Genomic DNA, 144,179 nt, shown 5'->3' with positions numbered 1-144,179 from the left:
ATATTACAATATGTATTCAGATTGTTGTTGTTTTTAATACTCTATGCTAAGATAGAAATTGACGGTTGGCATAGTTAGTCTATGATAACAAACAACACCAGGGATATTTAGTCTATGCTGTTAGTAATAGTGTTTAGTGTTCTTCTTCTCTTGAATTTTTGGTTTCTATTTTCTTATTTCTTCTAGTGAAGTTATTCAGTTGAGATAAGTTGATCAGTTTAATGGATGATAAGATTTTCATAGCCGTGTGAGTTGGCTTTAGTTAAGTACGTTTTTTCCAAGATACGTAAGATTTCAAGTTTTCTTTATCGTGCATTTTAATCCGTGGACCTAGAATAGTAAAGTATGTAGTGAAAATTGTGTAGACTGTGGCCAAGGTATAGGCTACAAAAAATGTAGCAATATTTTTTCTTCTCGGACTAGCCCATTATTTTTATTGTGTTCATGTCATAACTGTTAGTAGTGCTTGGCCAATCTTTTCCCCTTGGACCATTATTTTATAGTGCATATAACTTAAGAAACGTAGATCTCTTTTTTGCATATGCTATTTTTTCTTCTTGGGACTATTATTTTTAGAGTGTAGATGACACTTTTGAGAGCTAGCTTTGCCTGCTTTAAGTTCATAACAAATCATTTGTTTTGTAAATATGATTAGGGGCCTATAGCTAGGTAACGACCTAGTCCTATTTATGCTTTGTAATACCTACTACTAGCCTATCTGCTCTGCTTTCATAATTGTTTTCCCTAAGCTTAACTAAACATCACCTAACTATAGTTAGTGTTGGCCTAACTAATTTACATTTTCCATTTACAATCCATCTAACTTTGAACTAGCTTTATTGACATGAATCTCTAATTGGACTAACTTAAGTTACTAAGATGGATAAGTTTATTATTAAAGGTAGGCCTAAGCCTAAGAAAGATGAAGATGAGAAAAAAGACAAAGATGATGAAAGTAGACAGAGCAAGTCGTTTGTAGAAAGCTCACATGGTGAAATCGAGCAAAAAATCTATTTGGCCTAGTTCAATGTCTCTTGCAATCCCAATGGAGTACGAAGACTTAGGAATAGATCCAGATGAATCCCAGAACCATTAGGTCAAAGCTCTAGTGAGGAGGACCAGGTTAATATTGCTGCTAGTAGCAAGGAAACTGAGCTTGATACAGACCTAGCCGTACACTCAACTTCAAATACCACCCAAACCAAAAACTGCTGCTAGGCCTAAAAATTGTGTCTAGGTTTACCCATACTGCCACCATTAGGCCTAGTAAAAAAGAAAGAAAATTCAATTCAAACTGGTTGAATGACCCCCAGTTCAAAAAACTGGCTACAAAAAAAAGTCAAAGAAAGAACCGGACAAGACATGGCATATTGTAGTGTCTGTGATGCAGTCATGGGGGCGCATATAAAACAGAGAGATTGTGCGTCATGGAAAGGTCCCTCAAGCACCTAAAATTAATCAAGGAGATAGCCACTAACAAAGACTTAAAAAAAATTGTTCAAAGAAACTACAACAGATAAAAGTGTCAAACGAGCAGAATTAAAATTAGCCGGCCTAATTGCAACCAACAACCTGCCCTTTTCGCTGATGGATACATTGATTCCGCTGTGCAAATCGGTCTTTCCGGACTCAGAAATTGCTGCTAAACTGTGTATGAAAACGCACTAAAACAAACAACTGTGATTAAAAAAGCCTTAGGTCCCGCATTCATGGAATTGATTTACCAAAAAAACTAAGGGCACCAGGATCGTTTTTTCTCCTTGATCATGGATGAGACAACGGATCAGGCATCGGTTAATCAATGTGCCCTCACAGTTATCTATATTGATGATGTAACTGGAACGCCATAAAACTAATTTATTTGACATGTTTGAAGTCAAATTCTAGCACTGCTGATGATGAATTATTCACTGGTATGATGAACTCGCTGAAAATCAAAAAATATACCCATTGAAAACTTAGTGGGATTTAGTTCTGACACATTGTAATGTGATGGTGGGGCAGCATCATTCGGTTTTTCACTTTTGAAAATAGAAATCCCTCACATTGCATGTGTCAAGTGTTCTTGCCACATGATCCACCTGGCGGCAAGTAAAGCATGTATGAAGTTACCAAAGACAGTGGAGGATTTGCTCCGAAAATCTTGGGGCTCACTTCAGCAGAAGTTTTGGGAGACAGTCTGCCTTTGTACAGTTCCAAGAGTTTTTTCAAGAGGAAATCCACAAAATACTATCACCAGCAGTAACAAGATGGCTGTCATTAAAAATCTTGCGTTGACAGAGTGATTGAACAATTTCAACCGTTGAAGGCCTACCTGCTGACCGCTTCTGTCGAAGACCACCGTCAAACACAGTGGATAGCATGTTAGCTGCTATGAACAAACCAAATTTATCTACTTATACTTGGAGTTTATGTCCTTATGTTCTTGGTATGCTAACAGATTTTAATGTAATGTTCCAATCCGAAACACCACTTCTCCATAGATTGCGACCAGAGGTTCACAAGATGCTTCAAGATCTGTGTACAAACTACATGGACTTAAACTACATTAAAAATACACCCATCATGTCCATTGAGCATTCAAACCCCCGTCATTTCCTGCAATTAGAACAAATATATTTAGGCATTCAGGCAACAGAAACATTTAATGAATTAAAGAAAAATGCAGAAAAGAAAGATATTGAAGTTTTCTTAAAAAGTATTTTAAGCTTCTATGTGGAATTGGTCACACAAAATCAAATCTAGATTTGATTTTTTCTGATGAAGTTTTTGATGTCCTCAGTGTCTTGGAGCCAAAAAGTGCCCAAACCTTCAAAGTAAGGTCTTTGGCTCATGTCATTAACAGATTTCCCGTTCTGAAGAAAGTTTGTTTGATGTCCAAAAAACTCGACAATCAGTGGAAAAAGTCATGCTTTGCTAGACTTCAAAGAGCATAAACTTGATGCAAAATGAGTCTGCTATGCAATATTGGAAGGCTGTATTCAGTCTAAAGACAGTCGCTGGAGATTGCTATGTTTACAGAAATACAAAAAGTGTTTTAACTTACTTTTTATACTGCCATTTTTCAAATTCATCTGTCGAACGAATATTCAGTGAACTGAAGCATTGCAAAACCAATGACAGAAAACAAATTGAAAACAGAAACAGTCGTGTTCATTGGATGGGTACAAAGGGGAAGGAATCCGAAATAGCGGTGGATGTGTTAAATTTGAACCTACCAAGGAAATGCTCACAAGAAATATATGGCAATAAGAAATTAGGCCTTATTATTATTATTTGGCTTTTAAAAAAACTAAAACTGTGTTAATATAGCCAAATATATTGTGATTCATATTTTGGTCATCAAGTGATATATTTGTGAAATAAATTTTGTGTGTATATATTATATATATATATATTTATATATAAATAAATATTTTGAACCTGAGTTATAGAGTAGGCTAAACACATCAATGGTAATGCTAGCCTTCTAAGGTTTAATTTCAAGACTATGTGTGCCTATGCACTTTGCCTGTACATTAAAAAATTGTGGTTTTAACACATTTAAAAACAGTGATCTAGTGTAATTTTTTTTCCATAAAGCTACAAGTTGAGTTAAAGGAAAAAAGTGGATTTTTTAGAACAACACATAACAGTTCATGTGATTTTATCATACAAATTTTATTAAACTGTACATCAGTTAAACAACCTATTTTGGAGGTAGGATAATCATGAAAGAGTGTTGTAAGTATTTTTGCTTAACCTTGCATGTTTGGTTTTGGTAGGCCTTTCCTAAAATAATACTTTGTAGGCCTATAGTATGTTCAAACCTAAAGCCTTGTGCTTAGCTGGTTGACAGTGAGATTTTAGAAGTCATTTACATATTATATTCCTTTACTCCTTCTTTGAATCACAGCAGGATTGCATGATTAATGTCTGCTTTATCAGTTTACAAGTTTCTATTTAAAAAACTTTGGCATGGATCCAAGCTCATTGAAAGTTAAATTTGTTTTTCTGAAACTAACTTTTTCATGCAAATTGTCTCTGTTAAAAAAGTAAAAAGTTAATTTTTTTTAACAATATAAGTTATGATATTATGCTCTAAAATCAAACCATATTTCAATGCAATAAAAAATCCTGCTCGTTAAGCCATTTTAAGAGTGTCTAACCTAGAAAACCTGGAAAAGTCAGGGAATTTTATATGTTCAGTTTGGTAGACACCCTGCATTTACAAATATAGACTGTCATACGATGTCGATAACACACTTTAGTAGCCTAAATATACTTTTAAAAGCAAGGGTAATTTTAAAGCATAGGTGGTATTTTTTTCAGGTACTGGTGGGAATTTTCCAAAAGTGGATTGGCAACACTGCTTAAAACAGTACCGGTACTGTATTTGTTAAAGTAACGTGTTGAATTACAACAATAACAGATAAAATGGTTAAATTTAAACAATAATTAAACATATATTAACGTCTGTAAGGTCATTTTAATATTGCTTTTTACCAGTTGTAAAGTTATGCAAATGCATTAAGATATATAGTGTTCTTAAAGATGCCAAGAGGAGGAGCAAATATTGAGAATAGAAGAAAGGTGAGAGTTGATTTGTGCGTTAATGAGAATCTGGAGAGTATCAACCAAGACAGAAGACAAGACCAGGACTCTCAGTAATTAATCTCTGAAAATCACTATTCACAGATTTTATTTCACTTTGGAATTTAACAGCAAATCATATAATATAAACAGTGTGTAGCCTACTGCGTCTTGTCACATTGGAGAAGAATGTGAGTATTCAGAATGTCCGCACATAAAAATAATTTCTTGAAGCAATAGATTGCAAATAGTAATATATAACAGTGTTGTACGGCGTCTTGTCACATTGGGAAAGTGAGTATTCAGAATGTCCGCATAAATAAATTCTTGAAGCAATAGATTGCAAATAGTAATATATAACAGTGTGTACTGCGTCTTGTCACATTGGGAAAGTGAGTATTCAGAATGTCCGCATAAATAAATTCTTGAAGGCAATAGATTGCAAATAGTATATATAAACAGTGTGTACTGCGTCTTGTCACATTGGGAAGTAAAATTCCGCATAAATAAATTCTTGAAGCAATAGATTGCAAATAGTAATATATAACAGTGTGTTACTGGTCTGCGTCTTGTCACATTGGGAAAGGTGAGTATTCAGAATGTCCGCATAAATAAATTCTTGAAGCAATAGATTGCAAATAGTAATATATAACATGTGTGTACTGCGCTTGTCACATTGGGAAAGTGAGTATTCAGAATGTCCCGCATAAATAAATTCTTGAAGCAATAGATTGCAAATAGTAATATATAACAGTGTGTACTGCGTCTTGTCACATTGGGAAAGTGAGTATTCAGAATGTCCGCATAAAATAAATTCTTGAAGCAATAGATTGCAAATAGTAATATATAACATGTGATTAACTGCGTCTTGTCACATTGGGAAAGTGAGTATTCAGAATGTCCGCATAAATAATAATTCTTAGGAAAGCAATAGATTGCAAATAGTAATATATAACAGTGTGTACTGCGTCTTGTGTCACATTGGGAAAGTGAGTGTGTATTCAGAATGTCCGCATAAATAAATAAATTCTTTGAAGCAATAGATATGCAAATAGTAATATATAAACAGTGTGTACTGCGTTTGTACATGGGAAAGTGAGTATTCAGAATGCTCCGCATAAATAAATTCTTGGAAGCAATAGATTGCATAGTAATATATAACAGTGGTGTACTGCGTTTGTCAAATAGATTGCAAATAGTAATAGATAACAGTGTGTACTGCGTCTTGTCACATTGGGAAAGTGAGTATATCAGAATGTCCGCATAAATAAATTCTTGAAGCAATAGATTGCAAATAGTAATATATAACAGTGTGTACTGCGTCCTTTGGTCCACATTGGGGAAAGTGAGTATTCAGATGTCCGCATAAATAAATTCTTGAAGCAATAGAATTGCAAATAGTAATATATAACTGTGTACTGCGTCTTGTCACATTGGGAAAGTGAGTATTCAGAATGTCCGCATAAATAAATTCTTGAAGCAATAGATTGCAAATAGTAATATTTGAAGCAATAGATTGCAAAATAGTAATATATAACAGTGTGTTACTGCGTCTTGTCACATTGGGAAAGTGAAGTATTCAGAATGTCCGCATAAATAAATTCTTGAAGCAATAGATTGCAATAGTAATATATAAACAGTGTGTACTGCGAACTTGTCCATTGGGAAAGTGAGTAATGCAAATGTCCGCATAAATTAAATTCTTGAAGCAATAATTTTGCAAATAGGAATATATAACAGTGGTGTACTGCGTCTTGTCACATTGGGAAAGTGAGTATTCAGAAGTCCGCATAATAAATTCTTGAAGCAATAGATTGCAAATAGTACAATATAACATGTGTACTGCGTCTTGTCACATTGGGAGAGTGAGTATTCAGAATGTCCGCATAAATAAAATTCTTGAAGCAATAGATGCAAATAAAAATATATAACATGTGTGTGTGTACTGCGTCTTGTCACCTAGGGAAAGTGAGGTATTCAGAATGTCCGGCATAAATAAATTCTTGAAGCAAGTAGATTGCAAATATGTAATTATAGTAACAGTGGTGTACTGAGTCTTGTCAACTTGGAAAGTGAGTATTTCAGAATGTCCGCAGTAAATAAATTCTTGAATTAGATTGCAATAGTAATATATAAACAGTGTGTACTGCGTCTTGTCACATTGGGGAAAGTGAGTATTCAGAATGTCCGCATAAATAAAATTCTTGAAGCAATAGATTGCAAATAGTAATATATAAAACAGTGTGTACTCGCGTCTTGTCACATTGGGAAAGTGAGTATTCCAGAATGTCCGCATAAATATAAATTCTTGAAGCAATAGATTGCAAATAATAATATATAACGAGTGTGTACTGCGTCTTGTCACATTGGGAAAGTGAGTATTCAGAATGTCCGCATAAATAAATTCTTGAAGCAATAGATTGCAAATAGTAATATAAAACAGTGTGTACTGCGTCTTGTCACTTGGGAAAGTGAGTATTCAGAATGTCCCGCATAAATAAAATTCTTGAATGCAATAGATTGCAAATAATAATGCAGTACCCAAATAAGTTTAAAACTTAGGCATAAATTATAATAATGCTTTAGCAATGGGTTAGTACAAGGGCCAAAATTCGAACAAATAATGGAGGTGTACTTTGTGTACATTGCAAATTGTAATTGAAAAATTTCACCATTGAAAAGACATAAAGTTCATAACTTGGACAATGGTAAATAATTTATTTACGCAAATTTTACTCAATAAAATTTATATATTAGAAGGGGCTCAAACATTTTGACATTATCTAAAAAATGGCAATCCTTGAGAACTTTTGTGTTTGGATCCAATGGGTATATCCTTTTACTTTTTCCTTATGACGTTAAAGGGTTGCTTTAGATGAAGCCTTAAATTGAAAAAACAAGCTACGGTGTAGTGTAGAACATTTTCACAACTGCAGATTGCGTCTAACGAACTTCAGGCAAGGGCGAGTTTCCCTTCATACTAGAAAAGTGTGTTTAAAATTAAGTATATAACATGTTTACTCAAAATCCAAGGCATTTCAAATCCGAAAGAAGCAAACAAAGCATAACTGAATTCTAAATGAAATGTGCACAATTCAATATGATCTCGGGTGGAAAAATTATTGAGAAACCTTGCAGTAAGCTTCAATCTCATAGTGATCAACAATTTTTTGTTATTGCTTCTTGGATGGAAATGTTTTTAAGTTTGAGATCTCTGCAACGAGTTACAAGATATCACCTAAACTTTTTAAAAAGAAGTTTTAAATATGCACCTATTGAATTGGAAGATATTCTTATTATACATAGTAACCAAGTCTAAAAGAGTGTTGACAGGCTTGTCTAGAAGATCATTAAGAACGAATCATATCGATCGTGACTTGAAAAGATTTGTTGACTGATTTATTGAGTTTGAAAAACTTTCAAGCTCAAGCAAATTTTTATCAAATAGCAATTATTGATCTAAATCATTTATGCATATTGAAACGAGATATAGCCAAACCAATATATACTATCTTGATGCACATACTTTCACATTCGTGGCTAAAGTAGTGATTTATGAGTATGGGATGACGGTTGTGGTTTCTTTAGCTTACACTTGAAAGAAGCTACACATGCTTAAATCGAAAGATGTCGCACACTATGTTTAAATGAGCTATACTCTGTTTTTGAAAACGTATGTCTGATCTACACGTCACTTTCCAAGATCCAAACATTTTCCATCATCTGTATCAGTTACAAAAATTGTTAATTTTACTTATTTAAAAATTCAGTTTTGTAATTAATTATTTCAATTATTTTGCTGCTTTAATATTATGTAATGTAATTAATTATTCGTATTATTGTATCAAACTTATACAATGAACTATATTCAGCTATAATTACTAAATTATAGCCCCTTACTAAATTAGCAATAACCATTATCTTCAAGTATTTAATAATCAATTGCTGTATTATACTTTTCATCCTTTGATTTTGTATGTGGTGCTTAGAGCTGCAGCGAGACACTGAATATATAAAATGAAAACATTTCTGAACTTACATTCAGAAATAAACAAACCAATCCTGCTTTTGATTATTGTTGCCCCTATCTCGGTTTGTTTTTGATATTTATCCGTTTAGAGTCTCTTATACGCTGTTTGATATTAAGAGGAAGGTGAACTGGAACTAAACTCTAAATTCTATTACGTGAACTTTTCAAAATACATGGGAAGTCATAAAAAAGAGTAAATCTTGTCTGATTCTGAATATAAAAACGGGTTTTTCTTATGTAATTCCTAGATTCTTTCTCCACAAACCGAAATTAGATCCATCAGTTACACATGTTTTAACTGTTATTCCTATTTCTTTCAGCTTGTTTTACAACATCATGAAATTATTATTTTTAATTGTTCAAATCAATTGAGTTCATGACAGATAAAAGTACTATACAGTGGCTGACTTAAAAATATTATTAATCATCACCACCAGAGCACTGTTAGTGCTATTTTTGTTCTACTGTGCTGAAATCTTCAAAATCCTACAATATAATTTTGCTAATTGAGCTAAAACTTAAAATTCAATACAAGGTTAGACAAAATTTTCTTTGTAGAAGAGGCCTGGGTTGAAGTACGCCTGTAATAATATTAGCTGCAGGGTCTTGGTTTTAATATTTACTTCTCTTAAGATATATGTAACACCTGTAGTTTCTCATGGATTATTGTACATGTTGCACAGGGATTATTGCTGCGGGTTCTCATAAGGTGGTCGTAACAATAGTTACCTGCTTCACGAATGTGCAGTCTATACAGACACTTGCACAAAAGTAAAAGCAAACAACCAAGTTCCATCACAACCTGTAAAGTGAAGCAATTTGATAAAGTTTCAAAACAAAATACATTTGGTGTCCTCAATAATGGAAATTTGTTGTTTCTTTCTTAGCATTAATAATTTTTCACTCAAATTTCTAGGTTTTCTTTGAGATTGTTGGCTTTGCAATCCAACATTAACCTGCATCGACGTCAGTCTGAATGAGTTTATAACCTTGAGTGACTTGAGGACGGTGGTACACAACAGCAGGATTCTTGAGTTCAAAATGTCACACAGATACAAAACACCAAAGATTTCTGACCAGGGAAATGGCTCATTTAATAAAAACAATGAAACAGCATATAACTTTTACTTCATATGGATATGTGCGGATTGGGAAATTACACATATTTAATGTGAGTTGACTAGTGGTGTATTTATAACAAATAAAAACTCTTCTGTTTTTCTTACATAAATAACATACAGTGAGATGTAGGAAGAAAATAGGAATAGTTATATTTTGTAGTACTTTTATTGTGCGTTGGAATATGGCAAGGGCGTAGCCCCAAGGGGGGGGTGGTTTCACAGAGTTTCAATTCCCCCCAAAGTTTCAATTTTTTTTAAATTTACTTTTTTAGCAAATGATCATTATTATTATTTAAATAATTCCAGTATTCACTGACATACTGAGATACTGCTGAATAGATCATTTGCAACATTGAAATGGATAAAGGATTTTAAGAGAACTCAAACTCAAACATTTTTAAGGGGGAAAAATGGGGAATAAGCGGTTCACTGCACTTCCTAACCCTTTCTATCCACTACAGGAAAATATCATTTTCTCTCAAGAGCAACTAGATATGATGACTCAGAAATCAAGAAGTTATTTTACTGTTTTGTAAAAGCTATTTTACTTATTATATAATTTCTTAATGTAGATTTGTAGTATACGCATAGTAATATTCACTGTGTTTTGCAGACAAAAAAGCATCCATTTTGTAATTAAAATTACTAAATAAGTCTAATGAATATCAATTATTAATCCTAGCACGGCCTACTAAAGCAGAGCCTCTATAATTATGATATCAATCATCAATAACAATGTATTCAAGACATAAAAACTTTAAAAAAAATTTCAAACTACTTATACTTCTTTCATTTGAAAGTTTTCAAAAATTTGAATGTTTCTAGGGAGGTCCCCAATTTTTCTCTTAAACCTCCCTCCCCAAATTGTTTTTTCAAGCTACGTTCTTGGAATACGGAATCAATCCAAGTGAATATATTTTCTTAGGGTGTGAGAAAACAATATTATGTTTCATATATACGGAGTTTAGTACAAACTTAAATTTAAAACCTAAATAAGTTTTCATTCAATTTTGACTCAAATGTATGTATTCAAGTACTGTAGATCTGTTCACATCTTTCAATAAGGAAAATTAGCAATCCTTTCATTTCCAACCAGCCCACTTTTCAAAGCTGTTGTCCTAACTTCTGTACATAATTTTTCTCCTTAGTTTTGTCCCAAAACTATGGAGAACATATCACCATCGCTTTTCTACTCCCTGAAATGGACAAATCTACATTTTCCAAATTTGCATTTTCATACCACTTTGGCTAAAAAAATAAAATGTATCATATAGTATGGTTTATTACTCATAAATTATTTTATTAATTTTAAAAATAGGTCCATTAAAAATGTATATGAATAACTACATGCCATTATTTTTATGGGCCTAATGTGTTTTTGATGATTATGTGCTGCCTGAACTGATATATATGTGGATATTTCTCATAAAAAAAAACATTAAACCATGACAAAAATATACAAATATCCTAGCTACCAACCTTTTTCCCACAGAGATTCATTAAAATGTATCATTATAAAAGGTAGTAATTTATATGCAGGCCAAATGCCTTTAAATTTTTTCAATATTTATTAGATATGCATTAAAATAATCTTTAAATGAGCCTTCATTTAAATGTTATGAAAAAAAACAGCAGCCGTTAACCGTTTTATGATAAATATAACAACAAAATAAACAGAAATTGCCATGAACAATTTTTACTTAAAGTTTTGGTTGTTCTTATGACAAAAATAAGTTTGTTTACTGCCTTAATCAATGAGGCATGAAATATATCTTTAAAACAGACACAAACAATCTGACATGAACAATGCTTATAAATTATAATACTCTTATTTCAATAGATTCTTGACTTTGCTCAAAATTAATGCAATGTTTTCCATTAGGAAATGTTTTAATTTTCTTTCAAAGTATAAAAACTGTCGATGGACAAATCACAGCTACTTCTTCTTTAATGTAGCACAAAAGTACGTTTTTCAAAGTCAAGAAACCATATTCAAGTTTGATACAGTTTGGGCAATTCTTTGATTACATATTGAAAGCAATCTCCTAACCAACCTCACATATTACATTACTTGCTAAAAAGTAAATATTAGGTTTAACATCAATTGAAATTTATAATCAATTATTGGATTATGTATTGTAATTGACCAGTGGTATTAAATTTTAACATCAATGTTTCACTGTTACACACCACGTTCAAACACTTCTTACACAGATTACATGATTTAATTAGTTATGACATCTGGAGCTACACCTGAGTCCTAAGATAAATTCTACTTTGTTGAAAGTCTTTTAAAATAATATTCAATGATTACAGGAAATTTTTGGCTGCTCCAAACTTGACTGACCTTAAAATGAACAATGCAATAAACTTGAGATTAGAATTACTACACAAAATGTCCAAAGTCCTTGAGAAAAATACAACAACATTTAAAGATTGAAGGCCCATCAACAATCACAAAAGGAGATCTACAAAGAGGACTCTTTGTCGATCAACGTTTTGCCGTGCCAACTTAATACTTTTTGGAAGCTAGAGTATTATAGTTCTTTTAATAATGAAGAATGTTGCAAAAGTTACACTCGAGGTCTGTACAAATTGAAGAAACTTAGCTTGAAGGGGTGTAGCACCGTGACTATTGAAGGTATAATGTAATTGGCCTTGGTAAAACTAACTGGACATTACATTTCCTAAATTTAGCATTTGCTTCATGTCTCAACTTTTAATGCTCCTAATATATTTATTTAATCTTCCATGTTTGACACATTTTATTTACTGATAGACACTCATATCAGATGAAATTAAATAATTTAATATGTCTGCTTTGCCAACAGACTACTCACCTTACAAATCATTCAACTTACAAGGAAGAGCAAAAAGTTTTATTGACCAGTATTATATTATCTGTGTTCAACGAATTTCATGTAAAATTTAATATACTTCTATGAAAAATACAAAAGAAATAAACACTAAATTTGTTCTTACTTTAAATGCAATTTAAATTGGTTAGTTTTAATGTATTTAATGATTATATACTGCAAAGTAATGGGCTCTGTGATTATGGAACACTTTGAAATTGACAAGAGAATATTTTATGCCGATAGAAGGATTATCTATGTTGGAAAGAAATATGCCATACCACTTCTGTTTCCTGAAATTCATATCCTTAGGCCTTCTCATTAATTCACCACATCCAGCGTTGTATGATAAGATATATTAATATAAGAACTGAAATTAATTAAAAAAAACTTTACAAAACTAAAAATCAGAAAACTTCATATGTGGCCAGGCCAGAAAAATAAAAAAAACAACCAGATATAGAAAGCCAGGTTAGTGGAGTCCCATAATATGACTCAAGCCTGAGTCAAATACTCCTGCAAAAAAGTTTTTTAAAAAAGAAAAAATTTTAAAAAAAAAAATTTTTTTTTTTTTTTTTTTAAAAAAAAAAAAAAAAAAAAAAAAAAAAAAAAAAAAAAAATCTTTTTTTTTCCTTTTTTTTTTTAAAAAAAATTTTTTTTTTTTAAATAAAAAAAAATTTTAAACCTTTTTTTTTTTTTTTTTTTTTTAAAATTTTTTTTTTTTTAAAATTTAAAAAAAAATTTTAAAAGAAAAAGATTTTTATAAAAAGATTTATTTTTTTTTGTTTTGGGGGTTTTTTAAAAAATTTTTAAAATTTTTCCCCCTTTTTTTAATTCTTTTTTAGGGTTTTCAAAAATAAATCGTTTTTAAAAAAAATTTTTAATAGATTGAAAATAAAACTTTAAATTTAATTTTTTTTAGAATTTTTAAATTTTTTAAAAAAAAAATTTTACGGGTTTTTTTCAACCGGGGAAATATTTTTTAAAAATTAGAATCCCAAAGTGGGGTTTGGGGTTCCCTTTCCCGGGGGGGACAATTTATTTTTTATGGCCCTTTATTTAAAAAAAACTTTTCCTTTTCTTTTTTTAAAAACCTTTTTTTTTAAAAAAATTTTTTAAAATAAAAAAAAAAAAAAAAAAAAAAAATTTTTTTTTTTTTTTTTTTTTTTTTTTTTTTTAAAAAAAAAAAATTTTTTTTTTTTTTTTTTTTTTTTTTAAAACACAATTTAAATTTTATTGTGGGGAAAAAAAGGTAAATGGTTTTTTTTGAGAAAAAAAAAAAGCAAAAAAGGTTTTTTTAAAACCTAAAAAAAAACCCCCCCCCCCCCCAAAAATTTTTCACAGAATTAATTTTCCCCCTTTTTTTGGGTTTTAAAAGATTTTTCCCCAAAATACCTAATTTTTAATTTAAAATGAATTGAAATTATAAAAACACAGTTTACAGTCATTCAAAAAAACACAAGGGAATAAAATTAAAAAAAAAACAAAAAAAAAAAGGGCTTTTTTTAAATTTTTTAAAAATTTGTAAATTCTATAAAAATAAAAATTAGGAAAATTAAAAAACTTTATGAATGAATAAAAATTCTTTTTAAAAATTTAATGAAAATTTTAAAGTTTTCAGTGTTTATTTTAATTTTTTTTAAAATTTTGAATTTTTCGTTTTTAAAATCCCCCCAAATTTTTAAATTGGTTTTGGGATAAAAAAATTTTTTTTTTTTTAAAAATTTTTTTGATTTTTTTAAAATTTTTTTTAAAAAAGGGGAGGGGTTTTATTTAAAAAAATTTTTTTTTTTTTTAATTAAGTTTTTAAATTATTATGCTTTTCCATTTAAAAAAATTCTAGATTTTAAATGAGAAAAAGAAAAAACGAGGAAAAATTTGAAAAAAAAAAAAACCCAAAAATCCCGGTAAAAAAAAAAAAAAAAAAAAAAAAAAAAAAAAAAAAAAAAAAAAAAAAAAAAAAAAAAAAAAAAAAAAAAAAAAAAAAAAAAAAAAAAAAAAAAAAAAAAAAAAAAAAAAAAAAAAAAAAAAAAAAAAAAAAACCCCCCCCCCAAATTTATTTTTTTAAAAAAAAAAAAATTAAAAAAATCGGGCAGGGGGTCCTTTTTTTTTTTTAATTTTTTAAAAAAAAAATAAAAAATTAAAAAACCCGAAAATAATCAATTAAAAATTTAAAATTAAAACCTTATAAATTTTTAAAAAAGGGGTTTTGTTTAAAAATTTTAAAAAAGGGGTTTCCCAAAAAAAAAAAAAAATTTTTTTTTAAAAAAGGGGCAATAATTGTTTGGGGGGTTTTTTCTTTTTAAACCCTGGGGGGGGTTTTTAAATAAATTTTAATTTTAAAAAAAGGGGGCCCAATTAAAAATTTTTAAAAAATTTTAAATTGGAAACAAAAAGTTTTATTCTTTTTTGTATATTTTTAAATTTTTTAAAGGGGTTTTTTGGGGGCTCCCCCTAAATTTTGGGGGAGCCCCCATAAGAATTTTAAGTTCTTTCCAAAAATTTTTTTTTTAATTTTGATTTAAAAAAAAAAAAAAAAAAATTTTCCCCCCCTGTTTCAAAAAAGAATTTTTTTTTAAAAGGGGATTTGAAATTTTTGAAAAAAATTTTGAAGTTTTAAGAAAAATTAAAAAAAAGGGCTGCTTTCGAAAAACTTTTCAAAACAAGGGGAAAGTTTTTAAAAACAATTTTAAGAAAAAAAGGGGGCCCCCAGCCCTTCAGGGGAAAAAATTTTTAAAAAAAAATTTTTTAAACCTACAAAAAAAATTTTAGTAAAACCCAAGAAAAGGGGGAAAAACAAGTTTTTTTTTTTTTTTTTTTTTTTTTTTTTTTTTTTTTTTTCTTTTAAAGAGGCCCAAAACCGTTGGGCACGTAATAAACTTTACAAAAACTAAATTTTTATTAGTGCAAAAGGAAAAATTTAGTAACAAAAAAAAGTTTAAAACAAGGAAAAAACCCACCGTTTTTGCCTAAACTTATTTTTTTTAAAAGAAAAAATTTTTCGTTTTCCCCGGCGCCCCTTTTTTTAAAAGGGGGAAAGTTTTAAAAAATTTTTTTTAAAGAAAAAAAAATTGGGGGGTTTTTTTAAAAAATTTAAAAAAAAAATTTTTTTTATTATCTTATAAAAAAATTTCTAAAATATTAAAAAAAATTTTTTAAAAACCTTTTTTAAAAAAAGGGAAACCCCGGCAGAAAATTTTTACGGAAATAAATTTTTAACTTTAAAAAGTGTTTTTAAAAAAAAAAAAAAAAAGAAAAAAAATTTTTAAAAAAAAAGAAAACCCTTTTTTTTCATAAAAAAATTTTAAAAAACTACAATTTTTGTTTAGTGGTACGAAAATAAAAAAAAAAGGTTTTTTTAAAAAAAAATTTTAAAACAATGTTTTAAAACCACCAGTCTGGTATTAATTTATTTTTTTAAAAATACAATTTTTGATTTTGTGTAATTAAAAAAGAACTTTCTAGTTTGGGGAAAAAGAAAATTTTTAAAAAATTTTTAAAAAAGAAAAACTTTTTATTAAAAATTAATTTAAAAAAAAATTTTTCATTGCTGTGACTGAAAAAACTTTTAAAATATTAAAAAAAAATTTAAAACTTTTTTAAAAAAACAAAACCCAAAAAAAACCAAAAACACCCCAAAATTTAAATTTTCTTTTTTAAAACCCCCCAAAAAAAAAAACTTTTACTAAAAATTTTTTAAAAATTTTAAAAAAAAAATTCCCCCCCCCAAAAAAAAAAGAAAAAACTTTTTTAAAAAAAAAAAAAAAAAAACCCCCAAAAAATCAAAACCCCCCCAAAAATTTTTTAAAACAAAAAAAAAAACCCCAAAAATCAAAAAAAAAAAAACCCAAAAAAAAAAAACAAAAAAAAATTTAAAAACCCCAAAAAAATTTAAAAAACCCCAAAAAAAGGGGGCCCCCCCCCCCAAAAAAATTAAAAATTTAAAACCCCCCCCAAAAAACTTTTTTTCCCAAAAAAAAAAATTTTTTAAAAAAAAAACCCCCAACCCCCCCAAATTTTCCCCCCCCAAAAAATTTTTCCCAAAAAAAAAAAAAAAAAAAAACCCAACAAAAATTTTAAAAAAAAAAAAAAACAACCCCCCCCCAAAAAGGGGCCCCAAAAAAAAAACAACAAAAAAAAAACAAGTTTTAAAACAAAAAAAAACCAAAAAAACCCCCCCCCCCCAAACCCCCAAAAACAAAAAAAAAAACCCAACCCCCCAAAAAAACAAAAAACCAAAAAAAAAAAGACCCCCAAACAAAAAAACCCCCAAAAAAAAAAAACCCCAACCCCAATGTTTAAAAACCCCAATTTAAAACACCCAACCCCCCCCCAAAAAACAAACCAAAGTTTTTTTAAAAAACCTTTTCCCGAAAAAAACTTTTTCCCAAAAAAACAAAAACCCAAAAAAAAAATTTTTTTTAAAAAAAAACCCCCGTTTGCCGAAAATTTTTAAAACTTTAAAAGAAAATTAAAGAAAAAAAATTTTTTAAAAAGAAAAACTTTTTTTTTTTTCAAAAAATTTTAAAAAATTTTAAAAAACCAAATTTGGGAAATTTTAAAAAATTTTAAAAAAAACTCTTTTTGCATTACTTTTTTAAAAAAACTTTTGTTTTAAAAGGGGCAAATTTTTTTTTTTTTTTAAAAAAGGGGAAAACCCATTTGGGGGGCCCAACAATTTTTAAAAAAAAAAACTACTTTTTTGTCATTATTTACAAAAAAAACTTTTGTATTAAAGGGCAAAAATTTTTTTTTTTTTTTTTTTTTTTAAAAAAAAAAAAATTTTTGAGGAAACCCCCAACCCTTTAAAAAAAAATTTTTTTTAATTTTTTTTTTTTAAAAAAAATTTTTTTTTTATGTGTAGGGAAGAAAATATGTTCCAAATTTTAAAAGGGGAAAAATTTTTAAAAACTTTTTTTAAAAAAGGGAAAAAAATTTAAAAGTAAAAATTTTTAAGAAAACAAAAACCCCTTTTTGGGGGTTTCCCCCCCCAATTTTTAAAAATTTGAAAAAACCCAAACTTAAAAATTAAAAATTTTAAGGGGAAGGGAAGTTTTTACAAATTTTTTTGAAAATTTTTTTTTAAAAAAAAAATTTTTTTAAAGGCAAAAAAATGGAAAAAAAGGGGTTTTTTTGCTGCATTTTTTTTTTTAAAAATAAATGTTTTTTTAAAAAAGGGGGCCAAATTTTTTCGGGCTTTAAAATTTTTAAAAAGAAGGTTTTTTTAATTTTAAAAAAGGGAAAAAATTCCTTAAAAAAAAAAAAAAACCTTTTTTTTTATTTTCTGTACAATTTTAAATAATAAAAAAAAAATTTTAAAACTATTTTTATGTTTTTGTACCCCCCTTAAAAAGTTTTTTCAAACGGCAAACTGTTTTTTTACCAAAAAAGAGTTTGAATTTTTTTTTAAAAAGGGGTTTTAATTTTTTATTTTTTTATTGGGTCAAAAAATGTTATTTTTTTTTTATAAAAAAAAAAATTTAATTTTCATTATTTTATTTTGGAATTTTAAATTTTTAAAAATTTTTTTTTTTAAATAAAAAATTTTTTTAAAAAAATTTTTTAAATCTTAACAAAAGAAAACTAAGTTTTAATTTTGGCAAATGCTTTTTACCATCGATTGTTTTTTTTTATTTAAAAAAGGGGGTTTTTTTTAATTTTTTTTTTTTTTTTTAAAAATTAAATTTTTTTTTTTTTTTTTTCTTTTTATAATTAATTTGTAAAAAAAAAATAAATTAATTTTTTTTTTCTTTTTTTCGGATTACATTTTTTTTAAATTTTTTTTTTTCCCTGGTTTTTTTTTTAAATAACCCTGAAAAAAATTTTTACTTTTTTTTTTTTTTTATTAAAAAATTTTAAAAAAATTTTTTTGTCAAAAAACAAAAAAAAAACCCCCCCCCAAAAAGGGGTTTTTTTGGGTTTCCCAGAATTTAAATTTAAAAAAAAAATATTTTTTTAAAAAAAAATAAAAATACTATAAAAATGTTTTCCTTAATTTAAAATTTTAAAATAAAAATAAAATATCAAATTAAAAAAAACACCACATGGGAAAAAATTTTAAAAATTTTAAGAAAAATTTTAAATTAAAATTTTAAAAAAAAAATTTTTTTTTTTTTTTTTAAAAAAAAAAAAAAACCAACCCTTTTTAAAAAAAAAAAAAACAATTTTAAAAATTTATTTTTTAAAAAAAATTTTGAAATTTTTTTAAAACCAAAAAAATTTTTAAAAAAAAAAAAATTTTGGCAAAAATTTTTTTTTAACAAATTGTTTTTACAAAAAAATTTAAAAATTTTAGGTTTTTTTTTAAAAAATTTTTTTTTAAATTTTAAAAAAATTAAACATTTTTTATTTAAATTTTAAAAATTTTCCCTTAAAAAATTTTTAACTGTAAATCTTTTATTAAAAAAAACCACGGTTTTTCAAAAAAAAAGGGGGAAAATTTTTACGGAAATTTATTTATTCCCCCTTTGCAAAAAAAAAAAAAATTTAAAAAAACCTATGTAATATTTGTGATTAAACACGGGCACAAAGGAAGAAAATTTACCTAGACCAGTTGCTACTGTACTTTTTTTGGGGCCTTCCAAAAAAAAATTTTTGTTGTTTGTGTTTTCTTTTTTAAGCATTTAAAGTTTGAAAAATTTTTACTACTATTAATAATTTTAGAGTGGTTAAATATACAAGAGAAAACTGTACTGAAAAACAGACTTAAAAAACACTTTAAATGATTCAGTTTTTAACTCTTTTTTTTCTCCTTTGGACCTCTTTAGATCTGTTGATTCCGGAGTAATTTGTACCCGTGTCAGATTTTTGATCTGCATAATTGGGAAAGGGGATGGGCTTAACTCGAATTCGGATTTAATCAATCCCTTTCCCCATACCCACATTATGGTTTGAAATTTTAAATTGAAACGTAGGGTTTAAAAACTTTCAACCTTTGGGGTCTATATTTGTTTACCATGAAAAAGCTATCGAGTTTTTACCAATATTGATTGGTTTTTTGAAAACATTGTTTCTTTTAAATTATAGCAATATTAAAAGGATTTTTCTTTGCATTAACTGAAGAACAATAAAAAAAACATAATCTACTTTTTATTAAACAATACATTTTTTTACCACAACACAAAAACATTATTATTTACAAAACATTAAAATTTTAAATTCATGTAATACAGGAACATCTATTTTAATTACAGGTTAGTTTTTTAAACAAATTGGCAAGTAATTTCAAAATACAAAAAAAAAATAAAACTACAATTTTCAACTGAATAATATATTAATAATAGTAAAGAAAAAGAATTGAAATCGAAAATTAAAAAATGTTTAGGTAGGCAATTTATTATAAAATTTTTCTCTGGGGTTTCTTCTTCCAACTAATTTTTTGTAACACACCAACACACTTGTACATATGTCACCCCGGGTGGTGCACATTTAATTTCCCATAAATTGGAAGATATTCGTTTCAATATAGGTTTGGTAACAATGTTAAGGTCGTCAGCAACACATAGTAAGCGCTTCACTGATAACTCTTCCAGTGACGCTCTTTTGCATCTTTATTTGTTTTTGGTGTGTTTTTTTAAATGTTTTACATACTAAACAATTTACATCCTTCGTTGTGTGGACGCATAAATAAAAAAAATCTGACTATAAATAATCAAGAATATAGATGGTAAATATCCAGGTGTCACGATACCCTTCTCGACAATATAATGCAGAAGTTTAAATCAGGAAATATGACAAACACAGGAAGCGTTTGTCAAAGCCGCGATGCACCAAAAATTCTTGCAATCAATTTTTGTGGTGTGATGTTTCCAAACTAAATGGACGCGTTGACCGCAAAACACTGTGTGTCCTGGTTAAATGTAAACTCCTCATAATGAAATCCCAATCAGAACAACAAAGTTGCGTTGTGTTATGGTATGGGGAGGTATTTCGAGTACTGCAACTGAATTGGTCTATTTTCTTCAAGAAATTGTTAACTTCAGAAAGTTACTATTTAATCTTACGGTTGCTGCAAGAAGTAAGTAGTTCCCGAGCTCGGAAACAATCCTGTTATTCAATATCCATTTCGCTCATCTCGCAACAAAATGGTGCACCCAGCTAATTCTTCGGTATCCAAGTTCAATATTTTTTAAATAACAAAATTTAAAATGAATTGAATTTGGGTCTCTGTGTACAATCGATTGGCCTGCCTCTCGCCATGGCCTGAACCTCATGTGATTTTTCAACATGTGGGTTAATTATTAAATTGGAGACTGTGTATGCTTCAAAACCGCAAAATCTTGAAAACTCAGAAACCTAGATAGAAATTGCATTTTGAACTTGTTAATAACAGATAAACCTTATAATGCTAAAAATGTGTGATTCTGTATTCTCCAGTCCCGTATAGAATTGTTTTTACAATAGCAAAGGTGGACATTTCAAAACAACTGCTATTATAACATTGTCTGGAAATAATTATGAAAGTAATTTCCTATAAAGAATATTGTTTTTTTTTTTGCCTAAAAAGGCCTATTTAATAATTAACCTTAACGTCTTTAAAAATTTCTCGTTCTGGGGAAAATTGACATATGCCGCCACTCTGTATATTTGTATGTATGATAAATTTCACTATTTCATCTCATTTTCAAAATACAATTCACAAGAGTTTTCTAACCAAAAATGAATCCGAACATTAATGTCAAGCAGATGGGTATCAAACAAACCGACAGATGTCATCAACTAAAACCAGGAATGCCAACTGTACAATTTTTTTCTTTCCCTCACTCTATTTGTGGATTAAAATCACTAATCAATTTCATAGACAATGTTAACAAATTTAAAAACGATTAACAGTCTTGATGGTAAAACTGTAAATGAAAATTAATCTTATCAACTCACTTTTTTACTTACAAACCCAAACTATTCATAACACCTTTAGTTACTTTTCAGTATCAAATAAAAATTAAAAGGAAAGAACTAAACTTTCCTGTGCCAGTAATTATGGTAACTGTTAGAACTATGGCACTTAATGCAATTGATTTTGAAGTTAGAGGGTAATATTTACCGTCAAGATGGAAACCAATAATAAAAAAGGCCCACTCCTGTTCCCTCCTTTTTTAAACCCGCCATCGTTGTTTCTACTGTAACGATCCACCATTTACTATTGGACCTGTGGTCAGTCGTAGGTGGTTGGTTTGGTGAAATGCAGAACCTAACTGGAACCTGTATTACCTGTAGGTAGTTTTAATAAATTTTAGTGTGGTGTTTTTTGTTTATTATTAAGAGCATGTTTTAGAAGTTAGTGGATTTGCATTACAACATGGTGGTTGTAATATTCCTGACTCGGGAAGCGTGGTCACAACCACTCTGAGTATGATTTGTTTTATTTTAACCTAGTTTTGTTATTATGTGATTAACGTTATTTTATTTACCTGAAGAAAGAGATCAGATTGCAAGATCTCGAAACGTAGTGTTTTTATCTGAGTTTTTTAATCCACTGAACGATGGCAAATGTATGGAAAAAACTACCTGCTTTACCTTAACAATCCATACATCGTCAAAAAACAAATTTTCCAAACAAAACAATAATTTCATGGTTTAATTTTAGTACTCAATATTTGTTAATAAAAAATGTTTATTTTGTAATATAATTAAAGTGGCCACCAAATTTTAAGTGGGTAACTAGTTTTGTTTATAACATGCCTGTTGTGCCTATAAAAATTGGTTGAACCGATAATGCAAATAAACATAATTTTTTCTATTTTGAATTTTTTAATTTCCCATTGAGGTACTTTTTAGTACCCTAAATTATTTGTGAAGAGTCTCCACTTTTTATAAAGTTAAACCGACCGCACTAAAAATTATCTAAATTCTTAATCCTTTTTGGCACTATACATTTTAATAATCCTAGCGGTAAAATGTAATGTTGCAAGTAAATTTAATAAGAAACTGAAAAAATAACGTTTAAAAAAACTTCAAAACTGTACGATTTTTTTAATTCCCTTCTAACTTAGCTTGTTATTTTACTGATTTTAACCACTAAAGAAAACATTGCAAAGGACCCTTTCGATGTAACTCTCACATACTATTATTACTCAATAGTAACTAATGTTTTCAGTCTTGGATGTCAACATGTAAAATGTTGACTTAGTAAATATACAAAGAAATTGGAAGACATCAGGAAGACCCCACATGGCATCAACTTTAATGATATTGTCTGTTTCCCATCTGAAAAATTAACACATTCCAGATTGAGTTTTTTTAATTAAGTATAGTCATTGACTTGATTTATAATTACAAGCAAATGTAAAAGCCATTTCCAAGACCTTTTTATCTACTTTATCACTAATTAAGATAATGTTATTTTCAAAAAATGACAAAATGATTGTAATAAAATAAAAATACAACAGGCCCTCCTGGGTGCTACAGCAAGTTATTTTAAATAAATCAGCATCAAAATTTTGAAATAAATAATTTATATATATATATATTGTATAATATATAGTAATATATACTATATATATATATATATATATATATATAATGTAGTTTTACATGAACATTTTAGGAGAAACTGAATTATTTCAGCAAATTAAAATTATGTGATTTCCATATTTATAATTGAAAAATTTGAATGAATCCTTAGAACTCAGTTAGCAACATATGTGATTATGTTCATATATGTAATTGTCTCCCCAGCATGTGTGTGTTACCTCAAGCAATAGGTAAGTAGTGAAAATGGCCGCTCTGAACAGTGAAATCACTGAACGGTCAATGTTTCTTTGTTGTCCTGACCGTAATAAATTAATTTAAGCTAAACATAAAATTTTTTTATAGCTAATTATTATTATTAGATTTATTATGAGTTTTATTATTGAGTTAATTATCATGAAGATCTGACAAACATTAGTTAAAATATTGAGACTTTACTAAGCCTTTGTGTATGTTAATACTAACTTTTGTTAAAGAAAGTACTACTGTAGCAGTTGCCACACCAGCAATTAGAATAATCTGCCGTTTAATTATTAGATTAGAATATATTTTTCTGTATTAAATTAACAGGTGTACTGAAAATTACTGTAATCTCTCAGTAAAATAAGGAACTAAATCGATATTTCACTATTTGCAGCACTTACAGTAACAAACATTTTCTGGAAGTGATTTATTGTTCAAAGTGTCTGTGCCACTGTCACTGCTATGTACATAATCATTTTATTGAAGTACTAGGAGCAATCTAGGTGGGGCCAAACATTAATTATGAAAAATTTAAATACCAATCATCTAAAGGGGTTTAGAGCTCAAATACAGCCGTTTAAATCTGAGCCAGAATGATGTACACAGGATACGTGATCGCTGAACACAGCCAACCAAGCTGACAATCTGCGAAACATCACTTAGGGCCATACTTAGTACAAACTGCCGAGGCCTGAGTTAAATCCATAAAAAGGTCCAAAAATATATTTTTAAAGGTATCTTTTTTTTGTTCATAAATATTTTGAGGTCCTATTAATAAATTTGGAAGAAAAACTGAGTTGGATCTCCAATATTCTGTACCAAGTCAAATAAAAATAACTCAAACATAAGGTAAAAAAAACAATCTTTAAGTTCTAAAATAGAACATATTAATACTGTTTCTATACTAATATATTTGAGGGGAAAGCAAGTGAATTCTACCTGCTCATGTTCATAAATATCAATGACATTAATTTGTATGTAAAACTCTGGAAAATATCTAAAATTGAGCAGGCCATTTGAAAACATTTTGGGCAGTATATGAAATATGTACTGAATTAAACTAATTCTCTGCATTGACAACTTAACTTATAACTTACATTGCTCAACAAACTGCACTAACATTGTTCTGCTAATCACTGATAAAACGGTCCTTTAAAACACAACATCACTTGTACAAAGGAAATAACCCGTTAAAAGATTCTTGCCAGATGAAAACATACTTACTTGAACTAATATTATTTGGACTAGAATTAGGACTAGCTTCAAGATCCCAGCCAATACTCCTGTGTATTGTCCATCTTCCACTTAGCATACCTCAGGTCTCGTTCTGGGACAAACAGAGATGAAAATAATAATATAGCTCTCAACATACAGAGTAGTAGAAGAAACAGCTCTAGATACCACAACTAACTACAGTTAAAGAAAAATACAAAAAAATAAAGAAATTTACATTTATAATATATGGATAATTTTTTAAGGAAGACTAGGCAATAACATTGAGATAGTCCACGTGGGTTGCACAGAATTTATAAATGTTCAGGCAAACATTGTGCTAATTTTTTTAAAATTTTACTTTTGTGAAACTCCTTAACTAAGAACTCCTAGAAAAGCCAACTTAAAACTTTTTGGGTAATTAAATAAAGTATAGTACATACTTATGTTTTATAACATAATAACATTATTGCTTTTTAATAGACCACATTTAACTCAATAAATTTTAAACAAAAATATATTAACTATTATTTTATTTATAGATAAAAAAATCAATAATCGGAATAGAGTTTGTATTTTCTCGTAGAATTTTCCAATGTATTAAATTTTTAAACAAATAACACACTTCAATATGTTTTCTATTATGTCAAGAAAACTTTTGCAATTGAACTATTCATTTTAATGCCAATTATATTACAAGTTAAGAAATGCACAACAATAGCAAGTGAGTTATTTATACCTGTCGAGTTAACGTTTTGTAAGATACAACAATGGCAAGTGAGTTATTTATACCTGTCGAGTTAGAGCTGGCTGTCGATAGATTCCAATCCTCAAAATGTAGTGTAATACGTTTTGTAAGATACAACAATAGCAAGTGAGTTATTTATACCTGTCGAGTTAGAGCTGGCTGTCGATAGATTCCAATCCTCAAAATGTAGTGTTAATACGTTTTGTAAGATACAACAATGGCAAGTGAGTTATTTATACCTGTCGAGTTAGAGCTGGCTGTCGATAGATTCCAATCCTCAAAATGTAGTGTAATACGTTTTGTAAGATACAACAATGGCAAGTGAGTTATTTATACCTGTCGAGTTAGAGCTGGCTGTCGATAGATTCCAATCCTCAAAATGTAGTGTAATACGTTTTGTAAGATACAACAATGGCAAATGAGTTATTTATACCTGTCGAGTTAGAGCTGGCTGTCGATAGATTCCAATCCTCAAAATGTAGTGTAATACGTTTTGTAAGATACAACAATGGCAAATGAGTTATTTATACCTGTCGAGTTAGAGCTGGCTGTCGATAGATTCCAATCCTCAAAATGTAGTGTAATACGTTTTGTAAGATACAACAATGGCAAGTGAGTTATTTATACCTGTCGAGTTAGAGCTGGCTGTCGATAGATTCCAATCCTCAAAATGTAGTGTAATACGTTTTGTAAGATACAAACAATGGCAAGTGAGTTATTTATACCTGTCGAGTTAGAGCTGGCTGTCGATAGATTCCAATCCTCAAAATGTAGTGTTACACGTTTTGTAAGATACAACAATAGCAAGTGAGTTATTTATACCTAAGAGCTGGCTGTCGATAGATTCCAATCCTCAAAATGTAGTGTTTACACGTTTTGTAAGATACAACAATGGCAAATGAGTTATTTATACCTGTCGAGTTAGAGCTGGCTGTCGATAGATTCCAATCCTCAAAATGTAGTGTTACACGTTTTGTAAGATACACACAATAGCAAGTGAGTTATTTATACCTAAGAGCTGGCTGTCGATAGATTCCAATCCTCAAAATGTAGTGTTACACGTTTTGTAAGATACAACAATGGCAAATGTCAGAAATTCCATTATCCTTTCAAACCATTCATCATCAATGACAAACTTAAAAAAGAGAAATGATTGATTTGTTTGGTGAGTAACCAAACTTTCGTCAGTAACCACAGGCGATCACCCACTTCGCTTTTATTCGGAAATATTGGTTTGTTCTTCAAGAAACATTTGGCATAATTTTTTAACTGCAATAAAGCTCCATATATAGAACATAACTAACAGTGAATTTTGTTTACTAAAAGAAATCTAATGACAATATGTACTTTAAAGTCGACAGGAAATTTGATTGCAGTGCCCACTTTGGACACCAGTTTAGAACGCATAAAATGGCGTAGCCACATTCCAGATGTGTACTGAACGTAGTTAGACAGCACCGTTCAGGTCACGCCGCTATCCCCACCCATTCGGCAACAGATGCCCCTCAGCAACTTACTTTGTGAATGATTTTGTATTGTAATTGCACAATTAATAGTCGAAGAGTAGTAGCAGATGACCCTTACCAACAGGAATACCACACAAGTCTGCTTGCAACTGCATCGCGTAACTGTTGACGGTCATGCCGCCATCTACCAACAGCTTGGTGAGTGGTATCCCACAATCTTGATTCATTGCTTCCAAAATGTCTCGTGTCTGGAAACACACAGCCTCCAGCGCAGCTTTCACTAAATGTTCCTTCTTCGTCTCCTCTGAGATACCAAATATCAACCTGGAATGAAAATAAGTTTTGACTCTATTTTCTACTAATATCTTCCATGTTTATCAGAATTACGTATAAAACAAATACTTAATGTCTGATCAGAATAAATATAGTAATAAAATATTGTATTCCATAGGTATGTAAATGACACAATTGTATTATTATACAGTTTTGATTCAAAATTTATTGCATGTGAGGGAAAACCTGAATAACTTCAACTGCTTTGAAGAAATCCATAATTATAAAACTAGACAAGCTCACGATATTATTGCACTTTAGACTAAGAAAAACATTAGTAAGCAAATATTTATTTACAAATCAAGTGTTTCAATAAATTACCTCAAACATTTAGGAGCTTAGAGCTAAAGCCATTCATTTGCAGCCAAGTTGTCTAGCTGGCTTATAAGTGAGGTATTTTATTCCCTTGATGAACATTTTTTGACAAATTTTAACCTTGTTGATACCGTACTCTAAGCAATTATTAATAGTTTTATAGTTTATAGTGTTTTTATGTATTCTATTGTGTTCTTAACTTAAACTGTTATATTTTTTTCATATTGTTAATTTCTAAATTTAATGGTTTATGAAAATAAAATTATTGTGTAGCAATAATAAAATTAAACCCATCCTAAGTTTTTAAACAAATGACAAGTGTACTATTTAGCAACTGTAATAACTTGCTAATTAATGGTGCATGATTTTATGTAATATTCTATTTTATTTTATCTGCGTTGATTTGAAACGCACATGTTTTGACAGTTCATATAGTACATAAGTCAACACCACCACCACTATTTATATACCATTTCAAACTGAAAGAATTGTTGATTTCAATGGTATAATTTGTTTTGCTGTTTTGGCAACAGTGATGTCATATAAACTTGCCAGAAAGATTGTCTTCATCTAGCCATTTCACTAGTAATTATATCATAGGCATGGTTTATTATGTAGGTCTCTAGCTTGCTGTAGCTTTATTTTAGGCTATGGTAAATTTTTTTATATATTATAAATATTTAGTGTACAGTTTTTGTTTGTTAATTTTTTTAAATAATCGTAAATAATTTATTTATGGTTTTGTAGTAAATACAATTCCATAGAATTTGTTATATTTTGGAAATATTTAGTATAACAATTATATTTTTGTTAATTTTTGAAAATAATCAAAACCAGAGCAACAAATTTAGCCTTTCAAGTACTATTTTTGTGGTTTTACAATATATATAATTTTTCTTCAAAAGAACCTGGATACCATTATATATTTTCTGAAACTAGATAAAATTGTCTATTTCAGGTTCTAATATTTATATTATCACACTTTACCTGGGATAGCCCCAAATTTACAAAAAAATAAATACAAAAATATAGTGTAGTAATTTTTGTATGGTTTATGTACAATGTTTTTATAGTATAATATTATCTCAACATTTTCCTAAAAAATGTATTACACATGCAGGTTTATAATAAAAATGTATATTTTACAAAATGCTTAAAATACGGGTACAAAACACTGAAAAATGGCCTGCCACCTGAAGAAAAAAGACTGCTAGTTCGAGGGTTAATGGTAATGTCCGCCAGTTATATCTTTTCCATAAATACGAGTACTTAAACAACATTGCCCAATCTAAGTTTCACTATTGAAAAAGAAATATCAAACCAACTGAAGTTTTTAGACCTCATTCTAGACAAAAGCATAAATAGTTTTGAATATAGTGTTTACTGTAAGTATACACCATCCATTTAACTTCATATCATCCATACATAAAAAATGGCTGCTTATAATTCTATGATTTACAGATGTTTTATAGTACCAGTGAATGTAACCAATTATTATAAAAAATTAAAGATCATAAAATACATTGCAAAGGTATTACGATAACACTTTGGTGGAAGAATTATAGTAAAATACTACTAGGTAATAAAAAGGAAAATGAAAAACAGCATAAGAAGTAAGTATATTTGTTAAGCATAGCCTGATATTGTAACAATGTAATTAAAGACCTTAAACCTCATAGCTTAGACCTAGTCTTTAAGACAACAACTACAACAGGAACATTGTGAGATGTAAATCTCTGAACCTGAGTTCTCTGTCCAAACAAAAACATACAAATCAGTGTATAACTTTGTTCACACAAAAACAGACTAACTTGTTACGATTGTCCCAGCTTTACATCAGACAGACAGGCAGGGCGTTTAGCCACAAATTTAAAGAGCATTTCCCAAAACCTAAATTACAAAAACAGATTTCATTGTTAGCTCAACATTTTATGGATGAGTACTACAGTTGGAAATTTTACACCAATTTCACAAAAGTAGCAAACTAAGTACGCTTGAAAAATACTAAATTTACAAGTATTTAAAAAAATAATCCATTCGGCCCGATTCATGTTAAATGAGATGCTAAAATTCAGCTCCCATTATTTGTTCAACACATAACTCCATCGTAACAGCCAGAATACAATACTATGCTACAGCCACAATAAAGTGGGAAGTTAAGTGACTACATGGGGAAGGGTGTACAGAAGTTTAGGCTCAGTGACACTGATCATTGTACCACTAGAGCCACATTTAAGACAAGAGGTTTCATTAGAGACTAGTCCTTACCGAAAAAAGTATCTGGTATTCAATAATCTCTATTTTTTATTTGAAATAAAGTCAAGTTCAGAACTACATAATTCAAGTCACCTTCATAATGTAAGAACCATCATCATTACAGTCAGAAATGTAAACTTAATGTGATTTGTACAAAAATATGAATTACTATAGATGCTGAATCTACATATGTAATATGTAAAGATGCAATATTATTATGTGTGGTAGTATTTAAATCATTTTAGATATTAGACCATTTTCTTTATTTAGTGTAAGAATAAACACTCTACAACATAGATTACAAGTACAGTATGCCCAAATACCTAGAGAAGTACTGAGTCTGTAGACACTTGTACCAAACTAATTACCACATAATTAACATGTCCATGAGACACTAGAAAAACCCATATTACATCATGCCTCAAAACTTTTAAAAGAATGGATCTGTAAACGTTACCTACCTATTAAAATATTAGACTAATAAGATATTATTCAAGTACAACAAGCACCATCAATTTAAAGTCCCACAGGGAAAATATTTTAAAACTAAAACATTCAGGTGGTGCAACCAATATTTGGTTGAGTACATTTTTTACTAAAAAAATTGTTTGGTCACAGTTCTTTTCTGAATGCAAGAAAAATATTTATAAATGTTTGGCCATTACGTAAAACATTGTAGACATTTAAAGTTGTATTTGGAGATATTGTTGTAATTAGGCTTACAGAAAAATGGCTGAAGACAGGAATATGAAATTTGTACAGTTTCTGTAAGAAAGATGACTTCATAGACAAGGTTTTACTTATAAAGAAATTAATTCCTTTAAGTAATTGGCTGAGCATTAGTGAAGCTATCACTCACGGAGCTGGAAAAATTTAATTTTTGTCTGTCTGTATAATATATCGAGAACGAACTGATTTGAAATTTTCCATTTAAGTTTCATTTCTACATAGGCAACGCCAAGTTCAATGATGGTGCAAGTCACTCCATGGGATTTTCCTGCAATCTGGCTATTTTCCCTCTTCAATCATAAAATTAGTAATCTATCTTAAGATGTACATTTGTAGTTGTATATTTTAGTATTATTCCCAACACCACCCTTTAATCGTATTTATTGTTAAGTAAGAAAACCTAATATATGGAAGAGATGTTTAACTAGTCTTGTTGTAAAATAACAAACTGTGACTACAATTATCGTACCCACGTGCATCATTGCGCCAATATGGAGCATAGAGACCAGAGAAGGCCGGTACAAACATGACCTGGCCTGTCGACGAAGCAGCCTGTGCCAGCTCGGCTGTAATGTTGACATCTGACAAAATGTGCAGATTGTCTCGCAGCCAGCTAATTGCCGCCCCTGCCACTGCCACTGACCCCTCTAGGGCGTAGATAGCGGGTGAGTTTTTCCCCAACTTGTAAGCAACTGTCGTCAACAGGCCGTGAGTGGATTGCACAATCTAAAAATGATAAATGTACTAAAGACACACATTGGAAAAAGCTAAATAAAGGAAACAATAAGACATTTTCTTTTTAAGCCTTATTTATTATTTTGTGTAATTTGTATATTAATTTTTGAGAATATAACAGTTATTAAATCAAGCTTAATACAAATTGATATTTGCCAAAAGTTTTCAACTCATTATTTTGAGCCAGAAAACAATTACAGTAAACTCAGGATTACTCTGAGAGATACGGTAGGTAAGTGAATTTCACATATATGATTCACATTTAGTGGAAGTACTATAGGTAATTACAAATAGTACTTCCACGACAGCAAAACATGGGAGAGAATGGTGCCTAATTTGATTTAAATCAAGTAATATTACCAATCAATAAATAAAACTAATGTATGTATCATTATAATGTAATTTACACATGTGGTAATCAACAGTTGTGATTGAATAACTAAATCTACATTATGTGCATTACAGTATATTTTCTAGTTTTTACAAAAAATCAGTCAACCACGTTCATGTTAAAGAACTTCTTTACCTGTGATCAAAGTTTATACAACAAAAGTTTGCAAGTAATGCATCGACTTGTTCCTAGAGATTTTGGATAAGTCCATTCATGTTTTTTTAGTGCTTTATATAGCTTACTTGCTTTTTCATCTACTCTCCTTCTTCCTCCAACTTCACTTCTTTTCGAAACATTAATGACAACGCACTGCTGGTCACACCTCACACAACAATATAGAGGATATTCAATACTAGACTGTAAAATATTTTCTTTTACTTCTGATAATTTTCAATATATTACAATAATTGAAAGTGTTATGAAATTGCTATAATATTTCCAAAAGTTTCAAAATTTATTTTAAAAAATAATTTTTTTAAGAGGACAACATGGTTAAACAACAAAGAGGGTAAATGTGTCATGCAATGGTGTTGTGATTGTGTAGGTACATTGTGGTTGTATTTAGATTTTAAGTCTAAAAAGTAAATAGGGTAAAACTGTTTCAATTGTTGATTTTAAAATACAAAAATGTTTACTATATGGAAGAGAAAACCATTCTTAACAATGTTGTACAGTTATGAAATGCTAGTTTTGTATTAATAAATCACATCTTACTTTAGAGTTTACACTTGTCTTTATTATATTGTAATTTTTAGAACACTATAAATTGGTGTTCGGGAGGGTGTTGGTGGCAGTGTTATGTAATTTTCAAGGGGGGTTATTGTTACCATTACAAGTCTGTTATATAGGGGTGGGGGTTCTGAAAAGTCTGATTTGTGGGTGTTTAAGTAATTATGTGAGACACTAGGGCTATTTCTACGGGCTATTGGATAAATACACAGGTTTACATACAGACTGAGAATAATTAATATGACGTTTACCATAGACCACAGATATAATTCCTTCAGTCACAGTTCATCTTATTCTAAAGGGCAGTCTATTGCCATGCACTTAAACCTCAAGGGCCTTTTGTGCACCCCAAAAGTATACCATGAGTTCTCAAACTGCCAAAAAACAACTGATCAGATCCTCCGAGGGAAATTCACCATCTTTGTCCATTACTAAAGATGGCGTATTACTCCCTTGCTTTTGCAGAAGAGTCAAATAGCAGGTGTTCAGAAGTTTCCTCTTGCTTTTGTCACACATTCTATAGAGCGGATCCTCCCGGAGAATGCCGACTCTGAGAAGATACTTCATCAGTTGTCCATGTTACAGTTAATATACTTTGAAATAACCTCAAATGTGCGTATCAATGTGTAATGTGTTATACTTGTTTTTCTTAAATTTTAAACTTTTTTCAAAAAGATGCTGTACATTTGCTTAAAATTATTAAATGTTTTTGCTACAAACCAAATGACGCACATCTGCGGCACTACAAGGTTTTATGGTCATTTTAAGGCAAATGTTAACAAATTTCAGTTTTAATTTATAAATATAAATTATATGTCAGCTTTTCATCAACAAATAAACCAGTATAACCACTATTACAGGAGTATGGAATTAAACTGATAAATAACTGTGGTGTGAACTAGTCTAAACTAGGTTTTTATTATTATGTGAAATAATTACCGCAGTGCCTGTGTTATATAGCAAGAAGCAACCTGTGCCATAAGTGTTTTTGGCCTGCCCTTGTTTCCAACACATCTGTCCGACTAACGCTGCTTGTTGGTCTCCCAAACACTGGAAAAAAGTAACATTTAAAAACAATTATTAATCTCCCAATATATCAAACATATAAAAATACATAAAGATATAACTTACAATGACAAATTTTTCTTCATTATTATAATAAAACTATTCTAACGACAATATTATTCTCCATCTATTCCTGATAAAAATAATGTATAACCATAACACATCATTATTCCCTTAGAACCACATTTTAAAGATTTATAAAGACCCAAAAAACAGGCTACGATTTAAAATCTTATTAGTGCCAGTCACTTAACTTTTAACCCATTGGTTACCAGTAACGAATTGTGCCTGTCATCAGTTAGCATCAGCATCATTATTACCGATGACAAGAACTGCCTGAAATATAACACGTTCAATTTGGAAGCTGGTCAACTCCCTTGAAATCGATTGTGTCATCTGTTGATTGTTTGTTTTTATTACTTGCCGTCTGAAATGACGTTCTTTTCTGAGTTTTAGTAAATTTGTGGAGAACATACTCAATGAAAGTAAATATAATGTGGGTGATGGTAACTTTGATGACAAAATGTTGAGTAAAATGATGATGAAGAAATTTAAGAAAATTATGTGACAAGGCCTAACCTTCATACTTGGGAATTACCAAGGCAAGGTAATGATCTACATAATTTTATTTTTAGTGGTAGATCTGGTATAAATCCAATTGTTGCGGTGACTAAATACTAAAAATGTAAGATAATAAAATTCAAATATCTTTATTCATTACTGTATATGCATGGAAAATACACATTAAATAGTATAAGTGTACAGTATTATGCTAGTACAATAAAACAAACTTATTCTAATTCAAACAGTTTAAGAATATTATTTAGTCAACAAATAAAATAAAATAAGCCTAGACAATGACTGAATTTTGCTCTAACTCTAAAAACACTCTTCAAGTGAATAAAAAAGATGTTCCGTACAGTATTTTTATTTAAATTTTGTTTGAAAAGATGTTTTTTGTATGTTTCTAATTTTAGAAGGTATGAAAAACTAAAATTTTGATCCTAATTACTTTTTAGGATCATGTCAAGTTTTTTTCTAAGTTGCATATTAATGAACTAATATGGGAATGTATAAATGCAGAGTACATTTGTTTCAAAGTGTCTTGGTTGCATATTTCTGACATTTGCTTGGAGGTATTTAGTCCAGATAATTTGATTGATTTTTGTTCATGACAGATTATACGGTACATGTTGATTCCAAATAACATTAAATACAATTTTAACATATTATATGGTGATTAATATTTTTAATTTACCTTAAGCACCCACACAATGATTTCCATAGCAAAGTAACAAAAATAATTTGTTACCAGAGGGTAAAATTATTGGAATTTTGATTGGTAGGTAATGGGTTAAATACAATTTTAACATATTATATGGTGATTAATATTTTTAATTTACCTTAAGCACCCACACAATGATTTCCATAGCAAAATAACAAAAATAATTTGTTACCAGAGGGTAAAATTATTGGAATTTTGATTGGTAGGTAATGGGTTAAATACAATTTTAACATATTATATGGTGATTAATATTTTTAATTTACCTTAAGCACCCACACAATGATTTCCATAGCAAAGTAACAAAAATAATTTGTTACCAGAGGGTAAAATTATTGGAATTTTGATTGGTAGGTAATGGGTTAAATACAATTTTAACATATTATATGGTGATTAATATTTTTAATTTACCTTAAGCACCCACACAATGATTTCCATAGCAAAATAACAAAAATAATTTGTTACCAGAGGGTAAAATTATTGGAATTTTGATTGGTAGGTAATGGGTTAAATACAATTTTAACATATTATATGGTGATTAATATTTTTAATTTACCTTAAGCACCCACACAATGATTTCCATAGCAAAGTAACAAAAATAATTTGTTACCAGAGGGTAAAATTATTGGAATTTTGATTGGTAGGTAATGGGTTAAATACAATTTTAACATATTATATGGTGATTAATATTTTTAATTTACCTTAAGCACCCACACAATGATTTCCATAGCAAAGTAACAAAAATAATTTGTTACCAGAGGGTAAAATTATTGGAATTTTGATTGGTAGGTAATGGGTTAAATACAATTTTAACATATTATATGGTGATTAATATTTTTAATTTACCTTAAGCACCCACACAATGATTTCCATAGCAAAGTAACAAAAATAATTTGTTACCAGAGGGTACAATTATTGGAATTTTGATTGGTAGGTAATGGGTTAAATACAATTTTAACATATTATATGGTGATTAATATTTTTAATTTACCTTAAGCACCCACACAATGATTTCCATAGCAAAGTAACAAAAATAATTTGTTACCAGAGGGTAAAATTATTGGAATTTTGATTGGTAGGTAATGGGTTAAATACAATTTTAACATATTATATGGTGATTAATATTTTTAATTTACCTTAAGCACCCACACAATGATTTCCATAGCAAAGTAACAAAAATAATTTGTTACCAGAGGGTAAAATTATTGGAATTTTGATTGGTAGGTAATGGGTTAAATACAATTTTAACATATTATATGGTGATTAATATTTTTAATTTACCTTAAGCACCCACACAATGATTTCCATAGCAAAGTAACAAAAATAATTTGTTACCAGAGGGTAAAATTATTGGAATTTTGATTGGTAGGTAATGGGTTAAATAGAGTCATTTACATTTGACTAAAAAAACTTGTAGATAACAGTATAAAAACAAACTTAAGTTAACAAACTTACCCCTGAAATTGGAACACCACGTAGTGAGGTCTCTGCTAAATACCCGTAGATTTCTGAGGAACTTCTAATTTGTGGTAAAACACTCATAGGAATATCAAAAAACCTGTTAAAACAGAGTTAATGTTGAAGACGTGAACAAAATATTCATCATAGGAATAATATGTGTAGTAAGCATTCCAAAATGCTTTTTTTGTGTTAAAAAGAATAAAAATGTTATTGAATCGCTTTAACTCTTAGGGAATACCATAATAAAGTACTCAGCTCCTAATACAGTAACTATTCAGACTTAAGAATAGTTTGACTTAAAAATTATTCACGTAATGAATTATAATAAAATAAAATTCCAACTAAAGGGAGAAAATGGTGTTGCGATTATCAAACAAATTTTAATTTAAAAGAATTTGGTAATAAAAAGCTTTGATTTCTAGAAAAAAAATCAACCTTCAATTTTGGCTTAGAAATTGCTTTTGAGTTTTAGAAGTAAATTTCTGTTTCCTCATTTATGGATGTAAATATTGACTGTACAGTTATTACAAGTTATTCTCAATTTTGTAATCAGTTTTTACAGTTATTTGAAGATTATAAACAATTGTGCTAAAATGTTTTTAACTACTAACACAAATGTACGTGTTTTAATATTTTTCTTTTTGAAATTTAAACAAATTGATTTTTAACTATGCAAATATTTATTGATATGCAGCAGCTCATTTTCAAACAAGTTTTTTTTTTTTTAATTTCAGAAAAATTACCTTATTAGAAACTGAACTTATGATGTTTTACACATGGTATATAAATTCATTGATATGCACCAATATTACTCATCACAGGTTTCTCATGACTCAGTTAAGTTAACAACTTACTTGAAATAGTTATAGAACTTCATTCATTTTTTTAGGCCTATTTTTGGAGAGTTAATTAGTAGGGAAGGAGGAATATTAGTAGGGCAGGGATTAATTTGTTAGGAGGAGGGGGTAATAGGGGAGAATTTACTATAATGGGTATGTGTAAAGCTCAATGTACGAAATTTGTCTAGATTTGATGTAATATACACAAAACACTGACCAGTGAAATATTCAGAAGAAATTGGCTTAAATTAGACAAGTTGATATGCTTTAATTGTTACTCAAACTGCTTAACAGATGAATCGCCACACTAGGTCATTTTAATCCACACTTATTATAATCACCTGCAAAGCATTGGATCCCATTGCAAGGTTTGAAGACTCATAAGCATTGTCCTTGAGGCATTGGTAACATCAGTGATATGTAGACCTCCATGAACGCCGCCAGTCAAGTTCTAGATAAGAAGAGGGGGAAATCATTAATGTCATTATTGAAAAAATCTCATCAATAATAAATATTACTATAACAATATCATAACAATCTGAGCGTTTTCATATTTTATTTACAGCTTTATTAATATATCCAAGGATTTAGTAAATTTTACCAAAATTAACATTTTAGACATTAACGTGCTTTTCACCATCAAACGTACAGGTAGTTACCTTATGAACATTCCTCACCTGAAAATAAAATGTATTTAAATTTATTTTTATAACTAAAATGACTGGGAATAAATTATGGAACAAACTATTAAACTAGTTGATGTTCAGGTAGCCTATTCATAGTAAACTCTTAACATTTATTGATTGCATTTATTTTTGGGCTGTCTGAACTTGAGAGCTAGAACTTGAGTGGGCATTGACAATATCCACTCAAAAACAAGTTATAGAAAAACAAAATGAACAAAATGGAAGGTTGAGTTCAGCTCCATTTCACCTTTTGTTTAGTGCAGCGTCTGATATCTGACACTGGTACAGAATGACTCCTGGAATCTGGAGTAGCCTTTTGTCTGAAGTATCCGTAAAGTCTGTGACGAAGACGTTCAAAACGAACTCCTTGCATTGTTTCAACATCAGAGTCATCTAGGCTACTAAAGACTTTTTATGGATCTCTTCATACAGACGTGTACTCCACATCCTAGGAGTCTATCTGTACCAGTGTCAGATTCCAGATACTGGACTAAGGGGAAGGTGAAATGAAGTTTAACTCAGTATTCCCACTGAATCAATCTTTCCCACCATGTTATATGAAGATGGAAGGATCGAAACCCAAACAAGCATGAAGAACAATGTAATAAACAGTTGAATACATAGAAACCAATAGTGAGGCCAAGGGAGGAATGAATTTATATTTTATTAATTTATTTTTTTGGAATTTATTGAAATTGCACAGAACCAACTCAAGTATTAATAAAATCAAGTGAAATCAAATGGTTATGGTTTCAATATAATGTGAAGTAAGCTACAAGAGATTGTTTTAAATAATGTCAGATAAAAAATTAAACCTGCAACAATAATTTTAAAAATTTCTATTTTAATTTAGATGTTATCACACCACTCAATAAAAAAAAAGGTTTCCTAAATAATAACTGCTTATCTGTGAAAGATCCTATACATGGCAGCAATTTTTGTTCCTTAATTGTCATTAAAAGAGTACATCAATGTCTTCTGAACAAGAAATTAATGTTTCTGTGAATTTTATAATAAGAAACATAATGATCAGTTTCTTATGTGTATCATGTGTCTGAGGAAACAAACGTGTTATACTTTTTATCTGTGTAATGTTATTCAATGAAAATGCTTGTTCCTTCAAAAACACAAGGTAAAATTATGTCTTGAAAGATAACGGGATCTTCCATATTACAATTCTGTTGGTGATCTATGATTCAACAATGACAAAGAAGTGAAAAATACAGTCATGGTATGGTCTTCTTTACAGACAACAGATTTCTTCAGAAGTTCATAGAGTAGGTATGATGTGAACAAAATATATTCTAATAATATTTACAGATTCTTTCTTATTACATTACCTTATCTTAAAAACATGTATATTACCAATATGTAAATGACAAATTTCAAAATTTATATCTTTTCACTACAATGGCAATCTCAAAGATTGAGAGGTAGTTTGAATAATAAGATGGCTTTTCTTTTATAACCGACTACTTACCCAAATTAGCCATGTATCGACAGTGCCGAAAAAACACCTCTTTTGCTCAACAGCAGTCTTTACTTCTGGTACATTATCCAACAGCCATCTCAGTTTAAGAGCACTAAAATATGTACTTATTGGCAGGCCACTGATTGTCTTTAGAGTTTCTGCTTTTTTACCATAAATTTTTGACCGCATTTGGTCCACAGTATCGGCATTCCGTACATCCAACCATACTGAGGAAAAATAAAACTTATAAATTAGTACAAACATTATTAAATTAATAGCATTGAAAATTGTCTATGTTTAAATAAGTCAAGCTATTAAACATTTTGAAAGTTAATAATCATTACAATACTGTTTATGAAAAGTATTACATCATACAGAATTGCCAAAAACTCTACACCACTAATTTTTGTAACAATATCATATATAAAAAGGAAACTTGAAGAAAACAGGTTGGTCAATGAGATCATGTTGTTTGAAGCACATTTAAAATGTATTATTTTGAAGAGTTTAAATTACATAATTTATTGGTTTTCTGAGCATAAAAATCAAATATTCAACCTGACAGTGGAAGAAAGATAATTTCATATCTGGTATTCATGTTGAGGTTAAGTGGTAGAGAGGACTTTATAGTCCTAACTTCGCCTCTAATAAAGTCATTTTTCATTTCATTTCATGTAGAAAGATGAACCTGAAGTTGCTTATTATTTTTAAATTAATTTTACAACTCTGATGGTATGACGGCTCTAATGGTTGGCATGTTAATACATTTATAACACTTTCAAACAATAGAAACTCCATTATCTTGAAAATTATATGGTAGATTCTATAAACTTTAGCTTGGTTTAATTACAATCAATTATAAGTTATGTTAATAAATATATTTATTTTATTTTATCATACTTATCAAAACCTTTTACTGCCCTTGATATACCTATTAAGAGAAATCAAAACCGTATAAAATGTTGTAGTAAATAATAGTAAACTTATACCAATTTAAATTTGTCACAATTTAAAAATTTCAGAAAAAGTAGTTTTTATAACAAGTAACAAATTTTACTTTGTACAAGTCTTAAGAAAAATAACAGAATTGTGTAAATATACAAACTTGTTTTAAGTGTATTTTAAATGTCTCATTTTGAAGCTTTTCATTTTCAAGCTGTTAGATTTATCAGACCTTTGTAAATAATAGGACCAAACTGTACATATGAGATCACTGAGAATGTAATTTTTAATTTGTACATCCCACGTAATGAATTACAAACAGATTATATAAAGCACCTGGTACACATCTTGTGTTATGTGTATTGTATTATGTTTTCGGGTTTGGCTCTATGATTTGTAGTGATTACTGATTTTTGCACATCTCTGCTATTTTTTTTATTTTTGCCTATCCTTAGCATAAATCTTATTCTTAGTTTTTTTATAGCTCACAGGTAAATTTTGAAATGTCTAATTGCAGTTTTACTTGGGCAAACATGTAATGTAAAAATTTTAAAATTAATTGTGTTGCTAGCTACAAATGTCTTACTGATTAAACACCATACATTTTTTTAAATATGTATTTACATTCTACACTTTTTTGGATTTAACCATTAACTAATGTACTGAAAGGAACAATAAAGATGAATGATTTACATACCTATTGCATTATAGAGAGGTTTTCCAGTCAATGGATCCCATACTATAGTAGTCTCACGCTGATTTGTCAATCCTATGGACACAATATCTCCTGGGTCAATATCAAGCTTTTTCAAATGATCTATAGATGTCTCTACACAGTTCTTGACTTTTGTCAATATTTCAAATGGATCCTGTTCCACCCAGCCTTCTTTTGGACAAATCTGCGTAACTTGTTCTTGATGATACGTTAATACTTCGCCTGTGTTAGCCGCAAACACCAGAAACCTTGCACTGCTTGTTCCTTCATCTATGGCTCCCACCAGAGGACCAAATCTACCCCTTGTGCTCATGTTAGTTAATTAGAAAGTTACATGATATACCTAAGAAAGCCATGTCATGTTAGTTAAACTCTCATTTCTAAATCATATGAAGGACTAAATTTACATTAAATTAATACTTATTTAACTATTATTTCTTTACAACACCAGTAATAAATTTAAACATATAAGAAATAGGAAATTCATAGGCGTATAAGCAAAAGTGATGGGATGAGTGCTGATACCCGTAATACTGCAAACGTAATTCGTGTCCAACACAAGCCATGGGATGGGTGAACAAACTACCTGATCCCACAGCATTCTTGCAGGTCTCATAGATCATACTAATTTACAAGAATTAAAATGGCTGTCATAAAATTGTAGCACGGTTTTCCCTTTGATGCCGTGAAGGTTGGTTTAAGCCAGACTGATGAATGCTGACTCTGTGGAGAGGCAGAAGAATCATCTCTTTGTGAGAAAGTAGTTCCAATTTTAATAATCACTTTATTTTGTTAAGGTTTAATTGGGTCTTCAGTGCCTCTCCGTACTGCTGGCAGAAACAAAATTATCCCTTAGTAAAGTAGCTAAATTCAAGCCCAGATCATGTTAGCGCTTCAATCTCAATGAGTACTGTATTGGGTAATTCATTAATTAATGTAAGGATAAATTTACAATTTTATCCATCTATAATTTGTATTATAGACTGACCATGACACAGGACTGTTTTGTCTGTGTCCTTTATGCCAGTGATAACGTGTGGAAACTGAGCATTATGTTATCTTACATTAACAATTTTAGCCTTAGTGTCTGATGTAATAAACAGCAGTGGTTTAGCTAAATAGGCAACATCCGTTACATCGGATATCTCCAAATTTGAATGTAATTGGCTTTTATAATGTGCAGTGCCACTATGTTCAGTATAATGATGAGTTAACAAACAATGAACGCAAAAACCATAAACCTTGTAATTGACATTGTATTTGGGTGTCTATGAGGACAGTTTAGTTGTCACTGTTAGCCATCAGGCGACGTGAACATGGGTAATTGTTGACTGTTTATCAATTTCCATGATGACTGAAACCTGTTGCTTAATAGGCTATGTTATTTGTATTAATTATTCAAACATGAGTAGACATTATAGAAAAAAATCTCCATTGAACAAAAATATGAAAAGTATAATGCAAAGCTGTACAATTTCTTTGTTGATCCTGGCTTGTGTAAGCGTATCTTTAAAGTGGCCATGCTTGCTTAAGCGTTGATGGATTTTGTTGAAAAATGTACTGTTGAAATTGTTACAAAAATTGTAAAATACTTGGCTGTATTACCGACCTTTAAAGTGGTCACGCTAAGCAATATACAAACCAGAGGTCCAGCATGATAAGCGGACCCGATTTTTTATATCGATATTGACAAACAATATTATTTAATTATAGCTATCAATATATAACTTGTATAAATTTTAAGTCACTGTTTCATATAATAAACATATTGTCTTTTATAGACAGTAGAAAACTCATAGAGGATTGTAAAAGGGTCTAAAAATTAGCATATCAGCGGACCTGCTTGCAGATCATCTAAGTTATGTAAATATTTGCACTAAAGAGACGTATGGTTTTCTAGAAAGGGTGCTTTCAACTTCTTGAAAGCGGTAAATCATTGCTACCCAGGAGAAAACATATAAATAGTTTGGTTAATTATGTTGTCATCATTTTGTTATAATTTATGAGCTTGACCTATTTCTAGTTCTAATTTTATGAATACTCCTTATAGCTCCTTCATTATTTATGAGATTGTCACTATGTGTATTATATTAATTATTTTAATTTCAAATATGATTATAGATATGATAAGACTCGTATTCGATAAATGAATAGTAAGTATCGATGATTATATTAATCGATATAAAAACCGGATCCGCTTATCGTACTCTACCTAAAACCGGTCCTATGTCATATTCGGTTTATATAATGATGTTCACTATTTTTAAGAATTTAATGAAAAAATGCTGTTACAAAATCAGGAAAATTGTTTATCAAAAGAGGTTATCCAGTTAATAGTTCATGGGTATGTAATTTCTGAGTTTAGTCTAATCTGAAAGTTTTTCATCAAGACAAAATACAATCCCTCCAATTATATATAAATCTGGCTTCCACCTGTAAATACAAGTGGAAGTATGTACCAAATTTCATATACAGGCTAGCCTGTTATAACCTAAAAGTTTATTATAATTTTCTAAATATACATACATATAAGCTTATTCAACTGTATTATTTACGTTTTCTTTAAATAAATAACACTATTGTATAGAAACCCACAACTAACATTTTTATTAACTAATCCAAGATACCAGTCCTGGATTATGCACTATTAGTAGATATACACAAAGTCATAGACAGACTCACAGGCACCATATAAACAGACGCAAAAAAAAGAACACATTGCAAAGTGATCATTAAGTCACGCACATCAAAAGTTAATCAAGTAGTCAAAAGAAAAAAGTAACCAAGTGAACCAAAATATACTTTACAAACTTTGATTATTATTAGCTTTCACAAATTAATTACATTTTCACAGCAACTGGTCAAAATTTCCACCTTTTTCAGTAATGCATGCATGAACTATTTTTATCATGTTTGATGAGACTTTTTCAGCACGTTTAAAGTAATGTTGATGATTTCCATTATTATATTATTTTCAATTCATCCAAAGCGTGTGGACGGTTTTTATAAACGTTATCTTTAAGAAAAAACTCTGAAGACCGTCAAATCAGGGAATCTTGAAGCCATAATCCTTCAGATATGACACGCTCCGCCAAACAGCCCAGTAAGAATTGCATTGTGACATTAGACGTGTAACATGTGGCACTGTCCTGCTGCAACCAACAATCACGTTGATTATTTTAAAATAACGAAATAAACTATGTAATAATGCCTTCGTACACAACACTATCTACAAGTCCTTCGTAAAAAAATAGTGTCAACTATTCGACGACGTGATACGGCAAACCGCACTAAAATTATCTGATAGTGCAAGAGTTTCGTAGAAGACATAAGGATTTTCGGTTAACTAAATTCTTGCGCTTTGCCTTTTTTTAAGGAGAGGCCGATCCCCTTTTAAGCTTTATTCTGTCCGTCCTCATGGGACACTGGCCTGTGCGAGAATCTTATCAAACAGAATAAAGGAGAGAGTCGATACAGTACGAGGTTGATTGTACTGATAAAAAGTGCAACGGTCACAGACAGGATTTGAACCTGCGCTATCTTTAACTCAGACCCAAAGTCCAACGACTTAGACCGCTCGGCCATCGGCACTCCCAAATTGATGCCACTGAGATGAAACCAAGCCTCGCCAGTGAAGAAAACACCCTCACGCTGTGCAACTCCATTGGTATACAATATTTCCGAAACCATCTACAGTACAGTAGGCGCTTGCCTTCATCCGGATCTCTTAGTTCTGTAACACTACGTATGTGATACGCATTTTTTCATCGCGTTCTGAGCACTACCGTATACAATCTTAGTCTGTTCATAGTTTCCTTTAACGTTTTGAAGGCGATGGTAGCATTATATTTCTGACCTCATTCAATTTGATGTTAAACTTGCATTTTAAGTATCTTGTTCATGACGATTTAAGAAAAAGTATTATTTTATTTCCTCATACTGAACAAAAGTTATCTGAAGAAGGCTATGTAGTTCTAAGGTTATGTAAGGAAATCCACTGGTTTTACTTGGATTTTTTTTATTTCCTCTTTATTGATATTCAGTACAATATTTGTGTTTGGCTTTCCTTCTTTAAGTTCTTAAATTACATTCCAAATGTATATTCCTTAGGCTGATTGCTACCTTCTTCAATCCTTGTACTGCACCAGTTTGGCCGTTGAAGTTCTAATTAGTTTCCTGTATGCTGATAAATGTTATTTTAATAATTGTAACAAATGTCTCCTGCTTGGGCTTCATTAGTTATGTTCTATAAAAGGTAAATACATTTTAAAAAGTATATAAAATGTTAGGAACAATTTGACCACCTCTCAGTCAAAACAAATCTTTCTCTGAAAAATTGAGGCATACGAGATTATGAGGTACAGACGTCATGGAAGTTGAATTATTAAATAATTTTTAAGGGACATTATGAAAGCAGCCTTTGAGACTGTGACTATTTCGATTTTCCATTCTATACTCTCTGACTACCTTCTGCTTGTATGTATAATCTGTAATTTGCTATTCTGCTTCACCCTCTGACCAATAACCGTCCCACAGTTGTCAGAACTAGTGATGGGAGAATCGAATACTTTAAAGAATCGAATACAGTGAATTCGAATTCACCCCTGTATTCGAATATGTATTCGAATACTTGTATTCGAATACTTTTGCTCAGCTGAGAGTTTTTAACAGACAGGCTAGACCTGTCTTACTTGTTTGTCACGAATTCATCACTGTATTCGAATATGTATTCGAATACTTTGGCTTTTGGTGCCTCGTATAAACAAGTCATACCCATGATATACGAACTTCAGAAGAAATATCTTTGTTTACCTGCTACTTCAGTTCCGTCTGAAAGGCTGTTTTCCACAGCAGGTCCTGTCACTAATTACCGTAGAAATAAACTGAAGCCAGAAAACCTCAATAATATTTTGTTTTTCACAACTATATAAAATAAATATTCATATTTGTTTTTATTGCTTAGAACTGTAACTCAGTTACATATATACATATATAATATATATTATAATATTATATGATATATTATAACTGAGTTACAGTTCTAAGCAATAAAAACAAATATGAATATTTATATTATATAGTTGTGTAAAAACAAAATATTATTGAGGTTTTCTGGCTTCAGTTTATTTCTACGGTATATATATATATATATATATATATATATATATATATATATATATATATATATATATTATATATATATATATATATATAATATGTATTTTTACATTTAATAATTATACAATTAATTATACTTTTTTTAAAGTATTAAAATTTGTAATTATTTTTCAAATTATGAATCTCCCCTAAATTATTCCTTTCAATGTCTCCATATATGTATTCATTTTAAAACTCATATGATACGAATACAGCTCTTGGATATTTTATTTAAATACTATTTATCAGAATAAACGAATACTCCAGGTTTGAATTCAATTCATCCAGAGAAATTGTATTCATTTCAAAAGTATTCGAATCCATTTTGATGTATTCGAATATGTGAATACTATTTGTCAGAATAAACGAATACTCCAGGTTTGAATTCAATTCACCCAGAGAAATTGTATTCATTTCAAAAAGTATTCGAATCCATTTTGATGTATTCGAATATGTGAATACTCTGGCTGTATTCGAATACTATTCGATTCTGTATTCGATTCTCCCATCACTAGTCAGAACGCCGATTGTTTGTTTACAGTTATAGGTTAAGTGGTAAACCTAAGTTTAAGAAATATATCTTTGTGTTAATATTTTTTTAAACACTAAAGAAATATGAATTTTCTTAAAAAACTTCAACCTGGAATAGAAACTCTAAAGCAGCTTGATGCGTACTCTAAACCAATTGAAGATTTCCGAGTCAAAACAGTTTCTGGAGGCACTGGTAAAGTCTATCCTATTATAAGATTTAAAATAAGCTACTTTTGACAAGTTTAGATGGATTAGGTGAAATTTTATTGATATACTATATTACATAACAGAATACAGGAAGTATACTGTTTAAGTTTCCGAGAAATCTGAGCATACGAGTTTCTCCTGTATTTTAAAATTGAGTTAAAAGTAATTAACCCTTTAGGTTTCAGAATAAAATTGTTCTTTCTGTTTGAGAAATACCAGCGACTTTATCTGGGGGATAAGAATATGAATAATTTATTCACACAATAGAACTCAAAGGTTTTCTGTGCAAGTCAAAACATCAGTATCATACGTAATTATAAAAAAGCAACAGAACAGCATACAATTTAAAGGTAAAAAAATAATAAATTCTTGTAACATTTTTAAGTTATTCCTACTGCAAAAAAATCGGTCTAATCAAGACATGGGTATCACGAGAGCTTCGCAGAGACTGTAGAAAGCCTTCCCGATCAAGCAAGTCTTTAAATAATTTTTGAAACTGTTTAAATTTTGATTACATTTGGAAGTAAATTGTACGGTTTAGGACCAAAATAAAAACTTGAGTTTTTGAAAAGGTTGAGTCTGATACCAAAGAATACCTGATAATTTTTGGGCTGTTGTGTACTAATTGACATTTTGTCTGTAACTTCCTAATTTTTTGGTAAAAAGTATTGATTATTAACAAAATTATACATAAATTCTGTAATTGTAGGTAAAATGGCATCTTTACATAAAACAAATGTAAAATACAAAATAAAGCAGCAGTAAAATAAGTGGCTACCAACACAATAAAATTGCAGTATAATAAGCGGCTCCTTAAAACAATCGTATGATGATTATCAAATGATATGGATGCATCGATATTCCAGACTATACAAAGGACTGAAAACAAAATTTCAGACCAAATAACAGAGAACTTAATAGATACCGTACTTAAAAGAACAATATGGTTTGGCTAGTCTTCAATCTTACAAATTAATGTATAAATGCTAATATAATTTACAGATTAAAATATAATATATGTAATTAATACAATTACAAAAAATAACATTTACTTATGTATTTTCAAGGATAAATGTGACTGCTTGTGATATAAAGAAGACACGTACGTCACTGTTCTTGCCGCCATTAGTCAATAACGAAACACATGGTTTTATTTTTTAATTTATTTCCAAACACGTTTTTACAGTGAATAAATTTTGAATGATGATGTTGGGCTGAATTACGTTTTAGGCTTTAAAAATGTTAATATAGAGAAACTATACTTTTCTATGTAAAAGAAATGCAATTGTTCCAGATTACATAATATTACTAAACTTAATTTAAGTCTGTTTGAGCAGCGTACTACTTATGATTACTTTAACCAATCTAAAATAGTATTTCACATGATACTGATGCTGTAAAAACTACATTCATTAATTAAAATGTCACAGTTTGTCTGATTTTAACTAAAATAGTACATGATTTTTGGTCTTAACACTAAATTTTTAATGTAAAAAAAGTTTTCTTGGGTGCGATTTTTGCAACATTGTGTTTGTTCTGACTTTTCTTGTAGTGAAACACTATTTCTATGATTTCTACCTTTAATTGAAGTTTTCATCTTCTCACTACAAACAGGTTTTTTAAGGAGCTAGCTCCTTTACTTCTCCTTTTCTAACTATTTAAAACATTGCTCAGTGTTTATAAAAACATTTTGAGCCAATATTTGCATATTCATCGTCATTGTTTTTGTTGTCACTAGCCTTCTTATTCATAAACAAAATAACAACAGCTGGTAATAACGTCACCAGTCTAAATAAGAAAGCTGGCAATGATTATTTATGAATATCTATAGGTAAAATTTTGTATTCAATAGTATCCATAATCATCATCCGATTGTGTTTGTGGCTGTTTATTAAACTGTAGCCATTATTGATATTCATGACTATTTATACTACTGAAACCAAAATGTCAAAACTTAATTACGTTATTGGTAGCAGCATTATAACAAAGTAGCCACCACAATCGAACTATCAAATCAATATTCATTCTTATCTAAACTACTGAAACCAAAATGTCAAACCAAATTACATTATATGTATTTTAAATCACATTATAGCTCAACTGTTTTTATATCTAAAAAAGTAATAATTTAATGATGAATTAAAAATTATCTAGGCTATGTGTATTTACAAACTGTAAGAAACATTCATTGTAACAATTAGTTACTTTTTACCATTTTTAAGGATAAACGTGTCTGACAGCATGTGATACAAATAACACACGTACATCGCCATTGTACTTGCGACCATTACTTAAGTACCTTACAAATTATTTTACTTTGTTTAAATGGATTTGGAACAATATTGTTATTCAATATATTAAAAAAGGGTTTTTGTAGTCAATAGTTTAGGTATATCTTTTCGATAATTTAGTACTCTGATTTCATTATAGTGGTGGCCGCTTAATGTACTACAGTCAAAAATAATATCAAGATACAATAAAAATATATTTTTCGTCTTAAAACTGTACTCAATCACAAATTTCTGTTGGTTTTACAATAAAAATACAATTAATCATTAGCGAAGTTAACGGCCGGAGTTACCAGTTATAATTTCAACGTTATTAACGTATTATGCTTATTCTCCAGAACAAAACTATATGTGGTTTTAGGAGATGGAAATTAAAAATAACTTAGCTTTTTAGAAATGGAAATGTAATTTTCTAGTTACATTTATTTACTTCACTTCTTGTTATCTATATTATCTGCTCTTGATAGCTTATCTGAGTGTTCTGTGGTCAGAACAGCTTAGTAAAACAATAACAACGTCACGTTTAATGGCGTTCACTGCTATGGCGTCTATTAGTCAGCTGTCACCTCATGTTAAGTCTAATACTGTCAATCAGTTTTGAAAAATATTTTTCATTTGAGTGTGGATTAATGAGCAGGTAAAATGTTAGGAAATTAATTTATTCCTTTTTTTAATCGGTTATCATGATTTTCAGGGTGAGAGTGTAAGTTCATCATGTGTTTTATTTAAATCAGGAAAAAATTGTATGATTGAAAGTTACCAGGTGGTTTGTAAGTAGATTGTGCGTACATTCAAAATTAGGAAATAGTGGTTACATTATAGTTATTCTCTTTCATTAAATTAATCTTTGGTTTTTTATTATATATTTGTCTATGGAAAGTTTGGTCAAATTTGTTGCATTATTTTCAAATTTTTACTGGAGTCTGTCGCATCAACATGTGATGTCTTGATGAGGATTTTATATAATATCAATTTTCTGAATAGAAAGTCCATTTAATGTAGTATTAATTGAAAAAGTATTTCATAACATAACACACTGAGATTTCACTCACCTGGATGCAATATTTCATTAATACACAGTTAGTTTATAAAATAAAACAAAAATAATGTTTTTTTTTACATTCAAATTTTGCCATTACACATAACTCAAATAATTCATAGGGAAAGTTTCTTCTATATGTTTACAAAATTAATTATATCTGTATATTTCTTATAAAATCAGACACATTTTGTATATTTTGAATTTCTTTCAATTTGAAAACAAACTTAATTTATTTTGTGTAAACAGCTTTATAAAGTCCATATTCATTATATTATTTAACATAATCCTAATCAACATTTCTTGAGAAAAACGTTGTGTATAATAATGTACAATTAAAGCAAATGTTGTATCTGGGTGGTTGTATTAAATATAAGTTTGCAAAGTGAAAATTGAACATTGTACAGATCTAGAGTTAACCTATTGAAATTGTCTCTCTGAACAAAACAATATGAGTTTTAAGGGAATGAAAATGACAATTAATAAAGTTGCAGGATATTAAAAGTGGAGCTATTTTTCTTGCGAGATAGTACAAAGTCATGGTTAGACTAATTTACAACATTTGTTTGCTTTGCCAAGTTGCATTTCCTGGTAGGAATGGCTGAAGGCATTCTTGATCAGATAGTCTTGAATTTGATCTTTTAGTAATATGCAAGATGTTTTTCTCATTTGTGGCCATCAGTTCGATCTCAATTGTACACCTTATGAGACACCGAAGACACCTCTTCATCTGGATTACACTGAATGTTGGGAAACCAGATGTACCTCTTTCTGTAGTCTAGGTATCTCTGAGGTCAAAACGATGCAGAGTCTTTATGAACCTGTCTAAAGTTTTTAACAAAACATATTTTATGTATCTCGGAACAGTTTTTGAGATATCAATTATGTTAACCCCATAACAATTTCTCGATCACCAAGAACTGGAGAAAGAATTGCTGAAACAAGTTCAAACTCATTCATTTATATATTGTATGTATACATATATACAATATATATATATATATATATATATATATATATATATATATATATATATATATATATATTTGTATTATAAACCATATTATGTATGGTTCCAATATGAAGCCACATCTCTAATTTATTTTTAAGTCACACTTTTAGTTACTTAATATAGCTTGAGCTAATGTTATAATGTCCTTTAAAAAAATGTTATGAATTTTAATGAAACATTTTTATAATGTTTTTGTGTTTTGGTTCAACCATGTATAAGAAGGGCCATTAAACATTGCTAGTAGTTGTTATTTTTTATATCTTATTTATGATAATTTAAATATATACTTCTCACTTGTTGACTTTGTTTCAGCATCAGTGATGTGTTGGCTCATAATTCTTGTACTGTTGGGTAAACGATTCTACGAGTTTACTTTTAACACAGACACTGTTGAAACAATATTTGTTGATACGTCCAGAGGTACTAAACTACGTATTAACATTGATTTCATCATACCTGCAGTTTCCTGTGATTGTAAGTTTCTTGTAAAAGGTTACTAGTATTATTTGTAGAGATCATTATCTGGAACATTATAAACAATATTTGTTGATACATCCAGAGGTACTAAACTATGTATTAACATTGATTTCATCATACCTGCAGTTTCCTGTGATTGTAAGTTTCTTGTAAAAGGTTACTAGTATTATTTGTAGAGATCATTATCTGAAACATTATAAACAATATTTGTTGATACGTCCAGAGGTACTAAACTACGTATTAACGTTGATTTCATCATACCTGCAGTTTCCTGTGATTGTAAGTTTTTTGTAAAAGGTTACTAGTATTATTTGTAGAGATCATTATCTGAAACATTATAAACAGTTATTTGTATTTATTAAATGTATTACCAGTTGTTAAGTTGTATATAAAGTTTTCATCGTTGTATATTTATAAAAACTTAGAAACCAGATTCATGAAATACCAACTAGAAGTAGTGAATTTTTGGATGTCCCTTTTGCTATGTTAGAGAAGACCAAACAAGTTATTTAATCATGATCATTAAATTTTACAATAATAAGTTTCAATTAGCTGAAAAGCACTAGCCATTTTCTAATTTTAGAGAAGATTGCATAGTTTTCTTGTTGAAAATCCCTGTTACAGCTTGGATGAATACTATTACTGATTTTTAGTTAGTTTTTTTTGTAAATATTATGTGTCGGGTATTTAGTTTTTTTTTATAACTATGAATCCTATTTGTATTGTTATATTCTAGTTTTTTTTTGTAAATATTATGTGTCGGTTATTTAGTTTTTTTTATAACTATGAATCCTATTTGTATTGTTATATTCTAGTTTTTTTTGTAAATATTATGTGTCGGTTATTTAGTTTTTTTTTATAACTATGAATCCTATTTGTATTGTTATATTCTTATTGTTTAGTGTATCAAGTCCCTGTTACAGCTTGGATGAATACTATTACTGATTTTTAGTTAGTTTTTTTTGTAAATATTATGTGTCGGTTATTTAGTTTTTTTTATAACTATGAATCCTATTTGTATTGTTATATTCTTATTGTTTAGTGTATCAAGTAGCCGTATTCACACTACTGTATGTTATATAACCACATGTCCTGTATTAATGTTTTAATTAATTTGAAACAATTTAAATACAATAGAATTAGTAAACTAAATAGGAATTTTTAATCCTAAATAAACCTCTAAGAACATTAACTTTATATTATTTACCATATATAATGTAGACCAAACTTGAATCTGAATGACCACAGTAACACTGGTATGAGACAACACTGAGAAAATTAGTGGAGCAAGGGTCGGAAGTAGAGAATGAAAGTATTTTATTGAATGAAATCGTAGCTTCAGTGTATGCATCTTTCGCTCTTATGCATTATCTTTTAAAATTTAGTCTATGTTTGGATCCGTTCAAATTTTTGGACGTGTTGAATTTTAATTTTTGTTGTTGAAATACTAAAGTTTATCTTATTCAAAACACATTCTGACATATGTATGTATCATCTGGAAATCTCACAGGATACTTCTTATTCTATGTAAATGAACCAAAATTAGAAAATTGGTTTACAGATGGTGTTTTGTAAGATAAACTAACATGCTCATCTGTAAAATCCTGGAAAGAGTGACATTTTGATACTTATCTCAGTGAATTGCGAATATCTTAACCCTATCCCTTTTAGAATTGAAAAGAGAATTAGACTTGACTTTTCTGTTGAAATTCATAAGTGGGTTTATTGCTAAGCTTAGAATGCTCTATTGCAATACTATTTATGTATTTGGTATTATAGCTTTGCATGTTACTGCTAAACATTAGAGATGGACGGTTTGTAAGTCTGGTTTAATAAAAAGTAGTTTGCAATGATCCACTGACAATCACCCTGATGGCCTTCTTTTTTAAGATGCTAGATATAATTAATTTAATGCTATTGCCCCATATGACTAGACCACACTTGATTATAAATTGAAAAAGATATAGTATGCAGATTTTACATAGTTTCCAGGTATACAGTTCATTATGCGTCTTAAAAAAAAAACTTGGTAACCTTTTGGAAATGCGTTCAGTATGGAAGTTCCATGTTAAATTATCATCAAGTAATATTCTTAGAAATTTAATAGATGAAAAAAGTCATTTGAATTCTTGAAAGAAAGTAATTTAATTTGAACCTCAACTAGGCTTCTTCTATTGTTTTATTTATTACAGCACTAGGAAGGTCATTTATAATATATATATATATATATATATATATGTATATATATATATATATATATATATATATATATATATATATATCGTTGTAGTATTCTATTGATAGGAATGCATTATAGTTTATCTGACTGTGGTGGACGCACCTCAAACTATCCTAAATTCAGTACATGACTCATGTTGCACTGAAGATGTTAAAGTACTTACCATAAATACCAGAGAACTTGAAATCCAACCTACTTCTGACTCTGGCAGTCTATACAACTGTACTCATATACACACACATACACACAACCACATACATCTGTACGTACATTACACATACTTTCTCATAGTAACACTCGACAATAAATACATACTGTTGATTTTGTCTTGTGATTTGTTCTAAATGTTGGTTGATACTATTAATGTAATTTACATCACATATTCTGTTCTATTCTACATCACAGGTACTGCTAGATCATACAAATAATCTGATACAAATAATAAAAAAATAAATTGGAATAAGTTATATCAAGTTATAAGGAGCCATACATCTCAGACATTAGTAATTATTGTGCATGGTGAGCTTGGCTCAATTTCACCTTCTACTCAATTTAGCATCTGAAACCTGACTCTGTGACCTGATGTATCATGTGTGTATGTGTATCTGTATCATTGTGCACCTGACAAGACATTGAGAACACCTCTTCATCTAGATTACACAAAGTGGCTGCTGGGAAACCAGATAGTTATTTTATGGTCTAGGTGTCTCTGATGTCGAAATGATGCAAAGAATTAATTTTGAACATCTTCATCGCCAACCTTTTTTTGGGTCTCTTTAGACGTGCGTGTTCTCCAGATTACTAGTATCAGGACTTCCACATTGTTGGATTTCAGATGCTGAGCGGGAGATAAAATGGAGTTAAACTCAACATTTGCTTTGAATAAACCCTTCCCACTATAGCTGCATTATTAATAATTAAATAAACATCACAGATGATTCCCTTATGTTGTAAAGATTAATTATTTAGTTGTTATTAATCGCATAAATTATTTGTATGTCAATATTTTGTAGATCTTGCACTTGATGCAATGGACACATCAGGTGAACAGCACTTACATATAGAGCATAACATATTCAAGCGTCGTTTGGACTTAGCTGGCAATCCAATTGAGGATCCTAAAAAAGAAGAATGTAAGTATATTACAAAGGAAATGTATTAGATGTTTTTTGCATTGTGTATTTTGTAGCCTATATTTCTTTAAAATTTAACAATCAAAATTTACCAAAATTATTTTTGAACTTATCTATGCTTTAAATGATACTAAATGTGAGGCAAAATTATTTTTTTTTACCAGTAGTGTAACCAAACCCTTGAAAAAAATGGTATTATGGTGATTTAATCTAGTAAATATAAATATGTATTTTACCTAATTATAAACCTTTGTTTCAGCTTTGGGAACTGGAAAACATTCTGTAAGTAGACTACATTGTGGTTAGGCTTAGGTTCAAATAAATTTTTAAATACCTGTTGATTAGTGGTACCAAATAATCTTAAAATGTTTAGATTTATACTTATTGTTGTTCCTAAACCAAAGACTTTAATAAACCAGAATATCAGTTGGTAACAATATTTATTCAATACAACTTTGAAACAAAATACAAAAGATTACGATCGCAAGACTCTGTCTCAGATAAGATATCATTACTGATTATTGAACTCTAGAAATATTATTTCTCAGGACTCTTTAACCTGGCAATATTTGACCAGACTCATTTTATGCTTGTCTTGACATTTACTTTGACATTGATGTGTAGATCAGATAAAAGACTCATATAGGGCTTGTCTAACCTGGTCAAAATCAACTGGTAACAACTCAACAGACCATCTTGTGCAGGATATTAAACTGTCTTCTGCTTTGTTTATAAACAAACAGACAGCTCAACATACCATTTTTTTAAACTAATACAGTTTCGTTTGAATATTTATAAGTTGTACATTAATAGGATTATTGTCATACAATGAATAAAATGGTTAAAAATGTCCAAATAAAATATCCTTGTAGCATATGTAGTAAAAATGTCAGTAAGTGTAGCAAGGCTTTGTTATGTAGCAGAAACTGTTCCAAATGGACTCATTTTAAATGTTCTAATCTAAACTTAGAAGAATACAACAAATTCTCAAAATAAAAAAATTGGGTTTGTGAAAATTGTTTAGAACCAAATGAAGAAGAACAAGAAGCAATTTTATCACATGATATAACTAATACATTGTTAAAAGAGGTAGAGAGTTTAAATAAGGTTGTAGTAACTCTTAACTGTTATTTGGAAGAGGCCTTTCAAAAAGTACAAAACCTTCAAATAGAAAAAGTTACACTGGAAAATTTGCTATTAAAAAGAGAGGAAGAAATAATTAAGTTAGAAAGTTTAATTAATAAAAACAAGGTTTCCTTGAAACAGAACATTACTCAGCCATCAGAATTTATCTTACCTTTGAGTAACAGTTTTCAGTTGCTTGGTGAAAATACGGATATGTGTAAGTCAGCTGATTATCAAGAAAGTGATTTCCCTCCTCTACAAACCCCTAAGTTCATCTCCAGAAAGCTACAACGAAATAATGTAATCCCAAATGTTATCAGGGCAGTAGCTTCCAAACACAAGGGCATAAAAAATACTGTGGTGCCTGCGAAAGAGGCAAGAGACATCCTCTCTTCAAACAAAAGTACAAGGGAAAACAAAGTACCCTCGAGGAAGTGCACTGATAGTAACTATCAAGCAAATATTGACAATACACTAAATAGAGTTAGTATGAATGACCAAAGTAAATTTTTGATTTGTTCTGACAGTCATGGGAGAGATTTGGCTTGGTACATTAACAAGAATCAAAGAACCCGAACTGCTGTTGGGTTTGTGAGGTCAGGAGGCAGGAGCAGTGAAATTCTAAATCACAGAAATATTACAAATGAGTTAAAAACCAAGAATGATGTCCTGGTGATTGTTTGTGGCTCTAATGACATCTCTAAAAATGAGGCTGATGTTGCAATAGATAGTATGGAGAGTACAATAAAAAAAAACTGGGAACAATAAAATTATTCTGGTTGACTTGCCAATTAGATATGACCTCCCGCTGTGGTCAAGTGTTAACAAACTGCAAAGAAAAACTAATACTGCAATAAAAGAGCTATACAGTAAATATGATAATGTATCTATTGTGGAAGTAAGCAAAGCAATGAGACAGCTGCACACTCGTCATGGTTTACATCTAAACTCAAAGGGGAAAAAATGGCTAGCCAAGCAAATTTGTGACGCTGTTGTGGAAGTACATGAGGAAATTTCAACACCTATTAGCAGCAGCCCAGTGACTATTGAAGAGGTACTCAGAGAAGCACGTACACCATCACCCCTACCATCATCTACCAGTCCAGTCATTACAGCCAGTCAGTAGCGTAGCCAGAAATTTCGTTCGGGGGGGGTCCGAAACCGGGGGATCCGGGGACGTTTTGTGTGTTATTTGCCAATGAATTCACTGGTAAAAGGTAAATACCAAAAACATGGAGCTTTAGTAACTACGCCTTATAGAAAGTGGAAATATGTTATAGGCAAATTAAACTCTCACAGCAACTCTAGTACCACAAATTTTCTTGTATAGCTACAGAAACTTTACGAAGTTCGATTCTGGCCGGGTAGAAGGCACCAAAGTGATAAGAAAGAAAAAGAACACAACAGAGCTTCACTCAAGCGTATAATTGACTCAACTATATTCTGTGGAGAAAATGAAATACCCCTTCGGTGACATTGGGCCACTGACGGCCGAAAACCCTTTAGAAAAGAAGGGCGATTTTCGAGCGTTGCTCGGGTACAGATCAAACTAACGCAACGGTCGGAAAATGCGCCGGAAAAACTCTACTGATTAGAAGTTCGGCCACTTTGGATTTCACTGATTGGGGTATTTATGAATGAGTTATAATGACGATTTTTTGTATCATTACACTGTAGACGAATATATAATTATCGGAAAAATCACTTTCGGTCGGAAATGAAATACACCTGAAAAACTCTAATGATTAGAACTTCAACTACTTCGGACTTTGGTTATTGAGGTAAACGTGGTATTTTTTATTGAGTTAGGACGACGATTTTTTTGTTATCATTAAACTGTACTCGACTACCTATATAATTATCGAGAAAAAAAACACTTCCGGTCGGTAAATACTGAAGAAAAGCTCTCTACTGATTCGTTTTGACGATTTTGGATTTCACTGGTTGAGTGGTTGAGGTAAAAGTAGTACTTAATTATGTTAGGACATTGAATTTAGAGATTAATTCAACGCCGACTAATAAATATATAATTATCGAGAAAAAAAAACAAAAATAATCACTTCCGATCGGAATATACTAAGGAAAATAAAAAAATACCTCAGTCAGTGAAATCCAAAGTAGTCGGAACTTCTTATCAGTAGAGTTTTTCCGGTGTATTATCTGACCGGAAGCGATTTTTCAATTTTTCTTTCATAATTATAAAGATATTAGTCGGCGTTCAATTGATACCTAAAATCAATGTTCTAACATAATTCTAAGTACCACTTTTATCTCAACGACTCAACCAGTGAAATCCAAAATCGTCAAAATCTGAATCAGTAGAGCTTTTCCTCGGTATATTCCAACCGGAGGTAATAATAATAATACTTTTTATTGTGTCAACAATAATAAAAATTGCGTACAATCGTCAAATTAAATTATTTAGAAATGTGTATATCTATTTTAAATTGCCCCCATTCATACCCGTTCATACACAGTCCACACTCATTCCTAAGACTGATACATACTTACTGCCATACGTTTTAAAATCTTCTAAATTTTACCACCAGAAATAGAGGATGACCGAATTACTTTAAATTTCATCCCAGCGGCTCATCATAAACTCTTCCACTGAATAAAACACCCTCGACGCCAAAAAGTGTCTCAATCAAGCTTTAAATTTTGTTGGTTCATTTAAAATTTTTGATTTCCTCAGGGAGCTTGTTGATCAGCTTAACACCAACCTCGGATGGCAAACGTTTGAATGCGGCTGTTCTGTGCGGATGTAACCGAAGGTTGTCCCTGCCTCTTGTCCCATATTGATAGACGTCCCTGCCCCGGACGAACTCGCACTTAAATCGGCAGTACAGGGCGACATCGAGGATGTAGAGACAGGGCAAAGTTAGAAATCCAAGCTCCCTAAAGGCATCTCTGCATGAATTTCGGGATTTCAATTTTGAAATGATGCGGACAGCTTTCTTTTGACTTCTAAATACTCGCTCAAATTTGTATTTAGAACAGCTGCCCCATAGCCTCAACTCGTACATTAGATGGGGGTGTACAAAGCCGAAGTAGGCCATTTTTAGTACATCCCGGGAGCAAAATTTGGAAAGGTTCCGTAGAGCATAAATGCCTGAAGAAATCTTTGAGCAGGTACTTTCAATGTGATTGTCTCAATTCAGACTTCGATTAAGGTACATTCCGAGGAACTTGGTGGAATCAGTTTCCTCTATGAAGACATCGTCCGCCATCACAGCAGCGCGATCCTCAATCTCTCTTTGCCGCAAACAGAAATTTAGTGCATTTGATTTGAAGTTGTTGGTCCTCAGATTTAATTTAGAAAAAAACTGAATACATGAATTCAGTTCTAAAAAGGAAACGATTTCTAATTCATGTTTTGTTGGAGCTTTAATGCAGAGCGTTTGTATCGTCAACATACTGGACCATTTTCCCTCTCAGGAGCGATGAGTTCCGCCTGCTGATGTACACAAGGAACAAGACTGGTCAAAGTATAGATCCCTGTGGGACTCCATAGGAAAAAAGTCGCTAATTTAAAGTGATTTAATTGTTTTTTTCTCGATAATTATATATGTTAGTCGGCGTTGAATTAATACCTAAAATCACCGTCCTAACATAATCCTAAGTACCACTTTTACCTCAACCACTCAACCAATGAAATCCAAAATTGTCAAAACTTGAATCTGTAGAGAGCTTTTCTTCGGTATTTACCGACCGGAAGTGATTTTTTCTCGATAATTATATAGGTACGGTGTACAGTTTAATGATAACAAAAATCGTCGTCCTAACTCAATCGAAAACCCCACGTTTACCTCAATCATTGAAGTTCAAATTAGTTGAAGTTCTAATCAGTAGAGTTTTCAAGTGTATTTTCCGTCCGAAAGTGATTTTTTTTCAATAATTATATACACGTTTACAGTTTAATGACACCTAAAATCAACGTCGTAACTTAATTCTAAGCAGTCACTTTACGTCCCCACGACGAATTTGAACGAAGTGGTCGCTAATTTAAACTGTTCGTCGTGTTACGGTTCAGGTGACTTTGCGACGTCACGTGACCGCGCTGTATAGAAATACCGTGATTACACTACACTATCCGAAAGGCCGAGCCCAAAAGTATCGTTTGATACTTTATGATGAAAGGACAATTATATTTTTAACAACGGTCACTTCAATCAGTGAAATCAATCAATTTAATGTTTGTAGACAAGAGTAATGATAACTGTCCTTCTTTCTCCTGCTCCATGCTTTATTTTTTAATATGTCTTAAAATTTCGGGGGGGGTCCGGACCCCCTGGACCCCCCCTTCGCTACGCCACTGCAGCCAGTACACCACAACTTTTTTTAGAAACTGTAGCCAACAAGATGAAAGAAACCTAAACTCGGCCAATTCAACCTATGTAAGAACTTTAAGTAATGATGTTCACAATTTAATATTAGCACCCCCAAATAATGACAAGATCTCAAGAAATTCATTAAATATCTTATTTGGAAATGTTCAATGCTTGACTAACAAAGTCCTAGAAATAGAAATGTGTTTAAAAGATATAAATTACTCGGTACTGTGCATAGTGGAGCACTGGCTTAGTGAAGACAATTTTGAACTCTTTAACTTCACAGGTTACAAACTCGCTACAATATTTTACAGAGTCTCCAGTAGTCACGGAGGTTCTGGTATTTATGTAAAAGAAGATCTAAAAGTAAAAGAAGTTGATGTTAAAGAATTTTGTGTTGAGAGGCAATTCGAAGTTTCTGCAGCCAAACTCAGTGACCAAAAGTTATTAATAGTATCCTTGTATAGGCCCAGTGGTGGCAACAATAACATTTGTTTTGAAAAATTGGAAAATCTATTGGATTATTTGATTAAATTTAAGATTGACATAGTGCTGTGTGGCGACCTGAATATAGAAGCAAATGGGAACAATACTACAACTGTAAAGCTTCATAATCTCTTGAGAACTGCCGGCCTTTATTGTTCCAATTTTAGGCCAACAAGAGGCTTAGCCTGCATTGACTACACAATAACAAACATTAGACCATCAGACTACAACGTTAATGTCCTTGATCTTTTAATATCTGACCACAGTTTTTTATCCTTTAACATCTATGACCGGCTAATGGCAGCTTCAAAAGAAGTTACACAGGTTCAACGACTTGAAAGACCTTTCAGACCATTACCTGGGCCTGCAGTTGAAGATTTTAAACTTTGTCTACAGAATATTGACTGGGGTGTAACTCTTAAAGGATTAAGTGCTGAAGAAATGTATAATAAGTTTCACAATGTGTTTATAGGCTGGATGAATATTTATTTGCCAATGAGGAACTCAAGAACAAATAACTTCAAGAATTACCATAAACCTAAAGGTCTGCGCAACTGGTTCACTCCTCAGTTGGCAAAAATGAAAGAAATGGTTATGTCACTTTTTAATATTTCACAAGCGACTGAAGATCCCAGGGATGCTAAAAATTATAAATTGGCCAAGATCAATTACAAGAGTGCTCTAAAACAAGCTAAATTTCATGCTAACCAAGAATTTATTCAGTCCTCAAGCAACACTTGCAAAGCTGCGTGGCAAATTGTAAAACATGAGACTCAACCGAAACAACAACAACATGCTACTCCGGATGCTGATTCTTTCAACGAATACTTCATTTCGGTAGTGGATGAAATCCGAGAGAAAATCCCCGCAGCAAATACAAAGCCAGATGAGCTCCTAGAGGTGCAACACTTACCTTCACATCAGTCTTTCGCCTGGCAGCCTATAGAGTATAGTGATATTGTGAAAGTAATTTTAAAGTTAAAAAGTTCCAAAAGCTGTGATATTTATAATGTTTCAAATAATTTAGTGAAATTGGTGTGCAGTGGAGTGAATGTCCCTCTCACCATGTGTCTAAATGCAATGCTTAAAGAGGGAATCTTTCCTAGTAAATTAAAAGTATCAAAGGTTGTGCCAATCTTTAAGAAGGGTGATCATAGAAGTGTTAAATCGTACAGCTATCTCTCTGGTACCAGTTTTTTCTAAAGTCTTTGAAGCCATCATTAAAATCCAGGTTAACTTATATTTTGAAACAAATAATCTCTTTAGTTGTAGTCAGTTTGGTTTTAGAGCCGGGATGGTGACAACCGATGCAGTTGGGGGACTTGTTTCGGGCGTCTTGGCTGGTTTCGATGCAGGCTTTGACACCTGCGCAGTTCTATGCAACCTCTCTAAGGCTTTCGACTGTGTCGATCACGACATCCTGTTGAGAAAACTTAAATTCTATGGTGTAACAGGCATTCAAAATTCTTTGTTTAAATCCTACCTTAGTTATCGGCAACAAAACATTTTTACTAATGGCAATCTTTCCAAATCTTCTGAGGTAAAGTTTGGCGTGCCACAGGGATCAGTTCTGGGCCCTACTTTATTTCTAATTATGGTTAACGATCTTGAGTACAATGTGAGTTATAAATCAGTAATGTTTGCTGATGATGTCACTTTTTTTACAACAGTAAATAATCAAAATGAAAGAGAGCTTAAACTAAGATGTATGATTGATGAAGCAGATGAATGGTATAAATCAAATGTTCTGTTGTTGAATTTAGAAAAAACTCAAAATATGGTTTTCTCCTTGAGACTTCAAGCTGATTGTAATGATAATGTGGTTAATTTATTAGGGATCACTCTGGATTCAAAGTTGACCTGGCATTCTCATATAAATAATGTATGTAAAAGATTGAGCAGGGTCATATATCTCTTGTACCATTTGAGGCACTGTGTAGACAAACACTATCTTAGAATGGTTTACTTTGCCCTTTTTCAAGGTGTAATTACATATGGACTATTATTATGGGGTAACTATAGCAGTATAAATGAAGTATTGATTATTCAAAAGAAAGCAGTCAGAATTCTCAACAACGCCCATTGTCTTGAGCACTGTAGACCCTTCTTTATTTGCAGTAGAATACTAACTGTTGTAAATCTATACATATTATCTTGCCTACTTTTTGCAAAAAATAATGTTAATAATTATGTCCTCAATGAGCATGTTCACTCTTATGCTACTAGAAATTCTCACCAAATTCATGTACCTTTTGCTAGGTTAAGTAAAACTAAATTCTCTTATGAAATTGTTAGCATAAGGCTATTTAATAGACTGCACATTTCTGCTCATTATAGTAGCTTCAATAGTTTTAGAAATATTTTATACAATTGGCTGTTGAACAATCCTTTTTACAAAATTGACGAGTTCTTTAAAAGTGATATATCTAGTCTAGTCTTTCAAAGTTAGTCTGTAGGTAGTTTTAACTGTATATGTTAATTGCTTTTATTTGTATGTATCTGTATGACGTAGCCTATTGTACAAATATGTATTTAATGGCCAAATATATGACTTATGACAAGAACTGCCAACATACAATCAGCTGTCCACCAATGCTCGGCTCTTTATATATCTATCTGAATTACTTCTTGAACAGGGGCTACTGAAGTACACATTAAAACACTGTTCGGGATGTTATCCTAATAATAACGTATCTACGTCATACTTTTGTGTAATATGAAGCTCAATACAAAAATAAATTATCTAAAGATTTGTTATAAGCCTACTGACAGGCAAGGGCCAGTCCATTCATATAAAGTTATCTAAGGATAGTTGATTGAGTTTTCTTAGAATATTTTTTTTTTTTTTATATATTCTTTATTGCACATATTCTTGGAGAACAGGGCAAAAGTCATGTTTATGTTACAATTGGTGTATGAGTTAGTGTTTGTAAAAAATTGTGTGTTCTACATTGAACTAATTCTTGGATGGTGTAAATTGGTCGCTCCAGTAGCCAGTTTCTCAAGGAGGCTTTGAAGTTCTTTTCTGGCAGTCTTCTTAGGGATTCAGGTAGAATGTTGAAGAACATTGCTCCTCGATAAGAAGGTTTCCTCTCAAATAAGCTGAGATGATGTTGATTTAGGAGAAAGTTGCTCCTGTGTCTGGTGTTATAGGAGTGTCCGTCTCCAGTCCTTGCTTGCCCTGATTTGATTGTATAGAGGATTGTCTCTTGGATGTAGAGTCCTACTACAGTCAGAATTCTCAGTTCTTTGAAGGCTGTTCGGCATGTGTCAAGTGGTCCTAGTCCTTTTAGAGCTCTAATTGTCCTTTTTTGTAGAACCAGCACCCTTTGGAGATTTGAGATTGTCGTGCCTCCCCAGGCTATCAGGCTGTATCTCAAGTGAGATTCAAACAACGAGTAGTATGCTGTCATAGCTACATCAGTGTTGCTGATTTGTGCAATTCTCCTTATTGCGTAAAGACTGCTATTTAGTTTTTGACAGAGCTGGTTAATGTGTGGTTCCCAAGATAAATTTCGGTCCAAGGTGAGTCCTAAATATTTTCCGAATTCTATTGTAGTTACTTCTGGGAGACCATGATAGTTATTTTGAGTAGCTGTAAAAATTAGTTGTTGGGTTTTTGATTCATTTAAAACCAAATCATTTAGGTTGAAATATTGTTTAGCCATATTGAAAGCTACAAAGGAGTCAATATCTAGTTGATCTTTGTTTTTGTTTGCTACAATAAGGGCTGTATCATCGGCGTACATTACCATTTCACAATAGTTTTGAAGGTATTCTGGAAAGTCGCTAGTCAGAAGGATATACAAGACGGGTCCAAGAACAGAGCCTTGCGGCACTCCTCTGCTTACTGGTAGTGGTTCAGATTTTACTTTTTTGACCGTGTTGTGTGTAGTGTAAGTAATTTCCACAATCTGTGTCCTATTGCTGAGGTAGCTCTTGAACCAGTCTATTTCTTTGTCAATGATTCCCAGAGTTTGCAGTTTTTTTGTAATGAGCTTGTGGTCTAGACAATCGAAGGCCTTGGTAAAGTCCAAAAGTATACTTGTGGCTATATATCCTGCTTCCAATTTATTAATGATGGTTTCAATTAGTTGGACCAGTGCTGTTGCTGTAGATCTGTCTTTTACAAAACCATGTTGTCTCTGAGTAAGAAGGTGATGTTGTTTGAGATGGTCCAGTAGTCTAGTTAGCACTACTCGCTCCAGGATTTTGGAAAAAGTGGAGATAAGTGAGATTGGCCGATAACTGGTGGCTTTGTTAGTTGCTCCAGTCTTATATTTTGGATAAATTTTTGCGAGTTTCAACCCGCTGGGAAAAGTCCCTTGTAAAAGTGATTTGTTTATAATAGCTGTTAGTGGAGTGATAATTTCATGTTTGCATTGTTTGACCAATTTAGAAGATATTTCATCGTCTCCTGTTGATGTTTTTGATTTTAAGGTGTCTATGATGTTTCCGACTTCTATTTCATTTGTCTCCTGGAAAATTAGTCTTGGTATTTGGGGTATGTAATTTGGTTCTATTGTGTGTGTTGTTCGTTGTTCATTTCCTTTGGTATCAAGTGTTCTGTCAGCAATTGTAGCAAAGAAGCTATTTAAGTAATTGGCAATGTCTATTGGAGAGTCTGATGCGTAGTCCTGTATGTTTAAGCGTTCAAGTTGAGTTTTTTTTAATCTCTCTTTTCTTTCATTATTAATCACTTTCCACATGGCTTTTGATTTGTTGTCAGATCTTTCAATGTAGGAGGAGTTAAGCTGTTTTCTTAGTGTTTTTAGTTTTAAGTCGTAGGATTTTTTCCTTTGGGCTGTTTCTTTTTTGTCGTCAGGATGGCCCGTAATGTGTTCTCGATCCCATATATTCTGGTGGGATTTCTTTTATGTTTTACTATTTTGAGAGGGCAGGCTATGTTCATTGCAGATTGGAGGATCCCATGAAACGCTTTATAAGCAGCATCCACATTGTCTGTGAGCATAACTTGTGACCAGTCCTGTGCTTGTAGATTATACCTCAGTTCTTCTACGGTTCTTGTGTTAAATTGTCTTCTGTATGATTGTGTCTGCGTGGGGCTTGTCATGTTTGTAGAGATAAAGCATAACTGGGCAGTGTGATCTGAGAGGCTTGTTTTTAGCACTGGTTGATATTTCAGTTTCGTTAATGTTTGTGCAAATGAAATCTATAGAAGTCTTGCTGTGACTGGTTATTCTTGTAGGGGGTAGGTGAAGTCTGCTCAGTCCATAGCCGTGAATCATATCGTCCAAGTTTCTTCTGTCGTTGCTTGCCACCAGGTTGTCTACATTGACATCCCCTATTACGAGTACCGGGTTTTTAAAAGATGTTATTTTGTCCAATTCAGATGATAAAATATCTAATGTTTCTTCCAAGTTGCTACTAGGTGGCCTGTATAAACCTAAAAGGTGCAAGAATCCTTGTTTCATCTCAATTTTCAGAAGGATGGTTTCACATATAAGTTCTGATGTGGTTCCTGATAAGGATATTACTGTAATTTTATTTTTAAGGTTTAAGTTTGCAAAGACAGCCACTCCACCTTTTCTGTGTTGTTGTCTATTAAAGCTGCCTATAAGTCTGTAGCCAAGGATTCTAGTGCTCTCCAGCTTTTCGTTGTTTAAGCCATGCTCAGTAAGTATTAGTAAGTCTGGTTTGTTGTTGTGGAGAAAATGAGCAAGTCTGTCGGTTTTGTTATGAAGGCCGTCAATATTTTGGTGTGCAATCATAAGTTTCTGGTGCTTATTTCTAGGTTTGGAAGAATTTATGTTTTGGGGATTTTGATTTATTTTTGGTTCTTGTGCTGTTGCTAATTTCGGCTCAGCTATGTCCTTGTGGACTTGATTTTGGTTTTGTCTAAAAAAGTGTCAAGTTGGTGGGTCGCATCCTGTGAAGAGGTTTGAGTCTGAGGTCCTGGTTGTGTAGGAGACTGGTTAGGCATATATGAGGTGGCAGTTTCACATAATGCAGAGGGTTTGCCGTATTTTTTGAAGTGAAAACTTCTTTAGGCGCGTTGAGCGTTTTGGTAGAGGGTAAAATCCTCGGTTCGCGTCACCGACATGCTAATGATACTAACCTGCATGAAAAAGTCAGTCTCGCTGTGTTTTTTAACCGTAGACTTGGCCGCGGACTACTAACCTGCATGAAAAAGTCAGTCTCGCCGTGTTAAAACTGTCCCGGCGGAGTATGAAAACAGACTGCGAGAATCAGTAACCTTTACGGCTTCCTCTCGCGATTTAAAAGTGAAGCCAATGTCGTACAATTCTGTAAGATGCGTGAAATTAAAGCTCTTAATATTGGCAATCTATTGGTTACATTTTTAAATATTAAAAAAATTTCGAAATAATTTTGATTATTGTTTACATTTTACATAGCGTTTACAATGACAAGAAAAAAGTAGTAAGCGAGGATTTTTTTTATTTTTTGGTCAGACAAAATTTGTCAGCGAGAAAGTTGTGTGAAAATAGATGAATATTTTTTTTGTAATTTATCATTTTTTTATTGGAAGTTTAGTTTAGCCTGTAGTAGCGTATGAAGTGATGAGTGAACGTTTCTGCCGGAACTGTAGTTGGCGCATTGGCTCACTGATACCGTATTAACTCAATAAATTAGTTTATTGTGCAATAAAAATACCTTTACGAAAGAACCAAGTTAATTTAACTAATTTATTAGTTTTAAAAATATTGTGGGTTTAATTGTTATTGCAATTATATACTTTATCCGTAGCAATAACTGTATTATTTACAACGGTGTTCAACTCACTGTTGTTCACTCGGTGTTTACTCACTTATAAATGAATAATGAAAACAACAAATATATTTTTAAACATTTTTAATATTTGTACGAATATTTGTATTTAAAATTTAGCATTATTCATTTTAATTATGTTTTTAATATTTAACCTCTTCATCATGAAATGAGTATTATTACGGTATAAGATTTATCTTACTAGCGTGGTAAAATAGATTTCTAGTTATTTGATAATATTTTTTAGTGGATTTTAAAATTGGAAAATTAAAAACTCGTCACATTTACAATTACAGATGTACTGCTACTATAACGTATTGTTAATTACTCTCAACTTAATAGTTCCGTTTTCACTTCTATCGGCAGTCCCACGACTGCTACTGTTTTTTTTTTTACATTGTCTTTATAAATGTTAATATTGTCCTTGTACTCATCAATGTGACGGTTGAAGAACTCCTCGATACTTTCTCCTTCTTTTCTGATTTTTGCTAAAGCTGGTGGTGATCTTGAGATCTTATGGGAAGATGTGGAAGGTGAAGTTATTTTAAGGCCAGGCATTGGTGATGTTGGTGTCGTCAGAGGACTCGTTTCAGAGGCTTGTCGCCCTGGTTGTTTTCTTGAGTCCTGTCCTTGGAGTGTTGCAGCCTCCTTGCATTTGGCAACTTGCAATGCTACACTGAACTGAGTCTTCTTTTTGTTTTTGGAGATTTTTTTGATACATTAAATTTAGAGCAGTTATTTTTCTGACTTAGATGTGATGTCATTTTGTGGGGATTTGGGGTTTGAGAGCAAGTTTTCCCAACTTGTTCTTTTAATTTTTGTATTTCACACTCTATTTCATATTGCCTTCTTTTAAGGGCAGTCAATTCGGTAATTGTTATCAATGGTAAGAGAGTCTCTCCTGTATGTGAGCATGTTTGAATACCAACGTCCCGATTGGTAGCTTGAGGGATTACTGATTTTATTGACTCCGATTTGGAAGTGAGTTCTTTTATAGTTTTTTCTAAGTTAAAAATTGTTTTCTCTAGATTGTCAATAAGTTTGCATTGGTTGTTGTCTTGTTCTTCAAAAAATTCTTGGAGCTTTGTTTGGTTATTTCTCTCTTTGTCTAGCTGGCTCTGTAACTTTGCCAGTTCTTGGTGTAAATTCTCGACTTTGCTTCTATTTTTTTCTTCAGTTATCTCCATTTTTTTCTTTACATTTCTAGAATTCAAAATAATATAGGGAGAATACTTTCTTGTCGGTTTAAGAATGACAGAAATTTTTCGTTAGTTTAATAAGCTAATTTTGGTTATGCAAACATTTACGGTTTTGATGATCACATAAAAAATGTGAGACATAAATGTGAAACTAACAAAATTTGAAAGGTAATAGTTTTAACTAAACATTTTACTCCTAATAAATATATATATATATATATATATCGTATGGGGGGACAAAGGCAGCTATCCATAAATAAATAAATTAAAAATTACAATTATTAAAAAGTACGTAAGAACAAAGTTCTTGAGTCATAAATTAAAAATAATATTAAAATCTCCCGTCACAAAGCTAAATCCAAATTACTGAGCCAGTTTAGAGACCATCCTCTAAACCACTCAGACCAGCCAGACCACCAGAAAACAATCGCAAAGGGCAGTCGTTTACAATGTGCTCAATTGTCTGAGAGTTTGCGCCACAATCACACGTCTGGTCGTCAGTAATACCCCACTTGAATTTCCAGTGATTGCTTCTCCCAACCCCAGTTCGAAAACGATTCAATAAAAACCCATTCCTTTCGAGGAATTTCCAAGCCACCCGCTGCTTTCGTAGGAATTGCCCGTTACGCGCGACCTTCCTCAGCAAGATAGCCGGCTCAAATCACGCAAGCCTAATAAATATAATTTATTCTTGCTAACAGTATAAAAGAAATATTCTGAAGTTGACTGTATAGTGGGATTTTTGACTTTATTATCATTATTGTTACAAAATAATCCACTGTGTTATCAGGTTTACATATAAATCACATGTTTTGAGGATTGGGATCCATCCTCGTCTTCATGTGTTAAGAAAAACCTTAGACATAAGTATAATATTATAAACACAAAAATTAAAGAGAAAAATGTTTGGAGGTGAACTCATGAAAGCCTAAATTTGAGAATAGAAATAAAATATAAAGTATATACCTGTACTCCTTCTCACCCCCACGTACCGCTACTAACCATTACCACTACAGTTAAGTACATTTTTAATTATAACTAAAGTCTATGCAACATCGTATTCCTGGAACTTTGTAATTTCTTTTTAGATTTTTTGTGTTATACAAATGTTATAACATGTTTGATTTAAACGCTTAATACAATTAATGATTAAAATCAAAACTTAATACTTCATGTAATAAAAAATTAGTCATACTTTAATGTATAATTATATATATATATATATATATATATAATATATGAAAGAAAATTAATATGTTATACATATTTGTTTTCCACTGATTGATTACTATTTAAAAAATCTGATAGTATAATTATTGTAAATTCAAAATTTTTTTGAATTACTTCACTTGTCAAAGAGGTTTTGATGTTTGACCATTTTACAACTTTGAATACGACATGACACAATAGGAGAAGAAAACGACATCACGTTGTCTAGACTGGTGACGAGTGCCTGACTACCTCGTCCAGGTGGAGTCGCCAGGTCATTGAGCATTGATAATGGTTTGTACAAGGACAGTACTGTGACATGGGCCATATCTCTAGTTTGTAACACACGAAGTAATCCTAGTTACAACATTTATTTTATAAGTTATATTATATTTTGCCAACATATAAGCAAAAGTATTTATTGTATACTTCATCATGTTTAATAACAAATATTGAGATCTCATGTTCAAATTAAGTTAGTAAACTTTCTAGTTATAAATAAAGTAAAATGTCTATTTGGATTAAAAAAGGTTTGTTACATTTTATGTGACAATTCTGTACAAAGTTGTTCACCTTGTATTTGGAACAGCTGTGTAATGAACACCTGTGTGGTAAATGTGAGTTTATTTGCCTTCTGTTGTAATTAATCCACACACAGTAACATTTATGAAAACGTATGGATGGAGATATTCTTATTGAAGTCCTATTTTGTAACATTCTGCAGTTAAAACATTATATTGACATTTACAGTAATTGCTAAGGCTCATTTGATAATTCACTTTAAGTTATTCGTTTTGTTTACACAATACAACACACAATATGAGAATAGAGTAATAAAATAATATAGTGCAGTAGTATATATATATCTTACTATAATTTTAATGTGGTAATATGAAACTCCAATTTATGCAAGGAAATCCCAAGTATCTATAAAATATACATTTCTTATGACTATTGTGACAATTCATAGTATAGTAGAACTTGAATTATCTGGATTAATTGAAACCAGACCCTACCCTGTAGCCAAATAATTGGACATCAGCTAAAAAAAGTAATTTTCTCGAGAAAATTAATAGAATTAATTAATTACATATTTAACGATAAAGAAATATTTTTGGATGTTTCAGTATTGTTTTAAGAATAAATAGTGTGTTTCTGCTAGAACATGTCAGTGAATGTTAATTGTGTTACTACTTTAACTTGTTTCTACAACCAAATTCAAATTTCTTTATTGCCGGAGCCATAACATACTGTATAGCAATCCTCAGAATTATTTTATTAAAGTTTTAACAAACTAAAACATCAAAGCTCCTGTCAAACATAGTACAACATTTACTCTTATACCCCACATAATCCTGCTAATATTCCTACTTCTAATATTCCTACTTTCAGCGATGGTTTACTGACTGTGCGATAACTCAGCAGGACTAAGAAATGTTTGAGATGCTAATCAAACATTTCAAAGAGTATTTTTAACACCTTGATTGTGAGACCATTAAGGTCTCTCTATTGACATAGAAGGCTCAACAATAACAGACCCCCCCCCCCCAAAAAAAAAAAAAAAATTAAATGTTGTATTTAGTAACTTGTTAATAAAATGAACCACTATCTGTGAGGGTAAGTGTTTGAAAAAATCTGTCATGTGTCTCACAGTTTGATAGGTGTCTCTGCTTCTTGTCTCTTATCCATTGTTGTATGCCCCAGCCCCTTATTAAGGCACACTTAGACATACAAAATAACGTCTCCCAAAGTGTACAGAATAAGAAGAGTGAACAATTGAAACTATTTGAAGGTCTTCTTGTAACTTCTTTGAACTTGTGCTTTTGCATTTTAAAAACTCTGAAGGACCGGTCATTTGCGATAGCTCCCCACAATACCAAACCATAGGTGAGGTGTGGGTACATCAAGCCGTAATATTATTCCATAAAAACCTGATTAAAGCAAAGATCTCAAAATATAAATGCCCAAGGAAAGTTTGGAACAAACATGGTCTATGTGAATCTTCCAAGTCAATTCCCGATTCTGGACGTACAACAGTCGAGTTCATCCAATGAGAGTGCTGGCTTGTCATTAGAATCTTCTGATCACAATGCAGAAGTCAGAACATTCGATTTTGAAGAGTTTGCTCTAAGAATGGGGCTGTTAAAGTGGTGGAATTGATTTGAGATTTGGATAATTTGTGTCTATGGCGTAGGATAAGCTAAGCCACTGGAGAGGCACGCTTCTGATGTCTTGTAATTCATGTTTGTGAAGCAGTTTGTGTGGTTAATACAATCGAATGTTTTAGATAAGTCGAAAAAAATAAACTTAATTTATTGTCTCAATCTTTCCAACTCCTCTACAATTATGTCCACTAGACTCATTAACTACATTTATGGTTAACTTAAAGTACTCTTTCTGAAACCAAGTTAATCCTCAGGAAGCAAATTGTGTTTATACAGAAAAGCATGCTGGTCAAATGCAACTTTTTAAATATTTTTGCTGAGAACCAGACAAAATTAGAAATGTATATATTATTTGAAGAAGATTGATCATCTTTTTTAAAGGTTAGTCGTTGTTAGAGAGGTTAATGTTCACACTGAAGATGGTTTATACCGAAACACGTGTCTGAAATAAAAGAATTTTAAAAGGGTTTTAGTTTCCGATTTATTATTCTAATATATATAATATAATAATATTATATAATATATATAAACTCATTATATGTAGTATATAATGAGTTTACCTCCACACAACACTTTAATATAAGGAATAATTCAAAATTTCAGTATTCCCACCATAATTTCTAACTAATTTATTGAGTTAATACGGTATCAGTGAAGCCAATGCGCCAACTACAGTTCCGGCAGAAACGTTCACTCATCACTTCATACGCTACTACAGGCTAAACTAAACTTCCAATAAAAAAATGATAAATTACAAAAAAAAAATATTCATCTATTTTCACACAACTTTCTCGCTGACAAATTTTGTCTGACCAAAAAAATAAAAAAAATCCTCGCTTACTACTTTTTTCTTGTCATTGTAAACGCTATGTAAAATGTAAACAATAATCAAAATTATTTCGAAATTTTTTTAATATTTAAAAATGTAACCAATAGATTGCCAATATTAAGAGCTTTAATTTGACGCATCTTACAGAATTGTACGACATTGGCTTCACTTTTAAATCGTGAGAGGAAGCCGTAAAGGTCACTGATTTTCGCAGTCTGTTTTCATACTCCGCCGGGACAGTTTTAAACACAGCGAGACTGACTTTTTCATGCAGGTTAGCAGTCCGCGGCCAAGTCTACAGTTAAAAAACACAGCGAGACTGACTTTTTTTTTCATGCAGGTTAGTATCATTAGCATGTCGGTGACGCGAACCGAGGATTTTACCCTCTACCAAAACGCTCAACGCGCGCCTAAAGAAGTTTTCACTTCAAAAAAATATTGATTGCACAGAAGAGTATAATTAGAACAATTGTTCAAACAATTAAATAACTAATTTTTAAACCATTGTTTAGACAGTTTGAGATATTGACAATAACAAGAATATATATTTACGAAGTCATAAAGTTGGTTTTGTATAGACCTGATTTATATAATAGTTTATAATATATATAAACTCATTATATGTAGTATTTAATGAGTTTACCTCCACACAACACTTTAATATAAGGAATAATTCAAAATTTCAGTATTCCCACCATAATTTCTATCCTTATTTAAAAAGTCATTATATATATATATATATATATAAATATATATATATATATATATATACCAAGTCAAATAACTGTTAAATCAAAATAACAATAATAAATAAATGATACAATATTAAAACTGTAACTGAGTATGTATTGTTAATGGTTCGCAATTGTTGTTGTGGCTTGATATATATAATGACTTTTATATACAGGGTGTATATTATGTCTGGAAACACCCAAATATATCCTTTAATAATTTAAATATAAATTTGAAACCTCTTACAATCGTGATAGAGATTGGGCATCTACTTTTTGGAACAATTTTTTTGTTATGTCACACCAACGGGGGGACGTCCTGGCCGAGGGTATCGTGAAATATTCTTAATGGAAGCCTATACCTTGTGATACATAATTTTAAAAGGTAATAGCTTACTGAATTGAATGCCACAAACCGCATCTCAAAGGAATTTATTCTATCAGAAAATAGAGCAATTTTTTAGTATTGAAAATTTACTGATGTTCAACAATGTAATTTTAACATGGTTCTTGCCACAAAATGTGTTACACTAATTTTTTTAAGCATTTTTAAATGTTCAATTAAAATAAAATAAACAATTTATTTTAAGCTGGTTTCATTAGTACAAATTTACCAGTTTTTTATTACAATGAATAAAACTTATGAGTCACTTTCTCTGATTACTTATGAATCTGTACTTGGTGTTTTCCAGTCAGCAGGAAGGTTTAAAGAGACAAAGGTCACTAGCCTATGAGAAACATTATTGTGTTATTAATCATCTGGTCTACAGGTTTCAGTTTGTTTGAGCATGGAGCTTTCACACTAGAACAGGTCTAAGCTTGGGAATTTACAAATGGACAAAGGTCATATCATTCCTGTCGATTAATCAGTGTCTCTGAAGCATTGCTGTCAACAAGTTATCTAATTACAGTAGTTCAGTTTTATATTGGCATTTTAATGGAATTGTCTGAAAGAGAACGAATTACTCTGTTGATGATGCGAGGATATGGCGATCGTCAAAGATCTTATTCGGGAAGTTTGTAAATTTGTTTAATGACACTTTTCCCAGAAGGGAATCCCATAAGTGTTTCAACAATATCAAAAACTATTGAGCGTTTTGAAATGACAGGGAGTGTACGTAATCGCCAAAGTCGGGTAGGATACAATCTGCAACAGATGAAGAACATGCACTAGATGTTTTGCAAACATTTATTGAAGACCCACATACATCGCTCAGAAAAGCTGCAAAGCAACATGATATGCACCCTATGTCTGTGAGTAAGATTTTTGAAATATAATAAATACAAACCATTTAAAGTTCATTTAGTCCAACAGTTAAGTTGAGGATGATTACGACAGAAAAGTTGAGTTTTGTGAACTTGTGATGCGCAAATGTGATGACAATAGAGATTTTCTGACCAACATACTATTTTCTGATGAGGCAACTTTTTTCCTAAATGGCAATGTTAACAGGCACAATTGCCGGTTACTGGGCTAGTGAAAACCCACATTGGATTACTGAGTCCCATTCACAGCAACCACAAAAACTGAACGTATGGTGTGGAATTTTAGGTAACAAAATTGTTGGAACCCTTTTTCATCAATGGAAATTTAAATGCCGAACGTTACACTACAATATGCTCCAAAATGAAATAATCCCACTATTCAAAATTGCATCAGGAGAATACTTTGATAATGTATGGTTTCAGCAGGATGGTGCTCCCACCCCATTATGGGAGACAGGTAAGAGAGTATTTGGATTTAAGGTTTCCTCATAAATGGATTGGCCGAAGAGGAGAAATCGAATGGCCTCCAAGATCTCCGGATTTGTCACCAATCGATTATTTCCTATGGGGTCATTTAAAATCCAATGTTTATAGAAGAAAGCCTCATAATTTGGAAGACCTAAGAAACAGGATTATAGAGGAGATTGCTTTGATAACTGAAGAAATGGTTAGGCAACTCTGTCGAATCATTTTACAACAAAATTGGCTCATTGTCAAACCGTAGAAAGGAACACAGTTCGAACAATTGCTTTGACACCAAATGCAGGTAAAACGTTTGTTGTAAGACTTTTCTAACAGCATACATTATTTTTTTATTTGTAATAAGAAAATCAATAACATAAGTATTTCCATAATTATTATTTATTTAATTTATTTAATTGAACATTTAAAAAAATGCTAAAAAATTAGTGTAACACATTTTGTGGCAAGAACCATGTTAAAATTACATTGTATGAACATCAGTAAATTTTCAATACTATAAATGCTCTATTTTCTGATAGAATAATTCCTTTGAGATGCGGTTTTGTGGCATTCAATTCAGTAAGCTATTACCTTTAAAATTATGTATCACAAGGTATAGGCTTCCATTAAGAATATTCACGATACCCTCGGCAGGACGTCCCCCGTTGGTGTGACATAACAAAAAACATTGTTCCAAAAAGTAGATGCCCAATCTCTATCACGATTGTAAGAGGTTTCAAATTTATATTTTAAATTATTAAAGGATATATTTGGGTGTTTTCCAGACATAAATATACACCCTGTATATAAAAGTCATTATATATATCAAGCCACAACAACAATTGCGAACCATTAACAATACATACAGTTACAGTTTTAATATTGTATCATTTATTTATTATTGTTATTTTTGATTTAACAGTTATTTGACTTGGTATATATATATATATATATATATATATATATATATATATATATATATATATATATATATAATGACTTTTTAAATAAGGATAGAAATTATGGTGGGAATACTGAAATTTTGAATTATTCCTTATATTAAAGTGTTGTGTGGAGGTAAACTCATTAAATACTACATATAATGAGTTTATATATATTATAAACTATTATATAAATCAGGTCTATACAAACCAACTTTATGACTTCGTAAATATATATTCTTGTTATTGTCAATATCTCAAACTGTCTAAACAATGGTTAAAAATTAGTTATTTAATTGTTTGAACAATTGTTCTAATTATACTCTTCTGTGCAATCAATATTTTTTGAAGTGAAAACTTCTTTAGGCGCGTTTGAGCGTTTTGGTAGAGGGTTAAAATCCTCGGTTCGCGTCACCGACATGCTAATGATACTAACCTGCATGAAAAAGTCAGTCTCGCTGTGTTTTTTAACTGTAGACTTGGCCGCGGGACTGCTAACCTGCATGAAAAAGTCAGTCTCGCTGTGTTAAAACTGTCCCGGCGGAGTATGAAAACAGACTGCGAAAATCAGTGACCTTTACGGCTTCCTCTCACGATTTAAAAGTGAAGCCAATGTCGTACAATTCTGTAAGATGCGTCAAATTAAAGCTCTTAATATTGGCAATCTATTGGTTACATTTTTAAATATTAAAAAAATTTCGAAATAATTTTGATTATTGTTTACATTTTACATAGCGTTTACAATGACAAGAAAAAAGTAGTAAGCGAGGATTTTTTTATTTTTTGGTCAGACAAAATTTGTCAGCGAGAAAGTTGTGTGAAAATAGATGAATATTTTTTTTGTAATTTATCATTTTTTTATTGGAAGTTTAGTTTAGCCTGTAGTAGCGTATGAAGTGATGAGTGAACGTTTCTGCCGGAACTGTAGTTGGCGCATTGGCTCACTGATACCCGTATTAACTCAATAAATTAGTTTTATTGTGCAATAAAAATACCTTTACGAAAGAACCAAGTTAATTTAACTAATTTATTAGTTTTAAAAATATTGTGGGTTTAATTGTTATTGCAATTATATACTTTATCCGTAGCAATAACTGTATTATTTACAACGGTGTTCAACTCACTGTTGTTCACTCGGTGTTTACTCACTTGTATTCTATGTTTAACTAACTATTAATATTGAGCAATTACAACATATTTTTATACAGATAAATGAATAATGAAAAACAACGAATATATTTTTAAACATTTTTAATATTTGTACGAATATTTGTATTTAAAATTTAGCATTATTCATTTTAATTATGTTTTTAATATTTAACCTCTTCATCATGAAATGAGTATTATTACAGTATAAGATTTATCTTACTAGCGTGGTAAAATAGATTTCTAGTTATTTGATAATATTTTTTCGTGGATTTTAAAATTGGAAAATTAAAAACGCGTCACATTTACAATTACAGATGTACTGCTACTATAACGTATTGTTAATTACTCTCAACTTAATAGTTCCGTTTTCACTTCTATCGGCAGTCCCACGACTGCTACTGTTTTTTTTTACAGTTTTTTGTGCACCACAAACAATTCCACAGTTTGGTGGCGTGGTAATACCTGTTTAGTGCGATAGAAGTATCAGTTAGTATGTCTCTATCAGTCAGGGGAGTAGCAATCATTGATGTGGTAGTAAGCATCTGTACTGTAGAGAACTCGTTGATACATTACCAATTGGTCAGCATAGCAGAATCCTGAGTCTGTGACTTGGTAATACGCATTAGTGTAGTAGGGGTCTCAAGTTATGTCCGTATCGGTCAACACAGCAGCAGCATCCCAATCAGTGATTTAGTAGTATGCATCTGTACTGTAGGGATCTCAGTCGTTATATTCCCATTGATCAACATAACAGAGACTGCAGTCGGTGACGTAGTAATACCTATTAGTACTGTAGGGGCTTCCGTTGATATGTCCCCATCAGTATCATCAAGATTAGAGTTGCTTTTACATTTTAAGGAACGAGAGAAAAACTCTTTGTTCAAAAGACAGATTGATTTATGGGGTAAAGCCTTTGATTGTGTTATTAACTCAGAATTATTGTTAAACCTTACTATGATGTTCAAAATTTGCAGCTTAAATTTTTTAGATCTTATATTTTTTAGCAGAAGCAGAAGGTTTTAGTGAATAGTAATTGGTCACAGGTAGTTACAATTAAATAGTATCCTCCAAGTATCGGTTTTAGGTCCTCTGCTCTTCATAATCCTAAAAATATTAAGTATGCTGATCATAGCTATAATACTAAAAGTAAGGCAAGTAGGCTTACTACAATCAATTTCTGCAGACTAAATAAAACAATTAATAATCACCAGGTTGTTTCACTAAAAATTTGCAATAAATTACCTCATGATCTGATATTATATCTCTCTGTCTGTGGTACCATCATGTGGCTGTATTTTTAATTTATAATTAAATAATCTATTCACAGTAATATTGTTCTTATTTACTAAATGTTGCTGCTACCTATGAGTAGTAAAACATCTAATACATCATTACATTGACAGTGTGACAGCCTTTGTTATTTAATTTCTAACATCTATACCTTTACCTTAATCTATAAACCACCTAGCTTACAAAACGAAGTATCCATGATAAAACAGTCATTATAATACAATTTTTGAAATTCTAAAAGGACCCTTTTCTAAGGTTTCTAGTAGAAATTTAACATTGATCCGTTCATGAATGAAATGACACTTGGCTTTATGGGTGGTGAAATTAGAAGTATAAAGTCCTGTCTTCCATTTAACCTGAGATGGGTCTTCCTGAAAGTTCAGCGTTTTTCCAATAGAACGGCAAAGTAGTTTCAATTCTAGTGGGCTGAGTGAGAAACAAACATTAAATGTGAGTAAACCATGCAGTACCTCATACTCATTGGTTGCCTGTAGTGAATAGCAAAACCAAAACCTTGGTCTTTAGCCTATTTTGATGTTTTAGCATGGTGAACACAATGATACTGCATTGGCTGTACCAAAATGTGGAAGCTGTTATGGAGCTGAAGATCCAGCCAGAAATATCACGTAAGTAATGAGTAAAAATAGTTTATCAATAAAGTGTATATTAACATGAGACAATGAACACTTTTATTAATCTTTGGAATGTATACCCCTGAGGAAACAATTTTACATAGTAGAGAATACATATACATGTATATGACTCTAGTACTAATAGACTGTTCAATAATAATGTTATAAATGAACAATAACATAATTGTTCTCTGGAATTGGATATTCCTCTTCTTCATGGAGACAGTAAACATCCCCAGGCAGGTCTAAGTTTGAGTTTAAAATTGCTTCAATCTATCTCACTCCTGGCCTAAAGTAGTTGAACAGACAAGGTTTACTTCTTTAGCCTGATTTTCATAGCTCATGATTCCTGAACTGATTTTTAAACCTGAGTTTATAACCGAGCCTATCATGCTTTCAGAAAACCCAAGCTCATGTAGGCCTACTCAATTTTTAAGATGCCAAAAAACACGGTCTTTAGTCTAGAGATAAATCGGAGCTCCTGAACTATCCCTACAATATTTTGTATTGGTTTGGTATTTTTTCACAGATGTTGCAACACGTGTGAAGAAGTTAAGGAAGCATACAGGCATAAACGTTGGAATTTTCCTGAACCAGACAAAATAGAACAATGCCAGTCTTCCCACGATGCTGAGAAAATAACAAGAGCTTTAAAGGAAGGATGTCAAATATATGGATACATGGAAGTGAACAGGGTATGTATCATTCTTCCATTAGTAATTCTAGTTGTGAAGTTTTTTTATAGGAATAAAAATAATCCTTAATCATAAATTATCCCTTTTTCAGAATTTTGATTTATTAAATTTTGTAATGTTTCAGGTGGGAGGCAGTTTTCCATATTGCCCCTGGTCAAAGCTTTTTTCCATAAATCATGTACATGGTAAGTAACTTAATTTGTAAAAGAATTCTTATAAAAGTTAATTAATTTTTTTTTTCAACATAGAGTGGTAAAATTAGCAAGTTTTCACTATTCAATTCAATTTAAACACCTTTATTCATTTACACTGAATAGTGTCATAGTACTAAATAACATAACACTAGTGGATCAAGAGTTAGCAATTCACACAATTACAGGTTACTCTGGTTCAAAATTCAAAGCCTTTTTGAGGCAATTTTGAACGGTTGATTTTAAAAATTACTTTGCTTACAGTTGTTAAATATTTCTTAAGAATTTATTATAAATGCTAATGTGACTTAAAAATATTTGATATGAACCATGTCGAACCACATTCTTTTGAAGAAAATAGATTTCCAGACTGTTGAACCAATACTTTAAAAGGTTTCTAATATTACAGAGAACTGTAAAAGGTAACTTGGTTGTTTTAATCATGATTTAAAAATGCAATTTTTAACCACATGCAATGAATATATTGTCACCAATGATGGACAGAGTACATGATATTAGTATACTATAATAATTTACAGTATTGAGATTAGTAAAATAAGTAATAGTGAGGCTCAGTAATGATGACTCCTCCATATTTCTTATTGGTGAGTCCTGCTCTGACTTGGCTTCACCTGTCACTCGCCTATGGTCCAGTCTATTTCTTTTCTTGGTCTGTGGATTTTAAATTAAGACTCTACCACAGGCTAAGATAAAGTATAAAACTTGTATTCTAAATTCTGTCTAGCATAAATAAATTTATTTCAAGTTTGAGCCATTTGAAAGTATATATAAATATACATTCTGTTTCTAGTCCATGATGTACAAACGAACCGTTTTCAATCGTCCGTTTTTTCAACACATCACATATCATCCGACATCTGTCGTTTGGAAGAAACAAAATTGCTGGGAAAGCAAATCCATTGGACGAGTCTGTATCGATAGCCTCTGAGGGTAAGTTTAGTTAATCATCAAGTTTTGTTTAAAACAAGTTTATTTAGAAACAATTGTATAAATAATCAGTGGTAAACATTCTAGATGGGCTACAGTTTTAATTGTAATAAGCAACAGATTTAGAGTTTTGAAGGAAACTGAAAATATATATTGTGTATAAGACTTATAATACAAGAAAATTTTCAGTCACAACTAATGGAAGTCTAGCAACGGATTCCAGTTTCCCTATTGCCATGAAGGTCCCAAATGTTCCTCCTCCTTGCAACATGACCTTCCCGACATTGTTCACCAGCTCCCTGCCTCTCAGTCCGTACCTGAAACATAACATTAAACATTGTGTAAGCTGCAATTGGTATAAAACATGGTAAATTAAACTTAATTTTTTTCAAGTCTCTTATAGGACATCATATGTCAAGACATGGGACAGGTATGAGATATACAATGTGTTCAATGATTGAAATTTCTCTAGGGTAGGTTCAAATCAAATTATCTTTAAGGCCAAAAATAATTATAAAGCTTAATAACATTATCTATTTAGTGTCATAAACTAAATTGAAATTTCCAGTCAGTCTGTACTGATTGATGAATATGTGTAAATAGTTACTAAAAAGTTTAACAACAACAAACACAAAACAAAAAATACTTGCTACACGGGGACCCAAAACCCATAACGGGTTGGGCAAGTAGCATATATTATCATTTGCACGACTTATTAGCATGCTACTTTATTTTATTATTCACAATGACTTAGATAAAAATATTTAGCATTCACTGTTGGAAAACGTGCCATATCACATGAGTCCCTTGTCCCCACGTTCGTCAAAACAATAACTTACATCAGTTGGCTAAACAGAGCTATGCCAACTAGTCTCAATTAATATATGATGTATAAGAGAAGAAAGAGTTTCACAGTTCATAAATCAGTGCTGCTATCCAGCAGATAACAGAACAAGTTATGTAGTCAAAATTCATGACAATACTGTATCGTCACTGCAAATTGTTAAATCATTATTTCCGGCAGTTAACATTCGTCATAGCATATGTCAAAGGGTTTAAATAATCTAACAGACTTTTTCATTCAAGGTTAGGGTGGTCTGCCGTTTCAGCCGTTATTTTAATCAAAACTGGTATCACAGCACCAGTATTGTTAGTAAGTAATTATAGATCAATTGATTTCAGAATGAGATAATCAATTTTCTTTTTTATTATGCAAATTAATAATTTTAAACAAAATTATTTTTTAGGCAATTTGATTTTTAAACCACTTTCTTAATATTTTATATTATTCAACACATATTACATATAAAGATGAAATACAATTTTTTCCACATAATTCTTAATGAGCCTGTATCTTCTGGGGTTTTAAGGTTTTTGTGCTAAAAAATTAGTTTTGTATCAAGCAAAGATAATGTAGATCTAAATGGGTCATATTGTTGCCTTATTATGGCTACTTGTAATTCAGACCAAATCATTTGAAAAAATTGTAATTATTTAACTTTTACTTAAGAATGATAACAAAATAAAACTTTATAACAAATCTTTGAATCACACAAACAAACATTAATATTCAGGTTGAAAACCCATTCTTATAATAATATTCTATTCATTATTTGACAGTAGGCTACAATATTTTTTAGCTCAATTCCCTTCCTGATATCTACTAATTATTGATATATACAGGGTGTTCACAAAAGGGTGTCACAAACTTCTGTGGGTGATAGTACACATAATTTCAAATAAAAAAGGTCCTATAAACATAGGCCGCTAGCTGCCATTTTGTATAAAAAAATGAATATCTTTAGAACTAGTAAATCTACAAATACCAAACTTCACACATAGAAAAAATTTCAAAAATTATGGTGTGGTTTGCTTTGACCCTTCATCTGACTAGTCGCTAAAAAATGTTTTCTCCAATGTTGAATGACTAGACACTAGTCGATTGTGCAGGAATCTTTTTAATCCAAACTTTTGTTATTGAAATAAGACTTAAATAGGGTAAATATTATATCAAATTAATCGGGATGTTTCACAGATTAATTTGTTGTATAGTTTTATTGAATAATAATGTAATAAGTATGTACAGAGATTATGAAGTTGCAATACAAATGTCAGTTTACCGCGAAAAACAAGATTTTTTTTCCTGTAGTTTTTGTCGCAGGAATTTTGTTTAGGAATAAGTTTTGCTACATCACTGCATTCAGAATTTCTTTCTCAAGAAGATTATCTGTTTCTAACATCTGTTCATTAAGATTTGTTATAAAGAAAGAACTTTGATGCTACTATTGTTGGCGACATTTCTTTAATGTTAGACGACTAGTTTCACTAGTGGCTAGTATTTTGTTGTTTTTCATATTATTATTAGACTTGTAGTAGTTTTTTCTTTGTGAGATTTGCCATCAAGTGGTGTAGATATCTGTAAGTTTGAATGAAGGTGTGAACAACTAGCAAAATAGTGCCTGCCATTATAGGTATTTCAACTGCCAAATCCAGGGTTAATATTTTACAAACTGTTGAAAATGTTTGAAGTCAAATGAAAAAAACTTGTATATTTATAAAAAACATTACAAGATGTTGACTATTTTTTCAATTTTTAAAAACAATTTCTACAGTATTTTTCTTAACGAATTTCTTCAACACATAAGCGAGCCCGCTTGCACAAGCTGGGAGCAAGAAATAGCTGATACCTCTCAAACTGTGATATGTTTTGTTGCTCTTGGCTTGTGCAAAGTGTACAATTAGAGTGGTGATATAAAATTTGATTATTGAACAATAATACATCTATTGTTACCTGAGTGCTGTGAATCCACCAAAAAGAGCTCCAGATGCCATTCCAACACAGAAACCTATTGTAAATCCAAGTTTCATTTTATCAAAGCATGATGGACCAGAAGTTTGAAATGCTCCTGACGGGACAGGCATGATGTTTTAAATTAATTTTTATCAACTGAAACAATAAAAATTAATTTAATAATGTTATGTTTAAATTAGTCCATGTTAATACGATTTAAGTGCATATGTTTAATTACTGTTATACAAAGCATCCAAAAGTCAGTGATCATGCCTGTTATTTCGAAACAGTTGGCAAAAACTAAAAATAAATAGAAATAAAAATGTGGGAATCTCTGTAGGCTAATGAGACCTAAATTTTGACGTAACAAAAAGTGTTATGGGAGGGGTGTCCCTCCAATGGGAAGGCGCACTCCAATTTGCAAATGGCAACCCTCCTCTTGTGACAAATCGTTACAAAGTGAATAAAGAAAGATTATTTGGTACAAACCGGAAGTTACCATTCAAGGATGGTGGAAAAATGAGGTTCAAAATATTTACAAACGGATTTGCACCAAACTTGGTTTTTTGGGTTTTTTCAGGTCAAGATAACACCTACCTGATATCAGTTTTAACAAATTAACCCACTCATTTCCAAGATGGTGCAAAAAAGGGTAAAAAAAGAGTTATCCTTCATCATCCCACCATTTTACCTGCAATTTGATTAAAAATCTGTATCTGAAAGGTTCTTCATGTCGAGAAGCACAAAATTAAAAATTGGTTTTCAAGAATACCTAAATGTTTTTAAAGGTCCAAACCATAGCATTTACTAAAGAGGGCTATTTTTTAAAAAGAAAAAAACGTGTCCTCTGTAAATAAAAAATCAAACGAAAAATACCCTGAAGAAAAACACTCTTAGTTTCACACACAAATAAAAATGGCTCAACTCAATAAGTGCAAGTGCCACACCACTATGCACCTTCACAGCCAAAATTTTTGAAAGTATTGGCGCGCTTTCATTTGTACAGAAGGACACCATTGAGCACGGGAGATATATGAGTGGTGTATCGAGTCGAAGGCCAGAGAGATGTGGTGGGTGATTGTTGCAGTGATATTCCTATTAGCCTTTAAAAACAATAGCAGAAAGAGGGGAAGCAGCGGACATTACTACATGCGGCGGCGGGAGCGGCGGGGAGCGAATATTGTCTGCTGATGTAGAGGTGATGGAAATTATAGGAGGTCAATTCTATTGCAAGGGTATAGCGAGTCTAAAATTTAGATCAATACAAAAGGAAAAACTTAAAAACTATCTATTTATTCCGTAACTCCTCTCTAACACACTCATAGTTGATAAGTAGATAAACACGTATGCGTCAGCTACGAGATATGGAGCGTTACTAGGCACGGACTGCATAAAGTTGTACGGCTCAATGTCGTAGTTCTTATCTGCCAAGCACTCGCATCCTTTATTGGCGGATATAATCGACGCGATCTCAGGATGCTCGTTGCTTGCATCTGCACACACTTCTCTGATCACTGTCTATTACAGCAATAACCGCGCGTAAAACGTCACAACACTATAAACTTAAGTTAGCGCGGTACTGAATGTTACAAAAAATTGACCTCTCAGCGTGTGACACTATTAGGTTCGGGATCACACTATTGTGCATGCTCACATGAGATCATATCAGAGAATCATGGTCGCTTGTTCTACATTACTTTCTACTAAGGGATAGTGGTTCAGTGGTGGAGCGTATCGGATGGGGACTAACTAATATTATATTTTTGGGTGTGACACACATTTATTGTGGTTGCAAGGGGTTTGTACAAACATGGTGGAGTATGACACGGTGGGGGAGATCTCTCTTACACGATGTAGTTGTAGGGGTGTAGTGGAGGTGTGGACGTAAAAGTAGTGGTGAGGGCGAGTGACAATGTGTGAGGTCTAGGGAGCTGTGGGTCTAATGTAGGTTCTATTAATTGGGTGGATAGCAGGTGCATCTTGGTTCACGAACAGGGATGGATGTGTCGAGGTCTTATTAGAATAGATATGGCACAGGGAAGAGTATCAAAGGAGGAGTAGGGTTTGTCTCTATTAACATGCACACACTGGCTGAGTTGAAGATGTGAGACATTTATACAGTACGAGTGCTGATAGTATGGATTGTGTGGGGACGATGGTCAGTGTAGTTATGGTGGGATTGACATTGAACATCTTAACACAGATGAAGGACAGATTTTGTGGATCTGTAGTACATGGAGGTGAGGAGATCTTTGAGACACACTTGTTGTGGGGGGGACAGTTTTGAAAGCGGGTGGTGGGTGGGCCGATAGTGTTCTAAGATGTGTGTGCGGAGTAGTACATGAAGAATGAGGACAAAGGTGAGGTGTGGTGCGAGGACATAAAAGATTATATTTGACAATATGAGAGGCGGTTTGTGAGGGGGTTCCGTAGGTTTTTAGCGGTGACAGTTTGTTGGGGGTTGTCGAGTGTGAAGTTTTCATTCAACTGTGATTTATGGAGTCTGGAGGGATGCTAGAGAGGAATAATTGAATTTTATATCTAGGCAGGGATGTTACTGAGTGACAGAGAAGGGGGAGTATTATTGGAATAATTAGCAGGAATGAAACATGTTAGATGGTCAATTGTGTGGTGTTTAGACAAAGGAGATGTGGTGGACATGTGGGGACAACAAGAGGGGAATGATTATGGGTGCATGGATGGGGATATGATGAAGATTTGATGAGAAGCAGACGTGTAGCTGCTTATAACTGACAGGGTTATGGGGGTACAGGTGGATATGAATATGGGGTCAGGGTATTGAGGATAATAGACGTGTGTGGGAAGATGTTGTGAGGGTTCTGATGTGGGGTAGTATGCAGGACACACACAGGTGGTTCTAATTTTAAGGTGTGTTATGGAAATACAGGTCAGGATAGGTCTTATGTGTGTGGGGAATTGATGACTACTGAATAGAAGGAAGTATTATCTTGGGAGGGGGTAGGTATCTGTTTTATATGGGAGTACTGATTGAGGTTTAAAGTTGATTAAGAGTTAGGTGAGATGGTGGTCTGACAGGTAGGAGGGCGGAGTAAATGGGAGGGGTTTCATTGAAAGTGCGATGGTGAGTGTGATGGGAAATAAGGACATACACATCTCTGGTAGATAGTATGTGTATATCCTGTGTTATTCAATCTTATATGGGTGGTGTCGTACGTGGGTGTGTGTGGTGGGGCATGAGAAGCAGTGAGAGGGGTACGGGGGGGGGGGAACAAGGGATTAAGGGGGGGAATTTAGGATATGTATCTCATGAGACACTATTGATATTGGTGGGTCAAACTGATTACATGAATGAGAAGGGGGAAGGTATGTATAAACAGTGGAGGGCGGGTGAGATCTGATTGTAGGTATCGTGTGGGATATGTGATGATTCAGGTGTTATCTGGGTAGGATCGTGGTCTGGGGGGGACTTATGTCAAGTTGCATTCTCTGATGCACAGTAGTGATAGGTGGATAGATATGTGGGGTACTGGGGTGGGAGGTGTCTTGCTTATATATGGTGGGTTGTGGTTGGTGTGTGGGGGGGAATGGGGCGTTTTTGGTTCTGGGTTTTATGATGGAAGGATTGTACAATGGATGGCGTCTGATGGGATGACAATAAGGATAGGACGTCGTGGACATGGACTAGGGACTTGAGGTTTGCTATGAGATTAGGAGTGGTCATAGTAGGGTTGAGGCACGATGATACGTTGATGAGGCGGACAGGGAGGAAGGAGTCATGAGGTAGTATCGACAGGATGAGTTACTGGGGATGGAGGGAAGGGGGGGACACACTGACAGAGATGCAGTTGTCTGTCATGGCACTGTGTTTATTGTAGTAGGGGTTGGAGTACGGCCGAACAGTCATAGTTTGGAGGGTTCTACTCATGCGTGTGTCTATGACAAAGTATTGGCAATAGCACGAGGGGGTAATAAGGGATATTGATTATATTAATTTATCGTGAATATGGGTTGTGCGAAACACAACACGACGTGATGAGACATGGTCTGCGAGGGGGAACGATTTATGAGGTGGATAGGTGTGAGATAGTGCATGGGGGGGGGGAGAAGGAGGTTAATGGAGTGAGAAGAGCAGGGAGAGTGTATGTGGGGGAGAGAATGAGCTCTTGACAGTGTAGGAATGGAGATATTATTCTACAGTGTGTGTGTTTGTCTATGGGGTCAAGTTTGGGGGGTGTGGGTGGGATTGTTGTACATTGGGTATCTTTAGGATAGGGGGTATTTTTGGTTGAGGTGATTGGGTTGTGAGTGGTGAGTGAGAGGTGATTTCTTGCTCATAGCGGTAGATTGGTGGAGTAGGAGGGACTGGGGGTCACAGACGATCTTCTCTGGGGATATATGCGGTCAGCACAGGAGGGCGATCATTTGGTGACCATGAGAGAGTGGGGTATTGCGTGCGGGGGCGATCACGTGTCTATGTGATTAAGGGGTGGTGGGGTATTGGGATGGGGGGGAAGACACATCATGTGTTATGAGAAAATTGATAGGGGGTATGGGGGGGGACTTATATCTGTGGGGTAGTGTGGGGGGGAGGCACTCTCTATCATGAGGGCGTATAGTATAGTGAGACAGTGACACAGTCATACACTATAGGAGTCTGTATATCTATTGTAACGAGAGAGCGTTGGTGTATCTACTTTTAGTACAATATGAGTGTTGTTGTTGTTTTTATTATTTACATAGTAACACAGATGGTATAGATAACACAATTATAGTGTAAGGGGGATGTCGTAATGGAGGGGGACTTTGAGAAATAGTGTAGGGTCTAATAGACATTCACTCTGGACAACAGTGAGAGGAGTGGGATGACAATAATGGTACATTATATAGAAGGGTGTGAGAGTTGTGGGAGAGTAATATTTATGGTTTAATGGTTTGGGAGGAAAATTGAGAGAAAATTAAATAAGGGGGATCTGGTATGGGGAGGAGTGGGTGGTGGTTAATGGGAAAAAGATTGGTAAAGGGAGTGTGTGGGGAAAATGGGTTTTAAAATAGTTGATAGAAAGGATGGGTATTCTATCGGCGGATAGATTTATGTGTGGGGAGATGGGTGATTGTAATGGTGTTGAGGGTGGAGTTTTGTTTGAGGATTACAGTCTTGGGACACAAGGAGTGGATGGTAGGAGGTAGATAGTGCAAGGAACAAGTATTTGGGTGGGAGGGTATTCTATATGGTGGATTAGGGACTTCACTTGAAGTGGGAGGATGTGAGTGGGGGTGTGAGTGGGGGGGGTTGTGAGGTGTGGGTGTGTTGGGGGGTTTTTGGTAGGATTGGGGATGTGGTGGATTGTGAGAGATGGGTGGATGATAATTGTGGGTTATTGGTACTACGTGTTGAGGAGTGGGTATGAGTGAGGTGATTTTTTTGTTGAGTAGTAGAGGTGGTGGAGAGATGTAAGTGAAGACTGACATGAGACTGTGGTGTATCAGATTTAGGTGTGAGTTATGACGTAGGTAGATGTGTGGACAGGATTGAGTTTTTACAGTGTATATATTTGGTTGAGTGTTATAGAGATAATGGTGAGTGTGTGTGGAGTGTGTTAGGGGTGTGGGGGTTGTTTTGTTTGGGTGGGTTGTTTTGAGGAAAGGATGATGAGGAATGAAAGTGTAGTATTAATAGCGACTTCTAGTTCCTACCAAAATGTTCTTTTTTTTTTTTTCAATTCCCTTTCCAATGATGTGTCACATATGTGGAAAGGGTGGAGGGAGGTGCAATGTGCAAATTTTGATTTTTGTGGTGCATCCTCCTCCAACATTTGTGGATATAACAAATTGTAGGTCTCATTAAACACTCTTTATAGAATCCTCTATTTTAATAACATTTTCCCTTGCATCTATATATTTTTTTATGTATACATTAATTTTTCTAAACAGAATCATAGTATTTTTTCAGGTCTCTTATCCTAAAATCTAAAATCTTAGAAACAAAACATAAATTAAATATCCCTTTCCACACTACAGCTTTACAAAAAATAATACTTATTGTAATGTTATAGTATTCAAAGTTCAAAAATGCTTTATTCACAAAAATTTTGTTTTACATACATGGGCATTACATTATCCCATGCGCTCAAGCGCGTGCGGGATGACAAATCATAATTATTGTTCAGTATTGCAAACTGTTTATGAGCCAGTCTTTTTGGAATTCGTTACATTACAGCATTAACAAACATTAATCTTAATATTATCAACAGCACTAATCTGACATAATGAACACTGAAATTATCAATAACCCAAATACATACCAAGATCTACAATAGTGTCCCCTAATTTAATTCTCCTATAAACTTCTACTAACAACAAAGAAGTTCTATGAACTTCTTCGGGAGTATTATTCAATGCTCTTCCTGAATTTTTAAGAACTGAGTTAGATCTAGATAGTTTTAAAATAAAACTTTTACTAGAAAAATGTTTTTATTCTGTACGGGACTTTGTCATATGTACCATGTTAGTTAAGTAACTATGTTTGAATTGCATTGGCTTGCGTCAAAATAAAAATTTTTATGTTATAAACAAAATTAATGTTTCATGGCAATAAAGAATATTTGACTTTGACTTTAGATGCTTGTTATTGAATGCACACATTTTCTAGGATTGTACTGTTATAAATATTGAAAAGATATAGGATTTCAGACATTTGCCATTGTTAAATGTTATACAAATAGAACCCTACATTTCAAGAATTGGAATCTATTCCTTTCATCGGTGTCAAAATTCTCAAGGATTCACAAAAATTAAAAAAAAAAAATGTATATATAATTTCTTTGTAAAATGGAGTTTACCGTGAATAAATAAATTTGTAATATCCTTTAAATTTCATCCATTGCCAATAACAAGACTTTAAACTTTAGCACTAGAGTAGGCCTGTTTGTGCTTGAAAACCATTTCAGCTAGGTCATCCTCCCTTGATCATCTTTAATAAAGATTAAAATTCAAATTAAATTGTCACACACTACACTGCTATAACAAAGTACACTTTTAAGCTATTTACTTATAAATCGTCAATAAAATGTTAGTACTAGTTAATTAACCTTTAAGTGGCGGTCATTTGTGGTCTCAGTGGCAGGCTGTTTTCGGGTAAATTGCCGTGATTGTTAAACTTATTTTTAGAATATATTGTATAAGTGATAACCTAGCAAACATTATATATTTTTGTTTTTCTTATGAACTATAGAATAAGAATAATTGTGATATTTGGTTCCTTATTTTTATTTTCAGATGAATATCATTGTAGGTGTGTAAAGATTTTCTTTTAGAAAAAATAATTTTTTAAGTTCTACTGTCCGTCACTTTGAAACTACTGGAGCTACAAAATAATGTCATATTTACAGAATATACACAATTTTATTCTAAACAAATTTACTACCTATGCATTTTTTTTCTATTTACAAGAACAAAAAAGTTAGAAGGGAAAAAACTAAATCAATGTACAAACTGTTTTTTTTGTTTGTTTTTTTTTTACTCCGAGTCACTAGAGTCACTAGTCACTAGGGCTTGTATTTTCCTCCCAGTAGTGTAGGGCCTATAATAGTGGCTTAGTTTGTCATAGCACAGTATATTTCGTAAATATAAAACAGGAATTGTTCTTATCGCAAACCCCTCCCCATCCTCAGACAGAGGTCAAAGTCGAGCGGTCTACAGTAACGGTCAATGATAACGTGATTACAGAATCTCGCCGCCCGTTCAGCTGGTGCGCCGCATTCTTGTACTTTCGTGTTTTACTGTGTGTGTAATAGATTAGTGATGGGTGACATTATGAGAATTTGGGATTTACCCAGGAGCAAAGAGGGGACCATTCGTTTTTTTACAAGGTCGTGACTAGTTGCCTAAATCTAAAATATTCGTGGCGGTTGGCAGTTGCGGCTGAAGGCGGAAATCCACTACACTCACTCATCCTTGATATTGCTGCATTCTGGGCGTCACAGGAAACCCATTAACAATTAATAATCGTTGTAAGTTTGTAATTGAAGAGTTGCTTTTTCGTTCTATAATGTTTTTTTCTATAAAATTTATATGTTTGTGTTCCTCATACTGGTGTGGTCGGTATAATCCCAAAGTACCCCAACATTTTCCATGACGAACGAATAACCTAAACATTTACCGGTAACACAAACAACGCGATAAACAATAATATACTGACAATAACAGTACGCAAAGTCGCCAAACAAAACAGTGACGAGACGAGTAGACAGCTGTTCTCTCGTCTGCCGCCAGGTCAAACGAAAACTGTTGGATTCATTTAGGCCAGCAAAACATTAGTAACATGAATACACACTATACTATATGATATATATAGGAAATTTCATGGAGAATACGATAGTTCAAAACTAGGCCTAAAAATAATGGATGGTTGCGGAGCAACAGCATTAAATGTGAAGCAACGGCTGTGACAGCGCTTGCCACTTCGCGGCGGCGTGAATCATATGTCTCAGACGGCGCTTGCCACTTATAGGGTTAAGTACTAATAATCAATATTTTAGACTAGCCTAATACAGCATGTTGTAAAAAATTATTTATATATCAGCCTACTTTTATCAACATTTCAACCAAATTATATACTTACAAAAGAATAATACAAGTAGTCTACATGTTAACAATAATCTTGAATAAATTATATGAACTTACCTATAACTTAAAATGGTGGTAACTACAGATAACTTAGGCCAATGTTAAAACCTTATTTGGATAATGATATTGACATGTCTGCTATTGGTTGCTGCAATGAATTGGGTAATTGTTAATCAGAGCTAAACACGAGCTCAGACTGTTAAATTTTATGAAAGCGTTATTCTGCAGTAAACAAAACAGCAGCGGAATCTTTCAGCTAAGAAGCTAACAAAGTAAACAATCGATTATGAATATTAATACTACTATTGTATAATACAGTACTAATTATTGGAATCTATGTTGCCATTAACATTATTTAAACAGATATTTATATTTTCTTGTTAACCCAAAAGAGGAAAGTGAGAATTGTGAAAAAATGTTATAAGCATGTTTTTGTACTAGATAGTTAGGGTATTTCTAATCGATAATTTGGTTCACTGAATCGATTGCCTTGGTGGCCACTTACTATACTACAGCTCTTAGTTTCTGTGAATTAACATAGCCTTGGGGATTAAAAACATGTTTTAGGGAAATTTAAAATTTGGATTGAAACTTAAATTTTGAATAGGGCAGAGTACAATAATCGAACCCGGTTTTTTTTATCACTTTATTACAATCAAACACTTTAACATATTGAATAACTGAACTGTCAATCAATGTCCACATATCTAAATAAAGTCACAAGTTTCAATTTGATAGAATAGCTTTACCCATTGGGGGCGAAAGATGTGTGCTACACGTCCGAACATTCATTGTACCTACTGAAAGACTTGAGCCATGCGTACTCTGTTAATGTATAATAATTCTTGTTGAACGATTATTATATAATATCAAAGTTTGGTAATATACTGAATCATTTGATAAAGATGATTTAATAACAAATGTAGGCTGGTTAATAAAGTCTTACTTAATAATTAAATAATGTTTCAATATAAAAGAAACGGGTTGCTTATCGTAATATACCCTGAAAATATTCCAGTAAAATAGGTTGTCTTGTGATGAAAATAATTCAACAGTTATGTATTTCTTGTTTCATTTGATAAGACGACCTATTGATGTTACTTTTTTTAAAACATTTTGTTCATTGGTTGTTTTATCAGCCTCTACTGCAAGTGCAAATATGACAGAATAGCTGGTTCAACATTATAATAATCACAAGCAAATTCAGTTGTCAGTATAATCCGGCAAAGAAAAAGCTGAAGTAAAGGATTAGATTATCAAAGTACATTATAATGTATTGCCTTTTAACCTTAGGTACTAATCATAACCTAATATCAGGAAACTAGTAACTTCCACCTCTAGTTATACCTCAATCTATTAAGACTTCAAAGATTCCGTAAGGGTTAATTTACAGACAAAATATGTACCTAACTACTACAAGACTTGGCATACAAAGCAATATTACCGGGTGTCTGGGAAACTTAAAAGTAGCCTAATGCTGAAAAGCGGTGATTGAAAAATGTCCTATCAGTTTTACGTAAAGAAATGAGAATAACAATATTATATTACTTGTAACATTCATTGTAAGTTTACAAAGCTATTTTCTCCTTACCTAATATTTAGATTCATAACATAACCCCTCAACAATTTGATCCCTTTAACTCTTCTTGCGTTGCTACAGAGGTAAATCAAAAGACGCAGTTTAGATTTGGTATAGAACAAAAATCAACACAGCTGATGTTACACAGCTCACGGCCTTTCGGTCTAACGAATCGACTGAACACAGAAAGATCTTTAACTTTTTCCCCTTGAAAGTCCTTTAAAACACAAAGAAATATGTTAATTAGTTCTAACTTTGATCATACTAGTTCAGTTGTATAAACTAATAAAATCAAAGAGTATAGCAAGAATGACATACCATTAATAACAACAAAAGCATTTATACTAAAATAACGTGGTGATGGCAAGAATGAAAATAAATAACTTAACAACAGGAAGAACAAACCTTCCAATGTTTAACTTTGAAATCACTATTCTCACCAATGCCTTGACCATTTGATTAGACCACTGCATTTTTAATATATTAAATTTAGCTTTAAAAATCCCTCAAAAATGCAGCTTGATGATGAATCTGCGGACAATCCGCAGGGTATCTGTGATTTGTTCGCGAAGTTTCTTTTCCTCGGCCTACAGGCCCTCGTCACTAAATCCACCAGTGTACAACCTTGAAGCAACAACTTCTATATTTTCATGTCTATTTACCTGTGAGGAAAAGGAGGCTGAGTTGAGGTCGCTCGACACAAACATGGGTGCTAGCCCCGATGATATCTCTCCTATGATCCTGAGGCATTGCAGCGGTGTAATATCGCCTCATATCACAATTTATTTCAACGCTTTGATGGCTGCTAACATCTTCCCTGCTAATTTAAAGATTGGATATATAACACCTATGTTAAAGTCTGGATCTCCTTCTGATATTAAGAACTATCGCCCTATAATTATCCAGTCAACCCTGGCTAAGGTCTTTGAATCGCTCGTCCTTCGAAGATTGATGTTCAACTTCAAGAGTATTATCATTATTGAACAACATGGTTTTGTCAAAGGGCGTTCGACCACTTCAAACCTCTATCCTTTCAAAATAGTATCCTCAAAGCGTTTTCTAACTCCCACCAAGTTGATGACATGTACACAGATTTCTCAAAATCATTTGATCGAGTTAGTCACAACCACCTTGTTGCTAAGCTCAGAGCTGTTGGTGTCGGTGGGTCGCTCTTGCGTTGGCTGGGATGTTATCTACAGGATCGTTTTCTTCAGGTGCGAGTGGCGGGCTCACTATCCCAACCTTTCCTAGCTGTTTCTGGTGTACCTAAGGGTTCCTTACTGGGACCAGTGTTGTTCACAATCTTCATTAATGATCTGGTTCAATGTGTGGGTTCAAATGTTCTACTTTTTGCTGATGACGCTAAAATTTTAAAAGAAATTACATCTGTGGAAGATTGTGTGTCCCTACAGGAGAGTATTGATTTGCTGGCAGAATGGTGCGACGTTAATGATATGCTTCTGAACATTTCCAAGTGCTCTATTGTGACATTCTCTAGGTCAGATGCCCGCATTCTTTATCATTATAACCTTACTAACCAACCCCTGGCACGTTGTTCTAAAATAAAGGATCTGGGTGTCATACTTGCTTCCGGCCTTGGTTCTCATGAGCGTATCAATCACATTTCTAAAAAGGCTAATGCAGCACTCTATTTCGTTATTAGGACCAGTCGTGACATGTTTTCTGTCAGAGCTCTAAACACCCTCTACGTCCATATTATATATAATAAATATAATATTTTATTCATAACAATTTCAAAAAGTGTGTTTAACGGGTTTATTAAATAGGTCAAAAGTTTGACTAATGTACTTTACAAAAACTAATTTTTTTCCAATTTATTCATTGTATATTAATTAAATATGACAAAAATATTAACAGTTAATCTGTTTAAACAATTCTTTAAAATCAATGTGTCTTTAAATTTTACATAACAAAGCTTGGTTATAGGTGGGATATTCACAAGTCATACATGTTTTTCCGCGGGTTTGAACATGTTTAATTTCCTCATATGCAAACCACTTTTCCTGACTGTTTGTGTGTTCATGACAATGAAACAACATGGTAAAAGATTAATCAAGTAGATACTACAATTTGTGCAAAGAAAGGACTTACTTTTGCCCTGAACTGTATAATATGTAAATGTGTTTTAGACAAGTAAATGTTCTTCCCGTGTTTCTTATGTTACAGGCTCCACAATGTATCAGTATTATATCAAAATTGTTCCAACGATGAGAGTTCTAAAAGATGGCTCAGTATTCCACTCTAACCAGTTTTCAGTGACCAAACATTCAAAAGTAAGTAATACTGATTCTGTACATAATTAAACAGGATATTAACGTTAATAGAACCACATTGTTGAGAAGATAATTTTTAATAGGTTTTGTTTACCTCGTACATTTCCCAGTAATGCCTCAAATTTCCTGTGAAGTATTTTAATTTTGTTACTGTTTATTTTTAATTTGATGTTTATTATAATAAATAAAACGCGCAAGGAAATAAAATACCTAATTGTATCTAGAATATCATTAACTTTTTATGAAATGCATGTACTAAATCACTACTGATATTAGTACTTTGGTATTATCCGTAGGGCACTAATTTTAGACAAGTTTTCCTTATCGAGGACCAAAATAAACTTCATTATGCGTTAATAGTACTTTCCTTGTTTCATAGTGAATGGAAACATACCCGACGAGTCATACTTCCTGTCGCCAAATAGCCTCCAAGTAAGGCCTAGACGCGTGACCCTTCAAGTAGGCCTATATGCACGAATCACCTGTCACTTTCGAATATTTAATTGTTCTTTTATTTTTTGTCTTTATCGATTGTCGTGCTCTTGATTAGTTTATAATTTCATCACGAATTATCTTCGCCTCTGGGATTTACCTCGAACTGAAGAGGAAACTTTTCAATTCCTTCACAAGACAAGCATTTACTGCCTTCAACAAAAGTGTGCGTCAATAATTTACGAAATGAAAATGTATTGTGGTAAAGAATATCCGTTCTGGCAGTGTAATTTGTAATCGTGTCGTAAAAAAGATGAGTCATAGAATCGGTACTTAATTGGAAGATAGCAAATGATCCTACACCACACCACAATGGTACGTTTTATTTATTTTTTGGCTAAGGAACAAACATCAGTAAAATGGTGTGAGAAACAGTTGAATATGTCCGGCAAAACTGTTGTCGATAGGAATAATTATATGAGGGAAGTGTGTGTGTGTGTGTTTGCGGTGGAAAATAAGAACTGTGGGGGAAATTGGTGGACAAGGAAAATCGTCGAGATTGATGAGGCTTTGTTCACTAAACGAAAAAGTAATGTCGGTAGAGTGTTGCATCGGCAATGGGTATTTGGCGGTTTGTGTCGGCGAAACTAATCAAAGTTCTGAAACGTGATGCAAAAAGATTAACCAATGAAATAAAAAAAAATGTTGAACTCAGAACAATATTATGTCTGACTGTTGGAAGGGTTATAGTTATAAGAAATTCTAGAAAGCAGAATTTACGCATTTCACGGTGAACCACAAGTATCATTTCGTAGATCCAGAAGAAACTGGTACGAATACCTAACGATGTGGGAAAGTGCTAAATGGATAAATAGACGTAAAGAGGTACCGCTCATCACCATAAATACATGTGGCGATCGGAAGTAGCGGCGACTGGTGGCGATGCATTCAACTCGATTATCGCCGATATCGCTTCCTTTTGGGAGGTAGAATACGACAACCGTTCGTCTTAATGACTTTTAAATTTCAAAATAGGTCAAATAATGTCTGCTCTTTTTAAAACTAGTTTATTTTTGTCTCTAATCAGAAAAAAAAACCAAAAAATATTGACCTAAGGATAATACCAAAGTACCCACTATTCAATTAATCTATGTGCATGTTTAGACTTCACACACAGTATTCTTAGATTTTCAATTTTATAATTAGAGTTCAATATTAAACATTATATTCTGTACTGTGCCTTAATGTTTATTATCCTTATAATGCATTTAATTAAAAAATAGCAAAACAATATTTTGAATTAGTCTCTTCATTATGATATATTAAATTTAAATTCATAATCGATGAAACAATAGCTTATATTGTTATTAATAATTTTTTAAGAGTTAAGTTTGTACACAAAGCTATATAAAAACCGTTTCAAATTTCTTATATGTGAAATTTAGAGAACATTACAAAATAATAAATAACAGCGACAATACCCAAATTTCATATCTATGAAAAAATTGTTTATGTAATTTTTAAAAATGTCTCACTAATACTAATTTAAAATGTGTTATTAATTTGTATGGTGACCATTTTTATACAAATTGCATCATTTTGCTGTATTATTGATTTTTCCCCGGCATGAACATGCCAACAATTGTGGGCTGAACAAATATCAGTACTTGAAATGAGGTATACAAAACACACACACACACACACACACACACACACACACACACACACACACACACACACACACACACACAAAATCGGGGAGGGAGTATAACCATGGGGGATTCAAGAATGCATTTACCTCCACATTTTAAAATTAATTTTATCATTGTTCTTTAATATTAAAATAAGCTAAACTAATTCTTAAAAATCATATTTAAAAGACATTAGATACTAAAGATGTATTTTATTACTCTTGTAGAAACTTGAATGTATTGGTGTGTTAACATGTTTTGATTTTATATTTTCTTTTGATATAGTATTTTCAGTATTAATACAGTGGAGTACGACTTCAGATTTTTCTTCTCTGTTGAATTTAATGTGGGGGCAATGTTCTTTAAATCTTGTATGAAATTTTCTTTTTGTCTGCCTAATTGATTTCTTATTGTAGTCATCACATTTTATTTGATATGTTATATTATTTATTCTTATTTTATTCTGCATCTCTGAAAAAAAAAAAAAAAAAAAAAAAAAAAAAAAAAAAAAAAACAATCAACATGGCGGACACCCATCATCTAGTATGAAAGTGCTCCTACATTTCAGTGAAGTTTAAGTGGTAAACCCAACAAAATACCAACTTAACTGCACACCAATCACTACTTCTAAACTGTAAGTTAATTATCATCAAGTTAAAAAATAATTTAAGTACCTTGAAGAAGAAAAAAATCCAAGAAAACTTATCAGCACAAACTAGATCACTATCTGCAATCAACTTTTCTCAAGATATACATTGTAACATTACACAGCTCAAGCACTTTTTATTCAAGCAATTTTTGTCAACTTATAACACCACTGACATTTATTTTATTAACAACAAGTAAATATAAATTAAATAAACAGCTGTGCACAGTTGAAACACAATAGTGACGTCATTGCCAACTCACAGCTGCTTGACACATTATCTACAACGCCACCTGCTGGAAGTCAGATAGAGCCAGCTATTAGGTCAACTGACGAGAGCATTGCCCGACACCTGCTGACAATGCGTCTGGGACGCTGACCACAGACAACACGGCCTCTACTTACTGGCTGTTATGAATCTTACTATAAATCACTTGACATACTTGCAGAGTGATATCTATAAACCTAATTTTTGACATTAATACTTTATTAATTATTAATAAAGTATTAAATATTACTTTATTAATAATAATCAACCAATTCTTATCAAGAATTCTCAATTATTGCTGAAATGCCCACTAAATATCCGTGTGGTACATGCGAAATTGGTTTTAAGTATTCTGGTATTAAATGCACAGGCCTATGTGCAAAATGGTACCATGCAGGATGCCAAAATATCTTAGAAAAGGATTTGAAAAGATGGCCCACTCACGAAATCGAAAAATGGCATTGCATGGCATGCAGGATGTTTCAATCACCATCTTTACCAAACAGAATAGTTGACCCAGTAACACTAAACACCTCAGATACCCTACTGGAACTAGAAAAGAGTATTATTGAAAACAACTTACTAGATAGCTCTAACAGTCGAGAGGATGATCTTCAAATGGCTGCCAAAATAGGATCAGCATTAGTAGCTGAAAACGAACTTTTAAAAGTAGAGAAACTAGAGCTTCAAAATAAACTAATTAGTATGGAGGGAAAAATGGAAGAGGTGGAAAACAATATGAGTAAATATTTAACCAAAATTGAAAATCTTCTACAATTAAATGCAGATGTTCAAGCCCAACTTGATAAAGAAAAGAAATTCCGCATAGAGGTCCAGAATTCCTCTGAGGACCACGATCTTAAATTGGGTCAAATGATTGATAATTATGCAAAACGAATAGCAGAACTAGAAAAAACCAACACTAGACTGCAGGAAAAAATCCAAAACATAGAAATAACGGCTACAATCTGTAAGGACTCGGCTACTCAGACGTCATCTCCCACAAAAGATGCCCAAGTGTTTGAGGCAAATCAAACCACTGTACTTCTGGGAATATCAGAGATGAATTCAAAGCTTGCTCAAATGGAGCTAACTATTAAAACTTTAGCTTCAAGTGCCTGCTGCCAAAAAATAAATAACACTTTGAATATGCCCACCACGCATCAAACTACACTAGGAGTCAATCAAACTTGTAGTAAAAATCTAGAAAACATATTGACCACACCCTCGACAGAACAAAGTTCACCCCCGACCTCAGGAGCCAGTCAAACCTGCAACCAAAAACTGATTTTATATACAAGGACAACAGAGGCAGAGTCCTCTATTCCCCTACCCACGACAGATGCAAGCCTACCCATAACGCCAGGAGTCAGTCAAACCTGCAGAAAAAAACTGAAACATATGCGGACTACACCACTGAAAAAACAAAACCCTTCATCAACAACAGGAATGAGCCAAAAATGGATTAAGAAGACAAACAAGCTTAGCGTCTCCCTCCAAATGGCAAAAGCCACTGAAAAAGCTAACATCCAGGAATTTCAATTACCTAAAAACATCCAACGTTCTAAACAGAATAGCCACCTCCCAGAACCATCCCCAACTCCTGTGAACGACAATCTCGCTCACTCACTTGTAACGAAAACTCAGGGCATGGGAAAAAGTCTCCTCCATGTACTGCACAAGTACTTAGTGAGGGGGAAACATACGAGGAGTTCCTCACCAAACATCTTGACAAGTATAGTAAAAGAGGTAATATTTTAACCACTGGACATAGCTTGAGCATGACTAACTTTAACTGTACTGAGGGAGCCAGCCAAACCCTGTCTAAAAAACTGAGCCAAAACACTACTGAGGGAGCCAGCCAAACCCTGTCTATAAAACTGAACCAAAACACTACTGAGGGAGCCAGCCAAACCCTGCCTAAAAAAACTGAACCAAAACACTGCTGGGGAAGTCCCCCCAACCTTGACTGGACAACTCAATGACAATCTGGAACTTATCTCACAATCTGACCAACCCATGAAATCACCACTCCCTAGACAAATTTCTCCAGAGACTCAACATTTACATTTTGTAGAGATGACTCAGCGGAAGAGGAAAAGGTTCAGAATTTTTCTGAACTCAAACCTAATAAAAAAAGCAAGCCATCTCAGCAAAATATAATAAAAATTGCCCACCAAAACATAAATTGGCTTGCTGGTAAAACAAACAGACTGTCACATTTCCTCGCCAATCACAGACCTGACCTTTTAATACTAACAGAACACGGGCTCACACAAGACAACTTAGAAAATACACGGATTGATGGCTATACTCTGATAGGAGGCTTCTGCAGGAAGTTACATAAGAAAGGAGTGGTCGCAGGATATGTAAAGAACGAATTAGAAAAGACCATCAAACTAATAAGAACTAGTAATGAAGAGTCAGAGCTAGTGTGTGAAACAGCTTTTTTCGAGATAAAAATCAACAAAGAAGTAATCCAAGTACTTGGCACTTATAGGCCCCCGACATCAAACATTGAGCAATCAATTGACATTCTAACGGACCAGCTGGAAAGCGCCATGCAAACAACCAAACCAATGGTCATTGTCGGGGATATAAATGTTGACAATCTGGGGAACCGAGCAAACGACAGTAACAACATGAAGCTTAACGAATTTTTAACATCATTTGACCTCAAAAGACTTAGCCTGCCTCCCACCAGACTCACTAAAGACACAGAGACCTCTATTGACTGGATATGCACGAATATCGACCCCCAAGCCATTCAAGCTTCAGTCGTTCTCTCTGGCCTTTCGGACCATACATCCCAACTGGCCACACTACATCTGACAGCAGGAAAATATAGCAGAACTGTAACTGAGAGAAAACGCATTTTTAACAAGAAAACCATGACTCTCATAAAGGATACGCTCAAAACACACGAGTGGAATAGTATATACAATACGGAAGATGCAAATCAAGCATATACAAATTTCCACCTCATCATACAAACCGTCCTAAACAGCAGCTGCCCATTCAAAAATGTAGCAATCACTCACCGAAAGAAAACAACTTGCTGGGACAATGAATGCACCACCTTAAAAAATTTGTATATAGAAGCCTTAAACAAGGAACTTTGTACTGGAAAACCTGAAGACAAAGCTGAATCAGCACGGAGAAAAAAGGAATATGACATGAAGCTCAAGACGCTAAAAAAACAACAAACATCAGACCACATCTCTCAGGCCGACAATAAATCAAAAGCACTGTGGCAAATAATAAAACAAACAACGAAAGAAAAAACAACAGGCCAAATCTCAGTAAATGGCAAATTGTCACAGACAGGGAAGTACTGCAAGATCCCAAAAAAGTAGCAAACACCTTCAACTCCTTCTTTGTCACAGTCGCAGAAAGGACACTAAAACCAAACAACCTAAACAATGGGCTACTTAATATCTACAATCCACCCAACATGACAAATAGCAACCTAAATCTACGACCAGCAACAGAGACTGACGTTATAAAAGCCATAAACTCCCTAAAACCCAAAACATCCTCGGGTATAGACGAGATCTCGGCTAAACTCATCAAAACCTGCAAACATTAACTCACTAAACCCTTGACTGCTCTAATAAATAAATCGCTTCAACAAGGAATATTCCCCACTATGCTAAAAATAGCCAAGGTCTATCCGAAACATAAAAGTGGATCAACGAATGACTTAATGAACTACAGACCGATCTCCCTGATATCAACCTTTTCAAAAATCTACGAGAAAATTGTCTTAGATAGGTTATTATCCTACCTAGAACAAAACAATCTAATGACCAACCAGCAACATGGATTCCTAAAGGGACGGTCAACAACTACTGCTCTAATACAGTTAACGGAGTACATCATTGACCAACTCGACAACGGACATGCAGTCACTAGCCTGTTTCTTGACTTCAGTAAGGCATTCGACTGCCTTAACCATGACCATCTCCTTAACAAAATGAAGTCCCTAGGGATAAATAGGAAGACGGGAAAATGGTTCCATAGTTACCTAAGTGACAGAAAGCAAATAGTTGAAATTGAGCATGAAGAACAAAACAAGCGAAAAAATCTATTCTGACATGACAAGCATTGCCAGAGGAGTACCACAAGGGTCAGTACTGGGGCCGGTACTGTTTCTCCTCCTAACAAACGATCTTCCAGACTACCTAAAGGAATACTGTGAAACAACAATGTATGCAGATGACACAGTCCTCACCATAGCAAATAAATCCATTCAAACCCTGAAAAGAACTACTGACACTGCTTTTAGTTACACAACACAATATTGCCTAAGAAATGACCTTGCCCTTAATGAGAAAAAAACAATACAGCTAATTTTCACCACAAAAAACAAAGAATTACCTCTACCAATCCCTGGAACTGCAGCTCAGGATACAGTCAAATACCTGGGCATTACAATGGATTCAAAAGCTCACATGGAAAGCACACATAGAATTACTTTGTAAAAAACTCTCTTCAAGCACTTATGTAATAAGAAGGGTAAAACACACAAGCAATCTGGAAACTGCAAAGATAGCCTATTATGCACTATTTGAATCTCATCTCAGGTACGGAATTGTGACCTGGGGCGGAACATCTGCTACCAACCTGCAAAGAATCCTAAAACTTCAAAAAAGGGCAATAAGATGTCTAGCAGGCCTAAACTACCTCGAAAGCTGTCGTGATGCCTTCAAGGAACTCAAGATCCTGACGGCCCCAGCGCTCTACATGCAAGAGGCAATCATGCATGCTGTTCTCACCAATCAAACCCGACAAAGAGACATACACAACCAAAATACACGCCATGCTTCAGATTTTGCTCTGCCGCCTCACCATCTAACACTCTTTACAAGCAAGCCTTCCTATAAGGGAGCCTTGCTCTACAATCAACTACCAGTCCACCTCAGAGAAAAACCAGAACGCCACCTCAAGAAACATCTCACAGTCTGGCTCCAGGAGCGACCTTTCTACTCTATTCAAGAATTTTTAAATTCTGTAACTCTCAACTATTAACATTCTTTAACTATCTCATGTATTGACGCATTGTACTGTTCTCTATGAATATGTGAAATAAAGAAAATTGTCTATTGTCTTGGGGTTTTCAATTGATTCTTTTTTACTCTTTGTTTTATATGTGACATAGTGTTTTTTTATGCTTTTAATGATTTTTGTCCATCTTTTGATAAATGTGTCCATGTAATACAAATACAAGTTGTGTTTGTGTTTTTACTTAGTAACAGTCTTGTCTTCAACTTTTTATCATGTTCCTTTTTAGATATTTTGAACATGTATTCAACTAAATATGTCTGTTTTCAATATTGCAGACTCTAATGTGTATTGACAAACAAATAGCCTGATGTGCAATTTTATAGATTTTGTATTTTTATACGTAATTTGAATTAGTATTAAATATTGGCTTCAAAATGCTATATTTATTTGAAACCTTATACCCTTGATTATAGACCCTCTGAAGGATCTATAATCGAGGCTTATACTTCCCTCTTTAAAATGATATAAAACACTTAACTCTTTAATAATACATTTACAAGTAAAATTTTCTGAAAACAATGTTCTTCTATATATTTAAATGTGTTTATCACCATAAAACTACCTTCATAGCTAACAAAACTTGATTTTTACAATATTATTGAAATATTTGTACAAATTTAAAACACAGTTGACTCAACTATTTACACAAAACCTTTCTTGGTGTGATAATGATAAAAATAGTACAATGACATAAGTTAAATGACATAAAACAGTTCAATACAAGGTTTCGTTCAATATCTTCAATGAAAAAACCATATATAACTGTTTACTTGTCATCATTTGGGAACTTGGGATCTTTGTTAGAATCTGCAACCAATTCAAAGCCCAAATTTAATTTTAAAGTCTGTAATCTAGCTATCTTCCATAGTTTCATGTGAATAAAGTTTCATCTTTGTTGCTGAAAGCGACCAGACAACATCAGATGACATTGGTCGACAAAGAATAACCCCAAAACATCTTGTGTTGTAGATCCCAATGAATTTCTTTGAAGCTAACCGACATATCACATTTTTCATTCCTCTCCCCAAATTTTACCTATTGAATTATTTAATTACTACACATTTTGTATTCGTTTTAAGTTATTTTGACAATTATACTGCCTGTTATACATATTTATGATTGCAGGTGGTCTCACCAGGTAGGGGAGATTCTGGAATGCCTGGAATATTTTTTAGTTACGAACTTTCAGCACTCATGGTGAAAATAACTGACAAAGTTGTGTGAGTATAGTACATTAGCAACAGACCAGTTAAATGTCATAATTTAAGAGAAATGTGTCTATGTAATGAGAAATGTTTTTCTAATATTGTTTTTAATGAAATCATATTTAGCGTTTCTTTATTGTCAGAGTAGAGCCATGGTTAGTTTGTGACTCACTATTGGTCCGAGAGATATTTGCGATACCTTCCAACAAATTCTTCTGAAAAAATAGTATCCCAGTGGCCATAGGCATTTGACATTCCCATGAACGCAAACAAGACAAGGCTATTTCCATTGTGTTCACTTTTCAATCAGGAATCAGAGTATCTACATTGCAAATTCAAACTGTAAATTGCCAATAATATCTAAGTTTCATGTTACATGCATAATTTTGATACATAATACTTTTATCATAAAGGCTTCGCTGAAGGCTGGGAATGTTGTGACTTCTAATAACTGGACTTATGAGGATTATCTCAAAAGCTTTACACTAGGTGTAAAAAGAAGAAAACTATGAAATCAGAAAATTTATTGTGGTAATCATTTTCACAAATGCGACACAACGTCATGCTTAGGCTTAATGATTATTTGACTAATTACTAAGTCTATCTACCTGACTTATTAAACTAACAAACTCTTCAATATTGTAACAGCAGAAATCCAACAACAAACATTTAATTTTCATTTTAAAAGGTCTTAAGCTAAGTTGTTGGATATGGTTTGGTAACAAATTATACAGTTTTTTGCCTATTTCTAAAAAGTTTGATTTAGTGGAATGATTAGTTGTACTGATCTAATCTAAGCATATTACAGTTTCTTGTGAAATAACCATGTACAGAACTATTAGTTGGCACAGAATTTAAATGAGTTTTTACATACAACAAACATTCCAATATAAAAATAGAATAAACAGTTAAAATCTTAAGCTGTCTAAAATATGGTTTACAGTGAGTTCTATTCCCCACCTGATATATAACTCTCACAGCCCTTTTTTGTAATACAAGTACCCTTTTTACATTCCCATCATTACCCCATACTAAAATTCCATAGGTTAAATGGCTATGTATATGGGTCATATGTATTCATTTTATAAAAACACTACCATGCACACTTATTATTGTCTTAAAAGTTTATCTTGACAATTTGCATTTATAAAATCATGGTACAGGTTCAGCTCTTTTTTATCATTTTTGTCCAAAGTCACAATTGACAGTCCTGAGGTTGCAAGCAGCATATTCCTTCCTTAACCAAGTCAAACTTCAAGTGTGACCACCTAACAATCCTTAGGTTGTAAGCACCCTATTCCTTCCTCAAAACAAGTCAAACTTCAAGTGTGACCACCTAACAATCCTTAGGTTGTAAGCACCCTATTCCTTCCTCAAAACAAGTCAAACTTCAAGTGTGACCACCTAAACAATCCTTAGGTTGCAAGCAGCCTACTCCTTTCTTAACCAAGTCAAACTTCAAGTGTGACCACCTAACAATCCTGAGGTTGCATACAGCCTATTCCTTCCCTATCTGGTCATTGGTGGTCATAAAGACTGACATCAGTAATTTTAAACTATTGGTCCACTCTGCCTACTGAATAATATTAAATGTACATTTTAATTGTAACTATTTTGACATTACTTCCAAGTATCACAACTCAATTTATAGGTCCATCTGGTGATGATATATCTCAGATAATTCCATTCCGATCTTGGGAAACAAAAAAATGTATAATTTGTTTTAATAATAAATAACAAAGTCACTAGTATAAACATACCTTTTAAAGAGGATTTAAACTATTTTCCAAATCTTGTGATGAAGAAAAAAGCCTCCTAGAATTCTTTACTGAGAAAATAATGTCTTGGTAATTTTGTTTATATAAATAATTAATATAACCTCTAAACAGCACAAAACATTGTAAATATCTTATACTTGAATGGATGTAAGAAATTATAAGAGTAATGTTTGTATATGTAGCTGTTAAATGCCTAAATTCGTAAAATATTGAACCCCATAAGAGGATAAAAAGTTGAATCTACTAAACAAATATTTTCGGTCTAGCACAACTGCATGTCGCAAACATAATATGTGGATACTCTTCCACACTGTGTGTCCACTCATCCAGTGACACGTTTTTGGCAAAGTATGGATTCAGCTCTAGCTGAATATAACAACACAGAATATTCTAATTAGATGAATTGAGTTATGTGATGTTAGAGCTAACTAATACACTGTTGTGAATCATTTTCATATAGCTCAATCATAACATTTATTTTTAAATGTAATATGAAATCTGTGAAAAATAACGTACTTTTCAATTGATTGTATGAGTTTTGAGTATTATCAAATTGAATCTTTTGCAACATGCCATTAAATTTTTAGAGCCCACATCATATGATTTTAATACTTCATTAAATTTTTCATGTTTTATTTTGTCATATTTAATGTTGCAAAAACTATAATATTACAAAGTGCAATACAATATTGATGTATTTACTGTTATATCTAATAAGCTGATACTGGACAATTATAGTAATATTTTTACTGAGATCAAAGATCAATTACTTTTTTCTAAATGTTATAACATGCATTAACACCTTCACTGTGATTCTATACTGAGTTATCTTAAGTATTACACATTATCTAACACTACAAAATGCACATTATGGGGTCTGTTACAGCCAATGTGTTAAGTTTGGTTATGGTAGAGATTTGAAAACCAAGTCTTGTTTGAAGATTAAACTTCAGTTTAAATTATTATACGATGGATTGGTGTAAAAGTTTCATGCCCCAGACCAATTTAATAATTGGTCATATATGTGAGGAATTCAAAAATTGTCCTCAATATAAAATTCTTCAACCCTGTTATCATGGCCAGTCAGTAACAGCAACATCAATTCTCATGTTGGAGTAAAAGTTTTTACTTTTGTATAGTCTCATAATATAAAGTGTTGTATATAATAAATGATTAGTTTGTTATTTACATAAAAAATGTATTAAAAATAATATTTGTTTGGATTTTCAGGCCATGGAGTCATTTTTTCAACGATTGCTGCAGTTGTATAGGAGGAGTCTTCATAGTCTTCATGTTGTTGGACTCATTCTTTTACAGAAGCTTAATACTATGGAAAAAAATGGAAATCGGAAAAGCGCATTAAAACATTATGCGTAACTGAATTGTTTGTAGAATATGTGACAAGTGAACTTTTACCAACGGATCTGGACTTGTAACTTATCATGACTTGTACAGTATTAATAAAAAAAATAAAAGCTGTACAAATGTATTTTATCTTTTGAGTTTTCAAATTTATTGTGTGTGAACTATTGTTGTGTACATTGTTTTTTTTTTTCAATAAAAAGGAGTTTTGATTTTTAATTTTTATAACAATCCTTCCCACTTGTTCATCGATATTTATATTTTTATAATTTAATTTTATATCTCTCACAACATTTTTGCATGGTTGATAGCAGGATTACTAATATTATGTTACAAAAACCTAAAGATCTACCACATTTTGAAAGCTGGCATATCTGGCTTTTTCTTCAGGTATCAACACATGTCAAATATGTTAAAGGCCAAGATTTCAAATATGGTACTGTACTCAGATTTATTCAGAGCATTCATAAATGGGAAACAAAGCCAAAATTTAAACTTAACAGTAGAAAGGTAGTATGTCAGAACATGTATGTATGACCCAACACAAAAATGCCATATTATGTGCACTTACCACAGCAGATAAGTGGGGACAGAGCAGAAAAGTCCATCACAGCATGGTCTGAAGTACCAACACACTGGCACCACATGACACACACAAACACAAGATAAAAATATGTATATGGGAGGAGGAAGTGAATAATACACCTTTTTTATCTTCTGGGTCTCATTTGGCTATTTATTTCCCAAATTCATTGCACTGTATTAGATCTCTTGAATTTGTATGACTTGATTTACTTTATAGTTAATACTCTTTGTAATATTTTTAGCAAATGTAGCCTTACTTCTACAGAAGATCTATTTAACAGTTCATCTGCTAGTTTTGTTCAAATTCAAATACTTCATTTGTCATTGAGACAATTAGCAAACTAAGTCATGTTAAAATTAGTTTTAAATATATTTATGTATCTAGATACAATTGTATCATGGTCATATATTAATGTTAATAACATTTAAAAGTAAATGTTAAAAATTATATATAAAAATTTTAATACTTAATAATTTTAAAAATTGTCAACTTTTAATATACATCCTCAGGTATTTATTCCCAGAGCCATGTTTTGAATAGCGATGGTGATGGTTTTTATTTTATTATGCAATTATTAAATAGGATTTTTTATTGTCATAATACCTGAAATCTTGTGGTTTGTCTGTTATTCCACCCTTCGTGTTTAATCATTATGATTTCGATTTCTTTTAAATGTATTGAGCCACCACAGTTAAGTTGTATCATCAAAAGAATACATATTACCTAGATAATGTGGAACAGGATAAAAGCATCACACAATGACTATAAAAACTCATATATTTACAATAACAATAATATGAAAATATTAATACAGATTTTAACAAGTCTTGAGGTACGCATTGAACACATCTATGCTGATTTTAGCTACATTTGTACAAAAATCAACATCACTGCTGCCTTGTATCAGAGTGTCAAGGGAGATATATCCTGGTAGTTTTGGGTCGTACTGAGCTTTGCCGAGAGTTTTGAGGAATTCATGTCTCTGTTTTACGATGAAGTTTCTGAACAACAGAACTGATGGTTGTTGGAGAATTTGCTCATGTGATATTTCCATTATGTTGTGTACATAATCAAAACGTTCTTTTAAAGCTTTTGTAGCTGAAAAAAAAAATCAATACATTCATAACAGAATACAATACATTGGGAAAGGGCTCTTGTCCAGAAAGGTTAATAAATTTTTTGGCCCAATCAAGTACATCTATTAAAAACTGCACAGTTCCGTATAAACCCCCCAGTTTTAGCTTGATGTTGGCAGAATAACCAGTTACAGCTGAATAAAGTAGTTCTATTTTATTTATTCAATTGTATTTATTTAATTTATTTATAGTCAGTAAAAAGTTCTCAAAAGGAATAACTCTTCATAACAGTTGCTCTATACAAAACATCCACTGCTCTATACAAAAGAAAGACACAAGGAATCACTTGAATACACACACCATCCCCACAAAAACTACAACTCCAATCAAGACCCAAAAACCACCAAACACACCTTAAGATCCTTCACCAAAACATCAATTGGTTGTCGGGTAAGATAGATAGACTGGCACACTACCTACAAGAAGAAACTCCTGACTTTGTGATAATAACAGAACATGGCCTGTCAAATCAAAATCTACAAAACACATGTATAGAAGGCTACTCACTTGTCGGAGGGTTCTGCAGAAAAAATCGTGTCAAAGGGGGCGTGGCGGGATATGTAAGAAAAAGCGCAGAAAAACAAGTATCGCTATTATGCACAAGCGGAGAAGAATCCGAAATGACTTGTGAAACCGCCCTCTTTGAACTAAAATTTAACAAGAAATTGCTACTGGTGCTAGGAGTCTATAGACCCCCAAGTGCAAACCTTGATACAGCAACAGCCATCATCTCGGAACAACTCGAGAGAGCACTTACTGCCGACAGGCAAATAGTCATAATGGGTGACATAAACGTGGACAACTTAGCTGCTGACAACACCGAAAAGTCAAAAATAGAAGACCTACTAATGCCATTTAACATTAAAAGACTTAACCTACCCCCCACACGCATCACTAATAACACAGCAACATCAATAGACTGGATATGCTCTAACATAGAAAACCAACATATGGAAACCTCAGTAACACAATCAGGACTATCAGACCATACTGCACAAATAGCAATAATAACTATAAAAAAACCTATCAATAGCAATATTAAAGAAAACAAACGAACCATCAACAAGCAAACAATAGACCTTTTCAGAACAAAATTACAGGAACAACACTGGGAAAATGTAAGCTCAACTCAGGATACAAACGAAGGCTATAATAACTTCAACACCACACTGCAGTCAATCCTAAACTTCACCTGTCCACTGAAAACAACCAGACCCAAACAACAGAGAAAGCCACAGATCTGGGATCAAGAGTCCACTAGGCTGAGAAGTGTATATGTTAAAGACCTAGGAAAGGAACAACTAACGGGGCAACCTGAGGACAAAGCTAAAACAGCTGCAAGTAAAAAGGAATATGACCAACATCTCAAGCAGCTCCAGAAAGAACACTCCACTGCCTATATCAACAGGGCAGAAAACAAGTCTAGAGCTCTGTGGCAAACAATAAACCGAGAAAGAGAATCCAAACCAAACAAGGAAAACCACATCAACCTCCAAATAGACAATAAAATAATAGACAACCCAACAGAAGTTTCAAACCATTTCAATGATTTTTTTTCAACAATTGCTGAAAGGACACTTAAAGATTTTGACAACACAATAAATAACAACATACCAGATTTCCTACCAGCAACAAATCATGTTTTTCAATTTAGGCGGGTTACACTGAACGAAGTTCAAACAACCATCCAGTCATTAAAGCCTAAAACCTCATCCGGAATTGACGAAATATCAGCTAAAATGATCAAAAATTGTAAAAATGAAATATCACCACCCTAACAGAACTGATAAATAAATCACTCTCACAAGGCATTTTTCCAGATAAATTAAAAATATCAAAAGTCTACCCGAAATATAAAAGTGGACCAACCACAGAAAGAAACAGTTAGGCCGGGTACATACCGAAAGCAACCGGTGATAGCAACGCAATGTCAACGCAACTCAGTCAACTGGAGTTTCTTCAAGGTTTACACCACGTGTACATAAACAAGAAACCCAAGTTGACAAGTTTTCCAGTCACTTGTTCCGATGTCTTCGTCCGAGGAGGAGGCAGTACTTCTCTATGTGCTTAAAAAACAGAAAAAAAAGTTGCATAGACGTTTTAGTGTTCATCCATACAATTCTAGCAATTTACACAGCAGTCAGTGGCATTCCTTGCAAAAATTGGGAAAATATCCCGAAAAGTTTTTCAACTACTACAGGATGAGCAAGGCTAGCTTTGATTTTTTGCTGGATTTAGTTACCCCTCTACTGTTGAAACAAGATACTAACTACAGAACCGCAATTGGTGTGGGCGAAAGATTAACAATCACATTAAGGTAAGTTTGATTAAATGAATTTATTTATTGTTATTTGAAAGTTATAAAATATTTCACTAAAAAGACTATGATGTCACTTAATGTATGCCGAATGCATTGGTCAAGGTGTTGAAAAACGTACTCTTCGTTCTCCTGGCCAGGATTTCCCAGAGAAATGATATTAGTCAGCACACTGGGTGATCGTGAGGACTGTAGTGATGAGCTTGAATACATATCGTGCGTTTGCTTACCAGGACTATCATCTAGAACTTCATCGATCAAACTAAAAATTCTTCTTTTAAAAGTTCGCTTCTGCCGTGAATTCATTTCCTTCATATCTTTTTTAAGACTCAACAGAAAAAGTTCGTCTGACTTATCTTCATTGTCAGCAACTGGAACCAATTTATCTTCAGCAGGCTTCATTGATTTTGCTTTAAAATAATTGGTCATAGCTTCATCCAACGGTGATGTAGTCGGCTTCCTTTTGCCCAACTGTTTCTTCCGGAACTGTGATATGCTGTTATTAGCGGGTTCAGGTACGTTCGGCACTGCTTCTTGGGGTAATTCAGTCGCGTCATCATCCACATCATCAGCAATTTCGTTAATGCTATAATCAGCTGGTTCTTCTTCTTGAAGAGTTTGTTGTTGATGGTCATCAGTTTCAGGAGGTGGTGGTAGGTTGCTTCCAATGTTTTTAGGGTTACCTTTTAAAATAGGCACAAGATATTGCAGCACATCAGCCAAGTAGTATTCCTTTTTTGAAGAACCTCCGGCTCCCGACACTGGTTTTGTGAAAATATGTCTTCTAAATACAGTCCTTATATTTTTCCATTTTTCCTTGCATTGCTTCACTGAAAAAAGAAAAACAGCCTGTAACTTTATGTAATGTAAACGAAAAAAAATTTTTGGTAATTGTAACGGCCCTGCAAATGTTTGTAAATGTTTCAGGTTTTTGGGTGAGGGATGCAGCTACCATCAACTAGCTTACGACTTCTTTAGAGGTGTATCTACAATAGCAGCTATCGTTCCTGAAACATGTGAAGCTATCTGGTCTGTATTACAACCTCTTTTCATGCCAGTACCCGACAGAAATCAATGGGAAACTATAGCTGAAAGATATGAAGAATTATGGAACCTGCCTAACTGCCTAGGGTCAATAGACGGCAAGCACATTCGTATTAGATCCTTTGATCATTCTGGTTCAAATTACTACAATTATAAGCATTTTTTTTCAACTGTGTTGATGGCTTGCGCAGACGCTGATGGGACATTTATAAGTATTGATGTAGGATACCCCGGAAGAAATAATGATGCAGGAGTTTTCCACTCGTCGACATTGGGTAAATGGGTAAAACAAAATAGCCTAGACTTCCCTCTTCCAAGAGCACTTCCAAATAATGTCAGTAATGAACCTGTACCATTCTTTTTCTGTGGTGATGAAGCATTTCCACTTCTCGAAAATCTCATGCGACCTTACCCGCGACGTGTTTTAAACGATACAAAAAGAGTGTTCAATTACAGACTCTCACGAGGACGTAAAAGTGTAGAGTGTGCGTTTGGTATGATGAGCATGAAGTTTAGAGTGTTGGAAAAACCAATACAGTGCAAACCTGGTAACTTAAAAAAAATTGTTCAAGCTGTATGTGTGCTGCACAACTTTATCAAAGCAAGAGACGGAACAGCAAGCTTTCCTGAACAATTTGAGTACACTAGGCCACGCCTCACATGTATCGATGACTTCCGCCGCTCAAGAAAGCGGAACTACTTAATAAGGGACAAAATCGCACGTTATTTCGTTGAATGTAACCCAATACCGTCCCAGTGGGACTAAGCCATCAAAGCTCCAGTGAACATGTAAATAACAGTTTTAGGCAAAATAATGTATTTTATATGCTTATCAAGAATTACAAAAACTGTATTAAAATATTCATAGAAATTAACAAATTGCTTACATTTTTTTCTTACCTGTGAGTTTAAACTCATCTGCCACAGCTTGCCAAGCTTTGTCTGTCACCACTCTGTTACTGTATGATTTGTTGTTATGGTCATACAAACAAACAAACTGTTCAATAAACTGTGCAAATTTAATATTTTTCTTGTTGTTCAGCAGCCATAGTTAAGTACGGTCTGCACTCCACAAGAGCAACTGCGCAACTGGCGACTCGAGTTTACAGCATGTCGTGACTTGAGTTGCCTGCGTTGCTCAGTCAGGTGACCGTTGAATCACCGTCACGTCACAGTCACTTTGGTATACACAGTCCCATTAAAACTGCGTGTGTCATTCATTGGGAACTCAAGTTGCCGTTGCGTTGACATTGCGTTGCTATCACCGGTTGCTTTCGGTATGTACCCGGCCTTACAGGCCAATATCCTTAATTTCAACATTCTCGAAAATAATAGAAAAAATAGCGCTCACCCAACTCATACATCATCTACAACAACATAACCTCCTTAACAATCAGCAACATGGTTTCTGCAAAGGCAGATCGACAACCACTGCCATAATCCAACTTACTGAATATATCTTAGACCAACTTGAAGAATGATGCACTGCCACAAGCCTCTTCCTCGACTTCAGTAAAGCGTTCGACTGCCTGAACCATGAACAACTTATCTCCAAACTACAAGGGCTGGGTGTACGAGGAATGGCGGCGGAATGGTTCAAGAGCTACCTTTCCAATAGGACACAGCATGTGGAAATAGCCTACACAAAGGACAACACCAAACACAAGACACTTTCCAAAGCCACCAGTATAAGAAGAGGAGTGCCGCAGGGGTCAGTACTGGGGCCAGTCCTATTCATCCTCTTTGTTAATGACCTGCCTGGATGGATAGGTGAAGCAGGCCACAATATAATGTATGCTGACGACACAGTACTCACTCTCGCCGACAGAACAACAGAAAGGCTAGAACTAACAACCAGCATGCACTTTCACAGAACAAAACTCTACTGCTCCTCCAATGATCTGGTCCTAAATGAGAACAAAACCGTACAAATGACATTCACCACTAAGCGCAACAACACAAATGTATCACTACCCGGACTACAGACACAAACCTCTACAAAATACCTAGGCATCATAATTGACTCCAAACTATCCTGGAAACCCCACGTCGATCAGCTTAACAAGAAATTATCCACTAGCCTATACACCATAAGAAGAATTAAGCAAGTATGCAGTCCAGACGTGGCCACAGTTGCTTACTATGCCCTTTTTGAATCGCACCTCAGATATGGTATTGCAGCATGGGGAGGGGTGTCAAAGGGCAATTTAGATAAATTACTTGTAAAGCAAAAAAGAACAATTAGATGCCTAGCCAACTTAAACTACAGGGACAGCTGCAGGGAGTCATTTAAGGACCTAAAAATACTCACAATAGTATCACTTTATATAAGGGAAGTCATCATTCACACAATTACAACAACACAGCCAAGACACCGAGACCTACATCAGCACAACACCAGACACGCAGCAAACTTCACCATCCCACAGCCTCGCCTGAGCCTGTTCGAGCAAAAACCCTCTTACAAAGGTGCCCTCTATTACAACAACCTTCCAGAGCACCTCAAGAGGGAACAGCCAAAAAACTTTAAGAGGCAACTCACAGCATGGCTTCTGGAACGGCCGTTCTACTCAGAGAATGAGTTTATGGACTTGCTCCAGTGAATTGCTGAAATTTATTATAATTTTATTTATTGACCAATTGACGTGTAACTGTTCTCAAAGAATATGTTAATAAAGAAATTGTCTAATTGTCACTCTCTGCAAGTTCAGTATATGTGCTCAACAAAACATATGTTACAGAGCGTGCAATGTAAGTACACTTTTAATTATAAATATGTACTGAACAATTTGTTAAAAACATAAACTTATAGATTTTTTACTAGTAAAATACTGTACTTTTCAAAATTAAATCACAACACATAACAACTTGTACTTTAAATTAATAAATTTCATTAAAACCACAGAGGCTTAAAAACTACAAAACACTTAAAAATGGCCCCTTAATAAGCCCCTAACTTTAACACATTTATTTTTAATTATCTGTTGTTTCCTAATGTAGGAGCTCCATATGTTTCCAGTAATACGTTTATTATTCAGTAGTCAGTAGTCATGGGCAGAATAATACTATTGGTTTATGTTTAATTACAACAGCATAATATTACTTACAAATGTCATACAACTTGGGCTTCTTTAAAAGCAATGCTTTAGCTTCCTCCTCATTAAATCCCATGTCTCCCTTTACAGCATATAAACTAACCTGAAATATACAAAATTTAATTCTTAAGTGTACAATCAAATACAGAACAATAAAGAATACTTTTTTACTCCGTTTCAACATGATTTCACAATCGTTTCAGTTACTTCCTCAGGTTTGGGGGCTACTTGAGTACATAACTTCCATACACTGACATACATAATATAAACCTCGTATAACATAATGTGATAAAATTAGTATCAAAATTCTAAACTAGCCTTTAATTCAGCCCATGGACCAAGACATCATTCAAAACTTTAAATGCAAGTACATAGGCTAATTTATACAAGAATTGGTTGTTTAACATAAAAGATGCAATTTTTACTGCAGCTTTGTCATGGAACGATGTTCAGAATGAAACAGTTAAAAGATCATGGAGAAAACTCTGACCAGGTGTTATGAATAATGACGAAGTTCCTCATGAGAATGATCCTATTGAAGATGATGAAGACGTAGGCTTAAGAATTAATCTGGTAAAGATTAGAGAAAAAACTAGTGAAATGAGTGAACTGAGAAATATTCCAAGCACCAAAATTGTTGAATGGCTAGAGATTAATAAAGACCTCTCACCATTTGAATAAATCAGTGATGAATCTATAGTTCAAAATGTTCTGAATCAAAAACCAATTCAGGACGAATCAGAAAGTGATGATGAAGAAGTCTCGGAAACAAAAGTTGTATCTTGGAACGAAGCAAGTGAAGCAATCAACAAGTTTGTAAAAGTTGCTGAGTCAAATAAACAATATAGTATAGCCAAAGTTATGAACTTTGAAAAAAAAAATAGTTGTAAAAAGCAAGTAGATATTAGATCTTTTTCCAGCCATATACCACTACAGTTACTAAAAACCATGAATAGTACAGTACTGTAGCCTACTGTATTCAAATTTATTTCATCATGTACTGTTCTTAAAAAATGCAATTTAATATTTCTACTGTACTTATATACTGATTTATATTGTTTAAATAGCCTGTGTTTAAATAATAAATACATAGAGTAAAAGTGTTTTGTGCAAATTTTTTTACGACTCCTGTATTTTTATAAATAACCTCCATAGTCCAGAATTTTCTTTTATCAGGCAAGCGTTAAGTCCAAAACACTGACTGGTGGTTCATACCGCGCGTGGTTTGGTCAACTCACTAATGGTCACTGAGGTAGCACGCAAAATTCAAAAGCAAAAGAGAGATAAGCGACCGCAATAATCTGTGACTGTCTGACTATCCGAGCGGGACGAACTGTGCAAATGAAATTGTAATTATTTTAACACCAAAACCGTGTTCTTACTTAATGTGCAAACAGAGACTAATCTATGGTCTATTAGGTAACTTAATCCTCTTCTTATAAAACATCAATCAGTCTAGCAGACTCTGCTATTAATAAATTAAAATATAACTTAGTCTTACTGTTATTCTTCCCAGGTCATATGTGATTATCCTTGGTCGGAGTACTACCAGTTGTCTTACTTCATCTCCTGACAGAATGAAAGTCCTTTGGAAAAATCCCAATCGCTTGTCAATTTCTATGGTGCTGGAAAATATAAATCAGTAAATAATAACCACACAACATATACTGATGCCAATTGAAACAGAAACAACCAGACATGGTGTTAGTAAAAAAACAAGAGTATGAAAGTGTTTCATTGAGGACTGAATTGGTGGGAATATCTCTGGGAGTAAAATATGATTTTTTTCTTCTAATTGTTTTGTTTATGAAATGAAATGAAAAAGTGATTTATTTTCCCTTTAGTTGTGTATACACATTTAGGTCCCCACAGTGAACCCAACTTCAAACACTTGACAGCATTGGTCAAAATGACCGTCAGCTGGCTGGCTTTAAACTGTAGGAGTATTAAATACAGTACAAAATAAACTGCTAAACTACCAAAATTTTCACAAAACGAAATTTGTACAGTAAAAGAGAAAAAGTAAAAACACATTTACATCCTAAAGGCAGTTAATACAATATGTTACGTTGATACAAATATACAGATACAGTACAGAAAAAGGAATATGGTATCGGACGCACACGTTGTAGCAGATGAGATAAACAAATATTTTATCTCTGTTCAATCAGCTGACTATCACGGTCAAGAACAAACAACAACAAACTGTGCAGGCTGCTTGCCGGCCGCGCCGCTACCTGCGCTAGTCTCGCCAGCCCATTACGTGAATTCCTTTTTTATGTTTCCAACTACAGAAACAGAAGTCGAAAATATTATCAATCAGCTAAAGAATAAACGATCAACTGGATTCGACGCCTTTAGTACCAAACTTATAAAAGAAATTAAAATATTTATTACACCAGTATTAACTTATCTTATAAATTGCAGCATGACTACCGGAATTTTTCCAAATAAACTGAAACAGAGTATTGTTGTGCCTCTGTTAAAAAAAGGAAACTCCACACAATTAAGCAACCTTAGACCAATCAGCCTACTTTCAATTTTCTCTAAAATATTCGAAAAAATAGTCAATATACGTTTAGTTAATTTCCTTAATAGAAACAATTTTATTAATATTAACCAATACGGGTTCAGGAAAGGGAAATCTACCGAAGACGCGCTAATAAACTTCACTAATAAGATATATTTAAATTTAAACGAAAGCAATAAAGTTACAGGACTATTCATTGATTTTCGTAAAGCGTTCGACTTAGTTAACCACAGAATTTTATTAAGTAAACTAGAATCAATAGGAATCAGAGGAATAGCTTTAAATTGGTTTACGACCTATTTAACAGGCAGAAACCAGCAGGTAAAAATTGAGAGCTGTCTTAGTCCCCCTCTAACCATAAATTCAGGCGTCCCTCAAGGTTCAATTTTATCAGCGACTTTGTTTCTTATTTTTATTAACGACCTACTTGAACAGACTTTTCGTGGTAAAATTAGTGCATTTGCAGATGACATTGCGATTTTTTATGCGGAAAAAGAAATCGAAATTCTGCATCAAAGGATTACAACGGACATATCCTTAATGCAACGATGGTGCTGTAACAATAAAATGCAAATCAATGTAAACAAAACAAAATATATAAATTTCGGCTTTATAGACTTTCTTTTTGAAATTCCGCTTACATATCACCTACAGGATTGTACGCAAACTAGTCTATGTAACTGCCAAGCTATAGAACAGGTTAGTCATTTTAAGTATTTGGGAATCACTATTGATGAAAAATTGAATTGGGGAAAACATATTCAGGAGCTGAACAGCAAAATACGATCTACAGTAAGAACATTCTACTTTTTAAAACAATTCTGTGATAAATTCTTATTGCGAAACCTCTACTATTCTTTAGTCCAGTCAAGACTTCAGTACGGAATAATCTGTTGGGGAGGTGCGTACAGAAGTATAATAAATAATCTTAGAGTATCACAAAATCACATAGTGCGTATAATGCTAGGAAAAAAACTCAGAGATAGCTCGTTCCCCCTATTCCAACAAATTAGAACTCTATACCCATTCAACATTTATATGTGTACAAAGTGCTGAAACTGTTTTATAGAAGAAGTGGCAATGAAGGTACAACTTTCCTTGTATATGGAACAAGAAACGTAAATAAAAGAATTTTTAGAGTACCAAAAGTAAAAAAGGAAATATTTAGACTATGCTTTCAGTACGTAGGTCCAAAATTCTTTAATAAATTACCTATTAATATTAGATCAATAGATAAATTAAACCTTTTCAGCAATAGTGTATTTGACTGGTTAATTGAGATAGATGATGTTAGATTTTTTAATAGAGTCATTAGCTAAAGTTAAAAGTTACTGTTTATTTTTATATAAAAATTAATTTGGTTTCATGTACCAAATTGTATATAGATGGTTATTGCATATAATGTATAATGTACTGTGTGTTATTGAATGCATGTACATGCATTTTGTAATAGTGAATGTGCCTAAATAGCGCATTGATTTTTTCTTTGACAGAAGTTATTTATATGTTTTATAATGTTGATTTGTTTTTAATGTACTATGTTTGCTGCTATGTTTTTAATTTGTTTTGTTTTCTTTTAATTCGAATTGTATAAAGAGGATACTAATTGTTATGTTGTTTTTACTGTTAATATTAGATAATTTTTATTCTGACATTATATGGATAAGTAATTACTAGTTATTTTTATATTGGTTATATTTTTTGTATTCTTATTTTTAGTTCATTTGTAGTTTCAGGCACCTCGGAGAGTGGCCAGCATGTAATTTAATGCAAACTGAACTCTAAAAGTAATATTAAGTTTATTTTATTTTGTTAATCCTAATCACGCTACTGGACATGTGATTAGGCTATTCCTAAGATTTTATTTTTGTACTGTTTTTGTAATTTTTTGAAGGAATAAATCATTATTCTCATATAAAAGTAAAGACTGAATCCTTATCTTAATGTTCTCTCCTGTGATGTATAAGTGCAATATAAACTCATAATCTACGTAACTATGTACATTATAACTAGCACGTTATGTTTGCACAGTTTTCCTTACTTATTAGGAAATTAAAAAAAGAAAAATCTAAAAATTGAATACCTGTATTAAATTCCACCGGTACCTGTTTATGGAGTGAACATTGTCGTTATAAGAACCAGAAGGAAAATGTTTTGAAACTTTGTGTAGTGTTTAAAAAATTTTTAGTAAAGAATAAATTTTGATTTTAGAGTAATAATTGACATTACAATTGTATAATATCTCAAGAATTGAAGTAAGTTGTTTTTGTAAGAAGTTAAAAACTAAGTTAGTTTCCATATATTATTACAGTAGGTTAAACATTTTTACAATTAATTGCATTATTCCTTAAAATAAATCATGTTGTTATTATACAGTAACATTTTTTAAATTTTGAATTTCTTATTTAGGAAATTCATTACATAAGAGAGTAATTTTTATTTATTTTCTAAAAATGAATATATTACATTGTAATTAAATCAGTTGAATATTTAAACAAATAAAAACAGTTTAGACTATGATATCCATTATTCACTAACCTGGAGGAAACCTCCGTGAGCGCCTGATGGTGTTTCTACTTTTAAGCGCCTGATGGAGGGTTAAAAGTATATACAGTACTTATTTAAAAAATTGTAATTACAATCAATTATGTTTGTAATGATTATTAAAAATCATATCTACTTGTAATGAATAATTAGATGTTATTGAATGCTTTTTTAGCATTTTGTACAACCACTCCCTTGAAATATTATGAGATATCAAAGTCATGTAAGAACAAACATTGTTGTAAATGACCTGTGGTTCTGAATCCTTTTTCTGTCTTTTTTCCTTTTTCTGTTGTAACTAAAAGTATTATAAAAATTTAGATTCTATGCTATGTGATAAAATTATAGGTTTTCAGAGAAAATACCATTCATGAATATTGCAAATTATTTAGCAAAATTGTTATATTTGTATGATTTAAAATTTTTTGACATAATTTTCAATTTATTTAATTGGATACCAATTTGGAATCATTATGATATAACACTTGTTGGGCTTGTATGTAAAGCATTATTTTATATTGACCTATCAACAAAAAAAATTACATTTCTGTACAATTCGCTTATTTTTGTAAATTATGTTATAATACTTGTATGTAGATCATATTTTTACACAGTGTTCCATATTTTCTTCTCAATTTATAAATTCTGCAGTTTTTATTCTTTTCCAAAATGATATTGGTAACAATCAGGGCACTCAATACTGTATTGTTGCACAAGAATTACCCACCAAACACCAGTTTTTGTAAAGTAATTTTTTTGTATGAGTGCTAATACTTTTTCTAGTTATATATTCAACTTCAGTGTACTGTAGCAAAAATAAATACATAAATATCAGACTGGGGTTACAATTTGTAAGATTCTTCTCCTTTTATTATAGAAACATGGACTAAGCACGTATAAACTTCATAAGAAAGAGTGAAATCTTTATTATTTTTCTTAAAATGTGCTAAAAATGTGAACAAATTCTATGTTTGATATATTATTACAGCTATGACATTACAGTAGCATTTGCTATCCAATGTGTCCAAAGCCAATGGTTTTGGAGTTGTGTTTTTTTTTTAATTTTTACTTTTGTTTATATTTATTAAAGATCTAATTTTTATTTTTGTAGAATTTTAATTCATGTTAGTGGTTGCTTTGCCTAAAAATTATGCTTAAAATTTACTTGGAATCGTCTTAAAATTGCTAAAAATTCTTAATTAATACCTACAAAATAAATTCTTTACTATTCAACTTTCATGTCTATTTAACATTCTTTTCCCGACATTGCTAAACTACGTATTATGTATCTTGACAACAACGAAGGTTATAATACAATAAAACCAGTCTTCCAGGGCTTTAAACATGACATCACAATAACACACGCTATAAATATGCATGTGGTCTTACATCAAACAGTACACCAGAATTTATCACTCAACATTTGCTCAGTGTTGCCATCTGAAGGAAAATATAATATGCCAAATCACATCCAATCAAGACGAAAACTTCCATCTTCTGAAAAATGTTTGATCTTAACTCCCATCTTGATCTTAAGCTCATTTTCATCTCTCATCGTCCCCTACAATGACAATTCAGATTTGAATTTGGCGAGGTCTCTTGTACAAATATTCGTTGTGTCATAAGATAAGGATTTACATATAAAAAAAAGCTTGAATACAGAATCTTAAATATTTTAACTAATAGCCTAAAAATAAATAAATGTGTTGGTATCAAATCATGAATTGTATCCTAAATTAAGTGTACTTGTACATAGGCACAAATAAAACTTAATTTTTCTAAGTTTTAATTAAACTGAATAATAAATATTTCACACTTTAAAACGTACCTGAAATTAAGCCAAACCGGATTTGCTGTGACTATTCGTGTGATTGCATCTGTAGTAAACTTTTTCGCTTCCAGATAATTTACACGAACTTGGAGGTCATCCAATTGTTGCTTGAAAATGAATGGGTTCTTAGTAATAAACTTACCGAATTCCTCCGCTGGTAAACCAATATCGTGTAAAAATCTGGAACAAAACATTTTACAATCTTAGTTAACTTGTAATAAACAACTTTATGATTCCAAATACAATATTGAAGATATTAATTAAGATAGTATCTTACAATTTCACCACAAGAAACAGTCAAGGTATTAATGATGTACATACATATTTTGAATTCTATAAAATATAATATTATTGAGAAGTTTCTAATCAGCTTCATCATCATTTATTATAATCATGTTTTTAATTAAATTTTCAACCTTACACTACATATGACTAGGCCACATTGAACAAATCTTTATGTGGTTGCAAACCATATATTTCACAGCAATTATTAACATATTTAATTTTAGATTAGCCTATATCTCAAATAGTTCAACTATCTACGGGACAAGAAGGAATCGGGATTTCAGGTGAGGGAGGATTAACTAAGGGTGTATAAGGGGAGGGTATGACAGGGTTAACAATCACACGAGAAAAAGACAGGGAATTTGAGTAGGAAACATAAATCTACCAATTGCATGTGTGTGTGTGATTTTAAAATTTTCAGTACTTTTCTCAGTTTTTCATCATGTAGGCCACAAATAATAACTCTATGGTGGAATTTATTCATCGTTTCTTCTACCTCCGTGGTGAAATTTATTCATTTATTACTTTTTCTTTGTTATTTTGCTCCTGTTTACACAATGTCTTAGGGCATCAAAGTAATGCTTTCCATAATTGGTTGGATTTGGTTTTGGTTGCAAGTCATTACAAAAATAGTTCTTTCTCTTTTGTGGCGCTAGTGAGTGATGTTTTTCTGCATATTCAATGTAAAAGTTAGTGTTGTGAGTGCACTTTAAAGTATAAAACTATTATTGTATCAGAATGGGCATAAAAGGCGTTAAAATGATTTCCTTTATTTCATTATGGAAATTTCAACTCTTTGTGTACATCTACAGAAGCCGCCATTGCTCTGCTACGTATAATAATATGGTTAGGTAAGTTTGTAATATTTTTAACTCTCAAGTATTAGTCGTCAGCATTTGTTTTTGTTCTTGGCCATCAATGTGGAGCAGCACCAGAACCTGTGCCTGTAGCCAAAGGTATTAGCGTCAGCCCATTCTAGTTTTTTGGCTTTTCCGAGATTTAATTGTTTTCTATGTATTTTTTAAGCATTTTCTTTTGATATTGTGAAGTGGCAAAGTAAACATTTAAGACATTGGATATCTCAAATACACAATATATAGCCTATTTTAAAATCAAAATCATGTTGTGAATTCTTATCTAAAACCAACAATGTTGGCTTAACTTCACTCAAGAGTCCTAATATTTCTTTTATATGGAGTAAATCACACATACCGTGAGAAATAATATATTTATTTAAATGCTTAATAAATTCTACCCTTGATTAACAGCGAATTAAGATTTTATCAGTTTTTGGGTCAATACTAAATGTAAGCTATTAAGTAGGCCTACTTTCAATTAAAAAACATCACCAAATAATGTGAGGTAGGTTTAGTAAAATAGGCTAGTACATAGATTTACTTACCTCAAATGTAACTTCATATGTTTTTCAAAATCTAAGTTGAGAATGAATTGGGCAGCATCTTTCTTTAATTCTACTTTATATAGATCTACAACCCAATTTCACAAGCTGTTGAAGAGAATGTGATTTGTTGACATAAGCCGCAAGATTGAATGATGGTGATATGAAAGATGAAATTTCAGAAACATCTTCTTCGTAAGGGTCCAAAATACCTGATTCATTATGTTTAACATGAGCAACATCTGCTGTTGTTATTGTGTCTAAATTGTGGATCTTATTCGCAATGTCTTTCAAAGATCTTTCAATGTCTGGTTTGTCAATATATTTTACAGCACTGCTGAAAAAATTTTTGATTTTGAAACTAGAGTGCGTTTTTCTAACCAAGAAAAACACAATGATTGAGTTTCATGCCTATTTATTGGTAAGGCTTTCAAACATAATCTTATGTGGTATAAGTATTTCATTCTTCTGTCTAATGTAAACTTAAAAATGGGTACGGTCCAATAAGCGGACCCGGTTTTTTATATCGAAATTGGCAAACGATATTACTTAATCATAACCATCGATATAATCAATCGATACTGATGAATTATTTTTAACAACTTAAATAATCTATATGAACAGCTGTAAACACTTTCAAATAATACAATTAAGGTAATATTTTAAATTTCACGTAACATTGTGTATTAAAATGGCCGTCAATCTTAGGAAGCTTCACGAAATTGCTTTAAAAGACGATAAAATATGTTTTTTATGGCTTCAGGATGTTGGGTTAGTACCTAAGAATCCATTATGTGATATTTGTGGAAAGGTAACAAATGTAACTGTCAGAGGAGCTAACATGGTCGTCTTCAGATGCAAAAAAAGAAGGTAATGGTGGACACAACTTTAGTAAAAACGTTTTCGTTCTGTTTCATTTAGTTAAAGTTATGAGTTTCCCTGATTTTGGTTATGTTCATTTATTATTTGTTATCATTAAATTCATATTTTAATTTAAACATATGATTGTTATTACTTTTATATCGATTGATAGTCTATGATTCGATATGCGAATATTAGGTATCGATGATTATATTCTTCGATATAAAAAACCGGGTCCGCTTATTGGACCGTACCCTTAAAAATTACACTAACCACACATAATTGTTATCTATTTAAAATGTACCATGGAATATATTTTATAATAAACACTTTAAAATAACGATAAACCTTTACATAATGAGAAACACTGGAGCATTTAAAATGTAATATATAACTGCTTAATATTAAGTTAGTAAGGTTAGTTAACTTGTTTGTTTTCGGTTTCGTTATTGGATTGAGGTGAGGTTATGTCGGTATTTATTCCTGGTTCAAAATAGTCAAGGCAGTGGGGACTGGCAATCTTCTTTTTAAACCATGCAACCACGTTATTCTCTACAGTGTGCTTACTTCATTATGCGTTTTTAGAAAGATTGCAAATGTTATGAAAAGTCCAACAACCTGCATTTAAAAATGGTCTGTAATGCTTAAATTACCAGGTACTAACATTTATATGTTATTTCGGTACTTTGGGATTATACCGACCACACCCAGACATGAATCGTTATTTAACATTTTGCTTCTACTGATTACTAGATTAGCGTAGAAGACTATTTCGTCAGTATAAAACAGGAATTGTCTTATCGCAAACCCCTCCCCATCCTCAGACAGAGGTCAAAGTCGAGCGTCTAGTAGATAACGTGATTGCAGAGCCTCGCCGCCCGTTCAGCTGGTGCATCGCTTTGTTGTACTTTCGTGTTTTACCTCTACATTTCTCCAAACACAAAAATTCAACAAAAACAAATATTACCAAACTAAAACTAAACTCTTTATTGAAAAAAAACACTAAAAACTTGTTTTTATTCTTGATCACATTCCGCCACCCAAAATGCGAGTGCCTCCGGCCATCAGCGCGGGCTTCGACAGCACCTTCGGTGCTGCCCCGCGCTGATGTCGACGAAAGAAAAACATCCCTCGAAATAGTACCTATCAGTAAAATATCAAATTCTAGAGGGGCTAATCAGAAATATAAATTGAATTGAAATGGAAAGGCAATTATGTACCGTGCAAATCACGTGATGCCGCGCGGCCTGCCGTAATCAGGATTCTCGAGAAAGATAAGATAACAGCGACAACAATACCGATCACAATACCTGGAAATGCTTGTAAGTTTGTAATTTTGTAATTGAAGAGTTGTTTTTTTCGTTCTATCATGTTTGTTTCTATAAATTTCTATTTTTGTGTTCTTCATACTGGTGTGGTCGGTATAATCCCAAAGTACCGTTATTTCTATATAAACACAGTATTTTGATATAATCTGTCGCCACTCTACATAATCCACATTCGGAGATATACTTTATACTCAACATATACTTTAAGATCTGATCAAACATAATGAAAAAAGTGGATACAGTAAAGGTCTATGATACTGATACCAAGTGTTACGATCACAGATATGATCTGAACTTGCGTTATCTCTAACTCATATCCAAAGTTCGACGTCTTATACTGCTCGGTCATCGGCACTTCCGGTCATTCAATTAGTTGAAGAGTATTAGGAATTAATTAACTGGTTACGTGTTGGTTCTCCGTAATCTCCATGCTGAATTTTAATCACTAAAGTGGTGCAAGATGACCTAGGATACAGAAATAGCGTTTTCTTTTAATTTTTGCCACTTACCTCAGATTTGTTAAGTCAAAATTTGAATTTAACACAATCTGTATTCTTTACTAACAGTTTTCTAAAACAGACAATACAATTATAATCTTAACATTCAAAGAAACCCTTTTAGCTATTTTTAAGCTTTAAGACATTTTTATTACATAAATTATGGTTCTGTAATTAACAGTGAATTACTCCAGTGATGCTAAAAGACATTTATTTAGCAAACATTTACACATCATTTACTAACACTAAGTAATCTTTTTGTTCATTTGCTGCTGATAAAGTTATTTACAAGCAAGCTAGGGATAAGTGTTTGGCAAGTCACCATTTTTTTAGTTTTTAATTTTTTAACATTATTAAGCGAGGAGGAGGGATAGTTTCGATCCTCGAAACATGTGTTCTATTTTTGTTAACATATAGCACGAAGTCGTGATGGCATCTAGAAGTAAGTCACTGAAGTGTGGTGCTTGTAATAAAATAATAAATCATAAATGTAACAAGCTTTGCTGTGCGGGAAATTGTGGTATATACTTTCACATTGATTGTGTGGATCTGTCAGACGATGAGAATCGTATTATTAGCAAATACGGTACATTATTTTCATGGACTTGCAATGGATGCAGACAAAGTGAGGTTAATAACGTTAGTAACGCAAACTCAGATGCTGAAGTAAATATAAACTGCTGGCAGTGTAGGGAGTATATAAGAATATTAAAAGACCATATTTGTGATTTATCCAAAAACCAATCTGAGATGAGAAAAGAACTTAGTTTTCTACTATCAGAAAATTCTAATCTGTCATCTGCATTGACAAACCAAGCTGAGGCTGTAGGTGATCTCTTATTGACTGACAATAGTGACAATGACAATACCTTTTCTTACTCTAGTATAGTGAAAAAATCAGTTAAAAATAAAATTAGGCCTAGTAATATAAGCAATCAGGACAGATCATACAGAAACGAAAGTTTAATCACAAAGGATAATGAGTCAACAATAACTCTCAATAAATTGAAGCCTTCTGCTGCCTCATTTGACAGAAATGAAAGTGATGCTTACATATCAGTCTCAGAGGAATGTGTAGTGGTTGGTAGCGAAACTGTAAATAAGCCATCAATCCATTCAACCAATTTTGCCGAATTTTCGGGATAATGAACCAAACAAAAACGTACCAAGCACAGTTAATAGGGTTACTGCTGATCATAACCTAAAAACTAGTAGTGACGGTTTTCAAGTTGTCAAGAAAAGAAAGCAGCATTATGATAGGAACGATATTGGAAAACCTCCCAGGAAACAAGGTAAATATATTACTGGATGTTCGACCAAGACTAATAAGTTAAATGTGGTAGAGAAAGATAGATTCTTGTTTGTCTCGAGATTATCTACAGACGTTACTTGTGACTCCCTTAAAAACTATCTTAATGAAGGGTTAAAGGGAGATTATGTAGTTACACAGTTAAAAAACCGTTTCCCAGGTTATTCCTCATTTAAGGTTGGTGTGCCTATATCAAACTGGGATACAGTGTTTGTGCCAGAATTTTGGCCTAATGGGACATATGTTAGTCGTTTTAGGTTCTTAAATCGATCAAACAATGTTGGTAATATCCAGTCGTCTTTTTTGGACAAGGATCAAAAAGGTGTAGTGATACCATAGGTTTTAAAGTTAAAGATACTGCCAGTGGAACTAGAGTTTTAAATAGGCCTAGGCCTATTACTAGAAGCAGTATATCTGAAATAGGTGTATGCCTTTGGAACTGTCAAGGCCTCTGCGGAAAGGTTGAAATTATCGAGATGCTTGCCTCAACAGAGAACAGTGATATTGTATGTGTAACATTGGTTGAAAGCGGAACAACTTGACTTGATTGGGTTACAGGGCTACATTCTAGTATCCAAATTTTGTCGATCGGAAAAAATACATGGGGGATCTGCTATTTTTGTTAAATATAGTTTAAGTTGTCGTCCAATTCCCGAAATTATGAACTTGTGTATGGTAGATATCTTTGAACTGTCAGCGGTATTTATTACAGAATTAAACACAACAGTTATTTGTATATATAGAATACCTGATGCAAATCTGTTACACCTGTTTCTTGAAAAGCTCAACGAACTTTTATTTTATTTATCATCTAAAAAAACTGAAGTGCTTATCTGTGCAGATTTTAATATTAATTTTAATGATACTACTCATTATGATACGATGGAGTTGAACCAATTAGTGACTTGCTATGGTATGCACATTATGTTTCAAAACGTTGTAACTCGTCCTGGTAACATCTACGATGGATCCTGTATTGACAATACACATCCCTCAAGATGGACGACCTCAGTCATTCCTATGGCTGTGTCTGACCATAATGCGCTGACAGTAAAAATTGGACTTGATGTCAAAATTGTGGGCGCTGATGACAGTGTTGTTAAACTTGGAAGACAGATTAATGACAATAGTATAATCATCCTTTTAAATTGTTTAAAAAAATGTAAATTGGTTTTCTGTATATGAATGTAAAGATATTGATGCTAAGTTTTCTCAGTTTCTGAATTTATTTGTATGGGCTATTAATCTAGCTTTTCCTTTAAAACCTATGCGTTTTAAGAAATCATATTTTGTTAAAAGATGGTATGTCCCTGAATTAGATGCATTTAAGCAGACATGCCTAAAATATTTTTATGATTTTAAAGAAAGTGGTTGTGAAGCCCTAAAAATTAGATACAAAGAATTAAGATGCCTATATTTAAGATCTGTTAGAAGTGCTAAACTAGTCTATCATAATAAATCAGTTTCAAATTCAGTAAATAAACCTAAAGAAGTATGGAATATTATTAATAACAATCTCAATGTAAATAGTAAGCCTAAATTATGTTTAGATGATAAGACATGTCCACTGATAGCTGAAGGTTTTAACACATTTTTTATCAGTAGTATTAGGGAAATTATTGAGAATGTGCCAGTTCATGTTAATGTATCTGTATATAGTATTTTGTCTTCTGTTAATGTACTTACTGTTTTTGCTTTGAACCCTGTATCTGTCGAGGAAGTTTTTGCTGCCATTAACTCCTTAAGTAATTCAAATTGTTTTGATGTATATAATATTAGTTCTAAAATGTTAAAAGTGAGTAATTATCTGGTTTCTGAAGTTCTTACTGACATTTTTAATCAATGTATTGATTATTGCATTTTTCCTGATAAACTGAAAATGTCAAAAGTTGTTCCTATTCATAAAAAAGGTGCCAAAGATGAATATGCTAATTTTAGGCCTGTTTCACTTGTTCCGCTGTGTCAAAGGTCTTTGAGAGATTATTTAGTTTACAAATAATAAAATATCTAGAAAGTAACAAACTACTTTCTACACAACAATATGGTTTCAGGAAACAAAGGTCAACTACAGATGCTGTCCTTGCTTTTATTCAGGATTGTCTGGAAGGTTTAGAGGATGGTGTGCATATTAGTGCAAAGTTCTTTGATCTCTCAAAGACCTTCGACACAGTATCTCATGATATCTTATTAATGAAACTTGAAGCTCTTGGTTTTGATTACAAGTCGATTAATTTTATAAAATCTTATCTTACTGATAGCTCACAGGCAGTTTATTTTAAAGGCAATTTATCTAATTTTAGAAATGTTGACCAGGGTGTCCCACAGGGTTCAATTTTGGGACCTCTGCTTTTTTTAGTATATGTAAATGACTTGCCTTGTAATATTGAAGATAATAATACTACTTGTTTTCTGTATGCCGACAATATTTGTGCTAGCATGAAATCTCAAAATGCTAATATTGATGACGTTTTTGCTTCAAAAGTTGATGCTTTGGCTAAGTGGTGTGATGTAAATAAATTATCTATGAATTTGACCAAAACTCAAGATCTTGTTATATCTTTAAGGACTAATACTTTTCAAACAATTAAATTTCTTGGCATAATGGTCCAGTCAAATCTTAAATGGCAATCTCATGCTAAATATATTGCTCCAAAAGTGTCTAGAGGAATTTTTATGATTAGAAGGTTAAGTTTAATCGTCAGCTCTCAAGTACTTCTTTTAATTTACTATAGTTTTGTACATACATATCTTTCTTATGGTAACATCTTGTGGGCAAACAGTTCAGTGTCTCAGTGTTTGTTTGTACTACAAAAAAGAGCTATCAAACTAGTGTGTGGTGCTAGGCCTAGAGCACATTGTAAATTATTATTTAAAGAGTTGAAAGTTTTATCCTTACCTAGTATATATGTTTATAATTGTTTGCTATATGTTAAAAAATACATTGATAATTTTAAAAGTCATTCTGAGGTGCACTGCTATAATACAAGATTCAAGGATAATTTAAGGAAGAATCAATGTAAATTCTCAACAACTCAACAAAGTTTTAAGTCCAATACCATAAAGTTTTTCAATCATCTGCCTTTAAATGTTAGAAGTTTAGAATATAATATATTTCAATTGTATGTAAAGAATGTACTTATTGAGCATTGTTTGTATACTGTAAATGAGTCTTATGACATAAGAATGTAGATAATATTCACTTTAAAAATACTTGACTATGCTAATACAAAATGTTTTTTGTCCTTGGCAATAAATTATTTGATTTGATTTGATTTGCAATTGTTAATGCCCAAAATCACATTATCCTTTCAAATGTAAAGCTTATTCTTTGTTTGCATTTTGTTTTTGACGATGGAAGGATTGTGAAGGAAACAAGATTTTCCAGACATTTGCTGTATTCAGTGGTACAAAAAAGAAACACTACGTTTCGAGATCTGCAACCTCATCTCTGTTCCAGATGAACAACTAACCTAACTCATAAATACAATATACGTTACAATAAATAAATCTTTTTTTTTTTTTTTTCAAAAGCTTTATTTCTGGTTCAATTACTACAAGTAAAATAATTATACACAGAAGTTTGAATCATAGAGAACAGAAGAACATAGAAATATTAACATTAGTGGGTTTGCTCCAATGGAGACACCCTATAACATAATACAGTTAACAGAAAATAAACAGTAAAATTAGTACTTGACAAACAATGTAAGTTTCAAATTATAATAAAATGTCTTGAGCAAGACGTGCTTTCAGTCTTCTGTTGACAGTTCTTTGGCCAATGTTAAAATGGACAGCACCTGTTGATTGGTCCAGAGTTTCTAGAAATGTAGCACTTAGTTTTCGGATGTAGTCACAGATGGTCGGAATTTCTAATTCATTATGAATCTGTCGGTTTCTAACAAACCATGGAGAATTTGTTGCTATTCTCAAAAACTTGTTTTGGAATACTTGAAGTTTGTTCATTTTTGATTTATGGAGGCAAGGACCCCAAACTGGACAAGCATAAGTTAAGAGGGGTCTGAATATTCCTTGGTAGATTAAAAGAGCGCATTTAAGTTTAAGAGATGATCTTCTATTGATAATTGGGTACATTTGTGCCAATCTTGTGTTTGCTTGATTTAATTTTGAATTTATGTGCTGTTTATAAGTAAGTTTAGAGTCTAATAAGACACCCAAATATTTAACAGTTCTGTCATTTTCATTCCATGGTATGATGTTATCTTGAATTTTCTATATTCCTTAAGGGATTGAATTTTCTTAGCGAAAATATTTTCGCTTCACATTTTAGAGGGTTAAGTGCGATTTTCCAATTAACGAACCAATCCAACAGTAGGTCTGTATCAGTCTGAAGCATGTCAAACTGCTGTGTCAATGTCTTGATGTTGGGAAATCAAGGCAGTGTCATCAGCGAAAAGAGCAAGCGTAGAATGAGCTGGAATGGGTAGGTCATGCATGAACATATTAAACAGGATAGGTCCTAAAATTGAGCCTTGTGGTACACCAGCCCTGATCTGTCGAACAGTGGAATGAGTAGAATTTATTTTTACTGAAAAAGTCCGGTTTTCTAAAAATGATTCGATGATGTTTTGCAAGTAATTTGGAAGTCCAGTTTGAAATAGCTTATACAGAAGGCCTTTGTGCCATACTTTGTCAAAGGCCTGAGCAACATCCAGAAACAAAGCAGCAGAGTGTCTTTTATTTTCAAACCCTTGCACTATTGTTTGTGTTAACCTCGCAAGTTGCTGCGTAGTAGAATGTTTTGCCCTAAAACCGAATTGGTGGGGAGGAATACATTGAGCATCTTCAATGAATCTGCATAGTCTCTTCTGTATTAGCTTTTCAAATACTTTTGCCAGAGTGGGTAGTAGGCTGATGGGTCTGTAACTAGAGGGATTTCTAACAGGCTTACCGGGCTTGTGGATAACAATAACTTCAGCATGTTTCCAGGATTTAGGAAAGTAACCAACGTGTAGGCATGCATTAAATAAAGTTTTTAATAGCTGATGGGCTGTTGGCGGGAGTTCCTTTAATATTAAGTTTGTTATCAAGTCATACCCAGGAGCTTTCCTCAACGGTAGGTATTGGATAACATTTCTAATTTCAGATGTTGAGATATACTGAGTGGGAAGCTCAGCAGATAAGATTGTGCTATTTAAAAACCTGTTGACTTCATCTTCAGTTTGCAAATTAACAGTAGGGTTAGGGGAAAAAGCATTTTCAAAATAATTCGCAAAAACCTCACATTTTTTCAGAGTCACTCTGGTACGTCTCCTGGCCTTGTTGAAGGGGAGGGATCGTAGAAGGCGTTCTGAGAATTCTTTTGGTTGCCAGCCACATTGAACTATCGCCTGGGTTTATTTCACTCAAATATTTCTGATAGTCATTAATTTTGAAAATATCTAATTCTGATTTTATTTTCCTGATGAGCCTGTTAAGCTGCATGCGATCTTCTGGATGCCTGTGTCTCTGCCACCGTCTCCTAAAAACATGTTTTTCTTTAATTAAATTAAGAATTCTTTGCGGAGGGCGATTAGGACAAAACATGGTTTGTGATTGTTTTGCGACTGCTTTTTTAACCGAATTTTTAATCAGCTCAGTGAATTGTAGTACACAGTTGTCAATATCTTCGAAAGACTGTAAACAATTCGGCAAGATAATATTAGTTTCTAATTCGTTATGAAATACAGCCCAGTCAACTTTACCATTTATTAGTTTCAATGGAGGATTGGTAAAATCGGGTTTAATTGAAAAAGTTACAATTACTGGTAAGTGGTCAGACGTTAACTCGCATAAGGTTTGCTGTACTATCGGTTCATTGAAATTATTAAACAAAACAATATCTAATATGTCAGGTTGCTGGTTTCTCTGCCACGGATAAAATGTTGGTTCTACAGGAGCAGATATATTAATAGTTGTACGCATCAAGTAGTCATTCAATTTATTACCCTTTGGGTTATTAGTGCGACATCCCCATAAAGTGTTTTTACTGTTTAGATCTCCCATTAAAATAGTAGGACTATTATTATAGAGAATTCTATTAAAATCTTCATCAACAAAACGTTTGTTAGGAGGTAAGTATGCTGATACTAATGAAAAGTTGAGTCCATTTTGTAAAATTATTTTTATGGAAACAGCTTCTAAACTTTGTAACTGGGGAGCAAGAAATTCGTGGTGTTTTATGTTTCTTTTGATCAAAATTGCGACACCCCCAGAGGCATGAGGAGCCACTCGGTCCTGTCTGTAAATAGAATAGCCACTTATTTTAAATTTATCATTGGGCAGGAAGTGAGTTTCAGTGACACATGCAACATCTATATTATGTCTTACTAGGAAATCTGTAAAGAGATGTTTTTTGTCTTTCAAGCCATTGGCATTCCAATTGAGAACAATTAAGTTTTTAAAGAGAGTTGGGGCCTGATTGTTAGTCACGGGCATTTTTAAAGAAAGAAGCAATAACCTGCTGAATAACCTTTTTCAACTGGGGTATGAGTATTTTTACTACATTGCTTATTATTTCGTCAAGACCTGAGATGTTACCTGCTTCCAGAGATTGTGGATCCTCTACGGAGTTTGCAGTTGAAGGAATGTACGACGGATGAGCCACCTCAGCATAGCTGGGGGAGTTCATATTCAACGGAGATCGAGGTGGAGATGATTTTGGTTGAGTTTTCCCTAGGTTCGTTGAGTTTTCGGGTCGTGTCGTTGTAACTTGTGGACGAGATTCTTGGTCGTTCCCTATGGAGGATTTCTTGCGACCGGTCAATTTCTGCTTGATGCCCTGGTAGTATTTACACCTCCTGTAATTTGAAGTATGTTCCTCGCCGCAGTTAACACACACTGGTTTGGTTTCTTTACTGACCGGGCAGTCTGAATAGAGATGGGATCCCGAGCACCGCACACAGCGAGGGTCCAGTTTGCAGAAGTTTTTTGTGTGACCAAAGTCTTGGCATCTCAGACACTGTGGGATGTTTTTTTGACTTCCTTTTAATTTCCACTTTAACTATGGCGTGAAACAATTGTTTCAAGGTTCATAATATCACGACCACTTTCCGAATTCTCCAGCTCTACAAAACAGAGTGGCATTGGACTTTTGTTTTTGTTGAACAATCTTGATACTTTAATGGTCGGGTAACCCATGTCACATAACTCTTGATTTGATTTTCTTCGTCAGTTAGAGAGTAGGGAACATTACGAATGATCACTTCAAGGTTTTTGTCCTGGGAAGGTTTAAACGTGAAAAACTTTACTTGATTTGTTTCATAAAAGTTAGTTAGTTTCCTGTAGTCATTTATTTCTGTTAGGTTTATCTTGATCGATTTAGCTTTGATTTCAGTTGTGAAACTTGATATTACATTATACTTAATATCTTTTATTATTTCTTGGTGGTTATTTACGTCACGCAAAAATATTGGTGGGATCTTAGATCGTGATTTATTTTTCTTTATATCATCAGGAGATCCTTGTTCCATTTCATGTCCTTGTTGTGAAGAAGGAAGACAGTAGCTATGATCTGCAACATTGGTATGGGTTGGTTCAAGTATCTTGAATCGGTTTTTTGAATGAATCTCACTCACATCGAGGTAGTACTTCTTAGGAGGTGGAGAAGCATTTGCAGTTTTAGTAATATGTCGCTTTTTTGGATTCACGAAGTCGTTGTTGTTATCGGGAAGAGGAACAGTTAGCATTTCATTCATGTCTAACGTCGAACTTTGTCCGAGCTGGAACAATTCATTAGCCTGGCTGGCTGTCATAGCGGTAGGAGTAGGTTTAAAACATTTAGGTTAAGCCTTTGTTTACAATATTTGAATTGAACATCAAATTTCTTGTGTGAACGAATCTTGTGAATTAATCAAACAAATACAATCTAAACACGGTAAAAAGTTAAAAACAATAATTAAAAACACTTAAATAAAACTTTTGAACAAACAATTCGAAGAAAATAGCGGACTAGAAAACACTAGGTAAAACTGTTTTGTCAGTCAGCTGAAGATCTCAATAAATAAATCATACCAAAGCGTTCAGGTACTCATATAAGTCAGGATTCATAACTCCATGCACACTAATTCTAAAACACCTAGCGTCCTAGCTAGGTTATTGGTCGTCAAGATCTGACCGATTGTGATATACAGGAATACGTCCTGTAGTTCAGTTTTAATAAATAGTGTTGCGTTTTCATTTTATTGAGTGCATGTTTTAGAGTCAGTGTGGATGGAATTGTCTCACATCATGCTTGTTTCGATTCCCGACTTACTTGTGTCACAACGCTCTGGTATGATTTGTTTTATTTTAACCTAGCTTGTAGTTATGTGCTAGGTTCCTTATTCATTCACCCGAGGAAGATTAGATTGCAGTTCACGCGAAACGTAGTGTTACTGAATTTCTTTGTATCACTAAACAATGGCAAATGTCCAGAAAATTCCGTAAACTTTAGATTAATAATAAAGATATTTGAGTATAAAATCTTATCAATATGGCCTTTACCTCAAAGTTATATATACCTCCACTAAAGTATAAAAAATAATTGAAAAAAAAAAAAATGTGTAGTGTTCACTCATCCTGTTGCGTAAAGAATGTGTGAATGTACTCCTAATTACAAATTTATAAATAATAATTATTCATAAAAATGCCTCATTACCCTGTGTAGGGTAAATTTTAGGATTAAAAATGCTTGATCGGTACCAAGCGAGAAGACATTCAAAATGCTTAACAAAATATTCCTTTAACAATTTCCCTTTTATAACTTTCCCAAAGACTGCAGTACTGACACTAAACCCAACAACAATACCTTATAACCACCAGCGTTGTAACAGTTGTAGAGCAATGTTAACCAGCCAAAACATTACACAAATACATTTCAATACAAATTATATCACATCCTCTGATAGATACATATGGAAACCACACTACATGTAAATTGTAATTAAAATTACAGTGTGGCGCATATGTCAGTTTCCCCATAAATTGGGATATTTTGTTTCGATAGATTGGTTACAATGTTTATTTGTACACGACAATACATATTTTTACATTTAATTAATATAAGAGAATAGCTCATGCAGGTACAATGATAAAACAATAAATACTAATACTACAATATAGCATAAAGTTTTAAATATAACAAAATAATACTATGTAGTGTAAAATCGTTAACATAAGGCAACTTTAATAACAATAAATTAAATTAGATAATTAGACCTAATCAACATAACAATATACATAATAATAACAACATAATATTTTTATATGAACCAAGGTTTAGAAGACAACTACTCAATCACAATTATAGTAGCTAATCTGTTTTTTGAAGGCAGCAAGAGAGGAACAAACAATCAACTTCAGGACATTCGGCATTACCAGTTTTCATTAGTCTTGGTATAGTACTGTGGTAGTGGTAGTTAGTAGGATGGTGATGCTTGCAGAAAAGCTGACAATGTCTGGATCCACGAGGAACATAAAGATTAACTTGGCGAAGAATCTCCGGACAGTCGATGAGACCATTCAATAATTTTTGCAAGAAAACCACGTCCATTAATATTCTTCGGAATGCAAGGATGGGTAGTTGAAGACTGCGTTGGATTTCTTGCACATCAACATCCCTGTACCGGAAGCCAAGTTTGATACCAACCGTCCTGAGGAATCGCCTCTGCACTGAATCCAGAATAGAGGTTCGTCTCACTTGGTAGGGGGACCAGACCATCGTAGAGAACTCTATAGGCCGAAAAAGTGCAACATAGAGAGCTTTAAATTATGTAATGGAGAAGTTCTGCCGACAGGTGCGACTGACGAGCCCAAGTATTCTTGCAGATTTGTTTGCAATGCTAGTTATGTGCTCACTGAAGTCCATGGTAGAAGTCAAAAGAATACCAAGGTCACGAGCACTAACGACTCTTCGAAGAATAACACCATGTAGCATATAATCACACTGGCAAAGATGTGTTGCTCTTGTGTAGGAAATGACCATACATTTGTCTACATTCAAATCCAAGGCGTTAACTCGACACCTGTCCTGGATCCTCTCCAGGTCTCTTTGCAACTCGATTTGCTGATTAGCAGAACAGATTTCTCTAAATATCTTGACATCGTCTGCGAAGACAAAATATGAGCTCTCCAAAAAACTACCGATGTCATTAATAAATAAGCAGAACAGAAAGGTCCCAAGTGACTACCTTGAGGTAGACCAGAAGACGCCGTGAACAGGTCTTGAAAGTACACAAGCAAATTTCACATACAACGTACTTCCAACCAGGTAACTCCAAAACCAAGCCAGTAAAGAACCCGTGACACCCAGTGCCTCTAGTCTTTTTTTATCATGTGAAAGTGGCAAACTCTGTCAAAAGCTTGGCACAAATCCAGATAGAGACAATCAAGTTGGTTACCATTTAAGAAGGTAGATAGGATCTTGTTCGTGAACACCACGATTGTTGTTGTCGATCTACCCTGCTAAAACCCATGCTGGTGTGAAATTATTGTGCTTTTGAAAGCGAAGGTTAGGCGGTTCAGAAAAAAAACTTTAGCCAATGTCGGCTGGATTACTATTGGTCTATAATTCTTTACATTAGATCGATCCCCAGACATTTATAGGCACTAAAAATCCAATCTTCAAACATGACGGGATGCTAAAAAGTGGATAGCAAGGTGGGGAGCCAGTACTGCACTGCAAAACCTGAGTACACCAACAGAGACCATGTCAGGACCAGGCTCCTTGGAACGGTCAAGATTCTTGAGTCCCTCCTTTACCTCGGTTGCAGTTACGGTTATAGAAGAAATGTTAAGTTGTCTGTTCCAGTGTCTAATGTAAAGTGACGCCCTTCGCATCTGTTATTTGTTTGTGTGTGTTTTAAAATGTTTACAACCCAACAAGTTTACGTCCTTCAGTTGTGGTGGAAGCATAATAAAAATACTGCTATAATAATCGAAGAATTTTATTGGTAAATATCAAGGTGTCGCGATACCCACTCGACAGTATATGCGGAAGTTAAATAAGAAATTTGAAAACTTAGGAAGCGTTTTAAATGCCCTGAGGAGTGGTCATCCACGATCAATCTGCAACGAAGAAAAACCTGCAGACAGTTGCTCAAGCTTTTGTAGCCAGTCCAGGTAAATCGACTCGTAAGGCATCTGCTGAACTAGAAATATCAAGAAGAAGCGTGCAAAGAATGTTAAAGCAATTAAAATTTAAGCTATACCATCCATCCATATTTACTGCAAGCGCTTCACGAGGATGATTCCGATAGGCGATTTGAATTCTGTAAGACAATAATTATCCGCTCAGAGGCTGATCCAAATTTCTTGGATCAATTTTGTGGTGTGATGAGGCATGTTTCAAACTAAATGGACGCGTTAATCGGCGCAACTGCATGTACTGGTAGGATGTAAATTACGTAGAAGTCAACGTAGTATCCTCATAACGTTATCCAAGCAGAACTTAAAGTGCCTGGTGTTACGGTATTGGGGGTTATTTCGAGTACTGCACTGATTGGTCCTTATTTTCTTTAAAGGAATGTTTACTAAGAAAGTTACTTACGGTTGCTGCATGAAGCAGTAATTCCCAAGCCCAGAAACAGTTCTGTTTTCAATATCCATTCGCTCATCTGGCAACAAGATGGTGCTCTAGCACTTTTCGGTATCCAAGTTCAAGATTTTTTAAACAACACATTTAATGAATGGATTGGTCGCCTTGGTACAATCGATTGGCCTGCGTGCTCTCCATACCTGACCTCATGTGATTTTTCACTGTGGGGTATTATAAAGGAGACTGTGTATGCTTCGAAACCGCAAAATCTTGACAAACTCAGAAACTTAATTAGAAATGCATTTGAACTTGTTAATATCAATAAATCTTTATTGCTAAAAATGTGTGATTCTGTTCTCAGTCGTTGTATGAAGTGTATACAAAATCAAGATAGATATTTCGAACAACTGCTATAACATTGTATGGTAATATGTAAGTAATTTCATATAATGCATTTGTTTTTTTTGCCTGAAAGCCTAATTAATTAACCTTAACGCCTTTAAATTTCTCTTCTGGGAAAACTGAGATATGCGCCACTCTGTATATTTAAGAGTTAAAAGTGCTACAGTGCTAATTGGTGCTTCATGGAAAATCGTAAGTGAAAAAAAGAAAAAATATTTGATCAGGTGATCTCGTTGTCGTCTTCTCCATCTGGGTTTCAATGGTTTTCGTTCCTTGTTCAGGAGTAGGGAGTAGTTCAATTTGAATCGAATTCAATGACAAAACGCCGCCTGCTGAGGACTAATTAATTGTGTTAGGTTATGTTAGTCAAGGTCAAAATAACAAATTCGGTAGCGTTGTTTATTGTGCGGTTTGGTGTATTAATTGGTTTCTTTATCAGACGTACAAATATTTTTTTTGTATATAATAGTACTAACCATCTTAATCTTATGAAGTGAGAGCAAAACTGATTGGAAGAATAGTACAAATATTACAGATCAAGTAACTTATTGAAATTATGCTCCCACAATTTGGTTAAGGGCTATTTAGTTGACACAATGGCTATAAAGCGACCTAGTGGATTATCAAAGAGCTATCATGACACTTTTAATAGTGTTAAATGAACGTGTTGTGGAGGACATATCATTAGAGTTTTTTTACAAGCCCCATACCATTACACTCCTAGGTGTATCCATAGCTGCAGTAGTTTATTCTTCCTTCATAAGGTAAGAACATCGGTTCATAGTAATCTTGTTTGAATTTTCTATATTGAAGTGAGATATATCTGAAATATTTTTAAAAGAGGCTGCAGTGTAATAAGGGCCACCAAGACAATGGAATCAACTATGGTATTGAAATATTTAAACTGTTAAATACAAAAACATTTGACCTAGCTTTTAGATATTTATAATTAATAATCACCAGCTGTTTTTATTTTACAGTATAACCATATAGGCTAACTTAAAATTAAGTTAATTCAAACTAAGTAAAATCATTTGCGTAGTGATTAGGCCTAATGACATCAGCAAGAACAGTGTGGTGATGAACAACACCTTAACGCGCTCTTAACGATCCTGCTGCTTTAAATCCCAACTGTCCACTTTATAGTCAGGAGATGAAAACTAGAATTGAAGGTGAAAATCTAATAGTGTTTCGCTGCAAGAACAGTAAAAACGAACACAACGTTACAAAAATTGCACTTGAGAAGAGACCTTTTTATCACTGTAAATTTGGTTTAAAAAATTAATGTATTGACAATCAAGTATTATTTTAGTTGGATCCGAACCGACTATGACTAATAGTTGAATGTAATTGTGACGTCAGCAGTACGTGCATAAGTACCATTTCAGATTGGCTATAATTTGGTTTTTTATGGTTATAAAAATATAACAAATATTATATTCTATAATCTTAAATACCTAGACATATTTTACATATACAAATATAGCTTCACTATAGCATAATCTTAAAAATGTATCGCTTAATTTGGTTGGCCATTATTGTTCCAAATTTATTTAAACAATGTAATCTCATGTGTATGGTACTTTAGAAATGGCCACAAGTAAAATGGCAATGTATATGTGTGTCCTCAAGGTGTTGGACAAGTTGATCTCTCAAAATAGTACAAAGTTATCAAATGTTACACTGTTTTGTTTGTTATATTTTTTTAATATACATAGCCGAATTACATTGTAATTTGAAATACCTATAACATAATTTGATTCAACATTTTGGTTATTAGTAGTTTTAGATAGTCATAAATATTTTATCCTCATAAATATTGATGATTCGATAATCATCAATATCGGTGGTTCTATTGTGGTAACCACTTATTATACTGCAGCCGTGATAGATGTAGTTCTAATATACCTTTGGATCCTAAATGAAATTTGGTAATTTGCAAACGGATAGAGTACGATAAGCAGACCTGGTTTTTTTTATTGATATTGACAAACGATATTACTTAATTTTAACTTTCGATATAAACTAACTGATAATGATTTTTGAACAATAACTAACTTATATCGCCTATAACCACTTTTTCATATAATAAACGTATTTTTTCTTGGTACTTTGGGATTATACCGACCACACCCAGACATGAATCGTTATTTTAACATGTTGCTTCTACTGATTACTAGATTAGCGTAGAAGACTATTTCGTCAGTATAAAACAGGAATTGTCTTATCGCAAACCCCTCCCCATCCTCAGACAGAGGTCAAAGTCGAGCGTCCTAGTAGATAACGTGATTGCAGAGCCTCGCCGCCCGTTCAGCTGGTGCATCGCTTTGTTGTACTTTCGTATTTTTACCTCTATATTTCTCCAAACACAAAAATTTAACAAAAACAAACATTTACCAAACTAAACTCTTTATTAAAAAAAACACTCAAAACTTGTTTTTATTCTTGATCACATTCCGCCACCCAAAATGCGAGTGCCTCCGGCCATCAGCGCGGGCTTCGACAGCACCTTCGGTGCTGCCCCGCGCTGATGTCGACGAAAGAAAAACATCCCTCGAGATAGTACCTATCAGTAAAAATATCAAATTCTAGAGGGGCTAATCAGAAATATAAATTGAATTGAAATGGAAAGGCA

General features: G+C 32.5%; 5 protein-coding genes across 8 annotated transcripts; 2 read left to right on the top strand and 3 right to left on the bottom strand.

Moving 5' to 3' along the window:
• Positions 1-26,629: 26,629 nt before the first annotated feature.
• On the bottom strand, positions 26,630-43,354 carry LOC124371487 (glycerol kinase-like). 4 transcript variants are annotated; one of them, XM_046829829.1, is made up of 8 exons: positions 43,222-43,354; positions 40,649-41,009; positions 39,019-39,236; positions 37,194-37,303; positions 36,008-36,110; positions 33,145-33,255; positions 30,820-31,076; positions 26,630-27,041 (listed from the first exon to the last, which is right to left on the bottom strand). In XM_046829829.1, the coding sequence occupies exons 2-8, from the start codon at positions 40,977-40,979 to the stop codon at positions 26,801-26,803; spliced, it is 1,371 nt and encodes a 456-aa protein (XP_046685785.1). In that variant the 5' UTR covers positions 40,980-41,009; positions 43,222-43,354; the 3' UTR covers positions 26,630-26,800. The 4 variants fall into 4 exon arrangements, with proteins under 4 accessions (XP_046685785.1, XP_046685784.1, XP_046685783.1 ...); XM_046829828.1 differs by having other exon boundaries at positions 26,631-27,041; positions 43,269-43,354; XM_046829827.1 differs by having other exon boundaries at positions 26,631-27,041; positions 43,193-43,348.
• Positions 43,355-46,343: 2,989 nt separating this feature from the next.
• LOC124371483 (endoplasmic reticulum-Golgi intermediate compartment protein 3-like) lies at positions 46,344-109,087 on the top strand. Its single transcript, XM_046829823.1, has 11 exons — positions 46,344-46,547; positions 51,213-51,374; positions 54,630-54,749; positions 55,009-55,031; positions 79,226-79,308; positions 79,844-80,009; positions 80,134-80,194; positions 81,050-81,151; positions 96,313-96,419; positions 105,649-105,743; positions 108,737-109,087. Exons 1-11 carry the CDS (start codon positions 46,439-46,441, stop codon positions 108,867-108,869), a joined length of 1,161 nt encoding a protein of 386 aa, XP_046685779.1. The 5' UTR covers positions 46,344-46,438; the 3' UTR covers positions 108,870-109,087.
• On the bottom strand, positions 81,355-94,256 carry LOC124371486 (reactive oxygen species modulator 1-like). Its single transcript, XM_046829826.1, is given in 4 exon segments — positions 81,355-81,372; positions 81,375-81,465; positions 83,940-84,095; positions 94,138-94,256. Coding segments are annotated over 3 exon segments (240 nt in total). The 5' UTR covers positions 84,071-84,095; positions 94,138-94,256.
• A 1,126-nt stretch (positions 109,088-110,213) lies between the features above and the next one.
• LOC124371485 (transcription termination factor 3, mitochondrial-like) lies at positions 110,214-125,782 on the bottom strand. Its single transcript, XM_046829825.1, has 5 exons — positions 125,639-125,782; positions 123,949-124,131; positions 118,548-118,671; positions 117,059-117,149; positions 110,214-110,552 (listed from the first exon to the last, which is right to left on the bottom strand). Exons 1-5 carry the CDS (start codon positions 125,653-125,655, stop codon positions 110,272-110,274), a joined length of 696 nt encoding a protein of 231 aa, XP_046685781.1. The 5' UTR covers positions 125,656-125,782; the 3' UTR covers positions 110,214-110,271.
• On the top strand, positions 112,489-114,826 carry LOC124371484 (protein ANTAGONIST OF LIKE HETEROCHROMATIN PROTEIN 1-like). The gene is made up of 2 exons (XM_046829824.1): positions 112,489-112,907; positions 113,835-114,826. Exons 1-2 carry the CDS (start codon positions 112,618-112,620, stop codon positions 114,715-114,717), a joined length of 1,173 nt encoding a protein of 390 aa, XP_046685780.1. The 5' UTR covers positions 112,489-112,617; the 3' UTR covers positions 114,718-114,826.
• Positions 125,783-144,179: the final 18,397 nt, after the last annotated feature.

Source organism: Homalodisca vitripennis, unplaced genomic scaffold (assembly GCF_021130785.1).
Source record: "Homalodisca vitripennis isolate AUS2020 unplaced genomic scaffold, UT_GWSS_2.1 ScUCBcl_1477;HRSCAF=5155, whole genome shotgun sequence".
Taxonomy (NCBI): domain Eukaryota; kingdom Metazoa; phylum Arthropoda; class Insecta; order Hemiptera; family Cicadellidae; genus Homalodisca; species Homalodisca vitripennis.
The sequence above is the reverse complement of the archived record's forward strand: the minus strand, read 5'-3'. Positions and strand labels throughout refer to the sequence as shown.

What these genes read in the sequence shown, in the direction of transcription:
- LOC124371483 (XM_046829823.1), top strand. Translation starts at nt 46,439, where the DNA reads ATGAATTTTCTTAAAAAACTTCAACCTGGAATAGAAACTCTAAAGCAG. An exon ending in GGATCCTAAAAAAGAAGAAT is followed by an intron (nt 54,750 to 55,008) that starts GTAAGTATATTA and finishes CCTTTGTTTCAG; the next exon opens with CTTTGGGAACTGGAAAACAT. An exon ending in TGTATCGATAGCCTCTGAGG is followed by an intron (nt 81,152 to 96,312) that starts GTAAGTTTAGTT and finishes CTTATGTTACAG; the next exon opens with GCTCCACAATGTATCAGTAT.
- LOC124371484 (XM_046829824.1), top strand. Translation starts at nt 112,618, where the DNA reads ATGTCTTCGTCCGAGGAGGAGGCAGTACTTCTCTATGTGCTTAAAAAA. An exon ending in AGATTAACAATCACATTAAG is followed by an intron (nt 112,908 to 113,834) that starts GTAAGTTTGATT and finishes TAAATGTTTCAG; the next exon opens with GTTTTTGGGTGAGGGATGCA.
- LOC124371485 (XM_046829825.1), bottom strand. An exon ending in CCGGTTTGGCTTAATTTCAG is followed by an intron (nt 118,672 to 123,948) that starts GTACGTTTTAAA and finishes TATATTTTCCAG; the next exon opens with CACCATAGAAATTGACAAGC. An exon ending in ATGACCTGGGAAGAATAACA is followed by an intron (nt 117,150 to 118,547) that starts GTAAGACTAAGT and finishes TGTATATTTCAG; the next exon opens with GTTAGTTTATATGCTGTAAA.
- LOC124371487 (XM_046829829.1), bottom strand. Translation starts at nt 40,979, where the DNA reads ATGAGCACAAGGGGTAGATTTGGTCCTCTGGTGGGAGCCATAGATGAA. An exon ending in TCGATACATGGCTAATTTGG is followed by an intron (nt 37,304 to 39,018) that starts GTAAGTAGTCGG and finishes CTTCTTATCTAG; the next exon opens with AACTTGACTGGCGGCGTTCA. An exon ending in GTGGTGTTCCAATTTCAGGG is followed by an intron (nt 33,256 to 36,007) that starts GTAAGTTTGTTA and finishes ACTTTTTTCCAG; the next exon opens with TGTTTGGGAGACCAACAAGC.